The 111,712-nt window shown below is 47.5% G+C and overlaps 1 protein-coding gene across 11 annotated transcripts; it reads left to right on the forward strand.

Annotated features, from left to right (window-relative positions):
- The first annotated feature begins 15,505 nt into the window (after window positions 1-15,505).
- Window positions 15,506-105,813, forward strand: COL13A1 (collagen type XIII alpha 1 chain). Of its 11 annotated transcripts, none has more exons than XM_048311585.1 (44): window positions 15,509-16,460; window positions 23,877-23,946; window positions 43,633-43,640; window positions 48,860-48,895; window positions 49,555-49,581; window positions 51,327-51,377; window positions 55,126-55,161; window positions 56,616-56,642; window positions 57,596-57,622; window positions 58,683-58,709; window positions 58,816-58,842; window positions 59,130-59,156; window positions 62,954-63,019; window positions 66,568-66,684; window positions 67,138-67,179; window positions 68,046-68,072; window positions 68,808-68,843; window positions 70,133-70,177; window positions 70,777-70,803; window positions 74,500-74,544; window positions 76,273-76,305; window positions 76,890-76,916; window positions 77,547-77,609; window positions 79,466-79,519; window positions 80,553-80,639; window positions 81,107-81,160; window positions 81,371-81,415; window positions 81,989-82,057; window positions 82,645-82,668; window positions 83,093-83,146; window positions 83,750-83,794; window positions 84,083-84,235; window positions 85,051-85,149; window positions 85,454-85,507; window positions 86,315-86,356; window positions 86,845-86,871; window positions 87,786-87,866; window positions 90,200-90,235; window positions 92,707-92,760; window positions 93,040-93,093; window positions 93,846-93,881; window positions 96,712-96,798; window positions 100,826-100,864; window positions 104,107-105,813. In XM_048311585.1, the coding sequence occupies exons 1-44, from the start codon at window positions 16,158-16,160 to the stop codon at window positions 104,137-104,139; spliced, it is 2,421 nt and encodes an 806-aa protein (XP_048167542.1). In that variant the 5' UTR covers window positions 15,509-16,157; the 3' UTR covers window positions 104,140-105,813. The 11 variants fall into 11 exon arrangements, with proteins under 11 accessions (XP_048167547.1, XP_048167539.1, XP_048167540.1 ...); XM_048311586.1 differs by lacking the exon at window positions 104,107-105,813 and adding an exon at window positions 101,471-101,746 and having other exon boundaries at window positions 15,511-16,460; XM_048311589.1 differs by lacking the exon at window positions 96,712-96,798.
- The last annotated feature ends 5,899 nt before the right edge of the window (window positions 105,814-111,712 follow it).

Consider the following 111,712-nt stretch of genomic DNA (forward strand, 5'->3'; position numbering starts at 1 on the left):
GCTGGCTGTGTCTGCCTGTTTTTTTAACTGTGATGCACATTTTAGTGTATTTGGGGGTTTCTGCAGGATATTGAAGTGAAATAGGTGCCCAGTTGAGATATTTTGGGTTTTATGGCATAATGAAACCTGCATAGGACATTTGCCCTCCAAGCCTGTGGTGCAGAAAAATGCTGGAGTGGCCTGGAAAGAGCTGGGTGAGACCTGGCTTTTATGGATGAGGGGATCAATAGAAGAGGGATGCGGCTGTCTGAAAATGCAAGTGCAAATGTAACTCATGCAGAGTGATTAACCAGCGTTCTGATGGTTGTTAATTACTGGACATTTCCCCTGGAAATGGCTACTTCAACACAGAGGCTGGGACACAGCAGGAGTGTGTTTCAAGTGTAAATAAATGTCAGGTTTTGGTACAAGGTCCCAGAAAAGCTGGAATTATAGAAAGGAGAAGGGAAGCCAGGAAGTTAGGCCATGGAAAACAGCTTTGTGCCGAGTTGTTTATTTATTTATTTTTAATATGTCTCAGCAAGGTTATGAAAAAAAGCACAAGTGGATCTGCTGGAAGTGTTGTAATATTGAAGAGAACCTTGTGTCCCGCAGACGGAAAGAGAGGAAAATAAGATCTATGTGTGCATGGGGAAAATAGAGGGGAGGTGAAATTGCCTGCTTACAGGCAATAATATTCACCATATTGCTCTCATAGTGCAGGACAGTTCTGCACAGGAATGTGATGGCATGAGCCCTCGTCCCCAAAGAGGAGCTGTCAAGGTTTTGTCCAGCTCCCAGTGCTCCTCAACATGCAGCAGGTTTGGATCCTGATCCTCCACCTTGTAGTCCCTGATTTTTCTTGTCCTGATCTTCCGCTGGCAATGCCTACCTCCTGTGAATAAAGTCAAGACAGCATGACCTTCTATCTCTTGCTCCCAGCAGGTTCTACACACCTCATACAGGAGAGTGCTAGTTGGGAAAAGGCATTTCAGGGGCACTTCAGGTTTCCAAGGCTTGAGAAGTAGTGTGTGAAAGCACCTCCTCACCCCTAAGACAGCAAACCATCTTACCATTGTACAATTGCTTGCAGTTGGAGGGATTTGTCAGTGGGTTGCTATTCCAGACAGGTTTCTGAAAAGTTTCCATACCTCTTACGAAGATCCTCTGACCCACGGGGACTCCCACTGGTGCAGCTGCAGCAGGAGCTGTCATGTGCAGGGTACACTGGGTGCACAGGCTTTGCCATCAGAACCTGAGGTAATGGGGCTGGTATTAACTGCCTGCCTTCCCCATAGCAGTCCTTAGCATTCCTGCCATCAAAAACTGAGCCACGACACCTTTCCTTCCCCCTTTCCCCTTTTCTTTCCTTCTGAAGAGGCTCAAAGGGCATGTCCCTTCCACAGGTCTCCTCTCCACCAGCTCACTTCCCTCCCTGCCCTCAATTGAAGACAGCTGCCAGGAAACATTTTTGGTGTTTAGCTGAAGTGAAAACACATGGGGGGGGGGGGGAAGGCAGGGCAGTGTTCATAATGTAATTACTGTCATTTTGGGAAACTTGGGCTGAGGTGGGGAGAGGGGTGTGTTGAGCATGGGGGTGCATGTGCGCGCAGGGTGAGACTCCCAGAGATGGTGGCTGAAGCGCTACAGCCCTCAGTAGTCCCTGTGAAGAACAGGCTGCTCCTTGAGCACAGGCACCAGGTTATCCCAGGTATCCAGACCACCAATGTTGAGCAGATGCCCTCTGCTCGGGGATGGGAGTGGGGCTGAGGCATGTCTGAGGGGAGGCAGGAACTGCCTGGGGATGGCAGTGGGGCTGAGGGGTCTCTGAGGGGAGGCAGGAACTGCCCGGGGATGGCAGTGGGGCTGAGGGGTCTCTGAGGGGAGGCAGGAACTGCCCGGGGATGGCAGTGGGGCTGAGGCGTGTCTGTGAGGGGAGGCAGGAACTGCCCGGGGATGGCAGTGGGGCTGAGGGGTGTCTGTGAGGGGAGGCAGGAACTGCCCGGGGATGGCAGTGGGGCTGAGGGGTGTCTGTGAGGGGAGGCAGGAACTGCCCGGGGATGGCAGTGGGGCTGAGGGGTCTCTGAGGGGAGGCAGGAACTGCCCGGGGATGGCAGTGGGGCTGAGGGGTGTCTGTGAGGGGAGGCAGGAACTGCCCGGGGATGGCAGTGGGGCTGAGAGGTGTCTGTGAGGGGAGGCAGGAACTGCCTGGGGATGGCAGTGGGGCTGAGGGGTGTCTGTGAGGGGAGGCAGGAACTGCCCGGGGATGGCAGTGGGGCTGAGGGGTGTCTGTGAGGGGAGGCAGGAACTGCCCGGGGATGGCAGTGGGGCTGAGGGGTCTCTGAGGGGAGGCAGGAACTGCCCGGGGATGGCAGTGGGGCTGAGGGGTGTCTGTGAGGGGAGGCAGGAACTGCCCGGGGATGGCAGTGGGGCTGAGGCGTGTCTGAGGGGAGGCAGGAACTGCCTGGGGATGGCAGTGGGGCTGAGGGGTGTCTGTGAGGGGAGGCAGGAACTGCCCGGGGATGGCAGTGGGGCTGAGGGGTGTCTGTGAGGGGAGGCAGGAACTGCCTCAGGTACAGCCAGTTCCAGCCGGTTCTGGTGACTCAGCCCAGCCCCTCAGACCTGCTGGTGTGACGCCTGGGGAAAATTGATGTAAGGAAGGGGGGAAATGCTGGAAGATAGAGAGGAATGAGGGAGAAAAAAAGTGATGAACAGCCCGGTGAGCACCAGGAGGGTTGAGGAGGAGGTGGGGTCCTCCGCTGCCACCGGTGGAGACACCATGACAGGGCAGGTACGTGCTCCCCGATTTTCTCCTTGTCCTGCTGAGGCAAGGAGCGTGAGTGACTGTGTGAACAGCTGGGCACCTCCAAGCCAACACAATCTGCATTTGGGTCATGTCATTTATGTGAGGAAAAGGTGGAAAACGAGCCCAGAAACATGAGTTTCATCTGTATGGCTGTGGGTTCAAGTGACAGACCCTGTGAGGTCAGCTCAAGCCCTGCAGACCCCACTGCTGGGTCCACACAAGGCTCTTTAGTTCAGTTTTCTCACTTCAAGGGAAGTATTTGGGTGGGTTTTTAGTTTCAGAGTACTAGATGCTCTGATGACAACACAGGTTTCTCTTATCACGTAAGAAATGCCATAATGTGTTCATTTTCTGGGGCAAGAAGATGTTTTGTCTAAGAAAGGAGGAAGAAAAGTTGCTTTGGCACTTGCAACTGAGAATGTGTACTTTGTGAGAAAACAGGTTTTGACTATAGGATAGATTTGATAGATTTGTGCAAAGTTAAATGAAGATAGCATGATTTTATTGCAATTGTGATGTAAACTGAGACACAGCTCTGCCAAGAAAGGTATCCCTCCCTCCGGTATATTGTAGAATTGCATATAGTTTATGACTGTGCAGATTCGTTGGCTTAGGGCTAAAAGTGGATATTGAAGACTACTTCTTTGGATCATTCATTGTGGTTTTGTCCTCATGAGGCTGGGAGCATGAGGCAGCTTGATGGACTGATTTGCTGTTAGCACAGCTCTGTTTTTTCACCTGAAACAATATTTAACTACTTAGTGGCTTCAAATTGAAAGAGGAGAGGCTTAGATTAGGAAGAAATTCTTAGAGGGAGGTGAGGCACTAGCACAGGTTCCAGAGAATCTGTGGCTGCCCCATCCCTGGACGTGTTCAAAGCCAAGCTGGACAGGGCTTGAAGGAACCTGATCTAGTGCAAGGTGTCCCTGTTCATGGGAGGGGGCTGGAATTAGATGATCTTTAAGGCCCCTTCCAGTCCAAATCATTCTAGGATTCGTTCTGTGGTTCTATGCACTTTCCAACACCACTCCCCACAACAACCCTTGCAGGGTTCTTTGGAAGCCCTAAGAAATCTGCCAGATGAGAGTACTTCGGAAATGGATTTCTTGATAGGAGGAGGCTTTGATCCCCAACAGGTGCTTCTTGGCACGGCACGGTAGGGTGGGAGTGGAGGAACCTGCAACCTGGGCTCTGTCTAGATGGAGGCAGAGCAAGAAGAGGGAGCTGGTGACCCTGGCGTGTGGCAGGCAACAGCTTGGCATTAAGAGATTGATAAATATGCCCGCTGTTGGTACCATACCATTCCTAGGAACTGCACACAATTTATATAAATAGTGGGGTGTGAGCTCCAGGCCAGTGGGGGATTTTTAGTGGCTCATGCCAGCAATGGTTGTGAGGACTCTCATTGATTCTGAGCTACATCTGACATAGACACAGCAGTGTGGCCAGGCAATATGCTTTTGTCAAAAAACATATTTAATTTTTCATTATGTCTTTCTGCATTTGGGCTTTTCATCAAAGCCATCACTTGCTTTCCTTCATTTTTCCAAAGGCATCAAACAAACAAACCTTCAAAGTGAAACAAGCCTGAGTTTTCTTTTCCCTCAGGAAACTTGTTTTCCCTGTTTTCAGAAATCAGTTCTCACTAGTCCCTGCTGCTGGGCCTCCCAGTCCCATGCAAGGGAAGCATCAAAGGGGACAGGGCTTGGTGGGAGCTGTTTACAACCTGAGAGTGTTTGGCACTGTAGTCTCCATACTTTCCAAAATGCCAGTTTTTGGGGAAAACTGCCTAAATTTGATTTGGATCCTACCCTGTAGCTGCCTGGTCTTCCAGACGTTTTCTTTTTTTAAATCCAGTGGAGCAATGAGCATCAGCCCTGGAGCTCTCTTGCACACCTGCAGTTACTGCTTATAGTTTAACATGTCAGTTCTTCTGCATATGTTATTTTTTTCACATCTGCTTTTGCATACATTATTTGATTTACTTTACAGAGGAATCTGAGGACTTGACCACAGCAGCACAGGAGTCAAAGGCAGAGCACAGTGTCCCTTGTGAAGTCAGCCAGGAAAACACTGCATACCTGCAAATATCCCAGACAAACAGAGGGCAGTTTCGGAGAGGTGTGGGCAGGGAAGTGAAACCAAAACAAACTATTCCTTTCAAGTAATATACCGGCTTGCTCTTTGCTAGTGTGGACTCCGTGTAATTGTTTGGGCCTGAGCTGAAGTGGCTGTGAAGTGCAACCACTCAGATTTGATGGTGGTTTACACTTCTTTGCTAAATGTGTAACCCTACAAGAGGTATTGGGAAATGGAGACTTGGGAGATGCATGGGTGCTGTTAGGTTGTGTACTGGAGACCTGGCAGCAGATCTGCCTGTCTCTGCTGAGTATTGCTCAACATCTTGGCTCTCCCACACAAGAAACGTGCCTGGCTGAGCCTCTCTTTCCAGGCCAGCCACTGTGGTCATGTTCTTGTGTAATGCAGCGCTTGTTACAAGGCCCATCAGGGCTGAGTCCACCCACTCAGCTGCAGCGTGGGCTTCACTAAAGCTTTTCAGGAGTGATCTTGCCCATCCACAGCATGACTGACAATCTTCTGACCTTCTTTGGAAGCTCTGGCTGCCCAGAGATGATGCCCCCAAGAAAGCTTGTTCTTAACCTTTTCCCAAAGAGCTAACTTCAGTCCCATGCATGCTGCTAGACTGACACAGCCCCTGAAAACATGGAGGAACTTGGGAAGGGCACAGAGTCATTGCAATGGCATGATTGCTCTTCTATCAGCATCAAAGCATTAAGAGTGAGGGAGGCTTGCTCACTGCTGTCCCTGAGGCCTTCTCAGGTCACCCTCAGCACCACTCACTGCCTTTCCCTGGATGGCACATGTGTCTTGGAGGTGTGAGCTGAACATAAACAGGCTTTTAAGTGATGTCCTGGTTGACAGGAGCCTTTCCAGACCCGGGGGAGGATGCCTTCACGGGTACCATGAGATTCAGGACTTTCAAAGTAAGGGTTTGATAACTTTGCCTTGTCACTCCTTGTGACTGACTGTTTATTCACCTCTTTCTTTCTTTAATCCTTGTCAGCAGTTTATCTTAAAGCACCTGGTTTATACTTTCTTAAAGTAGCCTGGTTTCTCTGAGGAGGAAAACTCCAAGAATGAAAAGCATTCATTGATCACCAAAGGCCACCAAGCAATAGAGTGGCAGAGGTGGGAAAAACACCAAGTTGTCTATCCATCAGGCCACAGAGCCCTAGAATTATACATGCCTTGCAACAGAAAGGCTTATAGGACAAAAAATGTCACAGGGACTGTGACACAAGCCACAGACTATCTGAGGCCACTCTCTTATGCAGATTATATCTGTCTCTGCTGCAGATGATGGGCATCTTCCAGTGCTGATTCCCTGCAAGTGGTCAGCCCCTGGCATTGCGCCGGCCTGTGAGATACAGTTTCTGTGTCAGTCTGAGCTGCTATTCCCACCAGCTCCCCAAGTTGGACATGTGGAACAGCGCAACTTGGAGACCTGCTCCCAGCCACATTTGGGGGCTCCCTCAGGGCACTTGCCACCTTGCCTCACTAGTGCCTAACAAAGCAAGTGACTGCTCAGGCTTTTTGCTGTCAATGGCAGCATTTTAACACCCTGTGGCTGTCAGCAATGTTAGCGTCCCATGCATAGCGTTCCACTGGTCATACTCTGGCTGTAACCTAAACCAGCCTTGAATGTATCCTTGATTCTGTCCTGGCAGGAGACTAGAGAATCCAAATCCAAAAGCAGCATGGCATTTGCTTTCTTTAAATTGTTTTTGATTTGGGGTAGTGTTAAATAGGTTGACCAAGCCTAGCAGAGAGAGTCACCCTTGGAAAAGACAACCTTAAAGGACTTTCCCAGGAAGACCAATTCCAAATCTGGCAGTTATAAAGCTGCTGCAGCTGTTGGATAGGCTTCTAGGAAAAACAATAGGACAGCAGGGCAGAGCTGACAGCTGAATTGGTACAGGTAACAAAAAGTGATGCTGCCTCACCAGGGACTGAAGCGACCATTAGCCTCTCATAGGGTGTAAAAAATCAAATTGCATGCCAGAGCATGTTTTGCACAAAGGTGATTGGGACCTGAATGCACTGGGATATCTGCTGGTGAGTGCAACTGGATTTTCCATCTGGAAGGCATGACTGTCTGGCCTAGAAGCCAATTTAAAGTACAAATTGGATCTGGCTGTTTGTCAGAATCTCCTCCTCAAAATGCAATAAGGACAGGGTGGTTATATAATGTAAACCATTCTTGGTAATTTAGTGGTCCTGAAACAACAAACAAGCCAAGGAGGGAAAAACTGTTTCGTAGAATTCAAAGCCAAAGGAGTTCGGCTGAGGAATTCAGTCCACATGATCCGGCAGAGATGTGTGCTGCTATTCCTGTACGTCTTGAAAGGAAGCTGCCACCAGATCCTCTGCTATTTTCTGTCCACGGGGCCCTACTGATAGGCGTGATATTTCAGCCTCTGCGCTAAACCCCCGTGCTCCAAATATGCAAGGACAGTTGTGCGCAGAGCCAAGCAGTGTTCCCCACTGCTGGGGCACCAGTGGGAGGCAGCTCCTTCCTCACCAACACGTAGCAGAGCCCTCAGGGAGGGCAAACCTCTGTGGATAAACATGGGTTGTGGTGGCTTTGCCCTGACCCATTGCAACATCCACGGACACAGGCAGGATGGCCAGTTCAGAAATAATTTCTTCACCTAAAGGGTTTCCAAGCATTGGAACAGGCTGCCCAAGGAGTGGTGGAGTCACCATTCCTGGAGGTTTTCAAGGAATGACTGAATGTGTCATTTAGTGTTACGGTTTTGTCAACAAAGAGGTGATTGGACAAAGGTTAGACTCCATAATCTTGGAGATCTTTTCCAACCTGAATGATTCCAGGATTAGCAAAGTGCGGGGTGGGCAGCAGTCCCCACAAACAAAGGGTTCCATGCTGTCTCCCTGCTGACCCCTCTTAAAGCAGAGTAGTTTATTTTAATCACTTACTGGTAGCAGCATACAGCCAAATTAAAGACAAATGTATTTTGAGCCTGAAGGAAGTGAACCACCATTTCAGGCTGATGTCCTTCAAGGGCTATTGCAAGGGTCTGTTTACTACTTAATATTGATCTAGTAATTATATATGCTTTACTTCCTGCTATTTGTAATCAGCAACAGGCCTCTCAAACTTGAAGCAGGTACGAAGCATGCACACGAAGTGGACAGTACTGACTTCCTGAGAAGAAAGAGGAAAAATGTTACAATGCATCAAGATGCGATTTCAGATGCCTGAGGTAAAAAAGGAGTGCTTTGCTTAGCCATGTGGATAGTGAGTTTTGTGGTCAGAGGACCCAGCTCTCCCCTCTTCTCAATGGGACCTGTCACAATGGATTCCCTTCTTCTGGACTGGCATAAATCTAGAGTGACTACACTGACGTCAAGCTGGCATGAGACCTAAGAGGCAAAGGAACCTAAAAAGAGCTTTTTTTTCCATTGACCTTAACGAGTCCCAAATGAGAAGGATTGGACCCTTTCTCTTCAAACAAGTTTGTTTATTGGCACTCGGCTTCAGACAGGCTCCTTGGGTGCCCAGCCTGATGGAGATGCTACATCCTGGAATGCTGCAGCCATTGTGTGAACTGGTCTTGCCATGTGTGTCTTTGGGATAGAAAAGCATCTTTCCATAGTTCCCCTGCGATGCTGCTAAAAGGAGGTAAGCCCCCGGTGGCAGCTGAAAACCCAACAAGCTGGAAGAGACTCCGTAAATGGCTGAAGGTTTACTGATAGAGCTGCTTTTAATAAAGCAGGTTAACTACCCTGCCAGTGAGGATTTACATCAGGTGCTATGAAGGCAATGGTGGTGGGAGGGAAAACCCTGACATGGAGCCATGCTGCTCTCTGGAACCATCGATCTGCTCCCAGGCTCACATCCTTCCTGCTTCACTTTGCTTTCCTCTCCCTCACACTGGAGTGCGGGGGTGACTCCTGGGGAGCTGTGGTGTGGGAAGCAGAGGGCATGAGTGAGGGCTTTGCCCTGTGCAGGGGAAACAGTGGCATTGCAGAAGGACATTAGCAGTGCTCCTTGTCTCCTGGCTTTCCTCTGTGAGTCGTTTCCAGGGAAATTGAACCGACTCCGCTCCATTAGCCACTAGCCTCTCATCCGCTGGGCCTGTCTTTTGCATTACGATGGAGCAGAGCAGCTCTGCGCACTGCTGTCAGGGTCTGAATCAGCTTTGATAAAAGACCAAGTGTTGGAAGGAGAGGAAGTATTTACGTAAAGTTGTTTTCAATTTCCTGAGCTTGCTGTATCCATTCTCCTTCACTTCTGGATTCCAAAACAATCAGTCTTCTGGGGGAGCCTTGCTTCATTATTTTTGCTTCCCCCAGTGCAGTTGACACTTAGTCTGGGTTTCCCAATCCTCCCAGCTCTGGTTCATTAACTTCAAAGTTCATACAAAGCTGCTGTGGGTTTCCCGGCTGCTTGTGCAGGGATACGCGCCTGCCCCGGCACTGCAGGGTTTGGTTTTCCTAGACAGAGCTGTGACACAGCTCTGCCTCCCTCCCCTATGCACGCAGCATCTGGTCGGCCCTGGGCTGGACCCAAGATTTTGATCCTTCTGGCTCACCCTATAGGGTGTTCAGCCTACAGATGTTGACTGGTTGTCCCAGGCTGGTGGCAGTTTGAGCCTGATCTGCATCTGCCAAAGCTGAAGAGATAGGGTTTTCTTAGTGATGTGTGTAGAAATAGGTAGTGGAGGATTAATGGGAACCCTGTGCGTGGCAGAGGTGAGGGGGAGGCAGGAGGAGGGTGGGCTTTGGGGTGGATGGAATAGCCCAGCTGTGCAGCAAGGCTGAAGGCATTCAGCAGTAGCTTCTCACTGAACTGTTTAATGGTAAATCTAAATGCAAATCAGTGCTCTGCCTTATCAGTCCCACACGTGTCAATGCACCGAGTCGAGAGCCTCCGCATACAAGTAACTAACTGAGCATACAATGACTGAGCTTGCTTTTAATAGCGGGAGGTTTTCTGCTCAGCAAGGGGCCGAGGGAGTTGCTGTTGGGAACAGAGGAGCTTTTCCTCAGAGCCCCAGCCTTGTGATGGAGAATGTTGTGCCCTGATGATTTAATGCATGAAAATCTCACCCTTATTTTTCCACCTGGATGAGAAGATTTTGAGTGTTGAGTCTCTTTGCTACAGCTAAGGCTTTGTACTGCTCTAGCTGTGCTGAGAGCCTGTAGTAATGCTCTGCACCTGGGATTTCCCAGGTTCACCAAAACAAAGAGTTTCCAAAGCAGCTCTCCCGGTGTAGGCACATCTCTGTCCTGCGCAAAACCCATCTCCCACAGGCTGCTGTGGGAATTCTGAGGCTTGCAAGATACTGGGGAATAGTGCTGCAGGGGTGGAGGCTTTTTCTTGTCTTATTTGTAGCAATGTTGTTCGTTAATTTAACTTCTCTTTCCCACCCAGGCTCTGCAAGAACCAAGATAACAGCAAAAAACAAGCTAGCAGAGATGACCATCTCTGCAGACTCCAATGGCACTGAAAACTAAAAATCAGCTCCAAACAAGGAAGAAAAAGCCCAGCAACAAAAAACCCCCAAATAACTGCTGAAAAGAAGTAAAACTTCTTCCTGTGAAATGCCTCTTGTCCATGAAGTTCTTCTGCTGTGAGATGAAAGTTCCTCCATGAAGAAGGGTGCAGAGCCTGGTTTGCTCAGAGCCATTTCCCTCGTCATCTGAACAAAAGGTGAGAGGTTAGTTGAAAACAAAAGGACAAGCGTGGGCAGCTTAAGTGTGTGTCCACCACTTGCTGTCTTGCACTCTCCTCTGGCACAGCCTTCCCTCTGCAGGGTGTGTGGGAGAAGGAGTGGCCCCAAACTGTGCAAAACCTGTGTTTGCTCCATCCTCCCTTGGAAGCTCTGACCCAACCTCTGCAGGAGCTGCTGGTGGCCAGGCTCCCACCCTGGACACAGCTCAGCTCTGTTTGATTGTTCTCACACAGCTCTGGGGACAGGTTCCCACCGCTGCAGCTGCACGAAGCGAGTTTGGCTTTGATGGGAGGGAGGCAACAATGAGCTCAGGCATTTTAGGGTTATGAAAATATAAAGCCCTAACCAGATACTGCTAACTTTGCTTCTTTCTTACTTCCCTTGCTGCTACCAGTGCTAGGAGTTCATATTGTGCAGTGAGCCCCTTTGTTTTGTAGGAGACCAAGTGATTGAAAACAGCCATGATATTACTATGCACGGACAGTACATTTTTTCCATGTATTTTCATAACCCTTCTCCCAAAGGACCAAATGTGTCTTTATTCTATAACTCCACAATGAGTTAGAGCAGCTCCTCAGGCGGGAATTGTTCTGCTCCATAGGCTACTTAACACTTCCTATAAACAAATACCAAATTAGGTAGGTAATACTCAATATTCCTGACCTTACTTGCAAAGTATGTGTAACTGCATCTCAGAGAGACAAAGGTGGAGATACCTGTTGTGAACCTGAGGTTAAAGATGACAAAATACTTGTTGTGGGTTTTGGGGTTTTTTTTCTGTTTTAGTTTTTGGAGTTGTTTGTTGGCTTTAGTTTTATTTTAATAAAAAGCAAGGGTATTTGTATGTGTAAAACTGCATGTACCGTGAAAGAAATGCAGGGAAGCTTTGGTCTCAGACATCTCTTCTAGGTTAGGCATCTCTTATACCTAAGGCAAAGTTTATCTAGTTGAGAATGGAGTTTCACGGTAATGCCATGGGTTATATTTTTAAGTATGCATGTGCATGCTTGCTTTTTGTTCCCTAGTTAACACTGTGTAATTTTCTAAATATTGTCTAAATTTAAGTCATGACATCAAGAATCCACATCAGAGCAGGACCCCTTGGTCCTTCAGAGTCCCTGGCATGGGAGGTTTCCACTCTGCTTGCTGTTTGAGAACCAGCTGCTTGGAGCAGACAGGATACTGTGGGAACCCCAGACCTTGCCTACTCTGTGGGGCCAGTGGTAGTTGCTGCCAAACTGTTGTGGAGGTGACATTGTCCCACTACAAGCCTGGCAGCCTCTGTGATATAGAGCAGCTGAGGACATGGGAAGGTCCATGACCAGGAAAGAAAACAAAACCCCAAATCTCTCTGCCCCAGTATCCCATTTGTGTGAGTGTTCTGACCTTTTGTCACAAGGACTCTGAAAGCTGATGTGAGTTTTTCTATTCCCCCATTGCTGTTCCCCCCCTAAGACATTCTACTCTCACTGCCTTGCCTTGGAGGGATGTGGCTGTGCTTGCCTCAGCCCCTTGCAGTGCTCCATATGAGCAGCATTTTGCAAAGGGATGGTCTGCAGACCATATACTTCCACTTGCAAGAATTTTCCCCCCTTTGTTTTGTTACCCTTCTTCCTCCTCTCTTCTCCGCTCAGAAAACATCTGTTTCCAGATGTTGTTCTTGAGTCTAATAAATGCAGCGAAAGGCCTTGGGTTAATATATTTACAATAGCTGGAGATGTCGGCTGCTAGTTAATGGCTCGTTCGAGCACACCAAGATCCCCGTGTTTCCCTGGGGGGGGGGGAGGGGGAAAGGGAAAGGAGGAGAACAGAAAGAAAAAGAGAGCTGGGGTGGAGTGTTTCTCGCTAGTAAATGGTCTGGAAAGGGGAGGATTATTGGTGGGATCGAGCACATGGCCATCTCCAGGCAGTTGGCTTCAATTTCCAGTTAGTGACAGGAAGGACACATTATTTTTTTAATGGAAGGTTGTGTTTAAAGTGAAGGAAGGTGAAGAAAGCCTTGCTGCTGTTATCTGTCCCTTTTCAGGTGGAAGACCTGTTGCAGATACCTCGCTGGCTTGAACTGTGCTCATAGAAGCAAGAACCTCATCCATGCCCAGCTCTATCCATTTCTGGCCTGTGGCATGGAGTGGTTCATGCCCACAGTACCTACCTCGGGTCACAGGGGGGGTTTATGGTCTATTGCAATGAGACCACATTGTGTCCTGTGAGGAACTCCCACGTATTGCACTCCTTTGTGAGCACTGTGTGTCTGTCGCAGAGCAGCACCAGGCAAACTCTATGAGGTGCTTTGCCCATGTACAAATGTCCCTGAGAAGGACGGAGTGCCAGTGCCACCTGGAGACTGACCAAGCTGGAGTCTTGCCACACCTGCTTGTAACTAATCAACTGACCTAGTGCCATGTGCTAGATGTGAAACTTTTTCATTGTCCAGAGGAGTTTCAGCTGCTTTGGGAGGTTATATATGAGTTCTATTTGCTCCAGTTCATTGGATGTTTGTGCTGAGGTCCTTAATGTCCCTGGAGGACCTGTTAGAAGCAGCAGAAGTGTGTGGTTATTGTCCTTGTAAGGAATTTCACCAACCTCCCTGAGGAAAGAGGGATACGGACTCAAGCGCAGTGTATGGAGGGTGTTCTAAGAGTCACCTGTCAGTGAAATCACTCCTGATTGCAAGTGAGTATTTGTTTCTACTCGACCAACTTTGAGAGTCGCAAACTTGAAGGAGGACTGGTTTCAGGCCAGCACTCACCTCCTCTGAGGCTGTTGAGAGAGCTGAAGTCTGGGCTCAGCTCAAGGAGTGCTGAGATGATTCCACGTGCCAGGCCTCTGTCTGGAGGCAGCTTTTTTGTTGAGCAGTGTTGCAGACTCGACATGCACAGTTGGCTCAGGTTTGTGGCTAAATTAGTCCATCTCTATTGGCATGGGATGATAGGGCTCCTTAATGCCTCATGAACAGAAAAATTACCCTCCAGCACATCTGCAGCTAAGGCTTCTGCATGAAACCCGTCTGAGTGCAGCTCCCTAGCCTGCAGTGACTATGACATACCCTCTAAATGAGCTGATCAGCTGGAGAGGGGCTGGCGGGGAAGCAGGAAAAGGCACTTATAGAGTCATTCAGGTGATGCTCATGTCTGGACAGCAGGATCTGTATCAAAAATCAGTGCAAAAGAGCAGAGAGCTCTCCCCAGCCAGTGTGGAGAAATGAGATGTAGACACCCAGCAGATTTCCATTTTTAGCTTAGAGGGTGTGTTTTTGTGATTTCAGTGCTTAGGTTGGTATAAAGGGGGGAAAGAGAGACAGCCTTAGGTGAAACTTTGTGTAATGCAGACAGGTAGCTGCAGTCATCAGTAGTTCAACCCCAGTCTTTAGGTAGTGTGCTGCAGCACTCTCTAGGACACTCAGCACCAGTTGCTAACTGGTATTTTCCCGAGTAGATCTCTGTTTCTCAAACACTGTATCATCAGCCTCTAAGCATCTCCCTTTCATTTCTTGCTGTCCACTTATTTGCTGTGATTGCAGGTGGTATCTTGGGTAACTCCCATGGACTGTGGTTTACCTCTGGCAGAGCCACAGCCTCAAAGACTTATGTTCCTTTTGTAAAGAAATAGGCTGCTAACACAGGGAGAGACTGGGCAGGGGGTAGGAGACGGGGTAGCTACACCTCTTAAATGAATAGACACCCTTTCTGTGCCGGGTCTGTGGGTTACACATCTCTGCCCTGCTCATATGAAAAACTGTTGAAAGGCTGCAGCCATCAGAGAGGTGTTTTCCATGCGTGCCAGAACAGCAATGCAAATTTGAGCAGTGAGATGACAAGAAACCCACTAAAAGAAATAAAGAAAGGATTTCCTGCCTTGCAGACGCTAAAACCCCATTTTGGGAAGTGAGTGGCTGTGAAAGGCAAGAGGCCATTCAAAGAATTGGGGCTGTGTGCTACCGGGCCCTCCGAGGGTTTGTCTGGTGGAGGGGAAACAGCTCGTGCTCGTGTTAACCTGCTCCCAGAAGGTCTATTTCTTCCAGCCCTCTGAAACAGAGACCAGGCCAGAGATGAATATGCGTTTTCTCTGCCAGTTAATTTCCAGCACAGACTGCACGCAAAATCTTCATTTAAAACGTGTAAATGACAGCGAAAGAGCCACAAGGGAGCCAGATTTTAAGAGACCAATTTGCTGCCTGGCTTTTAATGACTATGCACCATGGTGAGCCCTGTGCTGCTTCACTGCTGAGTGTGCTCAAGGAGACGATGAAAGAACGGACAGACAGACAGGCAGGAGCTCAGCAGAGCCTACATGTCACCCTGGAGGATAAAATATTGTATGTTATGCTCAGAAAAACTGGGAGAGGTGGCCCTGCCTTGCTCCTGAAGAACAGAAGGAGGCTTTGTTTCCCAGACGCATGGCTTGGAGCTGCCCTACGGCACGTTTTGGGGAGACTGCTCCCTGCCCAAGGGGGTTGTCTGTCTGGTGCCCTGTGCCTGGTGGGACACGGATATGATGGGAAGTTCTGCTTCAGTAGAGGGCCTCAGCAGATTAGTTCCTCTGAACACCCTGGGCAGGCTGTACCCCCAAATCAAGCCCCAAATGTTCCCCTCTTGCACTGCAGCTTGCCCGCCTGGGGTGTTTCTCCCTGCTGCCCTCTGCTTGCAGAGCCCTCAGCTGCCAGCTCTTGTTTCCAGATGTTTCCATCTACTTCTTGCCCTGCCTGACTGCTCTCCTCAAAATATTGGGGTCCAAATACCCCACTGCTGGTGCCTGAGGGCTGCCCCAGGATCTGCGTGGGGGACGCGACAGCCCATTTGTACCACCCCATAAAGTGCCCTCGGCTCCCTGGAGGAAAGGAAGACGCAGGCTGTTGTGAGCCCAGCCTCTGCTTTACAATCTCTTTCCTGCCTCTATAAATAACCTCGGCGAGAGTCACTTCAAAGGGAAGGGCTGGCGGCGGAGAGGTGGTTTGGGGACCGAGCAGGACAGGGGCGTCCCACTGCCCGATCCCACCCCGGCGCTTTGCATAAATAAATAAATCATGCAGCAAGGGAGAGGTGGAGAGAGAGGGCGAGCAGAGGAGGTTACTTTGAGAAGCTGCGCAGCTCGCTCATCCCAGCCCCGTAGTTCGGAGGGAGTGTGTCATGTTACAGGGGAGCCACGATCAGCCAGAGCACAACGTCGCCGGAGCAGCTGAGAATTACCTCTCTCTAATGGGGACTTTCATGTGCGAGCTCCTGGCCAGTCTGCGAAGGAACTGAAATTGACAGCTTAGAAAGAATCAAAAACCTATCAGCGAACCAAAAGACTGAAATACAGGAGGAAAAAAAAAAAATCTTGATCAGATTATTTTTTTCCCTCTCGCACTCTTTGCTGCAATTGGATCCTTTTTTTCTGCACCCCTTTTGTGTGTGTGGTTTGTTTTTGTTTTTTAAAGACACTCCCCCCCCCATCCACTTTTGTCATTATTGCTGTCACTTGTGATTTGCTGGCACTGGGATCCCCTTGGACGTTCTTTTTCTATGCCTTCTGGATTGTGCTTCTTGGAGTAGGAGTGAAGCTTTATTTATTCTATTTATTTATTTATTGTTTCTCAGGACAGGGAGGGAATGTTGGAGGAGAAGAACTGGAAAGGCGTCGACGAAGCAGCTTTTGACAGGGGGTGTGTGGCTCCCCCCAGGACCGGCGATGGGGAGAGATGCTGCCGCCTCCCTCTCCTGCTGGGCTCGGGGCTGCCCGGCGTCTCCCTCCTTTCTCTGGTGCTGAGCCTCCTGCTGTACTTTCGGACCTCCGATCTACAGTCCCGGGTGTCCCACTTGGAAGCGGACAGACCCACACAGCTCCCTGCCTGGCTCTCAGCAGACCAAATGGAGACAGCTATTTTGGGAAGAGTTGACCAACTGCTCAATGAGGTCGGTGTTCTTTCATTTGCACGTATAGTTTGCAGTATTATAGATTTTAGGCATATGCATGCTTGCCTAGTCACGTTATCCATTATTTTTCCCTTCCTTAAAAATGTATCTCTGCACAAGTGATGCTGCAGCTAGGCTGAATTCCCTGTTCCTTCAGGTCCCTCCCACCTCTCAAACTTGCTTGGTATTTACTTCTGTCTTCTCAGCCCACGCTGTAGGTGAAACCTGCACTTTGCAAAGAGGAAAGCCTCATCCCTGGTCCTGGCAGGGAGGCAAAAACCTCCAGCCGTTCTGTTCAGGAGTCTTGCATACTGAAGGAGTTAGAATTAGAGCTAGAGGTTAAACCTGGGGATTCAACGTGGGTTTGAGCCCCAGGAGAGGGACAGGCAAGGCATGTCGCAGCTGGCATGGCTATGGGAGGAGGTAATTGCCAACACACTGGTGTTGTGATGGGTTGGCATTGCTGCTGTACCAGTCCTGACCCCTCCTACAGCTCCTGCCTCAGGAAAATGAGACACACTGGCATTGCCAGGATGGTTTCTGGTACTGCCAGAGCATCAGTGCAGAGCATATGGCTGTATTTTACTCACTTGAATCCCATCCAAACTCCACTGGACCCTGTGGGCTCTCTTCTGAGAATGGGGGAGTGCTGCTACTGGCTTCAGCAGATTAAAGAGTGCCCAAAAGTGCAGATTATTGTTGCTGACACCTTTTACTTTGCTGTGTTGATGCTGCTGCAGGCTGTCTGGGTTCCTCTGCTCTGGCTGCAATGAATATTCCTTGCCTTGTTGGGCTTTGAAGTGGTGTTGACATGTGTCCGGGAGCAGATGGTGGCTCATGTCTCTGAACTCTCCAGACAGGTCCTCACTGACCTGTTCCCACAGCTCTAGGAGAGGCTTGGGGGTGAGATTCAGGGCTGCAACCATTTCCACCCACCTCTCCTTTTCTCTGTTTACTCTAGCTTTGGCTTGAGTCATGCTGGAGAGATCCCTAGGGCTAGCCCAAAAACTGTTTGTATCTGAAAAAAATCCCTCATGTGCTGCTATTGCCAAATGAGGCGAGAAATGGGATGATCAGAGTGGTGAGTACTGGGACCTGCCTTGGGCAGTGTTGCCTGGCACCTGGAGTGACCTGGACCCCCTCCTGCTTTCTAGGAGCAGTGAAAGTGTGTGGTGAGGAGTTTAAACCTACAGCTGACAGGCTCAGCTTCTGTTTATGGGTCTCGTGAGAGCAGTCCCTGGATCTGCTGGGGTATGCAGCCAAAAGCCATGAACCTTTGAGTTAGCAAACACTGCAGGAGCTGAAGGAGATGGTTTTGAGTTGCCTCTTTGGATGAGGAATAAGGGAAAGACAGGGTCCATGGGGCAAACCCACTTTAAAAAGGGGTTTGGGAGGGCAGAAGCATTGCAAGTGATTGGATCTGTGCCCTGTGGTTGCACTCTCATGCAGGGACTCCTTCCCTGCCACTAGGCAGGGCCTAACGTGCAGCAATCCCTCTGTTGCTGCTGGCATGAGTCTGCTGGGAAGTCGAAGTTTATCTCTACCGAGATTTGAGAAGTGCCACAGGATGCCTCCTGGGAGTGGTGCCTGGGGCCGGATGGCCTCGCATCCTGCTGGCTCTGCTGGCAGCGGCACCTTTACACCTTTTTATAGCTCGGCTTAGTGAGGAAATGGGGGTCTCATGATGCCCATGTGCCCAGCAGCACCCCTGTTTTCTGAGCAGCCCCCTCTGGTGCTCCTTGGGATGGCCACAGTCCCCATTGTAGCCAGTGTGGGGAGCAGCTGTAGGACAGGAACGACTGCTCGAGGGGCCAGCACTTGCTCCTGAGTACCACCAGGGTTACCAGCTCCATCCTGGTCCGCAGCTTCAAAAAGAGCTTGGAGAAAAGTGCTGGAGACTGTGGAGGAGTAGGGATGCCTGGCCCACATCTCCTGTGCCTTTATACTTGTGAAGGTCTGATGCCCATGGGAGAGGAGGGCTCTGTCCCTCGGGGAGGAGACCCTTGCCAACTATGCTGCCCACTTCTGCTAAGCATCTAAACCTCAGACCTCCACATTCAGCCAGAGGCACTGGCGTGGACCAAGCAGCTCGAGGTCCGGGGCAGGGGGCTGCTGGTGGACAGATGGTGGGGTGCCATATGATGCTTTTGATTAGGAAAGAAAAATCCTTCTGGTCTTCCTTTTCATTAGGTCTGAAGTGGGGCCCTGGACTGACTGGTGAGGGGCAAGGATGGGGAAAAGCAGGGAAGATAAAGGGAACAGGGAGAGGGTGGGAGAAAAAAAAATAAAGCGAAATAAGTCGTGCTGACCATGACTGGGGGAGAGGGCCTGCAGGTGGGCTTGCTGTGATGGACGTGAAAGTGGGATATTCATCTCCCCCTGCTCAGACCCTCACTGCCTCTCATTGTCACATCCTCACAGTTTCCTGGTGTTTCAACCTTAATGGGTTTCACAGCTGCCAGCTCAGTGTTATCCATCACAAAATAAAACAGCAAAGCTTTAAAGGAACCCCAGCTTTAGAAGAAGCTGGTTAGGGGTGGGTAGGGAGGTGGGAGGGGAGGGGAGTCACAGCACAGGAGCACATTTCTAGCTCTGGTGGCTGTGAAAATCAGCTGGAGGGACATGAAGGAGTGAAGTCTGTGAGGGCTGATAGGTAATGCTCAAAACCTGTACTGCTCTGAGCTGGAGTGTGTAATGCCTTCCAGTCTGGGCCATGACTGTGCCCAGGCATGGCCTGGGTGTTTCCAAGGGTCTGCGAGGGATACCATACAGATTGCACTGAGAAGTGTAAATTGCCAAAGTCCTTTTAGAGGCCTTTCTTCGAGACATGCAAAAATAAAGCAAAGTGGCAGGGAGAGGAGCTGGGTTGATTTGCTTAAGACGTTAATTTCAAGGCAGCTGGTGGGGATGTTTTCTTGATCTCGGAGCGTGGTTTTCAAGCACCCGTGGCTGGCTGTGGCAGTGTTACCATCTTGGCTCAGGAGCAAGGAGAGAGCAGCAGATGCTTTCCTAGAAGCAGCCTGACCAGTGCTTCACTCACTACTGTGTAAACCTCTGCCTGGTGTAGGTGAGTACCACAGGGGAATTTTCTACCAGACTCAAACTGACTAGGTTTGCTTGTAAAAACATCTGTGCAGAATGGGCCAGAAACAGGTAGTACAGGGAGAACTTTAACTCCATGTAGGAATTCGAATTCCGCTGCATTTATGAGGCATCATAAAATCATACAAGGAGCACAAATAAACTCACTACTGGCATTTGCAAGAGAGTCAAAGCTTTCCAAAGAAGAAAACAAGGTCCTTTCCCATGCTGGGTAACATTTGGTGCTGTTTCATTTGCCAAAAACTCATCAGGGTGGAGAACAGGATGGATTCAGTGCTGCTGCAAGGAAAAAAAATCCCAGAATTTGTGAGCTTGTAGAGATAGAAATGTGTATGTGTGATGCAGCAGCAGGTAATCCTGTGCACCCTGGGGGAAGATCAACTGCCCCTCAGCCTTCTCAGGGGTTTGTGTTGAACGTATTTGTTGTGGCTCTAGTGAATCTGAAGGGATTCTGGAATGTGCCTGTGAATGGGGAGGGAGCATTGATCCTCACTGCTTTCCCAATAGTCTCATTTCCCTGGAACTCTTTCCTTACTTATGCAAGCAAAGGAGGGACACCACAAAACTCCCTTTCCCTCCTGACTTGAAGCTTTTTTCCCCCCTTCCTATTATTTCATGTCTCAAAGCACACTGCACAATTGTTTCCTAGGGTCTGCAGGCTTGCTCTAAGCATCCCCTGCCTACATCTTTAGCTTAGTGGGTTTTGCCCCACAATCAGATAATTTTTTCCTTTCAACTTCTCTGGTAGCTAAGTCCCATTTCCCTTCAGCTGCTTGCAATCCCTGTACCTAGGTGGTGTTATTTCCAAGCTTTTTGTTCCATCTGGGAGGACTGCTGCTTGCTTTTGCTCTGTGCCACATGGTCCCATGATCCCAGGAGCTGGGCCTTTAAGAAAAAACAGGGAAATTGGAGGTAAAACAATAAGAGTTAACCACCCACCCTTGAAACCCTCCTGATGCTTGTAATAGATTATCTATTTAAGATGTGTTTCTCTTAGCTGTTGGAGATAGTGGTGGGAAATGATTTCACCTCCCCCGGTGACTGCAAACAACTGGGAATGCTAAAGAGCTATTAATCTGCCCCCTTTGAAGAAATGCCCTCCTTCTCACCTAATCTCAAGTGCCCATCCAAAATAGACAGACACTTGCAAGGTTTAGGAGACCACAGCCACGGTCTTTTAATGTCAGAAGTGGTCTTGCTGTTGCTGCTCAGTCCACCCATGTCAGCCCTGTCCTGTCACGCTTGTGGTGAGTTAACAAAAGCCATGGGAAAAGCCTGTGATGACTTTACTGTCCATTCCCAGCACGTGTTTCAGCACGACCCTCTTGGAGACAGGGGATTTTCCCTTTCCTGGCACTCAGCAATGGCTCCCTAAATACACAGAGGTGCAGGCGGAGGTGGTCAGCTGTGGCTCCAGTGCTGGCAACGGCTTTTTTCAGCCACTTTCCATGGTTTAGAGGGAAGATGCGGCTTTTATGTCACTGGATAATGTGACAGATGAGAGCAAGCCGGCTCTGCTGACAAAGCAGTCCCCTCCATAGGAAGTGTTTTCAGCCTTTCTGGAAGGCAAGAGGTAGCCTGTTGCTGCTCTTGATGTTACATGCTCCAGGTAATACTGAAGGTGACAAAGCAAACCCCAGATCCCAGGAAGGCGATTGCAAGCACTAGATTCCCAGAGCCTACCTTCTTTTTAAATTTGCTTACGGAAGCCAACCTTGTCCTAAAATGGAATGGTTTTCTGTTGCCTGGGAATAAAAGTTTTCTGTTTTCTCTTGGAAACATTTTTAGAGGGAAGTACATTTGGTTGGCTCTCCCAAGCAAAGCCAACTTCTTGTGTTGGACCAGGCAATATTTTGCACAGTGGTAATGAGAGAAGCAGAAAAGGCTGGGGGTTTTTGTTTCACCGTTTCCACCCAAAGTTGAGCTGAGGTCTCCAAAAGCCAAGGATTCTTTTTTGTAGCAGTGTTTGCTTAATAGACTGTGCAGGAAACTGAACACCAGGCGCTCCTAAATCCCTAGTATATTTTGCCTCCCACTAAAGGGATGCAATGCCATGGCACCATTGCCCTTTGCACTCTCCAGGGATGTGCAGAGCTCTTGGGCTTGAGGGAGGCACAAGGGATGGGGGAGAATGTGCAAATGCTGGTAAGTGTCTGATGGCTGCATGGTCGTGGTGCACAGGGCTGTGCTCCCAGCCTGCCCAGCAGCACCCGCACCTCCCTCCTGAGGGGCCCTCATCCTTGAGAAGGCTATTTCAGTTGTCCCAGGTCTTTCCACTACCTTGACCCTGCAGATAAAGCCTCAGGGAAACGTTATCGGTCCTGTTCCGTTCCCGGTCATGCTGAAGTCCTGCTGGGTCATCACTTCCCTGTCCAGTTATGCTGCTCCTCACTTTATATGCCTGCACAGCCACCCAGCCAAGGCTTCTTGCAGCACACCCTAACTCGGCCATTCCCCCTTAGCCCCTCCTGTGCCTCTTGGTCACTTGGTGGGGCGGGGATCTGTTCCCTGTTTCCTTGCAGATTTGTGTCCTATAAAGGCCCCTGTTGCAGCCAGGGTCTTTGGACCCTTGTTGGCTAGGAAATGACTTTCTGCTCCTGCCTTTGCAAACCATCACCCCTTCCTCATCTGAGCCTCATTCCCAAACATGGGAACTCCACCCAAATGTGGCAGTCTTGTGTTGAGACATTTTGGTTGGCACATGTGTACATGGGAATGGGGCTGTGTATATCCACATACCCGTGTGAATATCCAAATAAAGGGTCCGCTGTCCTACTTGTGCCTGTGTTTGACCACTAGCACAGTTAGAAGCCAGGCAGTGCTGCAGAGCAGAGCTGTGCCATCTGGGGGTGGCAGCTAGATGGGAATGTGTCCAAATGCAGAGATTCACATATCTCTGCTTTTAACTGAGAAGGTAAACACTGATGAAACACTCTATGGGAACTGGCAATTTTCCTTGCCTAAAACCCTCTCCTCATCCTGATACCAAATCAACTTGCTATCAGAACATTTCAGTCTACCATGCAAAATAAAGTTCTGAAAATATTAAATTTCTAGTCAGTCACAACAACTGTTACTCTTTTGACTTGCAATGAGGAAGTCCTTTCAAAGTGAAAAAATGGAAACGTTCCAGCCAATTCTGCCTTCCTTCATCCCAGATGGAAACAAGTTGATTTACTTTTATCCTCTCTAAAATAATTTTTCCCAAAACGGATGCCTTCTTTCAGGAAGATGCTCAATTACTTGTGAAAATAAAGCAATTTCTATATGATCTTGGGCATGGTCCTCTGTTGTGCCCTACATAAGGCTATTTCTTTTAAAATGTTGGCCCACTTGTGAAGTAGTTCAAAATATAGGAAGGCGTAACTGGGATGGGAAGTTGGGCTTGGAGGTTAGGACAGAAGAGGGAGTGACTCCGTAGCTCAGGAACCCCAGCAGCTCAGCCTTCTCAAATCATTAACCAAGTGTGGTTCGCAGGCATTAATGAATAACTTATTTGGGTTGATTTGCATTTTCTTCACTAAATTACAGTTGTTTCATAGAGTCTATGAGGGGTGGTGAGGATGCTACCCCTGAAGTACATTTTGCTCAGGACATGAGTTAATTTTATTGATGTTTTCAGCGAGGGAAGATGCAGTGGCCTCAGGTGGACTTTATTTGCCCTTCAAGAAATACACAGATGGGCCCAGAGAGCAGGAGACTGACATGCTGGCACCATTAGAAATCCAATTCATACAAAATGAACATTCTGACAAAATTCCACCTTGTGGAAGCTCTTGATAGGTTTTGTTATGTTCTGCCCTTGGGGAAAAATTAAGTGTCACAGCATCTGAAGATTTCAGGGGATGTTGTTGCTGTTTTCAGTTCATCTTCAGCCACAATCTTGCAGTGGGACCCTTCTGTCCATCCAGGTGTCTGCAAGAACATAAGGAGTCTGCTGCAGGGTGGAAGAGGACCTGCTTCAGATCCTTATTTTCTGTCTGCTGAGTGGGTCTTCTGAGAAATGCGGCTTTGTCACGAGGACACAGTCACCAGTTTATTTGCCACTGCTGGCTCTTGGTTTTGTAATGCCTGTCAGGAGGACCACATTTGGAGGCCATTATGAAATTCTCTCAGCCTGCTTTCAATCAAACCCTGCATTTCTAGTTAAAGGCTATGAACTTTATTGCAGTTCTTCGTTCCCAAACTGTTCTGCCCTGTCTCGCCCATCTCTACTTGGGCAGCATCCCCTCCCAGTTCCACTTTTTCAAGAATTTGAGGCTTTGGTTTCAATGGTATAAATTAATCCTTTTTCTGTTTTTCTTCTCTTGGCAGAAATTAAAGTTCCACTTGCCAAGACATCGAGAAGTTCGAGACACACACCAGCGATGCAACTGCCCGGCAGGTAGGGATCTGGGGCAGCTGGCGCTTTGGAAGGATCTTTTTTGTCTGCATCTCATTGAAGGAGGTTTTTAATATGGTCCCTGTGTGAATGCAGAGTTCTGTATACTTGCATAACAGTGTGCTTGAGGTATAGGAAATTGATACAGAGATGTGTGCAACAAGTCTGGTATGTATGTAGATGTCAACATGTGACAGGAACAAGAGGAAGAGTGATAGACATCCAGGTAGATCTCTAGGTAGCCAGTAAAAAGAGAAGGATTGGTCTAGAGGGCGCCAGTGTTCCCACTGATTCTAGATACCAGTTTTGAAGTGGGCAGAGAAGCTCTTCGGAAGTGCATTTTTCTTGGCTGATTTTGGAAGGGTTGAGACATGTAGGCGAGATCCAGCACCAAAGCTGAATCTTGATGAGCCAAAATGCCTCTAGGGTGAGAAGACTTGAATTCCTTGGTGTTCTACAACTATCCGAGGCATCTTGCAGAATAACAGCCTTCTGCTAGAAGCAGCCATTTATGAGGGGCTTGAATGAAGTGGTCACTTGAGGTCCCACTCATATAACATACAGAAATATTACAGGATTGCATAATTGCATTATGGTTTTAATCATGTTAGTGTCAAAAGGCTCTTTGAGACACATCTTCTGAAGTGGTTTCAATACAATAAGTGACAAATTGCTATGGAAAAAACACTTGTGAATGGCATTTCATTCCACGAGTATGAATCATTCAGCCTTCCTCATTGTCTTTTGATGCATTTGACTAGAAAAAAATATAGAAGTGCCAGCTACAACTCACATCCAAAGTTGAAGCTTTGGGAGAATATGAATTTGTATATTCAAACTGGGTGACTGAAACTCATTTTGCAAAGAAGGTGTCAGGGAAACTTATGTCTGGATGAGCGCATGAAAGTAGCATTTCCATTTTCAGTGGTTTCTCCTTTGGTTCTCTCTGCTGTCCAGTGTGAGATGTTTGACAGTTATCTGGTGATGTGTTTAACAAAGGGTATTTAAACATGGTCAACAGTTGGGATAATGATGGATGAAATTACAAAGGGGTTGTCTTTGCTGTAGGTAAGGTCTCAAAATCATTGTATTTAGGCCTGTACAGACATAGGAGGTACAGTCTCTTGCCAGACTAAAATGGATTTGCCACGTAGCAGCTTGTAAAAGCAAGAGTTAAAGCTGTACAGGTTTGTGGTGGAAAAGAACTAAAATCCAGGATCCAGAACTGTAGAACATTGGAAAAAGCCTGATTTGACTAGTCCAGATCAGGACTGTTGGACTTTCTTTTTAGTCTCAGAAAGAAACAACAGGAGCAATTTTGGTTTAAATTTAAAAGATGGTACAAGTGAAATGTTTTCTAAGTATAATTTCTCAAAAGAACAGATAAAAACTGAGTTCAACTGATTTTAAATATCAACATTTTCTCTTCAATGGAAACACAAATCACAGCCCTCCTCCATTTTTAACTTCTTGAGTGAACTTGACATATAAATGCCATAAAACCACAGGAGTGAATGTCCTCCTGGTGTTTCTGAGCCAACTTGAAGAAGGAAACTTAGAACTTGAATGCAGAGCAGAGGAAAAAAGAGATTCACTCATTTTTGAGGCCATCTCAATGTCACGTCCTACACCAACATTTGTGTGATAGATGAATCGCCCAGTTATTTCAGCATTGAGATCATAATACTTGGTTACAGATACCCACATCCCTTGGGAAGCTTTGGCAGCAGTTTGTGATGAGTTTCTCATAACTCTTAGGTGCCTATTCACTCAATTAAGCTTACAGTACTGCTGAATAACAGCTTTGATTTAGGAGGACAATAACAATAAATGTCTCATAATTGTCTCATAAGGGTTGAGGCTTCCTTTTTACAAACTGTCAAACTTGCTTGTCTTCATCAAATATTCTATGGATACAGAAACTATATATAAAATTCTCCCCCACTCTGTCTACTAATCCATTGAGGGAAATGAAACCATACCAGTCTAAAGCTGATGTTGTGGCAGGTGAGGTTTTGATTCGCTTGGAGCAGTACAGAAACAAAGGTACCTTCAGCCAGCTGTTGTCTTGTCTTAGACCCTTTGCTCCAGGGTATTTCCCTTTGGTCTCCAGGCTGATGCAACTCTGGCCACCTGACCATGGTTCAACATGATCTCTCTTCCAGCTAAAGACCTTGGGAATCCTTTTCCTCTATGCATTTTTTCCCATGTGTTTAAGATGCCCCAAGGACCAGACAACATGACTTTTGCGGGAGACCAAGGTATTCAGAAGCGTCAAGATGTTGCAAGATGTGGCGCATGCCTGTTGCTTCTCACTGGCCCACTTCACTGCCTATAAACACATCATGCTCCTCAGCAAAATAAATGTTTATCAGAAGTGACGTTTGACTTCATCTCTGTGAGTCAGGTCCCTGCATGGCAGAGAATGGGAAAAGGAAGACAAGTTCACTTGCTGACCTGTTCAGTGCGGATGTGGAGGTCCAGGGCAGTGTCACCCACTGCCATAGAAGAGCTTCAGAACAGATGGAGTTGTGAACATAAATGGTTTGGAAAGGCTGGGGATAGGAGAAAAAGAAGATTGTGAAGTATGTGGCTGTGCTGTGACTATCTGAGAGCGTGTGATAAGGATTCTAGGAATAACATGGTCAGGAAGACAGCATAGCTGTATTTATAGCAGACGATAAGGAAATATAAGTTTCCTTTGACTGGGAAGCGGCTACTTCAGATCACTTGGGCTGGGTGTGACTACCTGTGAGATGTTGCTCCTTGGCATTGTGTTTTTTGAGCTTAGAGGTCACAGTGGGCTTCTCCAGCAGTGTCTTGATGGGGACAACACAGCCCTCAAGTTTAACATAACCTATCTGGGTTATCAATGACTTTGTTCCCTTCAATAGGTAACCTCTGTCATTCCTTCCATCCCCATTTACTGCTACATGCATCTGGGACAACTTTGTGCAGTTTGGAGAAGAGACCTGGGGAAGAGGTTGGGGAAAACTCAATGGCAGCAATGACTGTACCCAGCTATTCTCCAGCCCCAGCCCCTGTGCTGAGATGGGGCCAAGTGTGGGCAGGGAGCTCAGCACAGGTTTTGGTCTGAGGTTGTTGCATGTGTGGATGTGACTTGGGGAATTTTTCTGGGACTGAGCAGATGCTTTTCCATATGGTGTGTGGATGTGGTCAGGAGCTACCTGAAGCTGGAGGATCCTCTTACAGCCAGCTGACCTCCCTTGATTTCCTCCACGTAGTAGAAAAACGCTGCAAGAGAAAAGCATTGTGTTTCAGGTTGACAGGGCAAAAAATGCTAAGCTTTCCTGGTCTAATCTTGATCCAGTTGCAGATCCAGACTGTGTCTGCCTGGGGAGCCTCAAACAGCCAGGGATTACACCACAATCCCTTCCCACACCTTTCCTGGCGGAGGTGGGCGCTTGTGTATTTTGTATATTGTGACTCTCTTTATTAGACCTTTCCCATCTTCCTCTCCTCAGCTCTGATTTTCACAGTCCCCACGTGGTTGTTTTTCACTCTGCTGGCTCTCTGCTCTGGTCTTCAATATCCCTTTAAAAAAAAAAAAGGCTGGCTGCTTTCCCTCTGCCTCCACAATGCTTGTTTTGGTCTGGTTTCTCCTTGGTCAGGTTGGGAGTCTGCAGTGCTGGAGGCGGTCAGCTGTGCTAGCAGGGAAGCAGCTCAGAGGGATGCTGAATGACTTTTGCATCCCTCGCTGTGGCAGCACTCGGGGGCAGGGGAGGGACCTGGGGTGCAGGAGGGGCAGCTCCCAGGGAGTGGTACTGGCAGTCAGAGGAAAGTTGCACAGCCCTGCCACAAACTGGTCTACCTTCTGCTGTTACAGGGGCTTGGAGGGTGGTGTGGTGCAGCTGCAATGATTTTGGCAGTGGCCAGGAACTTGGGTTTTCTCCGGAATGTCTTTGAGGCTTTGCAAAGGAATGTCCCCATGGCATTTCTTCTCATACAAAATTTCACCCACGTTTCCTATCTGCCCCACCATGGGGCACAAAGAAAGCTGCTTGGCCACCCTTCAGCTGCGATTGACTTTACAAAAATACCAGCAGGAGATACTGCAACTCAAAATTGTTGCTGCTGTTCACCTTCTTGCAGGGAGGCCTGCGGGAGCCAAGGAGCAGCAGTGGCCCCAGTTGCTCCCAGGGGATGTGTGCCACATGGTGCACACAACTCGGTCCAGACATTCTGCTTTCCCCCTTGGCTACACCTGTCCAGACCCCTCGGCATACTGGCTGCTGCTGGAGGAGGCAGTGTAGGGCTGCAGTGGGGCGTTGGCTCCCACCCAGAATGTGTCACCCAGAGCCAGTGGGGCCAGCTGATGGGAGGTGGCAGGATTTCCCACACACTGACCTGTGCCCATCCCCACAGACAGTTGCAGAGGAAGGAAAATATGCTGGGAAAGGCAGGACCTGGCTTAGCAGATGAGGGGTTGATGGGGATGGCTGGAGCAAGGGGAGACTCCTGGGCAGTGTGGGCTGAGCCTTGGCCCTGCAGCAGACAGGCAGGTTGTTGTATCCAAGAGGATGCATCCGTTTCTAACTTGGGATTTGTATCTTCTCCCCAAACATCTATGTGGAGATGAGCCAAAAGGAGGGACAGTGCCCAAGTCCTGCCTTCTCCCCACATCCCAGCTGGGGTGCTCTATCTCTTGCCAGGTTGTTTTCATGGCTTTTATATTTTCTTGCTGTCGTGTTAAACGTGATCCTTTATCAGCTTGCTGGGGCTTCTTGGACACATCATAGAATCATAGATTGGTTTGGGTTGGAAGGGACCTTAAAAGGTTATCTAGTTCCATGCCCCTGCCATAGACAGGGACATCTTCCACTGTCCCAGATTGCTCCAAGCCCTGTCCAACCTGACCTTGAACACTTCCAGGGATGGGGCAGCCCCAGCTTCTCTGGGCAACCTGTGCCAGTGTCTTAATGCTGCTCAGGGGCTCCCATGAGATTAAAAACATGAACACACTGGTGAGCCCCGAGGGGTGAAGGAGGTGTTTGGGATCCCTGGTGTGGGGTGAGGGTGCGGAAAGGTCAACTCCAGCTATTTAAACACCAGCAGTCACAAGCCGTGTCAGTGGCCCTGGCTCAGAGCCATGAGGAGGATGAGGTGGGAGGGTGCAATGGAACACCCTTGGCCCCTTGCATTGAACTGGTTGAAATGCTATGGTTTTGTATTTCACCTCTTTTGAGGACATTAAGTCAGCGTGGCTTTCTATGCTGACTGTGCAAAAGGTGTTTTCCACTTTGAAAGTGGCTCAACACAGCTTTTTGACAAGCACTAGCAAAAATATTGGAAAAGAGGACTTCTGTCTCAAGCAGCTGCTCCTTGCCAAAAGTTTTGAGCTCTCTGAATTGTGTTTTCCCTTGGAAGGCTAAGCCCTCATGGCCAGGCTGGCCAGAGAGCTGGGATCTGGAGGGAGCAGTGCCTGGGCTGCTGTGGATGGGCGTCCGGCACCACTGCAGCCACAGCAGCACGTTGCCGTGTCAGAAAATGGGATTCTCTGGCACGCCATCCCCATAGCACATCTGGAAGAAAAATTGCAGCATAATCATTGCTTAAATACTACCCTCCTTTTTTTCCCCTGCTTTGTAAGACATCTTCCTGGGAATTCTGTTATTCCCTGAAATTTAAATATATTCCCCCATCCACATTTTTGGGCCCTCCAGAGTATATACACACTTCAGCCTGGAAAGTTGCTCATGCGCCCTGGGCTGCTGGCTGTATTTTGGGTTGGGGTTTGTTTGGTTTAGACATACTGTTGTTTCATTTGTTTTGAAGATGCAAACCACACAATGAATTCCATGGATTCTGTGAGCAGTTATGAATAAATGGGGATGAACAATTCAGGAAAAAACCAAACAAATAGTTTGTTTGGTCACTTAACTCTCTTTCTCTGAACATGTAGGCAGCTGTACTCTTAACTGCCTGGAGCAGCTTGAGGAGTCACCTCAACCTTGGGTTTTGTCACCTGTACATTGCCACATGCATGGCTGAGGGACAGGAAGAGGGAGAAAGGATGTTTCTTATACCTCTAAGCATCAACTCATCTGGCTTAGTCTTCTAGGGAGTATTTAAGGAGTATTTAATTGATTTTAATTAATCTGCTGTTGTTGCCTCTGTGCGGATTAAGAGGGCTTGCATAAGCCATTAATACAGTTGTGAGCATGGCCTGCACTGCAAAATGGTTGGAGGGCTTAGAGCATCCCTGTGGTGCTGCCATCCAACAGAGTTAGGATGGCAAATGCCTCGGCCTTTCCCTCTTTATCCAAAATATGCTTAGAAACAGCCAAAGCACTGAAAAAGGAAGGCACTCTGGTACAGCGATGGATGCAAGTGCTCTGAAGGAGGGTGGCCTGTTTATTTACACCCATCTACTTGTTCGTATGATTCTCCTTTGTGATGCTCAGGCCTTCCTCCTGTACACCTCAGGGCTCCCCACTTTGTCTTTTATATGCCTTCTTATTTTAAACATTTTATTATTGGCTTTTTTATTTTAAACTGGCTGGAAGGTAGGAAGAATTTCCTCCAAAGACATGGAATTGCTACGGGACTTTTTCTCTGGAGGCTGAACTCTGCCCAAAGGTGCAAACAGGTGAACATTTATATTGAGGTGTGCATGAGTCCTGGTGACACAAGCATTAACTTTAATGGTGCTTGTATATTATGGTCCAAATGTTATATCTCAGCCCTGGATAAACCTTGGTTGTTTGATACAGCCATTCCCCATGCAAAACCAGGAATAAACTAACCTCTTCCTTAGTATGGTGCAGAGAAAGACATTGAGGATTAAATGCATGGGAAAGAGATTTTGGAGCAGATACCCGCTGTGAAGTGCTCCAGCCAAAGCACAGACTGAGGCAGGAGAAGAGCATTGTGGCTGTGCTGATTTTTATCAGGCAACAGTCCCGATGTGACCTTTACTGTCCATGTTGGAATAACAAATCCAGTGGCACATGGCACCCCACATGCAGACTAGGCCCCGACAGGTTGCCTGTGGGGCAGCTGGGGGCGCATGTTGAGGGCTGCAGCGGGGAGCTTCTGCATATTTGACGGGTTTGTGTACAGATGTTTGGTAGAAGTGTTTACACCATTGCGTGCCTGTGCTTACAATGTATATGGTACATATGGGCATAAATCAGCGCCTTGACAAAGCAAGGCAAAAACATCCCAGCTGGCTGAGGAAACCCGAAGAGCACATTGCTCTGCTACTGTACGGTGACGGCTTTGATTCAGCACAAGCGTGCTACCGGGGTGGAGGATTTTTCCCAGGCCTGGGCTGTGTGCACATGGCCAGGCTGGTTTGCGTCAGCCGCTGACGCACGTCCGGGCCCCGCGACATGGGTCTCGTGTGTGCTGCCCATCCTGGCAGCTCTGCGGCGGCCGGAGGAATGAGGGTGAGTCGTACCGGCCGCCAGGCTCCACGGCGGGGCACGGCGCCCGGTGGCGGCCGAGCCCCTTGCGCAAAGCGTGGGTGCCCGCCAGCTGCCGAAGAGCACTGAAAATACCCGGGATGGGCCAAAGGGGATGTTGCAGGCGCCAAGTGGTTCACTCCGAAGCTGTTTGCAAGGGGACTTTGCTTCGGTGCCAATGTTAGATGCTGCCACGTGCTTAAGGACAATGGGGAGGTAAAAAGTGGGTTGTTGCCTGGCCAATATCAGGATGGCTCTGTTTGGTGTCCCTGTGGTGGGGCAGAGAGGGTTTTTACAGTGGGATGTAGAGGCCCATGAGGAGCTGTCCTCTCCAAGGTTTCTGCTTTCGGTGTGGTAATACCCGATTCCCTCTTGGCTTTTCCGGGCATCTGCCCACACCTTTACCCTGTGGGGACCAAGGACCAGGCTGATCTGCCGGTGCCCGAGGGTGTCCCAGGACACAGATCAACAGGAAGAGGGGAGGGGCGGCTTTCCTTCCCCCATCGCCTTTCAGCCCCTGTGCCCGGCTGGGGCCTCAGGTACGCTGATGGTGCAGGGGCAGAGGCAGCCTTTAAAAGGGGAGAGGTTGCATCATGCAGGGTTGGGCGGGCCTCGGGAGGCAGAAACCTCATCTGTTAAACACATACCGCCCCCCCCTCCGCCGGGGAACATTCAATCCTCTCTTTGATGGACGTCCAAGAAAATACTTCTTCCACATCCTAAACTTGTTAGCACCAGTTAATCATCTTAACCTTCTTCCCCTCCAAACACACACTCCAATGAGTTTCCCATCGGTGGCAGCTGTTAAAGACGCAGCCATGCTTTTTGTGCCAGCCTTTGCAGGCGAGTGTATGGCCGTTAATTATTAAACCTCCTGGCTGTCCCCCAGGTGGGAGAGCAGCTACCCACATCTTGTGCTGAAGCCCCTTCCAAGTGACTGTCCGATGAGTCACTTTTAGGGTGGGATGCACTTGATGCAGCTCTCCCCTTCCAGGAGCTGTACCAGGTCTGCGTCCCTCTGTGCACTGCCTCTTTGACATTATGAATGCATTATGAAGCAGAAGCCCTGGAAAGTACTTATTTGCATTAGAGTGATGCTCAAACATCCCAGATGAATGCTGCAGAATGCCAGCAGCATGACAATCAGAGGGGTTGGAGAGATGTGCTCACGTGTGGGGTCTGTGCCATGCACCTGGTGAGAGCAGTGGGCTGTGACATGACACCTAGTAACTGGGCATCTGCCCTTCATTGCGTCTGGCTATGTCTCCCCTTTCCAATCTGGAAACCCCCACGTTGCCCATTGTGTGTCTTCAGTTTTCCCCTCAAAATAAGATTGTGTTTCAGATAGAAGAAAGGTGACTCCCTGATGCGTCTGTTCCTTCTGCAGTGCCCAAGGCTCTGGTGGGGCAATGATGTGCCCTTTGATGCTATCCACCTCTTGCACATAAGGGATTGGGTGGCAGCCTGCTTGCATGGGCTCCCTGGACCAATTCAATCCCTCACTCCCCAAACCAGGGCTGGGATGATTCCTGTTCTGCTTGCCCATCCTGTTCTAGCCTGGCTGCTGAGACTCTGTCTGTTTTTTCCTCATGCGATGTCTTGGGTGAGCAGCATCGCAGACGGGCTGTGCAAGCAGGCGGTAATTAAACCAGCATATTTCCCGGGGGGGGCAGCTGATTAACAGCACATGGGGGGCTGAGACACACACGGGCAGTATCAATCCATTGCTTGCCTCACGCCTCTCCCTTAGGATGTCTGGTTTTTTTCTTTTTGCTTTTCTTTTTTTTTCCTTTCTTTCAAAGGGAAAATGAAGATTATATCAGCTGAACTGGAATCTGAACTGACAGAACTTTGTGCGAGGGACTTGTTTATTATGATTTGGTGTTGCTCCGGGCAGTGTGTGTGCCTCGCTGGGGACCACCCAGCTATCCCATCCACGCCAGGCTACCCTTGCTGGGCAGCTCAACCAGCAGCAGGTAGAGGACCTTTTGGAAGGGGTCTTCCAGAGGCTGAACCTGGTGCTGGAATGTGGCACTGGGTGGATGCAGCCAGATCCTGGTGGCTGCTCTTTTCTTGTCCTTCTCCTCTGTCATCTGCTGCTGCTGTCCAAGGGAGGAGATGTTGCTGGAGGCAACAGCAGCTGCTGGGAGTTGTGTGTTGGCCTCATCCCTAACGGAGTTGAAGAACACAATGGGCTAGGATTTTTTTAATCTTTTTTTTTGTTTAGTTTTAAAATATTAGCTCCTTATTAGAGCAATTTTGGCAGCAAAGAGGGAGTAGTTATGTCTCCCAAAACGGCAGTCCTTGCCTACAGATTAACTTCCCCTTAGACCCTACTATATACAAGTGCCACACGCGTGAAAGAGGGGTCGAAACCCCAAAAGCACTCACAGAGTTTATGGGTGTGTGGCACTGCCCTGGCCACACCGAGGGAGCCACATGTCAGCTCTCTGCTCAACAGGGAGTGGTGTACCTGGCTCTGACCCCTGTGAAACCCAGGGAGAAGCTGTGGTATTGTGGGGCTCTTTGCCATCCCCTGTGCAATGTGATTTAAAGTGGGCTTAAAGACAGAAGGAGAGGAGAGGGGTCAAGACAAGTGGTTTTTTTCTGAAAGGTGTAGCCTTGTGTTTTGTATGGTGATCTCTTGCTTATGGATGACCTGAATGCTTATAGAAAATGTTTATTTTCTGGGGAAGCAGGTGGAGATGGGGGTTATCAGGTGTGGTTGTGAATATTTCTATCTCTGAATTCCAAAGCCATCCTGGATAGATCTCCATGCTCTGCTATTGCAGTAAACTGTATCTTAATAGGCAGGGTCCTGGAGTTTCTTGGGACAGTGATGAGAAGTGGCTCTCAGGCCCTTTAGGAAGGGAGGCTACAGATGTGACTCTTGGCTCGAGGGCTGGTGCGGGGCATGTGCTATCCCCAGCCCCACATGGTTTGGCATGCATTCAGCCATTCCCTCCTCCTCCACATGGGTTTTTCTATGTGCCTTTCCCATGCAGCAGACTGTTGCAGACCTTGGTTCTCATTCCTGCTCTTTGCTCTCTTCTTTTCTAGGACAGTGAGGGTTTCCTGTTTTGCTAGAACTTGCCATTTTAGCAGTGGCTGAGGAGCCTCAACCTTTTTTTACCAGGTGTACCACATGCCCCATGTACTTTCGAGAAACTTCTCTCTAAATATAATGCCTTTTCCTCTCGTGCCCTCAGGGCTTTTCCTTTTGTCTAGGAGGAAGAGCTTCAGAGTAACTGATGTCTAAGCTTGCTTGATTTTCCTCTAAGTTATTTTTTCTCTGCTCTGGGGAGAAGGGAAAGTATTTATTTTCTGTTTTCCTTGTGCTCTCTTTTGATTTTGAGATTATAATGGGATCTCTCACTACCTTAAAAAATAAGCACCTGTATGCCTAAATAAGAAAAATCTTGCCCTCTCAAACAAGATGGAGGTCCTGACAGAATTCAGAAGAATTCAAACTTACGGAATCAAATTTGTCATGTTGAGAAGATGAGAGGATACAGGTGCCTTTGAGACCATGCTCAGTGGGAGGCAGCAGTTGGTTGGGGTTACTTCTTTGCCTTTCCAGTTCGATGGCTCTCTCCATAGTGTGTGCTGTGCACCTGGTGTTGGCACTGGGGGCAGCGGGGAAGGGATCTGCATGTTCAGTTCATTCTAGGTAAGGGAAGCCGTGAGTCCTTTATCCCTGTAAGCCAACACAGGTTGTCTCCATATGTGCGTCCTGCCCCGGCCTGGCTCTGACCAGGCACAGGGGTAGCCAAGCTAAACCAACCTCTCCAGCTTGAGATGTGCTAAAAAGCATCAGCTAGAGTTGGCTGAATGAATACTCTCCTCTTCTGCTCCATAAAACACACTGAGCAAACCCACTTAGGCTCATAAACTCCATCGCATTTTTCCTTTTGAAAGGACTAACATCAGCCCAACTCTCCTCCACATGCTCTGTTTGGAAACAAGGCGACGCATCAGGAAGAGCCTGAAGGAAGAATTTATGATGTCTCTAATTAGTCAGTTTGTTCCATCCTTGAAGGAGAGGATAACGAGCGACAGGGATGCATTGCCGGCCTCTGGAGGAAGAACACTGTGGCTAGGCTCATGTCCAACTGCTGATAGGGTAATTAGTGGTAACTGGGAGCTATCAATCATCTGGGGTGGAAAAATGTCTGGGCTAAAGGAAAGACCCTCCCAAACATTTTCATAATTCAGAAGGGTGTGAGACAGGGTCTGGAAGACAGTACTGGCAGTCCGTGAGATATTTGAGGAAGGAGTCTATTAAAAGATAAATTGAACACAATGGTCTTTTGTTCGTCCCTGGGTAGGTGACAGAATTTGCTGTTATAAAAGTTGCAAAGTATTTTGGAAGGAGGAAGGAAGAAGAAAAGAGTTAGCAGATGGAAAAGAGAGAAGAATAAAAAGAATTAGGGGGGAGAAAAAAGTAACAGTACACTAGTTATTAAAATCAGCTGCTAATTGCAAAAATTATATAGGACTAAAATTAATTATGCAATTTGCCAAGTGAATAAAGTGTGCTGTTTGCATTTGAAGTGCATGATCAGAGAATTTATTCAAATAATTTTTAGCTATAGTAAGGTCCAACTTTCTACTTTTCCTGGACAACCATATTATGAGAGGGATTGTAATTTTCAGCAGGAAGTAAAAATGCCTTGGATTTTGATTTTTACTTTACCCAGCCATGATTTACTTTGGCCATTTCCCCCCTCTGGTTCCTTCCTAATTCTGCAGCTCTCTGAGGAATAGGACTTGTGCAGGGCCTGGCCAAGTACTGAGGAAGTGGCCAGCTCCTCAGTGCAGGAATGAGAGACTCTTGTTGAACAACCAGCTGCAATTTTCAAACCGATTTGGATCTCTCCAGAGCTTTCAGATGCCACCTTCTTATTCCTGGCACGGAAAAGGATGTGTTAGGGGATGTAGGGTGGGAGTTCCAGAGAGATTACCAAACATCTGCCAAAGGATAGGGTTTGTTGGAATGGTAGCTTATTGAATTGGCATGCACGTCTTCAGACTAAGAGTTGTGAGGTGCTTCTGGAAATGTCCAGGTGTTTAGGTGGATTTCAAAAACAGAAAGAGCTGGAGAATTGGTGGGGTTATGCCTCTGGAGAGTAGGAACTGGGGAAGAAGTTGAGAAAACTCAGCAGTCTGACAGGGAAACTGTTGAAGGCACGAGTTGAAGTTGTTCCAGTGCATAGGAGCTACAGGAAGAGATCAGCTAAATAAAATTATGAAGCAAGCTGAAATTTAAGACAGGAGGAAAGTAAAACTGGAAGGATTTAAAATGAATGGGTATGCAAGATGAAAATCTGAGAGTCTACAGTGAGGTGGGACTGTCAAGGACACCAAGAAAAGGCTGAATTTGTTCTTGTGAGTGAGGAGACCTTCCTTCTCACTGGAACGTGGGTGCCAGTCACACCAGGCAGCAAGGACATCAGCTTCTTAAAGAAATCTCTGAGCCTTTGAGGGCTCATAAAGAACAAGTGTCATGTCAGAACATAAGAGCAAGGCAGACGTGGTGACAGGGAGGAACTCATTTTCCCTCTGTGAGTAAGACCCTGCAGATAAGATAAATAGACACCGTATCTTCTGCCTTCACCAGTGAAGTGAGCTGGAGAGGAGGTTGCTGTTTGAGAATTACATTTGAAGAGGCAAAAAGGCCACTGAGGGGCAGCAACAAGAACAACCAGAGGTCCAGAAAACATGGCCTGTGCAGAGAGACTGGAAGAATTAGGTTTTGTTTAGTCTAAAGACAAGAGAAGACTGAGGAACAGGACAGCAGACATCAAATACATGAGGTAACCGCAAAAAGGAGAGAAATAAAAAAATCTCTTCTTTGAATTTGCTGTGCATCAGAGGTCATTGACTGACTTAAACAACAACACTGGAAATTTTGGGTAGTCTCTAAGAAAGATAATAAATATGGCCTTATGAATCAGGGCTAGGGTATTGCCTGGACTGGATCACTAGGGAAGCATGTGGTGTCACTATCCCCAGAGGACAGCAACAGGTTAGAGAAATATTTGCCCATATGGGCTAGGTACAGACTTTATTCCTTTGGTTGCTTTGAAGATGTTCCCTCCTCAGTTTCATGTCACTCATTCCACAGGAATCCTTTAATCTCTCTTTGGTTTGCTCAGGGGAGGCAGAAGGGGAAGAGAAAGGGGGATAGTCAAGAACAGCGGTTTTGGGCTAGTGGTTTGCTGGAGCCTGGGGGCACGCTTGCTCTTTGGCAGAAGGTGGTGGAGTGCAATGAGCCTGCCACCATAAGGTTTCGATTTACCATCCAGGGGTCCACACCACTACTGGAAAACCTTGGGGGGGCCTTCAAGCATGAAAATTCACTGGGTGAGCTGACCCTGGGAGTCCTTCCCAGCCTGGGTTTCTCTGCTTTCTGTGGTGCTAAGTGCTTCAGCATGGCAGGGACAAATGTGATTGTTTGCTGCTTGGGAAAAGCTTGCTGACACATGGATGCCTGCCTGAAATGAGCATTGTGCTGCCCAGCATTGGCCGTCCCACCATCTCTCCCCTGGCAGTGCCAGAGGTGCTCTGTTTGTCCTGGGTGCAGCCAGCACTGGGTGGGCCATCTGCTCTTCACCCTTTCCTGTCCTTTGTTTTTGCAAGGGGCTCTCCCAGATGTTTGTCAGAATACTACTGCTTGCCTATGGTTGAGCCCTTGTCTTTGAGCACTTTAATTTGCGTAACAGGGCTGGCTGTGGTTATGCCAAAGGCCCCGCTTACCCTTATCAGATTCTTCTGGCTCTGGAGGCTGACTGGCTCCTGTTGTCCTTACAGACTTTTTTTGAAACAAGCAGTGATGTTTGGAGATGCACTTGGGATCTGTGATTAAACTCCGCTATCAGACCCCCTCTTTTATTTTTGAGACTAATGCTTAATCATGTTAATTTTTCTATGAGGCTTCTCCTTGGTGTCTACTTTGATCATAGCATCCTTTGGACTTTGTTCAGTGCTGTGCTTGGGGCTTTCTGCTTGGCTTGGGCTGGTGGTGGTGGTGCGCTGGGGCGCTCAGAGTGCCTGAGCAATGACTTTTATCCTCAACAGCTGCTGATATTAACTGCCGAGTCTCGGTGATGTCATGGGTTTGATTTTGGGGGCGAGCTTGAATGACTGGCATAACCCGGTGCCTCAGCTTAGCGTTTGTCAGATTTTTTGGCAGTGAAATCCTGATGGTCCTTTTGCTGTCCAGCATTTCTGCAATCCTTTGAAGAACCTCTTGCCACTCTGAAAGGGTGTAGCCAAGAGAAGAATGTTTTAGGGATGGAGGGGCCTGGCCTTTTGCAAGGGCCTTCTGCTCTCTGGAGTGAGTTATCCACTCAGATTTTCTGCCACTGCTGACAAAACCTGAAGCAAAATTTCTAGAGGCTGTGCTTTGGGTAGTCAGTGTTTGAAGTCTTTCTCATTATTTTCAAGACTTCGTTGTCTTTAATTCCACCTACAGCTAATAATACTGAATTATGGCAAGGCGCATGGCATTTTTGCCTTTTCATTTGAAGTTCTCAGAGTTAATGTTCCCTCTGCCTCCTCTTGTATCATTTGTCCCCTGATGGAGGTAGGGAAGATGGCTCTAGAAGAGTACGAGTACTCTGGATCTGTTGTGTGAAAACTGCAGCAGGGCCAGTGTTTAAAATAGGCCAAACCCATCGTTTGTACTCCATGCACCCAGCTGGGGCCTGCCTGCTCTGAAATGGGATCAGTCTGCACTCAGTGCCCATGGAGCCATGAATTAGGGGTTCCATGCCACCCTGGGTAAGGTCATGCTCAGGCTGCTGACATTTTAATCAGCATTTCATAACTAATTGCCTGGCCACAACTATCTTGTTATCAATTAACATAGCCCTGAATGGCAGGAAGTAACTGTATCTCTCTAACTCCCTAAGGCTGGCTTCTGGGTCTGTGAAATGGCTGGATTTCCTCACAGGGATGGATTACATGTTTACATCTTCCCTGCTGCCAGAGTGTATAGGGAGGATGACCCAAGTAAGCAACAATAATGTCTTAGTGTTCCCTCTCTGTCCTCCTCATCTTGTATATGCTATATACAAGAGGGAAAAAAACCCCTTGTATGTGAGCTTTTGGAGCAGGCTGGAAGGTACCCACATTACAGACACTGCACTGTACTGCCTGAATCCAAGAAATTAGAGGGAAAAAAATAAGCCACAGCATTTGGGAACCTTTTGAGAATGGACACTTTTCCAGACTTGAGGAAATGCCTGTAAGTGGATGGGATCATTTCAATGATCCTCTCAGTCCAGAGAGCACTGCCATCTCAAGCTGGAGATATCTCTGTCATCAGCAGAAGGCCTCTCAGCAAACCTGCTCCTCTATGTCCAGCTTTTAAGATCTGATGGTATGGAACATGGGACTTTCCAGATTAGGATAAATTTGACCCACTTGCAAAACTAAGCCTCTCCTTTTCTGAGGCCAAAGAGACTACAGCGTGGAGGGTCGTATTTTATCTCTTTGAGTGGGTCAGAGAAAAGGAATCACTGCAGTTCTGTTGTAGTCAGTCACTGGTTGAACAGGCCATGAGAAAGGTCAAGTGAACAGAGGGCTCTGTGGCATGGCCTTGCTCTTCACCACAGGTGTGCTCTTTCTGTATGTGCAATAAGGTGGACCTACCCTTAGGTGGCCGCTCATTTGCTCGCTTGGGCTACGGAAAGGCAGAGCTTCTTTAAGGAAATTTTCTGTCTGCATAAAAACCAGAGCAGCTGAGAAGGGACAGTGCAGATGGTGCTCATTTCCAGAGGCCATATGTTTGGAGGGACCTTGGGTACCCCTACAAGAATTCTTTGTTTTCTCAATGTTCAGTTTCAAAGGTAGTCTGGAGGTCTCCTCTTTGCAGGAGACCACTGCTTCCTCCCACTCGTCCACTCCTGACACGTTTTCTCCGTCCCCTCCTCCGTCTCCTGCTGCTCCACAAGCTCGCAGCTGGATAAACAGTGTTTGCAGTCACTTACAGCCCTCCAGTGCCTTCCAGCGAGGCACCGGCACGGAGAGATGCTTCCTGAGCAGCCCGTCGTGGGCGGACGGTCGTGCTGCAGCCCATATGCCAGCACCGGCATCGCTCTGGTCCCAGCAAGATCAGGTTCAAAACACACAGGATCTGGAGGTGCTAATTACAAGTGTGGGTTCTCTGTCTGTGAAGGCTGAGGAATTTGGTGATCTGGAAGCTCTGGGTTTGTCTGCTGGCTGAGCTTAGCTATGGAATGGGTTTGGAAACATTCACGGTAGCTTTTATTGCTGCTCTGTTGACTCGTCCTTTCTCTGTTGACTGTTTACATGGAAAGGGGATCTAGCTCATCTCCTATGCAGCACCACCTCTGTCTCACCCCAAAAGAGCCTGCTGTAAGAAGAGGAGGAACCCACAATAGGTCGGATTTGTACTTGTGGCTGTCAAGATTGTTGGCTCCTGGTTGTTTGTGGAGCTCTTTGGAGTTCACCACCAAGACCTGGCTCATGTTGGGGCAAGCAGTCCTGTTTCCACATGGTTGTCCCAAACTGGCTGGGACTGCAAGAGACAGGTGACATGGGGACTACACGCAGTGGTGGTGTGTTGATTCTGTTGCAGTTCAGGTGGCTTTTGTTAAGGGTCCCATGCAGCCTGGTCAACTTGTGAGTTTGTTCTCTTGGCTTACAGGGTTGTCAGCATCCCTGTCTGGGCCAGAGCAGCTCTGCCAGAGCTTTGGCCACAACCGAGCTCACTGCACTGCCGATGGCTGGAGTAGTTGAGAGTAGAGGTGCAAGTATCTCTGTCCTCCTTTACCCACTCTTTCCTCTAATGTGCATTAATTTACTACTTGTGTTAAGGAACGAGCCACTTCAGAACCTCTGCTCACTTTACCACTGTGACAGCATATGACCAAAGCATTTTGCTGAAGCTTTATTTTGCTTTGTAAAATCCCTTACGCTTTGCAACAGCTTATCCAGCAGCACCTCCTCCCTCCCTGCTGTCTTTAGAACATCTTTCCTCTGCCTCCTCCTCCTCCTTTTCCTCCTCCAGCCCATGCAAGATGATGTTGCTTTTGGAAGTGACTCTGTCTGAGGGCTTCGCTTTCTCCTGGGTCACACAGACTGTCCTGGCATTTGAAGCCCAGTCTCTGGATGGTCTCTCCTGATTGACTTATTGCAGCCAAGACTGTGTCCCTGCAGCTCACTGATGAGTGTTTACACAAGACTGCGCAGTCCCCTTCAAATAGCCATTAATTTTATAGGGGGCACATAAAAGAGATGGGCCTCCACTATTCCTCCCTCCTTTGATCTGTGTGGGGTGCATGGCCCAGAGCTGCCAGCATTGCTGATTTACTCCGCTCTGTGGACAGAGCTTCTGGAGCAAACAAGAGCTTATATTTGCTCTCAGTGGTATGGCAATACCATTACAGGCTGTGCTGCTGGCTGGTTGTGTTTGGGCTGGAAGGGCAGGGGTGGCTCAGGGTTTGCATGTCCTTACATTTTTCTTTTAATATTAGCTCAACAGTTCAGTTCATGCAATCCATGAGTGCCCCAAGTCCATGCAGACAGGTAGGCGGGTTATTAAGGGTCTGTAGTGTTGCTAATGGAAATAAAGTCCATGTATTGGCGAGCTATAAGCATTGACCTTGTGACAGGGCACTCAGTCTGAAACAAAATCTCTCCAAAACAGTGCTCTCACAGAACTTTATTGTCATCCAAGCCAGACTCAGAAAACTGTCTCTCTTTTTGTTTCTTTTTTTTTCTTTTCTCCCAGTCTGGCATAAATTAGGATTCCTGCCTCTGAGTCTGACCTTGCCCTCCTAAATGAACTCTCTGATCAGAAGCCCTTTTGTTGTTTCTGCTTGGTGTACCAAGTAGGACAATGACCTCAGCATCAACACCGGTTGTGGGTGATTGCCAGGCCAACCAAATCTGGGTCGCCCCTGAGCTCCTGTCCTAAGTTTGATTTGAATTGAGTTGTTGAGCCTTCCAGCTGCAAGTGTTGACTTTAGCTCTGTCTGTCAGCTATCATGGAGGTGGTTACTATTTTTTGTATTTTAACCAAAAGTTGCTCTCTAAAGGTAACCTCTTCTGATCAACTACAATGAAAGCTGTGTCTAACAGTGGCATTTGACAGGGAAACTTTAGGTCACCAAACCTGGTATAAGAGAGTCATGCTAAGTGAGAGATTTCCAGTGTGGAAAACATTTGTTCATCCAAAGTCTCCAGTTTCTTTTGTGGACTTTCAGCCAGGGCCATTTTCAGGATGACGACGTATTTCACAGGTGCTCACTGTGACATCCGCCTCCCATGCAAAGAGGAGGTTACTGCCTGTTATCTGTCAGCTCACCTGTTATACTGCTTAGCCTTACTTCTTGGCACTTGGTGTGAAGAAAAAAAAAGCAAATAGAGTGTCTGTAAAGTATGGAAAATGTAGAAACCCCTGACAGTTGTATGGTGTGTCTTGCTTCTCCCACAGAGAGGAAACCACAAAATAGTGAGTCCAGGGGTTTCTTTCCACACACACAATATCTGTCAGGATTTTGAGGAATTTTCTGGGAACTGATGAAAGAAATGTGCTGTTTAAGCCCTGATATATATTGTACAACCATGCTGTATGAAAGAAATGCAGTGCTCCACACTGGCAGGTTCCAGAAAAGATTTCCAAAATAAAAGAAACCCAAAGGATCTGAGGGAATTTCTTCCAAGAGGGAAGATGGGCTTCTATGGGATCAGAGGCAGAAGAAAAGGGGAAAATTTGATTGTATTAAAGAGGAAAGGTACCTGACGTCTTTAATAACTGTAGTTTCCTTGTTAACCATTTCACACCTTTGCAAGATCACCGATGCTAGTGTGAAATGGCTAAGAATTTTAGCAGCAAAGGGGCTCTTGCCTCCTCAAATCCAACCTTCTCAGCCCCAGGCATGGGCAAGGATATGAAGGAGAGTCATATAAATAACAAATCCCTCACTCCCGTGTGTGCCAGAGGACCAAAACTCAGTGTGACAGTGTCAAGAGGCTGACTTGCATGGCCTTTCCAGCACAGGGCTCTGACAGGGCTGTCAGAGGCTGCCCTGCACTCATGGTGGTTACTAGCAGCTGCTAATTGTGGGGATACCTTAATTAACAAGCAGGGAGCTGGTTAAAGTACATTAGCAAATGGGAGCAGTCTGAGGATTAAGCCCTGATGGTGCAGTGTCTTTTTCTAGCTCTTCTTGTTAGGATTTATTGCATTAAAAAATTAATTATTGTTTATTTTTCTTCTCTCTTTCAGGTCCGCCTGTAAGTACCAAACCTCTATGGTTTTAGAAGCTGTTGACACAGAGTCTGTGGAGCATGAACTCCACAGCCTCCTGTCTGTGGTGTCTGGTGTGGTAGCCACCTTTGCAGTCCTGGCAGCCTGGGATATCCCGAACAGCAAGTACTGTAGGAGCTCAGGACTAGATTGGGGTGGGATTGCTCTTGGCTGCAACTCAGCCTCTGAGGGGGAGATGGAGGGAGCGCAGGGAGGGGGCATGGCAAATTCATGTGGTGCAGAGATCTGTGTGTTACCAGTTGGCCCCACAGCCTCTGGGGGAACCAGCTGTATGCGCTTCACATGCATGGGATGCCACGTGCTGAATGAGATGTGTTTGCAGAAAAGGGAAAGATAGATCACAAACACATGGCAGGAGCTGAGCTGGAGGGACTTGTTCCCTGCTACTCACTCGGGCTGGCTGAACTGCTGGGCCTTCAAGTATAGCTGCGCAACTATCAATTTCAGAGGAAAAATTGTGTTGACAGCTTCCTTTTCAAATGTTAGCTAATGTAAAACCTCAGCACAGACAATTTAGGCTTCAGGAAAATAGCTAGGTTATTGCAGAAATTTTCTTGCAGCTATTACAAGACCCACAGTGAACCAGAAGAAGCAATGCAAGGACTGAAGCCATGTATTGATAACTCTCAGGATTATAAAGAAACACTGTATTGTCTCTAGCACGGTCCTTCCAGAGGAAATGGTTTATATTTGTGTACAATAGAGCGACTATTCAGGGTTTCTGTGAAGGAACATGAGAAGTTAAACATACGGTAGTCATCTTTTGTCTGTTCACGCAAAAGTGTCTTAAACAGTTTGCAGATGACGTTCTGAGTAGTAGTTGCTGCACAACCTATTTTCTTTCCCCTTTCATCAGGCTGAAATGCTATAGACTGAACTCCCACGGATATACGAGCACAGACCTATTTAATGACAACAATCTTCCAAAAAGTTGCACCTTCTAGGCCAAAAGGTCTGAAAGCATTTCACAGCTGGAAGCCCTGATCCACGCAAAACTTCAGCGATAGCTTATCCCAGGGGCTTTCAGGACTGGCTGCTAAAGTGAATGTATTTCAGCATTAGCTGTGGCTTTTTGGGAGGAGAGCACTTCTCTGCAGGCCGCTGCAAGTGGGTCTATCCATGGCTGTCCCTGCCACTTCAGCCTGGGTAGCCCGTATATTGGCACTAAAGGGATGAGGTGGACACAAAATTGGTAGTGGTGTTGGCATTTCTATTATTGCTGTGAGAAATTAGAGAGAAATCCATAGATCAACACAGATGTCTTCTAGAGAGCGGTGCCTTTGTGGGGAGAGGAAGACACACACTCCAGGCTTCCTCTGCAGCAATAAGGGTTAGAAACCTAATATTGTAATGAGAGATTGAAGCCTGGCAGAAGCACATGGGACCACCAGAGAAGTGCTGACATTATATGCTACCGTATCCTGGCTTATTGCGACCTCTGAACCTGCCTCTGCAAGCAGACTTCTAGGACAGGCTGTGAGGAATGCTACAGCCAACGGAAATAACAAGAGGAAGTTGGGCAGACTGAGTGTTGTTAGCCAAAGTGGAATTTGTCTTGGGCTAGTAGGACCTTCATCTCATTCAGGACCTCCTGGGTTTCTGATCAGCTGGTGAGCGAGATTGGCTCAGTCACTGTGAGCAAAAGTTCACCTCTGAAGAGCCAAGTGAGTCCTACATGTCACTGTAGGAAATATTCCCCCACCCCTCCATATTTCTCATGATTGAAATGGAAATGGTTTTATGAGCAACAGCCTGGGCTCCAGCCTGGCTGATGGTCATACATGTTGTTCTGGATAGCAGCCCCAAAGTGATGACCACACCACATCTCTCTCCTATTTTTGTTTCCCAGCTTGCAAAAGACAGCACACTGTGTGGCAGGGCTTAGCTCCCAGTGCTGGTGTTGGCTTGAGCGTGGAGATGGGCAGAAATGCCCATTAGAAATGCACTGAGCCCTGCTTGCATTTTAGGACAAGGACAAAAGCCAGGGACATGAATGAGCAACACCACAGCAGCAAAAGGGATCTTCATGCTCTTCTCTTGCCCAACCACTACTCCCACCCTTATTCCCGAAGTCAGTCAAGGCTTTGGTGAAGGCAAGGGCAACCCGCAGTCATGTAAGATATTTGATGAGATTGGGACTAAAAGGGGCAAAGGAAGAAAGGAAATGATGAAATCGTGCAATAGTCCTTCTGCCGTCTGGACCACATCCGAAGCAAAAGATCCTCTCAGAGACATTTTCTCTCCCATTTCTGATCATGCAACATTTCTGTGGCAACTGCAGCAATTCCATACATGAAAAAATAATATTTAGCAGATGGAAACTAAGGAAGAAAGTCAAAGACCTGTAATTAGCTTGCTCTCCGTGGACTTGCAGATACCTTCAGAGCCCGTGTGGAGAGCTGTGGGTAGAGTCGTGCCAAAAGGAGAGAAAACTTCACAAGCAGGAGATTAGGAAACCAAAGCAATCAGAGCTGATGGTCAAGGAGCTGTGGAGAGTTTTTTAACCATTCTGTTTCCTAAACCCTTCCATTTGATTCCATCTCTTTATCAAGCCCTCCTTTCAGAGTTTGAAGCTAGTTTTTGCTGTTTCAGTGTATTTTGTTTCAGGGCCTCACAGAAAGGCCACAGCTCCTGGTAAATACTTCATCCTTACTCTTTCATCCCCTCATTCTTTCTGTCTGGCAGGACTTTCATCCGGTAGCCTTGAGCATTCATAAGGTGGTAGAAGGTAGACTTGCATAAAAAATGCGATGTGGAATAGAATATTGCAAACAGGACATGGGTCATACAGAGTAGAGACCACAGGAGCTTTGTAGGTCTAAACTTAAAGGGTAACATAACCCTCATGATCCCTCCTGTGTGTGGGAAACACTGCTTTTGAAGATGTCTTTGAGGGTCTGGTTGAAGAGGCATGGTGTGCAGTATTCTTGCTGGTGGGACTTGCTAGGAGCAGCAGGATTTAGAAGGCTTAAGTCACCTTGGGACAAATGCAAAAATCCATAATAACAGTATCTGCATCTGAGTTAGTCATGACTGAGGAAGGAGCGTGGGTTTTGAAATTACAGCAGCATGATTTCCTGGTGATGGTTCCCTGTTCTCCAGGCTGCAGCTCACCTGGAGACTGCACGAGCCATAACAAGCAGTTTCCCGATGAAGGAGATGTAAACTGTGCAGCTGGCTCTCCCCTGGCTCAGGACAGAGGCTGCTGGTTGCCTTTCATGCTCTTTTAACTCTGATATGGGAGCTTCAGGCAGCTTTTCATGACTTCATAACCAACCTTCATGGTATCATCCACCCATGAGTGCTCTCTCCTGGCTCCCTGTCGCAGACAACCTTTCCTTATAAACATCTGGCATTTATTTGCTGTGCTACCGGGAGCTCCCCCTTTGCTGCTGTTGCTTGGAGGGCTGTAACTCTGCGCAGTCACATACCAGACACGGTGCCATCATATACCACTCCAGGTACTCATGGGAGACCTGACACAGCTCAGCCTCGACCTTGGGCTCTTCCTGCTTGGGCACCAGCCACAGCAGAGATAGAAAAAGTAAATTCAGCTTTTACCTCAAAAACCATGAGAGAAATCAGCCTGGGCTCAGCTCTGGAGGAAAACAGCATTTAAGGGACTTAAAGCAGAGGAGAGCTCAGCGTTATGTCTTCCAGCAGCCACAAAGTAATCCCCAGGGCCAGATGCCGATACCGGGAGTTTCGCTCACTGCCGGCACACAGAGATAGGCAAATATTAGCATGACTGAGAACGCACCTAAAATCCTAGAAGAAAGCAGTTTTCCATAATATATCATCAATAAAACTTAAAATCAAGCAACTGTTTAGGGTTTCATCCATCTTCAAGGAGTGCTTTTGCAAAGTGTATATGGCTCTTCAATTTATCACAGCACATGCTGCATGGAAAGGAATGCTCCTCATACCAAACAGCCCCCCCAGCTCTGCAGAGGGAAGTGGCTGAACTTCCACCAGGGAATGGTTTGATCCCAAGCAATAACATCTGAGTTTGGGATGGACAGTCTTTGTGTACACCCAGAAGAACAAACAGAGCTAAGTGCCTTCCCCTTCCAGAGATTTCAGATTATGTTCACACGCACTGGGACTGAACGTGAGGGAAGGCACAAAGAGGTGGCACCAATGGGGCTGGTGTCTCCAGCTGCAGAAACCAGAAAACCAGGTTTATGTCTACAGACAGAGTCAGCCAGGGGCAGGAACACTCTGTTTTACATAAGGAAACCCCAAACATCGCTGGAAACAGAACTGAGGGATTATTATCACATCATATTTGCAAAATATAGAGCAAAAGCTACATGACTGTTAAAGCCATAATCATCAAGATCCCTTAGGAATGAGCTGCTATCTTCCAGATCTGCACAGCCTTCAGTTTTGGCGACCAGGAATGTAGAGGGGGTAATTTTTTTTTTTAATTGCATAGTACAATTTAGCTGTAAGAGGCAGCCAACTGCCTTGTAGGTAAGTGGGTGAACAAAATTGTCACTGGTCCTGTGTTCATGTGTTTACGAGGCTCTGTCTGGTGTCACCTGACCCAAAATCATTCCCAAAATCACTGTTAGGATCACTCACATGCTGACAACACACTGGGAAGTATCTCAAAGGGATAGAGGACACTGAAAACAGCTGCTCATATGTCTTCTTCCAGACGTGCTTTTTCCTGTGTCAGCTTGTGTTCTCACATTTTTCTCTTGCTTCTGGACAAGACAGTATTTTCAAGTTTAAGAGAATTGTGTTTTAAAGTTATAACTCTATAAATAAATAGCTAACGCCCAGATGACTTTGGTCAAGAAAGAGAAAAACATGACAGTTGGCTACTGCAGGAAGCCAGTTCCCAGGACCTGGATTTTATGAAGTGTTGGAAATAGGGATTGTATTTTGTTTGACTGGAGACTCCTGTCCTCCTTTTGCTGCCTAAATTGCTGTATGTAAGTTCTGTTGTGAGATGTGTGGGTTTGTCATACGTGGAAATGAGCTGGTGGCTCACACATTCTAAAGACAGGTTCGGGCACACTCATACACACTCCTCTTTCTCTCTCTCCTTCTCAAAATCCTTGGACACTTGCACCACAGTGTGAAGCTGCTGCTGTGGCTTAGTTCAGTTGTGCTGTTTTATGACCTTGCTTTTGGCCAGTTACCAATTCTCTCTGATTTCTGCCTTAATTGCCAGGGAGACAAAGGTTCGATGGGAATTCCTGGGCGGCCGGTAAGTCAAACCCTCTTTTGTGTGCCTTATCTTCTCCATTCTGTTCCAACCCCCAGAATGTGGGGGGGGTGGGGGGGAGGGTGGCAGAGGGAGGCTTTCAGGATAGTCCTTATCAGGTGTCAGTGCAAGTCAGGGAGTACTCTCTCTGAGCCCTGCACCTGAGGAGCTCCCTTGGTCTCAGCAGAGTGACCAGCCCTGCAAGCCACATACATGCTGGGGAGGTGTTTCCATTTCACCTGCCGTGCTATCCAGGGCCTCCTCTGGTTCAGCATCCCCCTGTTTGGGTGCCTCCCCACTGCCACCTCGTGCGCCAGCTGGGCTTGCTAACCCTGAGTTTGCTAACACACACCCCTGCCTGCCACCGGCAGCTGCCCCTTCCAAATAACTCTGTCCTGAGCAAAGGGGGCCATCCCCTGCCTGGCTGAGTGCTGTATTTTGGAGCTCTCCTGGTTCGGGCATCCCATGGTGAGGACAGGGAAGAGGAGTGGGGCAGGAGCTGAGGCCACCCTGCTCATCCCAGCCGCATAGCTGGGGTTGTGAGGCAGGAGAGCGTGCCTTTGCCTTTGCCGCTGATGCCTGTGTTTGTCTCTCTCTCCCTCTCTCTCTCTCTCTTCCCTGCACCCTCTTGCATGTGGCTGTGACGGGTGCCACTGACCCAGGGACTAAAAGGGCAGTCCGGAGAGAAGGTGAGTCAGCTCCTTGTAGCCTGTAGCACCCCCAAACTGTCCTCTTCTAGGGCCAGCCCAAGCTTGCCCATCACAGTCATGGCCACTGCAGCCAGCTTTGGGCTTCCACACCCCTGGGCTGCCTCATCTTCCGTGTCAGTGCAAGTATATTTCCCAAATTCCTTCCAGGCCAGTCAGCCTCCAAAGATTGCTGTGTTTCTTGTTTAGGACAATTTACTAACATCATAAGAGCCAGTGGGCACATGCAGGGCTTCCCCCAAGGCTTCCTGGATTTTAACCATTGACTTTCTCCTCCTCTGGCAGCTCTGCTTGCCCTAACCAACCTGCAGCTCCCGTCTACTTCTCAGGTTAGCCTGATCCCTGGTGCAGGTGGGGGCAAGGAATGAAGTGGCATGGCATGCTCCTATTTCTGACACAGTGGGACCTCCTCCTCCTGAGGAACGCTGATGGTATAGTTTAAGTCTGTGGAACACCATCTCACAGACTCTTTGCTGTGCAGTGAGTTGGGATTTGTACCCACAAAGAAGTGCTGGTTTACAAAGCAATCCTGCTGCTGGCCCCTGTTTTGAAGCATTTGGCATTTCAGTGTTAGTATGTTTTCCCCAGAGCTGTGAGTACCTCCCGCCTGTGAGAGCAGGGAAATGGAGGTGTTTGGCATTCGTGAATAACTGAGTAACAACGTGTAGAAATTAGGAAAGGGATGGATATTTACCTGACAAGGAGGGTCATCCATGCAGTACCATACCAGGCCCATTTGTTCCTCTTCATAGCAGATCGGGAGAAAAACACAACAAGGAAGGGTAAAGTAGGATAGAGATTCTTCATCCTTGTGTTCACTGTTTGCTTATTGGAACCAACCAACATTATCCAACAGACCAGAATTTCCCACCTGAAGCCATTCTGCTTTTTCTCTGCGTGTCTTTGCATTTGTTTCTGGCCGAAGTTTCCATGAAAGGACAGCAGATAGATACAAACAGTGGAAAAAAATCACTCCTAATTGCCCCTGCTTCCCCAAAGCCTTCCATGAGAAGTCTTTGGCAGGCCACAGGTTTGTTTTGCAGAGTGCTTTGCTTTCTTGTAGGCTGCTTGGTTTATGGGATGCTCCATCCCAATGCTCCCCAGCCCTGGGCACTTCTGGAGCTGCCTCTCAGGAATACACCATGTTTTCCAAAGAGAGTGACATGTCCTGCCCATCACACGCTGTGGGTGGCTAGGAGCTGGAGAGGCAGATGTTTTCTTTTCCAGCACGCACTTTGCTTTGTTTTCATCCACATCTCAACTGAGTTTGAGAAGTATGCAAGTGAGGCATTTCTGGAGGCAACCAAATAAGCTGCCCACAGCTCCCATTTCCCTGGAGCCCAGCACATCCCTCTTTCTTTTCTTTCTTCTGCAGGATGCAATCCTCCTGGAACTTGCAGGAAGGAAACAGAAAGGGTTTCAGGCCATCTTTCACACTTCCAATGGGGCAGAACCTGTGTTTTGCCAGAAAGTGTTTTATGTGTTTATACTTCTCCTTGCTGTGCAGCTTCCATTTTCTGGCACATCTGAGCAGCTCTAAAGGACATATTTTCTCCGAATGTGTGAGACAGGAGCTGGGGGAGGCCAGAACAGCAGCTGCCCCATAAGCCCTGAAGGTCTCACACCTGAGGCATCCTCATCTAACCCCAGTCTTGACAGGAATATAGTTGTCTTTGTGTTTTCTTCTCCTATTCTCACCCCTTTTCCTCTGCTTTGTCTCTCTGCAGGGTGCTCCAGGAGAAGCTGGCATGTCTATCATTGGGCCCCGCGGTCCACCCGTAAGTGGCTTTTCTCTCTATTTTTGTCTGATGCAGGGTGTGGGCAAGTTACCGGGAAAGACTTAGGAGGGGCATTAAGACTCAGCATCAGCCAGAAAGAGCAAAAGCCCTGTATAATGTGGTTCCCCTGCTGAGGCAGCCTTGGTTTTATACTGCTATTATATCCTATATATAATGAAATGATAGCTCATATTCCAGAACAGATGAGGAAGCCTTCCCTTGGCAAGGAAACCAAACTCCTGCATTTAAAAGGAAGAAGCATATTTCCTTTTTGCAAAAGGGGTCCTATCACTTCTGGAGAAAATTTGCACTTTGCCTGGCTGATTTCAGCCTTTGGTTTAATCAGCAGGGAACAAGACCCCTGATTTTACTGAAGAGCAGGACCAGAGCTAAGCTGGTGACCGGGGAGCTCACAAAGATGGGTAGTTCAGAGGTCTTTGTCAAGTACCCAAAATCTTGGAAGCTCTTTGTTAGCATGGTTACCACTATCTGGAGAGTCCCTTACCTGGCTGAGAAAAGGCAGGATTTTGCACCCTCTTCCAGCAAAAGTGTCTCTACAAGGTGCAATGAGTCAGCCAGACAAAACTTTTTGCAAGGACAGGGTCATAAAAAAAGACCAAGATGAAGGGTTGGTGTGTTTACATACCCTAAATGCTGGATGCTTCTTGCACTGTGGTTCAGCCATCAAGCCTCTGCTTTTGTGTGGGTGTAGCCAGACCTCTCCACTCCATCCCTGCACAGCCTCCACCAGAGATTTCCATGAAAAAAGACCTGGAGGTTCAATTCTCTCCCTCCCAGTGGGCACTTCCGATTTTGTTTCACCTGTGAAGAGCACTATCCTTGACCTGCAGAGAGAATGGGCTGCTGGCAACCTTTGTTTCACAGCTGAGGCAGTACGAACACTTGGCTACATCTGGCTTTCCAATTAACTTTCCAAAAGCCCCATGACAAATGTTTCTAATAAAAACCAGCTTTGCTGGTCCCCAGGCCCACCTGCCCAGGATGCTGGAGTTTGAGAAGTGACAGAATCAAAGCCCAGGACCCAAATGGGTCTCCCCAAGCGCTTTATGCCTAGCAGATGGTCCCTGGCCACGTGTCCAAGCAAGGAAGAAGGGCTGGCAAGTCCCTCAAGCCAAGGTCTGAGCAAGACCACCCTGCTCCACAAACAGCAGATTTTGGAGGGTAAGTGCCCCATTGCTTTTGCTGTTTCTCACAAGCTCTGGCTCTCAGCCTTCTGAACAGTGTAATTGTAGTAATCAGAGAGAAAAGCCATCAGTTCCTGTCCATGTAGGTCCTGCAAAGGAGACAGGCACCACTGTTTTCTTGAAGGACACATGCCTGGGATAGCAGGACAATTTTTGTCTGCTTTGGTGCTGCTGCCTTTGCTGCTATTTGGGAAAGTGCAGAACACATATCTTTAAAGCAGCAGAAAACTTAGACGGCAAATGGTATCTAAAATGGGGTTTTGCTACACCAATCAAAGCCGTGAGGTGCCAGGAGTGGCCCAACTCCACACTTTCCCCCTGCAAAGCCTGCCATGAAGATGATCCAGTTTCCTGGGGAGCTGGTGATAGGTCAAAAGGATGGCTGAGCACTGAAGACAAGCACGGAAACCCTGGCCAAGGGGCCACTCGGAAAGATGTGGGATGACAAATAGTTTCCAGATTTTTGTTTGGAGGTTAAAGTTTTCGCTTGAGCTCAGAGCTGCTTAACTCCCGGCCAGAGAGGGACAGTGCGCCGATAGTGGCAGAAACAGACGGTCTCCATGATTTGGCAGCTCCCAGGATTGAATACTTCATACAATCAACATTTAAAAAAGGAGACAAGGAAAACCAGCCACCCAACAAAAACAGTCTCTTGGAATCGCTCGCTGCTGAACTGTTGTCTTGGCGTGGTACTGTGCAAATCACTCTGCTCTCCTCTGAGGAGAAAGAGGCAACAGTCTGTAGTCTACAGAGGAAGCCAAATTGTACCATTTCCAGGTTTTCTCCCTAATTCTTTTTTTAGCACTTCTTGTCAGGGAGGTGTCCAACAGGGAACCAAAATTAATTAATTGTGGCTCGGCTCTTCTTGCTTCTTGCCTTTTCAGAAGCCAGCGGTGGACAGATCCTTTAATTTATAGCCTATCTTCCCTTCTGGTCACTGGCCAGCAGGACCAGGTGGTTTTGTGTGTATCTTGCAAAGCAAAGCTGACCAAGTTCAACTTTGCAGTACTAAAGAAACAGTGCAAATGCGATTAGGTCCTGCTAGCATTGCATACAAAACCAGAGCTCTTCAGTGCAACATGAGGCATTTTGTGGTGGGGGCATCCTCAAACCCTGCAAAGAGGCTGTTTGGGCCCATCCTCTGCAGGGGTAAACTTTTACTGAGTCTCTCTGTCGACAGAGGGTGGCTGGAGATGTTGCCTGAAGGTGAAGGTTTTCCCTGTCAGTGTAGCTCTGAGGTCTCTCCCAAAGGATTGTCATTGCATCACTGTGGCAAACCTCACCCTCACAGCCCAGGAGGCCCATTCCCTCCTTCCCCTTTCCTTCCCTCAGCACCACATGGGATCACTCTGGTTAAGGCAGAGATGCACCCTGGTCATGCCCAGCTTATCCCTAGGGAATCCCTGCGGGACTCCAACAGTCTAGTCATGGTAGCTCATATTGCTGAAGAAAGCATTTTCTTCCCCAAAATGAGAGAACACATAAGGAAGCTGGGCATTTTGGCATCAGAGCACAGCTTTCAGGGTAGGCAAGATGCCACAGTAGTCACCTGATAAGCGTGGCACAGGATTTACCTCATCCAGCTGTTCCTATCTACGTGAGTGTGCTTCAAGATCTGCTGAAGTCTGGGCCACAGGGACCTAATGCTTCCTGACCTGGCTTATGCTTTTTTTGGGAAACAGTTTGAAAAATCCTTAAGTGAAGTGGTGTCTTTCCTGGATACCAACAAAGCTATGGTAACTGTGACCTGGGATGTCACAGGTCCCAAAAACTGAAGAACTGTGAAAAATTAACAGCCAGGACATTTTCTCTTTTTTTTGGTGTTTTTAAGTAGAGGATGAAGAAGCTACCAAGCATATCCCAAGCCAGTGTTTGCTGTACCTGATCCCAAACTGGTAGCCATAGCTAGCTGGCCAGGAGGAGGTAGGAGGAAAAGTCTTGGTGCTCATGTTCCTCTCATCACACAGCCTAACTCACCTTTTTCTCTTAGCTCTCAGAGGGAAAAAAAAAAAACCTAAAAACAAAAAACAGAAAAATAAAATCATCTCCAGAATTATTTGTGAGGAAAACGAATGAGCTGGGACATCAGATGAGGGGAGGAGGAGGAGAGGGATGGTTGTATTTAGACACCAGTGACCTGCAAGGCTTGTCTTGCACAGAGCAGCACCCTGCATTAAACATCACAGGTTTATGGCAGCAAGAATTGCCATAAAATGAGCTCAGCCTCTGGAATATACTCCAAAAGCCTAACATATGGGCTAGGGACGCCCATTTAATTAATGTAGAAACTTCAAGGAAACTGCTTGCAGTCCAAACTGGAGCTGCTCCAGCATTTTCTTGGCCCTATACAAATTGCAGTGAGGATGAGAGATTTCCCCTCCTTCCCAAGACACTTTCCCCTTGGAGGGGAATTGCATATCTCTTCAGAGAGCTGTAGGGTAGTTGGTCAGAGGCTGGAGGAAAGGCTCTGTAGAGAGGACTTAGGGTCCATCAAAATTCATTTCAGTTCCTCTAAACTGCTATCTCTGTTTCATCCTTCCCAGGGACAGCCTGGAACAAGAGGTTTTCCTGGATTCCCGGTAAGTGTAACTCTTAATTTATGAGGTACGGATGTGTGATGTTACTAGGAAGCCTCATAAGTGCTTGCTGTATCTCATCATTTCTTCCTGAAATCAATGACCTGATCTGATAGCACTGGAAAAAGTAATTTTTTCTTCATTCCTTTTTCTACTTCTTTTTTTTTTTCTTTCTTTTAAATGATATTAGGGCCAAAAAAAAAAAAAACCCCAAACCACACAACTCTGAAAGGAAATTAATTTTTAAAAAGCCCCAAGTGTTAAAATAACATAGTTAAAGCCAGATCTGTTCAGTAAAAGAAAACCATCCTAAGAAATACCATCACACACAAAGAAAACAACCCCTAGGTAGGTGAAATTCCAATTTTAATTGAGCTTTTAGGTGATATTCCAATGGCAGCAAGTGCCTGGAATCCAAAAAGGGGGCCCTGCCTGTTGAGCGTCAGCTGGGGACTGTGCTAGGCTGATCACCCTGGTCATGCCAAAGGGAAAGGACATAAGACATGAGGGGGAATTCTCCAGCACAGTTGTAAGGGAGCAGAGAATATGCCCAGGAGAGGACAAAGCAAATTTCATTTCAATCCTACAGTTGCTGGCAGCACTCTCTGAAGCGCTGAGGCTGCTGAAGAACAGTTGCTATTTATTCATATGCATTTATCCTGGACAACTAGGAGCCCTAAAGCAAACGCAAACACCCCCCACATCCCTGCTCCCACCAGGCAGCTCAGCTGCTGCTCCAGGACACTGGATGTGCCAGAGCAGGTCTGCAGGGGAGACTCTCACACCTGGAAAATGGGAGGAATTGGCAGCCTCCGAGCTGCCTGACTGGGCTCCACTGTTCTGCCCATTGTGAAAAGGGGGGCTGTGAGCTGCCCCTGGGCTGAGGAGAAGCAGATCTCTCCAGGCCCTTGTGGTCTTTAGCTTTTGGAGGAACAGAAAACAAATTGGCCCAGCTCCTGAGAAAGCGCTGGATTGGACAGCTCTGTGGAGCCTGTTTCTCATCAAACAGTACCTTCAGCATGTGCTGAATGTCACCTCTTCCCTGGGACACTTTTATTATTCTATCATTTGCAAAAATTTCTCTTCCCGCAAAGGTGGGTGCCCTTTTAAATCAAAGTCTTGAGAAAACTGTTGATACTCAACTATTTTACCAAACACTGTAAAATTTTAAATTCGGAGGTTTTTTTGCAAATTTCCTATAAATCCCTCCTTGCTTCTATTCTTGTGTCCAGCATTGCTGCTGAAATGTGCTGACAGTGAGCAGGTCCCTGCTGAAGCAGTTTGAAATCTGGGCTGGTACTCAGTGGGCCAGGAGCCTGCAGGACTGGACAGGAGGGCAGGGAGTCACCTCACATCACCCCAGTCCGTGCAGTCTTGTGGCACGTAGTGCTTCCTGGGGCAGCTGGACAGACACCCCGGGGAAAGCATTTCTCATCATTTTTCCTCTTTTATTTCAGGGCCCTATTGGCTTGGACGGCAAACCGGTAAGGAAACAACTTCTCGGCAGGCTTTCTGCCCTGCCTCCTGCTAGGTCCCGCCGTGGTGCCGGCCTGCGTGTTACACCGTATGTTCTTAAGGGGTTTATTTTGCAATGTCATGCACACGCATGGATTAAAAGAAAATTAGGAGGCAAATCTATAAAATAGCAGTTCACAAGTGCAGCAGCCTGGCTGCTGCAGGGAACGCCTTAGCAGGCACTCCCACCCTGAATCAGGCAGAGCAGATCCCTGAGGTAGCAGCCCTCTGCCTTAGCCAACAGCTTCCTTCTTTTGCTGCTGTGCCAAAAAGAGCTGCAGTAGAGCAGGGAAGGATCCTAAAGGCCTCTGTGAGACCTCCATGCTGTCCTTAGAGCTTTGTAGTAGAAACCTAAGTTCTTCCTGCCCTTTGGAGAGTAAGGCACAAATGAGATACTTCTCCATGAACCCAGTGGCCATGAAACCCATATCTCCATGTAGCAGCCACGTAGCCAAGTTCCCCACCACACTCCTCCAGTGCTGTAATGGAGGAGCTGGTAGCACATACCGCTGGCTTCTAATTTCCTGCAGCAGGACCCTGTTTTTGCCAATGAGGAACATTACCCTCAAGAGAGACGCAGCAGCACCTCTCTTGTACTGCTCTGGGGGCACACACTTGACTCAGCAGAAGCTGCTCTGCCAGCCCCAGGGGGGCTTAGCCATGACCCAACCATGCCCTGCAGAGCCTTGACACGTTGTATTCTTCCCCGAGAGCTTTGTTCTGAGCATTTTGGGGAGCTCAGAACCTACAGGAGTGGTGTCCTGTTAAGTGGTGAACAAAGCTCCACATGCTCAGTGTTGTGTCCCCCACTGGAAGTGTAGTAACTCTGGGCACCTACCAAGGTAAGGGGGAAGTGGGTTAAATCAACATCATCTAGAGTCTGCAGTGGCCAAAGCTGATGTGTGTTTCCTTTCTTTTGCAGGGCCATCCTGGACAGAAGGGAGAGATGGTAAAAATACATATGTTTGTCTGCGGGTGATGGGTTGGTTTGAAATGATGTGCCTCAGCTGGAAACAAGCTCATGGGCAGGGTAGCAATCTTACTTCAGCTCATGCACTAGCTGCATCCCTAATTCTGTAACTTCATGATAATAGCGCTGGGATGCATGTCTGTAATTTTTGCATTATGGCTATCAGATTCATCATGTCACAACAGCAACTCTCTAGTTACGCATGGGATGTGTTTTCCTTGCAGTTAGCAATTATGTTCTTTAAATATATTCTGGGAGCTGACATTTTTCGTGGTTGGCCTCATAGCACAAGTAAAAGTTGATGGAAAGATTTCTGAAAATGCATCTGGCAACTTTCAACTTATCTAACAACAACCAAAAAAAGCATACTTTTCGTATTAAATGTGGTTTCCCCCCTCTCCCCCCCCCCCACCCCCAAAGCTCTGTTTCCTATGTGCATCATACTAAAATGCTTTTGGTTGAAAACTATAAACTTAGACTGCACTTTATGGAAGCCCAAATGCTGTCTTGTTCCTCTTGACATCTCTGATGATGAAATCCCAAATATGAGTATGTCAGGAGAGCAGCTCTGTAGTCACCTTCACTTACTAACGTGTTGAGTGTTTTCTTCTGTTAATTCTGTAATTCTGTTTTTTGAGCCTGAGTGTCAGTATAGCCCTCTGGCAAGCACATGTTGAAGATCCCCCTCCCCACTCCCCTATTGCTCAATCTTAGCTCAGGCTTCAGTCCTGGCTGCTTCTGGTTCCACCCCAGTGTGTCGGCTGAGGAGACGCGCTGTGAGCTGAGGTCCTGGGAACAATAAGGGTGTGTTTTCCTGATGATTTTTTCCCCCTCTTCTTTTAATATTTCCCCCCTGTGGTGCAGCCAGAGCATGTGTGCATTTTCACTCCTCCAGAGTAACAAAGGGAACCTGGATCTCTCTTGGGAATTTTCTTCACAATTATTTTTAAAAGCTCAGTTTTTCACCTACTCCATACGCTGTCTTCTTGTCACTGTGAATAGAAAGCCATCCCATGTTAATTTCTGTGTTTCCTTAAAGGGTGCTGCAGGTCCCAGGGGACAACCCGTAAGTATCTCATCCCTATCCCCTCTCTCCCCCTAATCCCTTTCCCCTTGCATTCACTGAACTCCTTCATTTACTGAGTCCTTTTTTGATCACTTTTCTTTTATAGGGACCCCCAGGACAAAAAGGAGAAAAGGTAATTTCAATGGAAGCCTTGTTAAAAAGTAAACTGAAAGAGAGGAAGGGGCTTGGTGGACTTGGTGCCGCTCGATGGGACTGTGAGTGAGGAATACAGCAAGAGCAGAGGGCTCAGGGGATCGGGGACAGGAGGCAGGGTGCTTATCGGGTGCAAACTGGCATAACTGCACTGAGTTTGATATAGTCACAATGATTCACACCTTCTGGATCTGACCCTGCATGCCTATTTTGGTCGCCTCTGTTTGTGGTTTAAACTCTTTCCTTTTTAATCCCCTTCTTTCACAGGGTCAGTGTGCAGAGTACCCGCACAGGGTAAGTCATTAGCGTTATTATCCTCTGTCCCATGCCTTCCTGCATGTTAATCCTCCTTCGTTTGAATGGCTTTTTGTTGGAAGTAGAGATCCTTTCATTAACTAGATGCGTCATCTGGGCCCCCAGGGCAGTGCTCGGCTGATTGATGTGTTTCGAAGAAAAGCAGCAGATAAGGTTTTCCAGGAGGGATGTTGGTTCTCCAGTCTGTTCCTGCCCACCGGAGCTGACCCCTAGATAGCTGCTGTCAATTCTACTTCCTGGACACCCTCCTGTGCTTTGTGTTGGACAGGGGAAGGTCCACGTCCTCACCCTAAAACCCAGTGAAACCAGGGGTTTCTGGAGGAGTGGAGGTCACCCACTCACGCCTTGTGCTGCTGCACTGATTCCGTGCTGCTTCCACGGCCTCTGCTCTGGTTGTGTGGCCAGCAGCAGTGTGGAGTTTGAAGACCTGGGGAGAACTCTATCATCATTCCTCCCTTTTTCTTCTCCCTCATGCTGGTGTCATCCCTGCATAGAGACAAGGAGAAGGGTTGTGCTCCCTGCTTGAGGGTAACCCTTCATCCCCTGGCCATGGTGCTCTGTAAGGTCCCTGACAAGCTGGTCCCCATGCTGGTCCCCAAGCCTGGTGGACTTTCTGCCTGCAAGGAAGAGGCTCAGAGGGATGTTGATGCCAGCAACTGTTTAATGAAAGCCAGGATGTTGCCCCACCTGCTCCTTCATCTTGGCCTGGCCAGCATGTGCTGCAGCCAAGAGTGGAGAGAGAACATCATGGGGTTTGAGGGGATTTAACCAGTTCTAAAAACAACCAGAGTGCTGAAAATCCACTGGAAATGCATTGGAACAACATCATATGAAGTGGCTGGAATTTGTGATCTGGGTGTACAGGGAGACAAGCTTAAGAGCTTTCTGTTTATTTTTGATGGGCCTCTGGATAATCAGCAGGGCTCTGGTCCCTGGCCCAGAAGGGAGCAGGGTTGGAGCAGCAGAGCCACTGGAGAGAGAGCTCGGCTGGCAGCAAGGGAGAAAGGGCAGTGGGTATGTGCCAGTCCCCCGTGCAATAGCAGCCAGTCAGCTGTGTTTATTCAGTGAGCTGGCTCACTAGATTGTTATGTTAAAAAGGAGCCAACAACACTGGTCACCTGAGCAGTGTCCTGAGTTCCTGTTACAGCCCTTGGCTCTGACTGTCCCCAGTGCTCAAGGTGAAAAGCAGTGGCAGGACCCAAAGCAACACTGGGAAGGGAGCTGGTGCATCCCTGGAAATTGCCTGGGCTCAGGCCTGAGGGCAAAGGCATACTGGTTTGGTGAGTCAGGGTTGTAGGGTGACTGATGAGCTGCAGGGCTGTGACATCGGGAGAAGGGTGGGTGCAAAGCCTCACATCCTGGCAATGTTTCCTTGGCTCTCATGGAGATACTTTTGGTCTCATGAGGCACCAAGTTCAACATTGTAAAAAGCCCATGAGTTGTTCAAGGCTGAGACATGCTCACGGGAAGGGTGACTGTCCTCAGATCAACTCAAGGACGGACTGTCCTGAACTGCAGATCTGGACAGACCAGCCAGCAGAGGTGCAGCTCTCTTTCTTTCTTCCTGAATGAAAATTAGGATGGGCCTTGTTGCAAAAATGTGACGCTGCTGACCAAATTGCAATTTATTCTTGCATTTTCTGTTTGATAAGGTTTTTTGTCAGATGTTTTGGGTGAAGAAATGAAAACCAGCATCCTGAAAAACCAGGGATGTTGTTTCAATTTTGTTTCATATTTGTTTTCTTAGGAAGGAAATACAAGGTTAGGATATGTGCCTTGGCTCTTGTTGTAGTTTCCTATTTTTCTGTCTGTATGAGTTTGTGTGGCCTGTGCTGCTGTGAGGGACAAACCCATGCATTGGGGCTGCCCAATCAGGGTAAGAGGGTCACTCAGGCTGCTCCCAAGTGCCGCTCAGGGAAATGGGGGGACCAGCCATGCTCTGTTTGCTCTCAGAAATACTGTTTGTCTAACTGACCCCGTTTGTCTCATGTGTCTTCACTGTTCCCCAGGAATACCTAAGTACCACACTTGCAGCCCTGCGCTCTAACCAGATCCTTACGCTGAAGGTTTGTGGGTAGCGGTCTGACGGGACCCAGTTCTGATGCAAAGGCTCGAGGGTGCAGATCCAATATTGCATGCTGCCTTCTGAAAAAACTTCCCATGGGAACACAGAGAGGGCAGGGCAGGAGAGGGGTGGAAGTGCCTTCAGATTTCTTCTCTAAACTCTCCCACTTGCACCTGAATCCATTGCAGGGTCTTGTCTTGACTGTTTTCAGGACTGCTTCTCTACATTTTCCTCCTTATCCATTCCAGCATCCTCCCTCAGCTTCCCTGTAAGCTGTATAGTATTTTAGATACCATTCAGCACTTGAGCAGCCAGGCAAAGCCTGGAGAGAGAGCTTAGCTGGCTCTCCTGAGCTATGGGGCCTCCTACACTTTCTTTTAGAAAGGGGAGGTTTGCCTTTGGATAAAATCAGCCCAGCTGAATTTCCAGCAGCACTGCTTTTGGAGCGATAGCTTGTGGCTGTCTGGATCAGTGCATTTGAACACAACCACCTGATCATGACACCGCAATATTGGGTTACCACTTCTCTTTGCAACAGGACTGGATCCTTGCTTTCCCTGCACACGTGAAGGACAATGTTTAAAGGGAATAAAATGTGCTGCTTGGAGGTGTATGGTTTCTGTGGTGGGAGGCCTGTGGGCAGACCTCTGGGATCTGAGTGCACAGCTCATAGGGGGAAATGTCACACGTGGGCACATTTTTGTGCCCAAGCACAGAAAGTCTCTCTTGCTTCTCCCAATGTAAATCAAGAGCAGCTTCAATGGAAACCTGATAGGAACAGGAAAGTGGATCAGGCCAGAGCAGCATTCCTGGGCCTGGAGCCGGCATGGTGGGTGCCAGGGTGACAGCAGCATGCATGCAAGTGGAAACTGGATACAGCAAAAGGATGAACAAATGCTCCTGAGCTTTAGTGCATTTGATTTCTGTGTGTCCGGGTCAGCTTTGTGCCCTGAGGCAGCATTCCTGGCTATAAGCAGTCAGAGGGTGATGATGCTGTTGAGCAAGGAAAAACAAAGCGCAGGCTGCCAAGGCAATGCCCTGCTTAGGCATCCAGCTCCAAGGCCTGGTCTTCTCCCTTGGCCAGGGTGGTTGTGTCTGGCCAGCTCAGTGAACCATGCTGGGACCTCTGTGCTGACCCAGCTAGCCTCTCTCCACTCCCTTCCACACCTGGAGGAAGGGTGAGTCCTGGAGATACACTGGGTTTCTTGTGAGAGAACTAGAAAACTGCACTTGGAAAACTTGGAGAAAATTGTAATTTTGATAGTTGCCCCAAATATGATGATGATGATAAGTTAAGAGAAACAATCCCATTGCTGGACACCCTAGCAGAACCACTGAGTGGATATCTTGCAGTGAACACTTCCTAAGGAGATCAGCAGAGCTGAGTCAAAAATCCCCTGGGTAATTCTATTTCCAAGCAGAGGAAGCTGTGAAAGCTCTGTGTGGAGGGAGCACTGGGATGGCAAGTGGCCACCCCACACCTGCCAGGCTGGCACCTGCTGAGTGCCCCTGTGAGTGGCATGGAGGAGCTCAGAGGTCTGCCAGCAGGTACCTGTGCCGCGCCCGCCCTGTGCCGCTCTCATGCTGGGCTTTATTTTCATGACAATCTCTCTGTTCCCCTCTTCTCTGTTCTCTCCCCTGGCTGCTCTCTGATTCTCGGTGCCCTAATGGCCTCCTTTGCCCTGCGACCTTCTGGTTTTATCTTCTTCAGCTGTTGCCTCTCCTCAATTCAGTGCGGCTGGCTCCACCTCCGGTTATAAAGAGACGCACTTTCCAGGTAGACTTCTCCTCCTTATTGCCTGTTTCTGAGCTTATCCTGATGCTTGCAATTAATCAGCTTGCTACCTGTCTTTCATCCCCTACAGAGGGGTTTCCAAGAGTTTCAGGCAGAGCTGAGGGACTTTCTTTAAAGTGAAGGAAATCTTTGATGTGATAATGTTGCTAAAAAGAAATGCAGTGAAGCCAGTTTTTTGAACTAAAAGAAATGGGCCATGAAGCTGTTCTTGGGGCTGTCGACAAGCAGCCTCCTCCCTTAAGGAGTCAGTTCCTGCATATTCAATCTCCAGAAGAGGTTAGAAGCCTCTTGCTGAAATGCATCTAATGTCTGTGAAATTTAACTGAGAAGAATGAATAGGCAAACGCTTCTTTTAAGGGCTAGTCTAGTCTGAGGCACTTGGGGAAATGTGTTTAAATAAGCTCTTAGAATGGTTTCATTAAATTGCATTAAATCTTTGTGTAAACACATTTATTTTGGTTTCCAGGGCCATAATTCATGTTTAGTTTATTTTGGGAATGAATTCATAAAGTGAATTACGGACATACGAATAGTGAATAAGAGTGTCTGTAGTCAGAGTTCATGTGGCTTTTAATGAACCCACTTTATGCTCTCTCATTCCATCAGCTGGGATTAGCTTTCCTGTGTGGACAAACTGCTGCAATTACCCCGATGAAGTGTGCTGGGCACTCTCTATTAAGTGGCTGGGTTTTGTCACCCTGCTGCCTGTCTAGGCAGTTGGATGCTAGCAGGGGACTGCAGAATGCAAGAGACCTTTACCATGAGGTGCTTGGTCCTTGCCCAGCACTGGACAAATCCTGACCTTACCACCTGAGGCTGTGGTTTCAGTTCAGTTTCTATCAATTCAGCATTCGCACCACACAGAGCCCCATGGATTGCGCTGTTTGCCCTTCAAAGTGACAGTCTGGAGAGCCAGGCCAAGGACTGACCTCTTGGGAAGGCTTTGAAAGCTGAAGTTCCTCTCCAGGATGAAGTGGGAAACTTGAATAGCTGCCCTACATCCTGTCGTCAGCCAGGGCTGCAGATTCCTCTGTCTGCAGAGGAAAACTTCACCGGAGAGTTTTGCCATGATCCGTTTTGCTTTTGGTGTATTCATTCTCTAAATGCAACAGGGTGTAATCTGCTCCTACAGATCTGCCAGCACCAGGCAATTCCAGGAGCCCAGTGTATGAATACTAAGAAAAAAAGTGAGTCTGCAAAATGGATGTTAGCACCAGCGCCTGGAAGAGAGGAAAATCCTGCTGCTAACTTTGAGCACATCAGCAGGAGTGCTTTGCCCAAGGGCTGGGGCTTAGCCGAGGCATGGGCTGAGGGGGGTCCTCTGTGAGGAGGCTGAGCAAGCACTGCGTTGCTGGGGCACAGTCAGGGTGGCTGGCTGATGTTTAAAAGAACTGAAAAATAGCTCCAGTCGACAGCTAAAAATATAGAATGACAACTGAGGAAAATGACACCTGATCTCCCACTTACTGTATCGACTTACTGTCCATTTAGCTCTGTGGAGGTCCTTTTGTGCTGAACACATTAATGAGACTATAATGATGTGGTAATAACACTTTGTGTGTTCAGGGATCTGCAAGGATGGGTACTTGCTTAGACAAAGCCTGCTGTGCCCAAGACAGCAAAGTGAGGGTGATGCAAACAGGACTTTTGGGGGATCTCCTTCCAGCCACTCCCTGTGCTGGGGCAGGGCTCCTGCTCTTCCCAGCTCCCTGTCCCCTACCAGCACCCCTTTCCAGCACCATGATGCATTTTAGTGCCCTAAATCTGGATCATGGACTGGGCTGGCAGAGAGCAGCTGAGGTGGAAGTAGAAGAGGGAGAGCCAAAGTGAGATGGGCAAAGCCCCCTTTGGCTTCCCGTGGTGCACCCATGCTGGGAGTATTGTAAGATGCAGTGGAAGGAAAGTCTTTGAAGCTGGAATGAGAGGTCAAGGCAAGAGGAAATCTAGAAATATATTCCAGTGTCCTCCCAATATCTTCATTAGATCCAAATTACCTTCCATATTTAAAAGCTATGAGACCATTTAGAGGATGGTTGAATAGCACTGAGTATGGAAAATAAAGAAGCTTAGAAAAGAACTTGCATTCCCTTGCAAGGGCCACAGGATGAATGAAGATCCACTTTAAAAATGGGGTGAAGCAAGGGCACCCCTCCTGCCTGGCCCAGCAGGCTTCCCAGCATGGGCTCCAGGTTGGGTGGTGAGGCACTGGAAAAGGGCTGTTGCTCCACACGTGACTGAGCTTCTCGTGAGCCTGGCCCATGTGTTGGAAATTTTCTTTTAAACAGAGCTCATGGCAGAAAGGATGAAATTTGCAGCTTATTATTTTCATTTATCATTCTAAATAAAGCAAACATCCCTGTATCTGCATGTTTTACTAAAGGCAGCCAGGATAAACAGTGTGCTTGGTAGGAACACAGGCAGGGGACAGATTTCATGCATTTTCCTCCAGTGTATAAGGCTGTAGAGAGGATAAATGCAGCAGAGACCCAATTGCACACCCATTGGCTTTTAATTGAGAAACAGCCATATTTGGTTTCTAGCTTCCCATGGATCCACCAAGGAAAGTTTTTCAAATTGAAACTGGATCACTACCAGTAGGCTGTCATGGTACTTTATCTAGGGAGGTGAGCCTAATAAGCAAACAGCTTAGCGCGGGTGCCACAGTGCCCTAGGAGCTCGCTGGATTAATCAATTATAGATCAGCAGTCTGGTATTCAAACGTGGTGCTTCCAACCCACTGTCTCCTCAGCGCCACTTGATGCCACGTCCAGGTCCTTTGGGCCAGATGACATTGCTGAGGCATGAGCCACAGCCACCGAATGGCTACTGAGGGGCCTGGGGAGGAACTGGCTCAAACGGCTCTGTTTCAGAGAGCTGAAAATGGCAGGTGGCTCAGCATGCACTGCCTTGTTAAATCTTAGAAAAACAGGCTCTGCCTAGTGTACATGGGCCTGCCTTGGGTGGGCTCCAGGAATGCCATGATGATCGTGTTATTTTCTTTTGGGTTTGTGGGATTTCTACTTTTGGTCCTTGGCAAAACAGAGGGAGTGTTGTCCAACAAATATAGTATGGGGGAAAAACAGGCTGAGGTAAGACACTGTGGCTCTGCCTGGAAGTGCCAGCGTCATCATGGGAGGCTTTGCTTCACATGTGACTGTCAAATGCTTTGGAAAGCCTCCTTAGAGACTCAAAAGATGTTGGTCTTTGACACATAAATTTTACTTGACTGGCTCAATGAATAAAAAGGTCTCTTTGGACTGCTCTGTCATCTCTAGATCCCTTTAGAAGAGAGCTCTGACCAGGTGATCTCAGATGTCTTTGCAAACCATTGGGTGCTGGCTCTTGCTTCCCAGGGAGCCCAGCTGTCCTCAGCAGGGCTCTCCATCACTCTTGGAAACTTTTCCTGGCAGTAACCTGGGACTTGCTTCTATTTCCTCTGCTTCAGTCAGGCTGGCCTGCCTTGGGCCCTTAGGGTGGTGGTGTGAAGGGTTTGCTCTGCCAGCTGATAACTCTTGTTTTACAAACTGCAGGGTGAGCAAGGACAAGCGGGGATCCAAGGTCCCCCAGGGCCCCCTGGTCCACCAGGGCCCACTGGACCAGCTGGACCCGAAGGAACCCCAGGACGTCCTGGGCCAATTGGACCCCCTGTAAGTCCTTACCAAAACCTAAATCCTTCTGTTCCCCCATCCCTGAGGGCACAGGCTGTTTCCTCTGGCCCCTGTTGCTTCTGGCGAAGCTGAGATAGCCATGGACAGGAGGCTTGCAGAGCATGTGGATGTGTGGAGAGGAAGAAGTTCCAGGGAAGGAGGGGAGTGAGAGGGAAGGCGGAGATGTGCACTGGGCACTGCTGATATCTGGACACACAGTGGGTGACACCAGGCTCATTTCCTCCTCCTCAGCCCTTGCAGATGGCCCCAGGGAGGAAGTAACACCTGGGGTGTAATTGTCGTGCTGCCTGCCACCCTTTTGAAGTCCTGTCGCTGTCCTATCGAGCAGCCAAGGAGGGTGGGAACAGAAGCACCATTTATAAAATAATACCATTGCTAAATGGCAGGGCACAGGACAGAAAATCCTGCTCATGTATCTCTCTCTCGCGACAGGGCAGAGCGGGAGAGCCTGGAAAGCCTGGCAGAGATGGAAAGGTGGGTACCAGAAACCAGCTCCATTCCTGGGAGCTGCAGGGGAAAACATGGCATGCTGGCTCCGTAGCCACTGCAGAATGAAAGGAACTTCCATTTCAAAGAGTTTTCAAGGCCTGCTAACAGGACAAGCAAGTCTCATCCCTGAAGGCAAATGCACCTCTCCACACACATTACAGGGGTCAGGGATGCTGTAAACATCCTCATTTCTCTCTGAGAGATCTTCATCTCTCTCTGAGGAGCCAAGGACAGGATGACTAAACACTTGAATTGCCAAAGCAGGCAACATCAAGGGTGGTACAGGCATCAGAGCATATCTAGAGTAGTTTTCCCTTCCTGCCTGCTCACATGCAGCTCCTGCATAGATATTTTGTTTATTTATATTTACACACACATATATCTGGTATGCTTCATGGTTCATATCAGGTAAATTGTTTGGTTTTTTCTCATTTAAAGACACAAGTGGTTTGTTTGTTAATATATTCTCTCTGTTTAGCTTGCCAGAGGAAGCTGCAAATGCCTGATTTACTCCAGAGCTGCACAGTGGGCTGGGAACAAGTTCCCCAAGCAAGCCAGAGAAACAGAAAAGATTCTGGAGCATAAGACATAAGGCAAAGCAGCTTTTTAGTCTTCAGATTCAGCAAGAGCAAACCTGGAGGGATGGAGCACTATGGGCATGAATTGATTTGGGTGTGCGGACTAAGATAGTATTCATCTACATGAAGACTAGATTAGGGATGTTTGAGCTCACCAGTGCTAATCTTTAAGGGGTGTTTCAAATCAAACCAGCCAGCATCCCCCCATCACCCTGCTGTCCATGTGATGTCTGTATTTTCCAGCCCCAGTGTCTCTCTTGATTTTATCCACAGGGCTTACCTGGGCCTCCTGGACCAAAGGTGAGACATCTCTCCTCACTTAGAGGTGTAGAAAGATGGTGAACAGAGATGGACTCTCCTGATGAGGACAGATGAGTACATTTTGATGGATGGAGGAGGGGTAAAAGAGGTTACATCAAATAGCTGAGAAAGATTTCTAAGCCAGCTCAGCATTGCCTCTGGGGCCTGGCCCGTGTGCTGACTCATGGGTTTTGTGCAGGCGACACGTCTGAGTAGCATCTTGACTGAGCCAGGCACGCCTCATCAGCCCATCTTGCAAAATTGTTTGCCACACACAGCTTTATTGGCTTCTTCCATTCTCAAAGCATTTCCCAGTGCTTCAGGAATGGATTTTGCAATGCTGTTGTTAACTCTGCCATGGTTTCCCATTTATTCACTTGCCAAAGTGTGAGGGAGGGGGTGGTTGTTGTTGTTTTTCAGCCGCAGCCACCCACCCTAATTTGTTTTTATCTGATATGTGTAGCCAGGGTGAGGAAATAGGAACCATGGAGGTTGGGGCACAGAGCTGACATGCATTACCTGTCTGCTAGGGCTTTCCTTCCAGGGCTCAGCCCAGCGCAGGTAATGCTGAGCTGTGGGTCTGAAGGGACGGGAGCTCAGTGGAATCACTCTGAGCAAAAGACGAATTTTCCCCATGGAACGCTCTCCCATCCCAGCAATACCCCAGGGAAGAGGGCAGAGATTCATCCTTCTCAGGCCAAGCCTCGTTTTCTTTCGTCTTTTTGCCTTTTGCAGGGAGACACTGGGATTCAGGGATACCCTGGCAGAAAGGTAAGAAGGGAAGCTTCAATGTTGTTAAATTAATTAGTGCACTGATGCTTCATGGAATCATGGCTGAAAATCTATGGACTGTGCTGAAGCCTCCTGTGGAGCCTTTTTCCTGTTGGACTTGGATTTGCAACAGGCCCACAGATTCCCTGCTGTCACCCATGTAAGGAGAGCCTGGGCCCAGAGATACCTTTAACTCTCCAGCAGCTACGGAACAGATGTCTGTGTGTGTGTGTGCCTCTCTACACCCACTTGCAGGCTGAAATGCACTTCTTGTGCATCCAGACCCAAACAGGAGGCTGGAAAGGGCCAAATCCCTGGCTATTGCTCTCTGGGATACAGGAAAGAGTCAGTTCTGCTCTGGGTTAAAAGGCAGAAACTGGCAATGCCCGAATGCCTTCAGCAGCAGCTGATTAACAGCAGGGTTGTCAAGCCTGGAGGGTGTAATGAAGAGACAGAAAGACAGGGGAAAGACAGAAAGGAAGATCAAAGGGGAGAGAGGGAATGAAGAGACACTGCTAAAGAGATGTCAGCTGGAGAAGGGGAAGGTGAATGTTCCCAGCAGGAAGGAATCCTGTGTCCCCTGTTATCTCCACGTTTCTTTATGGGTGCTCTGCAGGCAAAATGGCAAGACCTGAGAGCTTTTTAATTAGCTCTGTATAAACTGAGAAGTTTTTGTTATGTCAGGAAGTGGAAATTATAGCCCCTGCAGACTGCAGCCCACTCCTGCAGACAGACACAATTTATTGCCCCTTCTCTCAGTGAACCATCAGATTTTCCATTAGGAGCCCATCTTGTTCTGTGTGCGCAGGGCGGGCGGCTCTCGGCAGCGACCTCACAGCAAGGGCCTCTCCTACCAGCCTCTCCTACGAGCTCCTCTTACATGAAACAACTTGTCTGGCTAATTCACTTTCAAACGAAGAGCCTGCACTGATCTTGGAAGGATGAGCCCAAGGTCATGACCTTTCTCTGGGAAAGCTGAAAGGAATGGATGAATGTAGGGGACCAAGTCCTAATGGGAAGGGAAAAGAAGGCTAAATATTGAGAAAAGTTGTTTACTCAGATATGATGTAGGATATGGGACCACTGCCTTCACTCCATACATTTCATACACTGAATATCTTTCTTGATGCAGAGTGGTGCTCCTCTCCCAGAGAGACCCAGGGGTAGGTTGGTGTGTGTAGGACACCTTGGTGTGTCTCACACCTCTGCTGACCTTTCTGGTGACCAACAGCTCCTTTTCTTGCTGCTGTGTTTGCTTCTTCCACTGTTTTCTTTCTTCTCTTCCTCAGGGTGAGGTGGGCGAGTCAGGCCTCCCTGGAGCCTCTGGCCCCAAGGTAACCCTTAAAGTCGAGTCAGTGGGGGCACCTCTCAGGGGCAGATAAGTGGCACAAGCCTATCCTAAGGGGATATCAAAGGCCATGGGCTGGAGACAGTTCTCTAGAACCTGGAATGAACTTTGTAGACAGGAACACTTGCTCTTACGTGAAGAGTCTGGGCGATTGTTGGCCAAGGTGATTCCGCACTGTCCTGAACCAGGACCTACACAGTCTGCCATTAAAGAATAAAACTGGCCCAGCCTTTAGAGGCTTTTGCACCAGGGCTGTGAAAATGAGACTACTCTGGACCATGAAATATTTTGATGGTTTCTACACCCTTACCATGTAGAAAAACATTAGTATGGGCAACCTCCAGCATCCACTCCAGGGACCTAAACTGCCTTTGCATTCCCTAGGAGGGCTGGGTTACAGCCAGTGCTTGACTGGTACCATGTTGCTGTGAGGAGGACCAGAGTGCTGGGGTTGCATTTATCACACCCCTCTTTTGGCTACTTTCCCTTTGTCCCTTGCTGTTACAACTGAACTGCTTGCTTGGTTTCCCTTTATGTTCACTGTCCTTCTCTGTTAACCCCCTTTCTCTCCTCTTTGCTGGGCAGGGTGAAAAAGGGGATGCTGGCGTAAAGGTAGGCATGACAAATATGTTTTTCTAATGCACAGTAGGTCACCTGGGAGATACTGCTCCTTGGGCTAATGGATTGTAAGGGGAAGTTGGGTCCAAGGCAGCTCTGTGGGGTATTTGATGGAGTACACATCTGTGCTCTGATTAACCACAGACAGGCACTCCGAGCTCAGGCAATAAATGCAGCCTTTATCCGTTCGGTCGAATTCGATTCTTACCAAAGGCATTTCTCTGACTATGAAGTTTGCTGGTGATTTGTTACATCTCTCTATTTGATGGGCTAGGTTGGGGTTTCCTCATAAACTCTGGTTAGCTGACGCATCAAATCCACTCAAACTCCACGATTCAGGCTGAGGTTTGGCACCAGCTTTTCTGTCTGTTTCTGGACACTTTTTACAGGCTCATATGGTCTCTGCCCAGATGTTATCTATTTGACTGAAATTTACTGTACCCATATATTTAAAGTATATTACTCAATGTAGACTGTGCTTAAAACATTACAGCATTGGCAAGTGTTCATGGCAGTCAGAGCACGCTGTGTCATGCCATACATCTTAAACATCATGAGGAAAGACTGGTCCTGTAACATTTGGACAGGCATTAACAGTGACATGTACATTTCCAGTATTTAGTGTGTGGCATACAGCTCATTTATCGTGCAGCACATACACTTTCTATATCTTTACCATCTGGGTGGATTACTGTTCGAAGAGAGAAAAGGCCCCTTCAGAGCTTACCAGGGATACATCACTTGGAGTTTAAAGAGATGTTTTTTGGGAATGCAGGCTCTGGGTTCATAGTTTAATAGAGCAGCAGTGACTGTGTTCCTACAAAAAACCAGTACCTCCTCAGAAATACTACAGTGCTTGCAGAGTCCAAAGGTTTCCTGTGTCCTTCTCCAGTGTAATTCCATCAAGGACAAAGGTATTGCTCCTGTTTGTGCCAGTGTGAATGAAGGTGGAATTGCACCCAGAACAGATGTGTTTTGAGGGCTTGGAGTTTGCTGCTCTCTCAACAGTGGGTCTCCTGTTAAGCTGAACTGAAGGACTGAAGTCAGAGTGTGGCCTGGGAGGGAGAAAAGGCTGAAAGGAGAAGCTGTGTTTCGTCCCTGCTTAAAGTCCCTTGTTTCACTGCTAGCATTGGAACACCTGCTTTATTTGTGCCCGTGTACAAGGGCTAACCAGCCCTTCACTGGCAAAGGGGAAGTCTTCAGGTATTGCAGTGATGTCTCAGGGTCATCCAGAGGATGAGAGCCTTCCCTGACTCGGGGCCACAGTCTTTCTACTTGGCCCTTTATTTATCCCTTATTCATCCCGCGTCAGGAAGAGCAGAGATGAAACCCATCACAGTTTTTGTGATACTAAATTGCAGCTCCAAAGGGGCACCTCCCCAGTCCCAAAGCAGCAGCTTCTTTCACACGCAGACTTTCATTTGTTATTGTCAAGGTCTCTTTTCTCTCAACTTCCTTTCTTTTTGCTCAGAGGAATTGAAGGGGAAGTGCAGACATATTCTTAAATCAGCAGCCAGACCTCACCCAGTAGCAGCTCCTGAGCATCCAACAGAACGTGCATTTGTTGTCTTTGGAAATTGCTTCTTTCTGTTGTCCTCCCACCTAGGAGGATTAATTGGGACTCTGGAAGACTTTTAAATCTTCCAACTTTGGATCCAATTACCTGGACTTTGCCTTGAGGAGCCCTGGACAAACACTATGATTCGTAGTTTAGCTGAGTGGCCAATTTTGCATGGAATATCACTGCTGCCAGTGAAGAATATCTCTGGCCTGAAGAGGTTTGCTAGCATCATACAGACCCCTTGTTCATTTAACCACTTGTCCCCACCCAGTGACAGGTGCAGTACAACCTAGATTGTCTCTCAGCTGTTTTCTTCTGTGGCCACCACTTGTGCTTTGATCATGTAAGGACCTAAATCTGTGTCTCATGAAGGTCATTAGGCAGTCATTGTGATCACCTGGCCCACTTGAATGAGCATTTGATTCTGCCCCCAGCCTGTCACATTCAGCTTCACTGATGTTTTCTTACTTTTTTCCTGAAAGATCCATAGGATGAGGCTTTTTCTCATGCTTTGAGGAAGGAGCCATAAAGTGCCCACAGCCTTTCTCAATAACCCCCTGATAATTTGCCTCTCACAGCAAAGAGCAAAAAGGAAGGGTTGTCTGCTTTAATTGGCAGCTAATGAGCTGATCAGCGTGAGGCACCATTGGCACTCCGTGGGGATAAAGCTGCTCACACCAAGTAAAAGGGGAGGAGAGTGTGAGGTCACGGTGTGGAAGGGAGCGGTGTTTCCTAAATCAGCATGAAGCTCAGGAGAGCTGGGAGATGCTACTGGTTGCCTTTCTAAAGCCCCCTGGGGAGCTGTGCTGGATGTTTTGTACCCATCTCTGGTGATGTTTCCCAGTTCCTGACTTGGCTGCACCATTCCAGTGCTGCTTTTGGTGGGCAGCTGCTGCTGCCTGGCTATGGCACCCTGTGCAGCTCCTAGGGTAGCAGGGGATCGCAAAGGGAGCAGCCCAGTGGGTATTCGCTGTACTACAATGGCTTTCAAACACATAAGGGTTTAAAGATGTTCTGGAAAGTTGTTTTTCCTGCTTTTTCTCTGGCGCTGGGTTTCTTTCTGCTCTTCAGCGGCGCAGTGTCACGTTTGTTGCTGCCCTCTCTAATTAGCTCTAGTGCCTGTGGGATCTCGCCGGTGCCGGGGGCTGTGCCAGCGTCGTCAGGAAATATGGCATAGGGTGGTTGTTCTGAGTTGCCCCTGTGGGGGGTTACCGTGCTCCCTCTCACCAAGGGGGCTTTGCTTTTGCAGGGCTAAATAATTCAACAGCTCTTCAGGCGGACAGTTCTTCCAGAAAAGTCTCTGGGAAGGGGAATTACTGTCACAGGCTGGGCTGCCCTGTGGGGATGGTCTCTGCAAGCAGGGTGGGTGTGTTCCACCAGAAAGCATCGGTCTTCCCTGCTTGGTCTTGCTTAAAAAAAACGAGAGAGCATAATTGGGAAGGAGAGAGAGAGCGAGCGATCCACGTTTTCCAGTACAAAGTATTCCTAATTACTGCTTTACTTTTCTAACTGCTGAAAATAGGGTAGCTAAGTAGGCTGTGTAGGGTAGGAGGTGCCCACATTAGGCCATGTATATGATGGTATTAGAAGCTGTTTTATAAAATACAGTTCACAGGATGCTGTAATTACAAAAAGTTAATTAAAAAAAAAAGCATATACGTATATCCTTCCAAGCAAGGACTAAACACCCAGAACAAAATGACAGCAGTATGCAGATTGCCCGAAGATGTTTTATTTTCCAGTTATCACTAGACAAAATTCAGGCTAACAGCACTTGTTAGCACCCTTGGATTCTCTGTTTCTCCAAATAGGTTTGTTCATTCTATAGTCACTGTGAGCTGAATGCCTCCCTGTGCCCTACATCATGCTGTGACCTGGAATGTGGTAGCAGAATACAGAGGCTGTGGCACTCCAGTGGGGTCCGTCCTGTAAGGCTTGAGAGGTGCTGCTGATGGGAAATGGCCCCAGCTAGGGCAGTCAACTTGATGATAGTCGGGTGGGGAAAACAGTGCCTCACCTCGCTTGGGAGGGTTTCTCATCACCTGTGCCCTGGGCACTCCTCACAGTGCCCTGGGAGGACTCATCTCCTGTCTCTTGCTGTCTTTCTCTGTGTCTTGCTCTGCTTCCAGGGGGAGAGAGGCATGCCAGGGATGCCAGGAAGACATGGCTCTAAGGTACCTTGTAACCAGAGGAGTGACGCTTGTCTGCCTGATCTCACCCATAGCACTCGACTGCCCCTGATGCACAGGCATTTGTGTGTGTGTCTCTTAGTTGGTGGCTGTCCTCAGCTGAATTGTTTATGCTTCTAAATTGCAAAATACAGGGCCTAATTTGTGAAGGCGATGGTGGGGAAGAAGTGTTTACAGAGCAAATGGCATGTCCAGTCTGATGCTGACTTGCAACATCAGGATCTTCATGCTTTACGCCAGTGAGAGCAGCCAGTTGCTGATGTTTGTAAAGGGAATTGGCATTTTGTAAATTGGGTTCCCGGGTGACTGCTGCAGATGTGTGTTAGCCCAGCTGGGATAAGCAGGGCTGCCCAAGTGTGAACCTGGACTAATGCAGCGATGAATCAGGGTCAGTGTGTGAGCAACCCTGCATGTCTGTGGATTGCATTTTAAGGGTAAATACTAAAAAATAACATGATCTGTGTTGACTGCTGTTCGAAGGCTGAAAAATGAGGAACAGGCATCCCAAGGCACCACGAAGGCCTAACCAAAGCCACTTACTGCATGTTATCCCTTTCATGACTCTAGCCTGTATTCACTAAAACCTACTGATCCTGAGACGATCTGGAATGCTTTTTCCCCCCCATTTATTGCATAGAATCCCTGATCTCCATCTTCTGTCCTTGTGTTTTTTAGCTTTTGTCCCCGATTTCTGTTTCAGAAAGCTGAGAGGTATGATCCTGCTGCTCTCTGGCTCCCCACTCCTTCTTGTTTGAACTTTTCCAAACTCTTTTCACTTTGAACTTGGCTCCCAGTCCTCCTCACTGCCTCATGTACTACATCCCAACCCTTTACATTTCCCAACTTCTAATACCACTTCACTCCCTCCCCTCTCCTTAGTTTATCCCCCATATTTGCTTTTTCAACTGAACCTTTTCTAACTAGGGCCTAACTAATACTAACACAGGGTATACAGAGATTTCAGAGGATGGTTGACGGGGACAACCTGCATTTTGCATCAGCAAAAACTGTCAAGGGAAATGTGACAGTCCCTGTGGGAGCAGCTGTCTCCTGAGGCTCTGAGGCACCTGTCTCGGATGACAGGGCAGCCTGGACTCCGCAGTCCCATGGTGGTGGCTTGCTCTGCGCTGCGGAATGACACCTGAATTGCAGTGCTCGGAGGTCTGTTTTCTCCCCTAAGGTGTCTGGCTTCAGAGCTCTCCTGAAAGCATTTTATTGCAGGGTTTGTCTTCTGTGATAAAAACAGAATGAGGGGGAATACTCCAAGGCTCTGGGATACAAGCTGGCTTTTCTTGGGATGCTTGAGCTGAGGTATCTGGGCTCTAGCCTTGAAGTGGGGGTTTGGTCCTTGGTCTGTCTTTGCATTCCTCAGTTATTTGACCCTGTTCTGCTTGTTGGCCTTTGCTTCACTTGCGGGACTAAAACCAGGGACGGTGGGGGTGGGGGTGGAAATCCAGCTGTCTCGAGTGGGTTGTGCTCATGATGCCTGCCTTTGGAAGAGCTTTCTGGAACCCAGAGCCACTGCCACAGGTGAACAACTGCTCAGGGAATGAAGACGTGTGCTGTGTGGTGTTACAGCATTACTTCTGAGTGGTGGAAAGGAAAAGATTTTCGCATTTTCAGTTTCACCTGACTGATACTGTTTTGCTTTTTTAAAAATGTATGTCCGATTAATTTCAAACAAGATGTTCCTGTCTCTCCCCTCTCTGCCAGGGCGCTCCTGGGTTGGCCACCGCAGGGATGAAGGTCAGTTTTACGCTGCAATGCCTTGAGTTGGACGCGGGCTGGAGCTGGGAGAACGCAAGGTGCTAGAAAATGGTCGTACAGCTCCCACTAAAGGGGAATATCAGAACTGCCGTGGCTTTGGCGGAGGTGCTACACCTGTCTCCAGCCTCACTCCTGCTACCTGGCAGCGAGTCTGGTGAACTAGTACCGTCACAGCCTCCCCCAGCTGCACCTGCAGCCTTGCTCTTCTCCTGTGAAAACAGAGCAAGGAGCGGCAAATTCCTTTGTGCCAGCAGATGAGTCTTGTCTTCCTATGCTCCTCTGTGTCTGGTAAACATCCTGACATACTGCAAGGTCGTTGCTCTGTTCTATAGAAGCCACGAGTCTGAGGTCTGCTGGTTTCTTAGAGCAGTCTGGGAGCTGGCTAGTGAAGATAAAAGAAGTTTCAGGCACAAAAATATGCAACTGAAGCACTGTGATGCCCTTACTTACCAGGTCAAGGCCCCCATAGATCAATGTTGTTTTCCCCACTCTGATAGCCCTAGGAGGATTTGTACTCTCTCCTCCTGGTTTTTCACCTTATTTTCCTGTCTCTTTCTCACCAGGGCGAGCCTGGGACTCCAGGAGAAAAGGTACTCTCACAGGGCTTTGCTCTGAGCCTGCACTTCTGGTTGGTTTGTGTATTTTTCCCTTCCTGATCAGCTGAGGGAGCTGAGGAATGTCTGCGTACTTGCCAGTGCCTGAATCCAGGCCCTAGTGGCACCTGCCACTCTAAGCAAAATGGTAGTAGGATACAGTGATACCAAGTGAGAGAGGGACCATACTGCAAGTATTTCCATCCTCCTGCTTGTGTCTGTGTCAATGGGAACCTTCCAGCTGCCTTCCTCCTTTCCTCCCTACTCCATGAGATACGCACAGCACACTGTGCTTAGCAAGTAGGTTCCCTCTGCCCCTTCCCTTGTCCCCTTTCTGCCTCCCATACTTCTGTGCCCCCAGAAGCCTTCCCATGTCCCTGCAGAGGGCTCTTCCGCCGTGCAGTGTATCAACTGCTCTGCACAGTGTCCCCACCTCAGTGTAGCGTGACCTGGTTTGAGTTCCTGAGGCAGGCATGGTGTGTGAGTGCCCCATGCCTCTCCATCCCGGAGCAGCCGGCTTGGTTTCAGAGCAGCTGGCTGCTCTTGTTTGAGGCTCGCTGGGTTATGTTACAGCATGTGACAGCCATATAACAGACATGTTCTCTGTCTCTTTTTTTCCCCACGAAGGGAGATCCTGGAGTCCCAGGGAGGATGGGCCCCCCAGGTTTGCCAGGGAAGAGGGGGCAGCGGGTAGGACATTGTGTGTTTGGGCTGGGTGTCCTGGTAGCGCTGTGCTGTGTTCCCTGCGAGCGGGAGCTGCCGGGAGCTTCCGTGTGTTGCATTATCATGCTTGCGGGGGATTATGTGTCCTTTGCTGGCTCTTGCCCCCTTGGTGAAGTGTGTTTGCGTGTTCCTGCTTGCAGGAGGTGGGGGGCTGGTGGCAGGCAGGGCAGCATGAGATGCCTGGGATGTAGCCTTGTCCTGGGAACGATTAAGGACAGTGCTGCATCTCTTGACTCCAGAAATAACACCCTAAACAGGGATTCAGTAATCTGACCTCCTTCCTCAAGAAATCCACTGCTTTGCACCGTAGTTCTGGCATCACAGGATGTTTTCAGTAGCTCTTATGGATGTGTATTCAAAAGAGTCCTTGAATGAAGAGTGGGATACCAAGGCGGAATCAGGGATTCACAGAGGCCTGGGACAGGATTATTCCTTATTATAGGAATTACACCTTTACAAAAACCCCCAATGCCAAACCTTTTCATTGGGTATGAGGTCCTGAAAATGTTTTCCCTCTTTCCAGGGAGAGAAGCATTAATTTAGCAATGTGCATGCTTTGGCAGGGAAAGAAGGCTCAGACAGGGGGGTCTTACAGGTGGCTGGAAACCAAATTACCTTGGAGAAGGGGGGCACTGCACTCTAGAATTGCCTGACAAAAAGATTGCTGCTAGTTAATTATTTTCCAGGGAGCCACCTGTGCATGTCTGTTCCTGGAGCATTGATGCAAGTCCCCTGCATGTCAGATGCGTGCCCTTGAGCTCTGATGAGCAGCACCAGCCTCTGCAGCCCAGTAGCTTGGCTCCAGGAGCCTTTGTGGAGAGAGCTGGGCACCTGTGGGGGGAAAGAGGGTTTGAATTGTTCTCTGTAATCTGTACAAGTTGCTGAGTCTTGGAGCTGTGGGGGTAGCGGCTAAGAACACCCCTTCCCCTGCTGATGCGTTTGAAACGTTTCTTCAGGGTAGCAGAAACCTCCAATATTTCTCACTGTCCTGGAAAAATGCAGACTCCCAAACAGGACACTGTACCTGGAAACCATGAGTTTAGCAGCTATATGGAATGGTCTGAAGAGAACTTAACTTCAACATAAAGACCAGTAATTGAGTTCCAATATTCAAAATATAGCCCCGCTGTCATGGTGAGCTGAGCAAAGCCACTTCACCAAAGGAATGCCAGATGCTCTCCATTGCTCACTGCCTGTGGCATCCTCCATGCTCCATGGTGCCTCACACAGCTCAGCCTGCAGCTCACCAGGCATCATCTTGTATCATCAGCTGCTGTCTTTGCCATTTTTGCCACTCCTGTTGTCACTGCTTTTCATGACCAGTGTGTATCACAGAGCTTGGCTGCCAGCTGAGACACTGCACTGCTTGCGTTTTTTTAAGAGCATAATGAGTCTGGGATTTGGAGCTAGGGAAGAGGAGCAGGGCATGGAGAAAGTCCTTCACTCCAACTAAAATTCGCCCTCGGCAACAGCTTCTGTGGGTATATGGATCAGGGAAAGCCTGTGCAGAAGAAGTGACAGGGAAAAGAGTTTAGCAGACCAGAGGGATAAGGAAGATGCACAGGGGTGTCCCTGGATCCCTTGCCCGCTCACCTTGCTTTGGAGAGAACTGGCAGTGATGTGCAGAGATAGTCAAAAGGATGGGCAAAAACGTGTAATGTCTTGAGCTGGTACTGCTCATGGAGGATGCCTTGTCTGTGCCCAAAATAAAATCCCTAGGGAAGGAGAGAGAGTGTGAAACCAGGAGCAGCTCACCCTTTTGCTACTCCTCCAGGATGGAGAGCCTGCAGAGTCAGCCTTGACCATGTCTGTTTTGCCAACAGGGTGAGAAGGGACAAGCTGGTGACCCTGGCCTTCCTGGACTTCCTGGCCCAAAGGTTTGTCTGTTTCCTGATTTTATTTTTTTTTCTTTTTTTGGGTGGGGCCACTCTCACTCCTTTTCCTCCCTCCCTCCTGTGCACAGCTCACACACTGCTAGCTGTGGCAGTATGTTCTGCTCAGCTGAATGTCATCCCCAGACAGGGATGTGAGGGAGGCACACAAAAAGATGCCTCTTTGTGAGGAATTGTGTGCCCTCATGTAGTGAGGGGGAGATTGACCACAGAATCATGTTCCAGTAGTTCCCCTTTAAAAGCATGGCCTCAGATGTAACATGGCATTTCAGCCTCCTTCCTGTTCTAAGATCCATGGGTGATGAGAAGAGGGGCTTTTGGGGAGCTGCACTACTGTGCTGTGAATTGGAGGAGTAGCTTTGTGCTCAGAGAGACCCAAGGCAGGTCACAAAAAGATAAGCCCTAAAACTGGCTTTTTCCCTGATTTATCTGAGATTTTCAGATAGAAATCACACCTTTCAAATCAGACTTGCTTTTTCTTTGGGAAAGGGGACAGTGCAGTGAATGCCAGTGGCCATTTCAGGAAGGGATGAGGGTTCAGTGACAAAGCTTTCCTGTTACTGCCTTATTATGTACTCTTGGTGTGCATGGTGTGCAGGGCTGAGTGGCTGATGATTACAGCTCCAGAGGGAGACATTCCAAAAGAAGCCGTCATCAGGTGGTTTAATTAGCTCAGTTTCAACAATAGAAGAACACAGTGTTCAAAGGGAGGCTGGGGGATGAGGTTTGTCCACAGGCAGCCTTGTGTTGCCCTGGGGAGTAAGTGCCGTGCTGCAGCTGAAGGGATGAGCGTGGCTGTGGCTGCTGGCAGGGCTACGCAAGGACCCTCAGGCAGGACCGTACTGTCCTGTTCCTGGCCAGCTGCTGCTCCTGGAGCAGTGCCTCTCTGGGCTATCAAGAGTCCAGCTGATGGACCTTGTTTTGGGCCACGTCTCTCTAAGCCAGTATTTTGGCAAATGAAATTACAGAGATGCAGAGTCTGAGCTGAGACTTACGGCTTACCCTTCTTTGCAAACAGGGAGAGAAGGGAATTGCTGAGAATGCCTTGGTGGGAGCTAAAGGAGAACCTGGCCCTCCAGGTCTGCCTGGACCCCCTGGACCAAAGGTGAGTGATTTTTCCTTCACGGAGTTGTGTGTTTTGAGGGACTGTGCCCAGCACAAGGTGTATAGGAAGGAGCAAAGGTTGTATTCATCTGTGCCCACCTGTGATTACCTGCTGGAGGGATATCAGGTTCTACAGAGTGTTTTAGTACTGTTGTTCCATATGCTGCAGGTGAGAGAATTTGTGAACTGTTTTTGGAAGGAAAATGCCCTTCTTGTTCTCAAATAACTCCCCTCTAGGCTCTGTGAGAAACCAGTCTGAACACTCCCTCTGCCCTGGGTGGAACAGAAGGGTGAGTGGTGGGCAGTTGTGGCAGGAGATTTGGGCTACCTGAGGAGAAGGTGGCACAGGAGGGGTGCTTGGATGGTGCAGTTCTGTAGTTCTTCTTCCTGGAAGTGAGAAGCCAGCAGTGGAGTTGCATCCTCTCAACACAATACAGACCCATCCCTTTCCCTTTCTCTTCCTGTCAGGGAGAAGCTGGTGACATTGGTCAGCCTGGTGCTGCAGGATCACAGGGAGAAAAGGTATGGGGTGCTTCTGCACAACCCACCTCCAGGTTCCAAGGTTCAGTAGCTGCAGATTTGTTCCTATGTGTACAAAACTTAGCTGAAAAGGAGAATTTTAAATCAAGCTGTCTAGCCCAGACTGTTTCAGAGAACCAGCAGAGGATGATTCCTGGAGTTCATGCAAGTGTAGGGATAGGCTTTGCTAAAATTGTGATCTTCCTGTTTCAGGGGGAACGTGGTTCACCGGGAGACCAGGGACCCATGGGCCCAAGGGTAGGTGTTCCTCCACTAACAAAGAGTTTTGGCCCGTCAGAGGGGTCTAAGGATAGTGGGACCACACTGACAGTCCAGATTGGGTCTTGCTGTCACTGTGCTCATAGCTGGGCAGTGGCTAAGTTTGCGACAGGCTATTTCTCCACTCCAAACCCTCACCCCCACATTAGAGGAAACAAAGTCTCCCAAGCCATCTCAGAGTGGCTCATTCATAGGAGGAGGTGGGTTTGGACATCCCAGTCTGGACTCAGGCCCTTGACCTACGAGAAAAGAGCAACAAGAGGGTTGGTGCATGTTCATGGGTTGGTCAAACAATCCAGTTCCTGGCTGCTGGCCTCAACTTCACCTCTTTCCAGACTGCCAGCTTTGATGGTCACGACATGGTGATCTGAGCTGGGCTGGCTACAATTCTGTAGAATTTGCTGCATTGCAGAGGCTTTCTTTAATAAATGAAAAACTGGACACTTATGAAATGGACCCTTCTGAGTCCCTTTTTTCAGAGTGAGCCACAGCTCCGAGCACCCCAAGGGAAGGGCAATCCCAGCCCCTGGCTAAAAACCTGGTATTTTTCAGGGCCCCAAAGGAGAGCCTGGGAAGGATGAAATTATGGACTATGATGGGAACATCAGTGAAGCTCTCCAGGTGAGCAGCTGCCCTCCTGTCCTGTGAGGTGACTGCTGGGTGCTTTACTGTTTCCCAGGGGCACAGACAGCTGTGAACAATGTAGATCTGCTTCCTCTGCGCCAGCCGCAAAGGGAAGCACTTGGTTGTGCCATAGTCCCCTTCATCCCACAGCTCCCTGCCTGTAGTGTTTTGGTAAATACCTGCGCACCTGGCTGGGCTGATGTATCCATACTGGTTGACAGAGAGGTCACATGAACCCCCTTGGGAGTGGCCCATGGCGTGGGGTGGGTGGTGAATAAAGTCACCAAAGCTTCCTTGCAAGCATGTGCAGATGAAGTGCAGTGAACGGGTGGCTGTGCCCAGCTCCGGGCTGGCCTGGGTTCCACTGGGAAAAAGGAGAAATTGTAGAATAACAGCTCTGTGGGACTCAGAGTGTGGTTATTGTTTGTTTGGTTTTTTTCTCTTACTAATTTTGTAGGCTCCGTGCTCATTTGGGCCAGTGTTACATTAGTGGAGAATAAGCCATCTCCAGGAAAAAGCTTAGTTTTCCAGAGGCTGTTTTCTTTTTTTATTTTAATTTTATTTTTTTCACTTTTTTTTCCTAGGAAATACGAACTTTGGCCTTGATGGTGAGTTCCTGTCTTTGCTATGGGGTTTTACACAAGTAGCCATGTGTCCATCCTAAGCAGATGGCCTGACAATTTAGGTGCAGCTAAAACACTTCGCCTTTGCCATTGGGAGCTAAAGCTGGGGCAGCTGACAGCTGAAAGAAGAGCTCATCTTGCCTTCTGATCTTGGGCACTTGAATTCTAATCAGGACTTTCATCGCTCTGCTTTAAGAGGTAGTACATGCTGCTTAGAACAGGGAGTGCTCAGAAGGAGCAGGGATGAGCAACTCTCAGGGCTCTCCATTGTTCATCTTGCCAACAAAATATGATTTTAGGAATCCCTTGAAATATTCCTTAGTGATTTCCCCTTAAACTCAGGAGAGGTGTTTGGTTTCAAAACACAAACGGTGTTGAAAATATGAAAATAATTTTTTTCTTTATCTAGGGACCCCCAGGACGTCCAGGGGTGGCTGGACCTCCAGGGCCACCAGGACAGAAGGTACTGTCTCAGTTCAGCACTTGCAGACCTCAGGCAAAATTTCCACCCACGACTCTTCCCAGATCTCCCATACTTCCTGTCCAGCACTATCAGACTGTCCTGCTGGCCTCTGCCACTCCTCCTCACACACAATATCCTGAAAATCTCTTTTCCCACAATGATAATGCCTAATCTTAGAGATGAAGGTTCCTTTCTACTTGCCCTCCCCTTCAGGAAGCAGCTTGTGGGAACCAAACTGAAGGGTTGTGTTGGTTGGGGACTATATTACAGCACTGGGGCTGTGAGCTGGCAGTCAGGATCAACAAGACTGGGAAAATTCTCAGGCAGTCACATAATGTAATGTTTCAACAGGGGTTTCCATGTTGGTCTTTCTGTTTTGTTTTTTTTTTTTTAATTCTATGAATACAGAAAAAAACCAGGGGTTTCCATGCTTTATTTTTTTTTGATTACAGAAAAAACCCTGGATTTTTCATGCTTTTTTTTCCCTGTGAGTGGTCCATGCAGGCTGTTTCTGCAATGCCTGCCCTTCTTCATCACAGTGCCCCACAGGAGGAGTCAGAATAGCTGCTTTCAAACTGACAAAGTAATGATTCTGTGTTTCAGGGTGAAATTGGGTTGCCAGGTCCTCCAGGCCACGATGGAGAAAAGGTAAGGCACGATGCTCCTCCCTTCAGAAGTCTTACCTGGAGTCATTTCTGTCACTGACATTGCACGGTTGCTTTTCCCACAGGGAAAAAAGTGTTTTGCTTCACAAAAAGGAGCATTAATGGTTTATCAATGTCCTAACATTTGTCATGGCAACGCTACTTTGTCCTGTCTCCAAAGGGCATAACCATGAGGGAAAGGATGAGCAGTGCAAGAGGCTCTGGGCCAGGCAGGAGTAGCCTTACTCTGATCTGTAAATGTTTCACTTTATGTTGTGCAAATTTCATTTAGGGACCACGTGGCAAGCCTGGAGAAATGGGCCCCCCTGGCCCTCACGGACTGCCAGGAAAGGATGGACCTCCTGGAATGAAGGGAGAGCCAGGCCATATCGGGGTCAGAGGAGAAAAGGGCGATAAGGGAGATCCAGGACAAGCGGGCTCACCGGTGAGTAAATCAAAACCTCTCTGAGTACTGGTGGCCACCCAGGTTTTGGGGCAAGGCCCCAGGACTCCTTGGATACCTGAGCGCCCCTGCAAGGTGGGTGTTGCTGCGTGAAGTGTCACAATATGGGAGGTCCTGGCTTCCTGGCACATGATGTCCTCTTGCTGGAGTGGCTGTCCCCAGGTGCCTGCCCTGCTCTGTGGGCACCATGTCCGTTCCTCAGCTTGCTGCCTGGTGTCTTGCTGGCACTGAAACGCTGCTGGAAGTGAGCAGGCCTGACCGTGAGCTGGGAGGCTGAGGCACCACCACACCCCCTCCTGGGAGGGCAGCTGCATGGGGTAACCCCTCACAACCTGGCCACTAACTGGGGCAGAGTGCCCAGCCTCCCAGCTTCAGTCTGTCACTGCTTCTGTGTCCCCAGCACTGCTCAAGGGGGTTTTATGCAACAGCTTCCTGCCTCTCTCTGAGATTACCAGGATGAAACTCCTGCTGTCTCAACAGCTGGCTGTGGGGAGTGGTTCCTAGCATGGACTCCAGCAAACTGCATAACCCTGAGCAGAACTTGGAGGCAGGAAAGCAGTACCCCATCCCCACTCTGGGAACTGGTACATCTGTAGTGACAGGAGGATGTTCAGCCATTTGTACCTCCACTTTCAATACTAGTGATGCCCTGCATTTCCCTGGATACCTGGTGGATGCCCAGGGTTTTCAGAGTACTCTTGGGATGACCAGAGCTAGTCTTGGCTCTTGCAGTGATGTCTTGTATGTCTACCTGACTTAGTCATGCAAAAACTCCACAAATCTTTCTTGATCTATAGGGTCTAGATGGCCCCACTGGAGAGAAAGGCGAACGAGGTGACCAAGGGATACCAGGACCATCAGGATTGCCAGGTCCTATTGGACTTCCAGGATTGACAGTAAGAATGGAAAAGACAGGCTGCTCTTTCCTGCTTGGTAAAGAGAAAATAGCATAGAGCAGCATACAAGGGCTTGTTTTCCAAAATGCTGAGTGCCCTGGAGCCTCAGAGCCCTACCCCTTTGTTAGGTGTCACAATGTCTGTCAGGCCTCCAGCAGTAGGCAGGGAATATGAACCACATGGTCTGTTCCCACTTCTCCCGGGGGAGCTGCTGCTTGCCAGCAATGGGTGGTTCACAGGCAGCTTCAATGGAGGGAGACTCCAGAGCACAGCCGGTGGTGACAGACTCTGCTGTTGTGTGCAGGGAGAGAAGGGTGAGCCTGGGGATCATGGAGACAAAGGAAATCCAGGAGAATTGGTAGGTCACCTTTCTTGTGTTCCTTCGTGATCTCGGCAGTAGGGGAGGGACAATCTGGCGGCAGTGCTGCTGGAAACAGGCACCCTCCACCCTCTGGTGACACCCCTTCACTGAGGACAGCAAGCCTTGTGCTGTGGGACTGGATCGCCAGCTACCTCTGACTCCTGATGCCCTCCTTTTCCTGACACAAGAACAACCTATCTTACAATCACTAGTCAATAAGGAATGCCTAGGGAAGAAGAGAAGAGCTTGGAAAACATAACAAATATTTTCCCTAGTATTTGCAGTAAATGGATTTCCTAGCAATTATTTGCATGTGTATATATACTATGTATTTTCTTTTTTTTTTTTTCAATAGATTTTAGAGTTCTTGAATTTGCTCATTCTCCCCTCAAAGCTCACCCCTAGCTTTGGAATGGCTTGCAGCAAGGAGTCCCACAGGCTATTGACACATGTGGAACCAGATGCCTTCTTTCCTCTCTTCTATTCCTTGACCCTATAGGTCCTTGTAGGAATGGTGGTAGAGTAGTGGAAGTGGACCTTTCTTTGGGAAAAAACCTCACTGCTTTCCCTCCTTTTAGATATTGGCAACTGCTGCATAACCTTCCGCAGAGTCCTGCTGCTGCTTCCCAGCTACTCTGTCTGGGATTGCTGCTGCTTCCTAATGCAGTCCTTAGGGGGAGTCTAGGTTTCCCAGCCTGGTGGAAGAGCTCTGCTGCACCCTGTGCCCTGTCTCCCCTCTGAGCAGCCCCACTTTGCCCCTGAGGGCAGCACATTGATGGTGACTCCTCTTGCATTGCTTTCTAGATATCTGGGCCCCCTGGACCCCAAGGCCCTCCAGGACCTCCAGTAAGTTTGAGTGATACACCTGAGGAGCAAGGCACTGGGAATGGGATTAGAGCAGGCTGTGGCTGGGGAGGATTCTGTGTGGAGGAGACAGAACCACTGCAGTGTTGAAAGGGGAACATGCTTAGTATCACTTCCAAGCCCACCCCCAGAGTAGGTCAGAGCTACAGTGGGCTGGGAGGGCAAAGAAAAAAGGTTATGTTAGTCTGAGCTGAAAGGAAGACAGTAGCAGGATGGGATTAAAGGGATCAACTGCAGAAATTGTCTTAATAGCACACCTGGCCCCCTGCCAGGGTGTGCTTGGCAAGAGGCTCCTCGTTAGAGATGAAAACAGTACATGAAGTGCCCATTACACAAATAAAGAGGCTTTTGGGCTGAGTGTTTCTGCTCCAGAAAGCAAAACCTTTGTACTGCAGGCTTAACTGGGATACCTGGAGCTTAAAGCCCATCCTGAAACATTACTTATATCTTGTTTCTCATCCCAAATACAGGGTCTTCAGGGTGTTCCAGGACCCAAGGTAAGGGTACAAAACATTACGTACTGAAATGTGACTGAAATTGTCCAAGGTGCTAGAATTCCTTTTAGTAACAGCTTCCTCGTGTTCAGGTGGTACTTTTCTTCCATGTTGGTAAGAGGATAAATCCTTCTGGATATTTTCTTGAAGAAAATGGATTAGCAGCTCTCATTTTGGGACAAAAAACAGTTGAGTGGAAACGTACAAGGAGAGCTGCATCTTTCTGGTGACATTCTGGGCAAAGATTGGAAAATGTGCAAAGTGTTTTAGTTCTTCTGATTATCCTTAATATTTGGCCACCAGCACTGTTTGGGTGCTAAAAATGATGGGTATGTTTTAAAAGGCCTTATGAACAGGAATGGGGGGGGGGGGGGGGGAAGCTTTGGGTTACATTTTGAATTTAAGAAAAAGGAGTATTTTGTTTAATATTGCTTCATAGTTTATAATACAGAATTTAAAAAAACACAGTTGGTAAAGGAAAGCTGAAATTATTTTTTTCTGAAGTGTTGAAACTGATGCCTTAGCATTTACAAAAGTCTTTCCAAACATTATTTCTGTATGATTTTTCTTCAAAGCTTGTACATACCTGTCATTCACTTCCAGTGGATCCACATCTTAAAGTGTAATCCCACTGCATCAGATAACTTCTGGTTATTTATATTTATATACAGAAACAAGAGCAGGGAGAGCAGCACTATAGTGAGCTCTGAACATCTTTACCCACAGGGCCTGAGCCTCCTCTTATTGCCACTGAGTTAAAACAGGTGCTCACACAGGGGTAATTTGACAGTGGTTTTCTTCAGCTTAGGCTGAGAATTGGGCTAAAGCATTACTCTGCTGCCTCTTCTGAAGGGAGAAATGTTTGTTATGTAAGTGCTGTTATGGTGGGTTTATTTTCTGCTTCATCCTTCCTTTAGGGGGAAGCAGGGATTGATGGAGTGAAAGGAGAGAAGGGTGCCCAGGGTGAAAAAGGAGACAGAGGGCCACTGGGATTACCCGTAAGTATCCAGGAAGCAAGCAGCACTTTGTGAGCCAAACTTAATATCAGCTGTAAAAAGATCCCTCAATAGGAGACGCACGTGGGGATTTGGTATGTAAAGTCAGAGAAAGAGATGGTCTATAAATAACTGTGCCTTTGCTTTTTAAACTCAAAGTCTCAATTTCTGTACACAGCCTTCAACTTCTAGATCTGTTGAATAGATCAGTGATCACTTTATTTCCTCCTGCTTCTGGCAGGACTGGGAAAAACAAGCAGTAGCTTTCCTGGATGTTCTCTGCACTTCAGGACAAGACCAGAAACAGAAGCTGGAGATGCCTTCCCCAGCCATTTGTCTCCTGGGCTAAGCTTTGTACAAAGTGTGGTTGTTGTTAATGCAACCAGCTTCTTGGATAGCTGGAACATTCCTGTCACTTCTGCCATGGCATCAGTGCTCCTCCTGACCCAGCGTGTCCCTGCTGTGTGTGAACTCGGTCCCGTTAACCTGGTGTTAGTGCACTGCTTGGCTTAGTGAGAGGAATTGGGGCACAGTGTATTACAGAGAAGTTGCAGGAGCTTTAGATACAAACCTGATGATGAGTTGATGGTAACTTAGTCCCACCCAGTTGTTCCACAGCCCCCAACTTCTCTCATATCATAAAAAGCACTGGTGGCACAGCAGACCTTCTCCCTTTGCCAAATGTTCTGCCTGGAACGAACACTGCAGAGTGCATCTCATGTACTGTGTGGCTTTCTTGTCCTGTGTTTGACCACCCAGATCCCTTGTCCCTGACTTTGGCTGAAATGTGCGTGTCTTTGTAAAATGTTTTCCTCCTTTACTTGTGCTGAACAGTAGTTCCCTTCTAGAGCTTGGATGAATCCCCTCTAACTCTAGGCGCTTAAGTGAGCCCAGCATGAGTATATTCCCTGGGGCTCCAGGCAGAGCCAGGGGGGAGAAAGTGATGCTTTTGGAAGGCTCAAAGGGTGTGGGATTGTGCCTCAGTGAAGCAGTGAGAAGTCAGAACCCAGTCCCCTGAGAAATGCAAATGGAAGTTTTCTGTGTAAGTGGTTATTCCTTATTGTGGGGTATCTGGACAGGGGAGGGATGTCCTTGTGACAGTCTGAGCAGAAGATGCCTCAACAGTTATCCCAACAACTCATCTTTGGGGCAGGGAATGTGCTAGTTGCTTCTCCTACACTAGTGAGCCCCATGGGGGTCCAAAGGTGCCTTGGCTTTTCCCATCACTCTTCCTGAGCTGTGGAGGTGGGAAGACTGGCCCAGAAGTGTCCTCTTAGACATGGTTTATATTTGGATCAGCAATATTGGCTGGCCAACCAGGAAGCACAGCCAGTAAGATCAGATATTGTGGAACTTATATCCTTTTTCAGAGCCACTGAACTCTCTTCATAAGATTTCCGAGCCTGATCCAACGTGTCTTCAGCCTGTCAAACTAAATGCAGTGCCACGCAGGTTCTGAAATATTTCAGACTGTAAAATGCTGAAGCTGGATCTGCTGCCTTTTTCTGTGACTTGGGGCTTGACATCATGCTGGAATTCCAGTCCTGATTGTCTGCAGTAGCCTTGGAGTTTGTAATGCTCAAGTGGAGGAAAACTCAGTATTTGGTACTTACATCCTACCACAGCTTTCCCTCCCAACTACTGTCATACAAGCCACTGGGCTTGATGGGCCTTGGGGAGAACCACTGTTAGGTCTTATGGATGAGGAAATTCAGGGCAAGAGCCAAGCAGACAGAAAAGTGCCACTTGATCTCAGTCTGGTGTAAATTTGCACTGGTGACATGGGGAGATGAGCCACCTGTTTCATAAGCCCCCAAACAACTGCATGTGGAGTGGAGCAAGCCTGCAGCTGACCCAGTGCACACCAACAGTCCCTGGGTTTCTTGGTAGCAACTTGAACAGCTGATGGTTCTGTGCTGCTTGTAAATGCTTTGGTGACCACCGGCATCTGAGCCTTGTGTCTCACCTGTGTTGCCCAGCCTGCCACAAAGGCAATGCAGATTCCAGCTCCACTGTCACATTGTCCTTTTTGCCACCTGTCACGGAACAGCTGCTTCCCCAGGAGCTTTCCTGGTGGCATTGAGAGAAGGAAATTTGCACTCTTAAGAGGATCTGAAAGTTGCAGGTCAACATTGTATGTATTCAGTGTTTCTATGTTTTTGTTGGTTTGCTTGTAAGTGCCATCATCTGTCCTTGAGATCTTAATTTTTGTTAATTGCAAGCATATGTTTGTCTCAAGTCACTGCTTTACTCACCTCTCCCCTCCCCTCTCCTTTCCCCTCACCCTCCTCCCCTCTCCTCTGCCTTGTTTTTGTGAACCCTCCCTGTCTGTTCAGGGTGCTTCAGGTTTAGACGGCAGGCCTGGACCACCGGTGAGTTCCATTTCTCTGTTACCCCATGTTCGTCCTCCCCAGTATTGTGACTCATTCTGTGTCTTCCACCTGAGTCTTGTTTACACCAGGAATAATATTTTTATTACAGCAGGCTTGGGAGGGGTTAAACTTAAAATGAGGATTGATGTCACACGCTTGTCTTCTTTGATGTTATGAGTCTGGATCCTGGGCTCATAGCCTACTTGTTCCTCTCTGTCTCAGTAACAAGACGAATGAAACCTCTGCATGGTTCCATGATGCTCCGTTATCCTGTTCTCTATCCTGAGGGATCTCCAACCTGCTGGTCCCCATAAGATGGGAGAGGGACTCATCATCAGGAACTGTAGTCATAGGACAAGGGGGAATGGCTTCAAAATGAAAGATTGAGCAGGTTTAGATTGGATATTAGGAGAAAGTTCTTTATTGTGAGGCACTGGCAGAGGCTGCTCAGAGAAGCTGTGACTGCCCCTCCCCTGGAAGTGTTCAAGGCCAGGTTGGACAAGGCTTGGAGCAACCTGGTCCTAGTGGAAGGTGTCCCTGGCCATGGCAAGGGGTTGGAATGAGGTGATCTTTAAAGTCCCTTCCGACTCTAAACCATTCTATGATTCTAAGTAATGCAAACCTGGTTCTACAAGCCACTCTGCTATTATTGGATAACAGCTGTTAAATAACAGCCAAATATTTTCAATCCCTCTTGGGAAATCACAGATCACCCATGTACAATCCATTTGGCTATTTAAAAACAAAAAGCAATTTCTCCTCCTCAGTATAGCTGGGAATAATTTGAGCTGCTCTGACTTCTGAACAGAATCTGAGTGGCAGCTTATACAGTCACTTGTTTGGGGGAAGCTATAGATACAGTTTTATAGATGTGCAGGGGAGATTTCAATGGCACTAAATGATGTATAAGTGCAGGCAATTAAGATTTCCATGGCTGCATGAATCTAAGGAGAGCCTGATTTTTCTCTCTTCCTTCACCATGCTGAAGTTGTGTGCTGCATGAGCTACTCTTCCACTTGTATTCTGCAGACCTTAACTTCTCTGAAAAGCTCTCCTGATCTGCATGAGCTGTCCTGCTCGCATCAGAGGGGTTACTTCAGTGACTAAGGATTGCAGACTGACATTAAGAAGTGCAAGACCCTTTGCTTTAAAGCTCTTAGAAAAAGACTCTCTCATTTGGGAAGCTTGCTCCTTGGTTATTCCTAGGAGTCAGGTAACGTGCCTCAAAACTATCCCTTTATCGAGGCTCCATGAAGGAATTGTAGGTCCATACCTATGGGGTTCAAGGAGTCTGTACAAGGAGTCTGGGTTGGAGACGCCGGAATCCTGCTCTTAGCCAGAGGGACTATTACTGAACCACCATGTTGCCAGCATTAAAGATCTCTTTGATTAATTTCGCAAAACCCAGGCAAGTCTCGTGAGTACCAGAAAAGAAGTTTGGTGTGCTGGTGTTTAGGGACCGAGGCTGGAGAGCTGGCCAGAGTAACGTCACGTACACCGATACGATTTGAGCATTGTTCTCCCTTTATTGTTTACCTATGCAAGCTTATATCTACTTTTTGCAAAGATTCACCCCCAGTGCCTCTAGACAGTCTCTAATCAGTGGGGGAGATGACCAGTGTATAACTTTGCCAAGGACTTTCAGGGCTGCCTGCAGCCAGGTGCTTTCCAGGCTTGCCTGCAGCCAGGGGCCAGTTCAGGGGCTTTTCCTCAGCAACCCTGAGTTGTCCAATCTTCCCAGGGTTGTCATATGCCCCTGTTCTACAAGGAATCCCTCTACACTGGTGGGAGATGGCCTCTGTGTCAAAGGGTTAGGAAAAACACTGGGTTTTCCTGTCAGCGTGACTGGGAGCCTGGTGGAGTGACATGAATGGCAAAGAGGGAGGAGAGGGACTGGAGGATACCCCTCTCAGCTCACATCTGTGCCTGTGCACACCTGCATTCAGCACTGCAGCTTGGGGTCTGTCAGCTTGCATGAACGACTGACCCAACGCTTTCCATTTCGCTCAACTACGCTGACTTGAGGTGGGGCGGGGGGGGGGGTAAAGAAAATAAGGAAATAATCAAAAAGAAAAGCAAATTGCTTATCACATGTGTAAATGGCCTTTACTCTGCTACAGCTTTCAGCCTTGTCTGGTATAAACTAGAGAGAAAGAATTCCTGTCTGTGGAGCTGGTAGAAATGTTTGGTGAAACACTTGTCAAGAGAGCGCTTCAAAATTAGAAATGAGGCTCTGTATGTTGTTGCTGGTGTGATCTAACATAGCAGCTCCAATGTTCTTCAAATTGCCTGTACCAACTACTTCAAATGCATCGCCACTAACACTGAAAGCTGTAGTGGTGCTAGGTGCCTTCCACCACCAGACTGTCCTTCCAAGCTGTGCTTTTCCTAAGGGAGTAGCAGTGTCTCCTGGCTTTAATGAGACCCTGGAATAAAAGCGTCCTGATGTGTTTTCCTTCCTACAACTGCAGGGTACTCCAGGACCAATTGGGGTTTCGGGACCAGCAGGACCAAAAGGAGAAAGGGTGAGTTTGCTTCAGAACTGATGGATGCTCTGTAACTTCTCTGAAGATACAACAACTCTGAGGGATGGAGGGAGCTCTAGGCTTTTCCAGAGCTGGAATTGCCCTCTCCTTGTGCATACAAGACCCTCAGCTGCACCTCTTTGGTATTTGAGTAGCTCATCCTTGGGGGTTTTCAGGTGCTTTGAAATGCATCCTTTGCTTTTTCTTCTATGGTGTTCTGCTACCTGTTTGTACTGAATAGGAATGTTAACAGTTTCTACTCTTTTATATCCATTTCAGGGCAGTAAAGGAGATCCTGGAGTTGCAGGACCAATGGGGCCAGCAGGGCTTCCTGTAAGTATGGAATAGCAGGGATTTATCTCCAGAGCCTGTGCCTTGCTGTGGTTGACAGCTGAAGATGCTGCAGTATTACAGTGTTTGCAGTCACAGCTGAGTTAGGTGTAACTCAAAGTTAAAAGATTTCATTTGCTGTGGGAATGACAGAAGAAGCTGAGTAGCTTCAGAGCAGACTCAGAGTGATGTGGAGGAGGCTGAAGGGAAACTGTTAATTCACCTTCATCCTTGAACTACCAAAAGAAGCTGTGGGGGACTCCCAGGATGTGTATCTTAGTCCAAAATGCTGCTTTTGAGCAGCTCCCCTTACCTTTCACAGCCTGGATGCCTGCCTCCCAGCTGTATGGGAGAGTCCTGTCTTGCCATTGAAGGGACAAATGCTGCCTTCAGTGAGGTTAGTTCCGCTGTCTGGGATTGCTTTTTGCAAAATGGGGCCAGTGTTGGTGCTCTGGTCTAATGCAGTCATGGAGTTGCTTTGTTGTTTAACACAAAAAACGAAGTTTGCTGCATTGTCACAACTAGTTTGTTTCTTATCTGAAGGCCCTTAAGGTAATAATAGTGCTGTTGCAACCTGGATGGTCTGATGGAGGTGAAGAGAAGGTTGTCTGCTGGAAAAGTTTTGTTTTTGACATAGGGCCATTGGTACAAATGGAAAAAACCCAAGCTCCTGAGCACACATTCTTCTCTGTAGTGGGAATACAATGAAACCTACTCGTTTTTAAAGTATTTCTTTTTGTGTTGATGCATTTCAGGGTTTACAAGGTCTACCTGGTGACAAGGGAGGCCGGGTAAGTTGCCAGGCGAACTCCTTGTATTTAATTGCTAACACCTGTACACAGTGACATCCCAGTTAACTCCTGAGCACCTGTAGCAGCTAGCATGTGTTTGCCAGACCTTCATCCAAGTAACCTTACACACATTTTAGAAGGTGATACCCGTAGCTCATTCCATCACCTGGGGCATTGTGCTATATCTCTCTGAAGGCTGTAGGAGGGATTTTGTAATGTGTTCATTGTTGTCACACCTCTGTTCTCACTGAAGCACAGGACTTGAGTTAGGCCAACATGGTGTGCTTTAGGAAATCCAGCTTATCTACTTACTGATGTGTGTAGGGATTCCTGGGAGAATTAGCTGAGGTGTAGCCAGCAAATCTTATTTCAGTACTCTGAAATTGTCCCTGAAGCATGAAAAAGAAGGTTGTCTTCTAGCAAACGATCCTGCAGAGAATTTGGAAGATGGAAGTTTGGAAAACATAAATTAAATTTGCCTGCCTTGAAGAATCAGACATAAAATCTCCTCAGGCATTGTCCTGAATGGAAATGATGGTGAACAGCTGGGTCAAACCCGGTAATGAGAATGGCAGCTTTCCCATCGTACCACCTGTGTTATAGAAAGGTAAACATTGCTAAGAAGTGCATGTTGAGAAGCTCCTTCTTTTTCACCAAGTTTTCTTGCCTATTGAGGCTTTGAATCTGAATCTTTTTGATAAAAACATTTAGGAGCTATGGTTGAATATAATTTATATTCAGAAATATAAATGACTTTTGGATTGGAGTCTGTAATATTACAATTGTATAAATGTCAAGCAGTTCAATAGAGTACAAGTGTATGTAGTCACACACACCTTTTATTCATAAGAATCTGGCATCACCTAAATTTATCTGGAAATGTAATTTTTTATAGTGCATGTGCCCGTGTGATTATTTCATTATGTGGATTTGCTTTTGATGCATAGTGAGTGTTCTCTATCCTCTATCTGCAATGGATTTCTGACCTTACTCTGCACAGGACAGTTTTGGACAGCACTAGCCAGCTGGCATCTTAAACTAGGGGAGAAAGGTTCAAGTTTCATGGGAATGGCAAAGTTCTCCCCTTTTTTGATCATTGCATTTCTGCCTTTGCTTCTTAACTTCCTTTTCACTTTTGTTTTGCTTGTGTGGCTTCTAAAAAATGTAATTTTTAATTCCTAGACTTTTTCAGTTGGTTTTTGAACTGAGTATCTTAGTTAAAAAAAGGATCTTTCATTAGCTTTCATTAGCTGGGATTTCTCTGAGCTCTGGCATAAAATCAAGTGAAAACTGGGAGAAATTGCAACTCCTTGTAGAGGATGAGTTGGAAAGCATGAGTGGGGAGTTTGACTGGCCCCTTGAAGCGTGCATGCACTCTGCCTCACTGCAGCCCATGGCTTGCAATGGAAAAGTGTGAGAAACTCAGGAGTGTAAATGGGCAAGTGCAGTATCTTAGGGGACCTTAGAAAATAACCCTTTTCCCACTGAGCCTTTGTCCAGGGATTTCCCCTTACTCCCTACTCCGAAGTCCCAGTTTGCCAAAATCCTCTCTTTTCCTCTAGGCTTTTAAAATCCCAGAAATGCTCCTGCTGCTCTCTGCTTGAAGCAGGAGATCAGCGTAGCTGTGCCTGGGGTTGTGGCACTAATGGCAGTGGGAACAGGCAGCATTTTGTGTAATCCAGCTGAAAAAGTGTGAACCCTGAACTTGTCCTGCTGTAATTTTAATGCCTGTGGGGGTTTTTGTGTGTGTGTGTGTGTGTGTGTTTGTGTATCTTCCTTGCTCCTATAGGTCCACCTTTGTCCCCTTTATCCCTTCCTCCTCTTCCACCTTTCTTCCTGGTTCCTTCCTCCAGAGCAACCCATGCTGCGTTTTTCCTGGATTATCCTCTGCATTCCAGTGCTTGGTTCTGGGTGACTTCTCCTCATTGCCTCTTCTCTCCAATCCATTTCTCTTGCCAGCTTTGGGTTTAACATTTTTTTTAAAAGAACAAGCAGCAGCCTGTGCTGTCTGATTTTATCCCTTAATTCCTTTAACACTCCCCACGAGGACCCTAAGTTCAGTTCCCTGTGCAGCAGCCCCTTCCCTGTTTCATGCTCAGCAGCTTCGAGAATTGCCTGTTAGACAGAAGGATTTGGTGTGGATGTAACTGACAAATACCACACTATGCCCTGCCTTGTGCTGCTAGTTAAGAATCAGGGACCAGTTGCTGCCCTGTGGCTGTGCTGCCTAGGACTACTCTGGTCTAACAGGTTTTTTGGGAGAGCGCTAGTCAGAGAATCCCAAAGGACAGCCAGACTGTGCAGATTCTCAGGGTTGAATACTTCCTTCATTCTCTGGCTGAGAGTTCCCTGAGTGAGACTTTCTTTGAGAATGGGAATTCAGAGGCATAAAAAAAGCATCTCAGTGCTATCCCAGAGCTCCAGTGGCAGAGGGACCTTCCCAGCCAGCTGGAGATTGAGATAAGGTGGCACACTGCTGGCCAGAGGGGTGGTTTCCCATCCTGTGTAGTCTGGGGTCAGCCGGTTCTCCAAGGTGCCTCTCTCTGGTGTATGGGAAGCCCCGACAAGTGGTGTGATGATCCCTTTGATGCTGAGCCCTCACAGTCTGTCAGAGTGGGACTGCAGCCACAGCCACAGTGTTTATGCAGCTCAGTTACTGCTCAGCAGCTCCATATGTTGATCTTCACTTAATATCTCAGAGGGATAATTATTTTAAAATGTTTCCGAAATGTTTATTCTTTTTTAAACTATCGCTGACATTTGTTTGAAATGGATGATCCTAAAGCTCTTGTGTATTCTTTTTTTTCTTGGACTAAACTATTATTTACAGGGGGAGAGGGGCAAGAAAGGCTCTAGAGGGTCTAAAGGGGATAAGGGAGACCAAGGAGCACCTGGATTAGATGCACCCTGTCCGTTGGTATGTCCTGTTTCATCAAATGTATTGTTTTAAGATGTGTTGATGGGGAAGACAGAAGGAAATCATAACATAAATAATAGTCTTGCAAAAGTACAACATTTGGGTAAGGTCTGGCTGGGTTCCCACCACAGCCTGTGGCAAAGCTGTGGGACCAACTGATCCTCTGAGAGATCAGGCTCCTGAGTGACCATGGTTATGTTCCTTCCTCTTCCAGACCTCACAAAGGTTTGGGGTACATGGGATGTCCCATGTGCTGGGAGCCCGGGGCTTTCTCCTCTGCGGATAGAGCCCTGTCTCCTTTGCTGCTGGTTACGGCTTTTCTCTGGAGATGCTCGATAGGATCAAATATATGTGATAGCAAAACTGGAATGCTGGTTTCCTTGTCTTGGAATAACAGCCAGCTGATATGATGGCCTGAGAGCACACAGGGCACTTGAGCTGCACTACCCAGAGGGAAAACAAGTCTCAGTTATCCTAAATGGGATGTGTTTCTGTCAAAATAGATTGGCTGTAAGTCTAGGCAAATGAATATATACAGGAATATGTGTACATTTTTATCTAAATTCATATGCTACAGCAAATGCTGTCAAAAATCTGCTAGCAGTGCTGCAAATTCCAGGAGTACTTGGGGATCATGCTTTTAAAAATCCAGCTGCTGGGTTTCCTAGTGAAGATCAGAGGAATGGATGGTTTTGTAATGGAGGAAACGCTAGTCCCATCCTCTCAGCTTTAACTTAGAGAAGCATCTCCTGGCTCATAGATGACAGAAAACCAAAAACGAAACTGATGCTGATGCAGACAGGGGTCTGTGCTGGGTGTGCAGCTGAGTGCCCTGTGCCAGTCCCAGCAAGGACTCGGCTTCTCCTCCTGGGACACAGAGCTGGCTGGCACTGAATGAAATAACGATAGTGGTTGATTTCATAAACAGGGTCTCCGAGGTTTTAAAGGCGAGAAGGGTGAGCCGGGGCTACCTGGGCTGGACGGCCTGGATGCCCCATGCCCATTGGTATGGTGTACCTTCCCTTTCCTGCATGCTCATTTGCTTTTTGGCTCTTGGTGCTATTTTCTGATCCCCCAAACAGCTGCATGCCCTAGAGACACCCAGCAGTTCCTTCCTTACTTGTCTCCATCTTCCCTTCCTCTCATAGCTGCTGTCAGAACCAGGCCCTTCCCTTCATTCTGATTCCCAGCTGCTGTCAGCAGTACTTTGTGGCATGAGGAAAAGTAGAGTTGGAATGTGGTTTTATTTACAATTTCTTCAATTCTTCCTTTGCCTTCACTTTCACAGCTTCCAGTAAACCTATGTATGCAGACCCAGCTCTGCACTGGCTTGGCTTCCTCACAAGGAGCTGCAATGCTTGTGTCCTTTATTAACTCTATTTTTAAGTGCCTGTGTGTGTTGAGCACAGCCTGACATGGTTCCATATGACCTCAGTCACCCCATACATTAAGATGACTGAAAATAATAGTTATCCCATCAGTAAGCCCATGTGAAACATATTAATGGGGACAGTTAACCTCTCTGCTGAGTAATTCCTATTTATTACTCTCCCCAGAAGTCCAAACTGTATCCATAGTATCCAAAAAACTTGAATTTGGGATTGCCTGTTTCCCAATATCCATCTTATTTGAGTGATAAAATGACTGTTGTATTAGTGCCTGATCTAGCTCAACAGCTGTAGGGCAAAAGTATTCTGAAACACCTAACCCCAACTGATTTCTAAGTATCCCAGTAAAGGTCATCAATTTATTCATTTTCTCTGATATTTCTGGAGATGCAGCATTCAGGGTGGGATTTTTTTCTCCTTAAGACAGTCTCAACATCTCTGTAATACAAAGAAATTTGTACTCCCCTGCCCTTCCGGCCCTGTTTGGCCTGACAAAGTTTGCTTGAGTATGGTCCTTCCAAGCTTTACGCTCACTTAAGGATGTTTGATGCCATCTACTTTGGATGGGATATTGTTAGTTCACTAGCTGGAAAAATGCACCCCAAAGCAAAAAGCCACATTTAGTTCAGAAGGTTTTCCTAGTTTCTTGAGGAAAAAAACAAAACAGGAAACTGCCATAAAAAGCTGTTGTTATTTGAGCTTTGTGAAGAGCTAACATAGTTTTCCATCCAGTATTCCCTCCTTTAGGTGCTGCTGTTGCCTCTTTGGGGCAGTGACCACTGTTAAAGTCTCAGTTGCAGCTCTCTAAATTCTGGGTAGCAGAAACTTCTTCCAGTCCCACAGGTGAAGCTGTACCTGCCCAGAACAGTCCACAAAGGAGGAAGACCACAGAGCCATGTGTTTTGTCTCCCAGTTATCATGGCTAGGTTTCTATAGAGTAACATCTGGCTGAATAAGGCCCCTAATTTTGCAGGTGCAAGGATTTCACCAGTGCCCTGGTACACGACCTTTTTGGTTTTGTCAGTGCTCCCAGTGAGGATTCACCCCACATGGCTGTATTAGAATTCACACTATTTTCGTTAAGGGAGACTTGCCAGAAAATCTGATGAAATATGGATGCTGTTATTTTTTTATACATAGTGTTCTGGCATGCAAGCTAGCTTGGGAACGTGAATAAGCATGTTTTTTGATCCAGCTAGGTTAGAAGCTTAGCATCCAGCTGACACATCCATGTGTGTAGCTTATGGAGGCTGTGAACTGACTCTTTGCACATCTGAGATATGTGGAAGGAGATCCTTGGTACTAGTAAGCATGTCATGTTTCTGTTCTTGGCACATTCGCCTGCAACAAACACTTCCTTGTGACCCTGATCTTCCTTTGATCCCTAAGCTGTGACTCCCTGGCCTCCCATTCCTTCATACACCTAACTTCCCATCTCCTCCTGCCGTGCACTACACCAGTCATTCCTATCACCACCAGTGTACCAATGGGAACGCCACAATTTACCCAGTAAATAACTTGTAATCCTGTGTTTCCACGTAGTTGGGGGAAGGGGAGGAAGCAGCACAAGGAGACCAAAGTCAAAAAATGCATTTGAAAAGCAATATTGTTGTACTATCATGGTAACATTCATGAGCCCCCTGGAAGTGCATCTCCAGTAAATAGTTAATTTCTCAATATACTACTGTGCATTTGCTTTTCTGTTTGTATTTTTTTGGGGTTTCCTGGGGAATAGCGATAGACCACGAATCTACCATGTGCACACAGCACAAATATTTGACTTCTCATGTCAGAGATTTATCTCCTTACATCTGACTTTATCTCCTGCCCCAGAGCACCTTAGCACTGGTGTCACATCCAGCCCATCAAAGAGGGTTTCACAGGGTTGAAATGAATGGCAGTCATTTACAAAAGCATTTCCCAACCATGGAGCCCAAGACATCATCGTTGCAGAAGTGCTGGGGGATTTTCACAGAAATCCCACTGTGTTATTGAAGCCAAAGTCCCTTTTCAGGGACTCAGCTGAGACATCCTGAACCAGCAGAGGGGCTGCTTGCCTTCCTAATTTCCCGGGAGCAGGATCTCCCCAGAGGCAAGAGGGGATAGCTGGGCAGTGTCTCACATGACAAAGCAAACCCTTTGACAGATAGGGCAGAAAGGAAAGGGAGGTCTTTTCCAGACCCTCCTCAGGGTCTGAGGTTAGTGCTGGCTCTGGGGTTTGGTTTTAAGCTCAATGTTACATAGCCAAGCCTGAGGACACAGAGCAGCCACCTCACACTTTCCACTGCCAGCCCCTGGCAGTATTTTTCTGGCTCAGTTGGACCTCCTGTGTTCCTTCTCTTCTTCCTTCAAGGAAGCCTGAATAGACTCCTTTCTTAGGAGAGAGTGGTTCTCGGGTACATAAGTCCCTTGGACAGCGTGCAGGCATTTCCCTTCTTCACCCCAGCCCCTGCTTCAGGCTGCACTGGTTCTGCCAGCCGGAAGTCTGGGTCATCTGAATGGTGAGGAATATCTCTGACTATTCCTCCAGCCCTGGTTCAAACTGTTTGTTGCAGTAATAGTTAACCCATGCCTTCCTTTCTCCATCTCTGTACTACTTTATGTGTCCTAAACTGCTATTTCATCCATCTTTTTTGCAGGGGGAAGATGGCCTTCCAGTTCAAGGCTGCTGGAATAAGGTAAAGTAATCTTGGAAACGTTGTTGTGCTGAGTTGGCAGTGCCATGGGTCCTGCTGATGTTTTTCCATGAATCTGAATAAAAGCAGAAGAGGTGTGGATGCATGGATGGGATTTCCAGGACTGTATCCCTGAAAAGTGGCAACCAAAACTCCTCCTTATTTGTATATCAGAGTTCAGCTCTATGGGCTACAAAGGAGAGAACTGTATCTGTGGCCTGTGAGCTGCCTGGCCCTGCTTCTAGTCCTTGTACAAAGATGAGATTTCCACCTGGATTCCCTCAGACCCCACCTGCACTCCCCAGGGTCTGGCCCACCTTCAGTGCCCACTGTGGGTGTTAATGCCAAGTGTTCAAGCCACAGTGGTAGGAAGAGGGTGGAGGCAGAGTCAGCCTGGGGTGAATCTTCCTTCCTCACTTTGGCACCTGGGGAAGTGGAAAGGGTCCCTGCTGAGATCTGTCACCATTGCTCTTCCTCCTGGAGAACCCAGAGCCAGCTTCCCTAACAGTGTCCTTCCCCCCATGGCGTGGTCCTTCCCCCTGTGAGCTGTCACTAACTAACACTTGTTAGTGAGTTGTCACTAACACTTGTTTATGTTTTCTTTTGCAGTGATGATTCTAACCCTGGATTGGCCTGTGTGTGTTACTGTACATAGAATATTTATTTTTATACAGTGTTCTCTGAAATGCCAGAAGTTATGCATTTTTACAAATTATCATAAAGTGGCATATTTTTTTGTACAGAAAATACTAGATCTCCCTTTTTTTCATTTGTCAGTTCTCTGTATTGCGCTTGTTTTGTCATGGAGTACAGCTGTAATATTTACATGGTATTTGTGCACATATGATGAATATAGGAACTTAATAAATTATTGCATTAAAAGTGCCCAAAGGAACTGCCCTGTATAGATTTAAAGGTCATTTTCATTTTTCAAGCTGGATCATTCAAGAATATTTCAAAATATTACATATTTTTTATTAAAGCGAAACATTAACACTTCTGTTGTGATGAATTAAAGTGTTGCTGAAAAACCTCATCATAGTCCCCATGAACTGGGAACGTAGAGACTCGCAGTTTAATTATCCTCCCATGAGCTAGACTAACCCTCCTGACAAGAAGGCAAGAAATTGGTTGGCAAGAAATTCTACTCCCTTTCTAAATTGTAGGCCTTGAAGCAGCTTAATTAAAGTCTTATTTAAAATTAAGCATAACGCAGCATATACCTCGATATCCTAACAAATGTGTATTAGTGAAATCAATCCATATGACTTTTTAAAATGTTAACCAAAGGTCGCATGCAAATTTGCAGAGTGTGTAATTATCATTTGCATATGCACATCTTAATTATCCTTCCTGACCTACCTTTGTTGGTGTCTCAAGTCTAAATTACCCAGAGAGGAAAATACTACCAGACTAAAGTGAACATAAGTGTTCTTTCCTTAGAAAATGAGGGGAAAAGTGGAAGTCTAAATCTGTTTCCTAAAACATGTCTCCTTGCCTTGGTCCTTCACATAGGGGCAAAGGCAGTGGGCATCCCAGGAGTTTCAGGGGAAAGCTACTAGTATTTAATGATCACAAAGGAGAAACACAAGTGGTGATGCATTAGTGAGGCTGATCCACCAAAATCCTGGTCTTTGCATGATGCTGCCACTACAGCAGGAATTCAGCTTCTCCTGGCTACAGCTGTGCCAGTGGAAGGGGTCACCTCCACGAGGTTCCCCCATACTCAACTATTCATCTATTCACAAACTATTAATCAGTTGTTTTTCTAGACAATTCCATACAGCCTTTTAGCACCATCATAATAAAGTGACAGAGTAAGGGATGTAGTTCCCTTGTATACAGGGAAAGGCCTGCTGGGGACTGCCCAAGGAACCCAGCCCAGCCTCTGACAGATGGATTGCAGCAGTCACCTCACCCTTTCAGAAATTTACTGAATTTCATCTAAAAACCAGTACGGTTTCCACTGCCCTGTGTCCCTTCCCTCCCCGCCCTGCAGGCCGTTCCGACTCCAGTGCTCTCACAGTTAGACAGCTCCTTGCAACTTTCAACCTAAACTAATTCATGGTATTTATAACCATTTGTTCTCATGCCAACATTGTCCTTGGGATGAAATGTTTCCATGCATGATGTTTTCATGAGATGCTTGGTGCAATGGAGCTGAAACAGCATGGAGAGAAAATGAACCACAGAGCACTGAGGGATTCTTGTTGGTTTTCTCAGTAATAGATGTCATTAATATAAGCCCCAGCTCCCTGTTAAAAGGCTTTGCAGCTGTGAAGCTGAGCTAATTGGAACAGCTGATGTTCCAATTGTGTTTTAATTGCACACCTGTTAAAGTTACTAAAGGCCCAGCCCGGTGTACTCCTAGTGCTTTGGGTTTGGAAGGTTGTAGTAGCAGCAGTGAGTTCCTGCTCTGATCTTGAAGCATTCAGCTGCAAGGAACGATGTTTGAATGCTTCAGTCCCTTCTCAAAATCCTCGCTCTTCTTAATCCTTAAAAACATAGACATCCCTAGGAGAACCTGCCAAAGCTTCCTGTTCCCTTTGGTCTGTGTAGCATGGTTTTTGTGTAGCTGGTATTTGTGATTGCACTGCGTGGGATTATTGTTGGTTGTTTTTATCTGATCCAAGAGCGAAGTGAATGCACATCTGTTACCTTGTCCTGACTACAGGATTCTCGAGGTGATGCTGTACGTGTTTTATTTCTCAGCCTGATTTTTGACTGCTGTATTTGTGAGAAAGCTCTTGCCTGAGGTGTGAGGGACCTTGAAGTGAAATTGCCAGAACTCTCGAAAGTACCTCACTTGGGTCAGCAGAGACTTAGCTACTACTGGGAAAATGTGTAGGGTACTCTCTCATCTGTCCTAAAGGTTGGGAAATGGTGACAAGTGTTCCCTGTAGCTGCTGCAGATTATAGCCTGGGATTTTCATTGAAGTACCAGACAAACATTTTGTATTGCTGTTCTACAGCCCCAATATTGATCCAATCTCATCAGCCACTAGGGATAGACAAGAGGTCTCAAATCAGTGACACCACACTGACCTGCTGCTCTTCCCAAACCTAAGCTCCTTGCATGTCCAAAGAAACCCCAAGGGAGCAGCTGGGTTTGTACCACCCTGAGTGTGGCAGTTTAGTTTCAGGCTCTGTCCCTACTAAACCTGTAACCAGGGTACTGTTGCTGTTGATTCCTGTCAATTCTGCCTGGCTGTTTTCATGTGAAACCTTTTGTCTGCCACTTCAAGGGTCAAACTCCTTGGTTGATAGCCAGAAAGTGAGTCTGAGAGTGGAGAAGCTTGGAAAATGGCAGCAGAGTGAAAGGAGGAGGCCCTTCCTGAAGATTTGCTGGAGATGTTTTGGAAGTTCCCTTCTTGGAGCCTGGGAAGAGTTCCTCGGTGGCACACCAGGAATGTGTGCCCAGATGCTGCCCGCTGGGGCTGCGGGAGCTCAGCATGCCAGCGCTTTCTGCTTTGCTTTCTGTCGTCCCCCAGAGGCCAGTGGCAGGGGTTGAGAATGGCACCATTTATATTCTTTTTCTTTGGTCATTTTCACTTCATTCTACTATTGTGGTCAGACTCTTCAGATGAAGAATTAGGCTCATTTTCCAGCAGCAGCTGCATAAATGAGTGCAAGACATAGACAATATTTCTGGGAGGGGATCCTTTGATCCAAGAAAGAAACTCTTTTTGAGCAATTCTCTTTAGAAAAGCAGAGGAACCCCCATGTTCAGTTCAGACTGCTGCTCAGAGAGGATAACACTTTTTGCTACCATTTCTGGTTAGCAGATGACAAACTTCCACCTGTATCATTGATGATTCCATCTTTAACCTTTTCATCACAAACTTTCTTCTCCTGTTTGGGGTTTTTTGAACCATACTGAAGGCATGAAATATGTTGTCAGAAGAGGAAAATGTGGAGTGTGGAAAAAGTCTGGTTTCACTGACTAATTCCTTTGCTTCCTGTACTTGTGCTTTGGTCTCTACTGCACCCACTGGATGTACTTTGTCTGGAGCCCTCCAGAAATGTTTTCTGCTGGCCCGTTAAGGCCATTTTGTGGGTACATCTCCACAGATGTACTTCCAGATGGAAAAGAAGGATCACAAAGGTTCAATTCCACTGTTACATGTTTTAATATGTTCACTAAAGGGAAATAAAGATTTGGCAAAAATTTCCCAGCTGCCTGAAGGGCAGAATATACAATCCTGGATACTTCCTACCAGCTGCCATGCAAACCTGGCATCCTTTACTCATCCCTTACCCCACTGCTGGAAGTTAACATGTAAGCTCAAGTGTCTTTCCACCACAGCTTGTGCAATTTATTGTAAAAAACCCCAAACCTAAAATAAGTACCTGTCTTTCGAACGTGACAAAACATCTCTACTTCCCTGAGTGCATTGGGAATCCCGTTGGCCCAAGTAGTAAACCACATATTTAACTTTGAGGGAGTGATTCCCCGCTGGCTTCAATGATGCTATTTGCATTGAAATACTTTGGTGAGCCAGGGCCATTGTTACTAGAGCTAATGAGTGATATTATCTCAATCATTAGACAGATCCAAGTGCTAAGAAATTCACGTTACAGTTAGGGAGAAAGTGCTGATTTCAAGCTCAAAGGGATGCCATTAACCCAGAGCCATCCCAGATTCAAGCACTCTTTGTCAGCAGGGGTGGAGTCATTCTGACCTTCTGATACGGACACCCATACCTGACACCCATCTCCTCTCTCCAATGCACAGAAAGTCTACTGTTAAAATAATTCCAGGTTTGCAAAGAATGGGGGAAAAGTTCTGCTTTCAGGTTCATCTGAAGAACTGCAGATTTTTTTCTTAAGGTTTCTAACGCATGTGTTCAGGAAATAGAGTAGTGGGGGAAGAAATTGTTTCAGTTGGTAACCAGGCTGGTGGAAAGATTAATTTATTTGATTTGTAGTTTTTTTTTATTTTTACTCTTTTATTTGGGGTGGGGGTGGGGTGGGGTGGGGGTGGGGTGGAGGGAGACCCTGACCAGAACTGCAGGCGGTAGGTGTGCATTTTTTCTTCTTTTTTTAATGAAAACCATTATATATATAGCTTGATAATGTTACTTCTACTTTTTGTTAATGATTTTTGGGGGCAATTTGTTTGCTCTATTCTGTTTTCTTGTGTTTTCTTTTAGGTATATTTTTAATGGGCTTTTGGAATAAGTGTGTAAAAGTTCCTCACCCAAAATGTCCTAAGGACATTCCTGTTGTGTTTTTTCTCCCCAAGTTCAGTAGTGGAAAGGTGCTTTCTATAGGCAAACCCGTTTTTAGTGGGGATAAATATACCCCCAAAGGCCACACCTAGGGACCAGGTGCCAGTGACCTCTCCCAGACAAAACGCTCTCTCCACAACTCTTCATTTACATTTACAGAGATCAAAAGGGCTATGTTAGGGACCAGATGATTGGAAATGGTCTCTTCCCACCTTAGGTGGTCTGTCTGAAGGCAGTGAAGTCTGGTAAGAGCCACTGTGTCCTCTTCAGAAACGTTCTATAGCCTGAAATTGCAGTCTTGGCTAGAAAGAGCTGAAAAACTAAATTTAAAAGACTTTATGTAAACATGGCAAGTTCTTGGAGGGTACCTGCTCAAGTATTACTGTCTGTTGCTATTGTTTTCCCTCCTCTGAGTCCAGCAACACACTGGTTCAAGCTTAGCTTTAGGCCGTGCTTCACCCTGAGCCTATGTGCAAATGCTTTGCTGGATGAGGGTCTCCCCTTCTTTTACACTTCGGGTTTTTTTTCCCCTTCCCCTCTTTTTGTCCCTATATCTTCCAGATGTCTTTGATCCAGACAAAATAGCTACTTTCTTCTCTGCGTTTTCAGAAAATCTCTGTTGGTCATGTTTTGATCATTTTCCACTCACTGTTATTATCTATCCTTCCTGCTATCCTTCCTCCCTCCTTGTAGGCCTGCTTTGTTAAACATTTTGAGCTGATGAGAACATCATGACAAAACATGAATTAAGACTGTAGATGTTTGTGATTTATTTTAGAGTTGACTGTAAAGCTTTTACTGTTTAAAGGCAGCAAGGGCAGTGTAGTTTTGTAGCTTTCTTACGATTTTGTTTCTTCTTTTTCAAACAGAGTTAGAATACTGCAGATTTTTTTTTCAAGAAAAACCTGCTAAACTTTTGTTTTTCCTGCAAAACATGAGTTTGTTGAACTCCTGTTTCAAAGTTTAGTAAGTTAGATACTAATGGCAGGTATGAGAAGATTGGTTGTGGAGCTTGTGGAGTGCAACTTACGCTATTGCTTTCCATGGTATATTGTTTGTCAGTCTCTTGTCTCTGGTGGGGGTTTGCTGGGAGGGCGAAATTCCATTTTATGATAATTCCATTGTTTTTTCACGGTCACATTTCAAAATGTTGCTTCAGTAAATCGTCCCTTTTGCTCTCCTGCAAAGATTTGCTTTTACCCTGATGTTGTATCCTACAGCAGTGCCACAGGCCAAGCAGTTTCACCCTTTTTTTGAGCCTTCCAGAGGAAGAATGTTAGCTTCTTAAATTCCACAGCCTTTTCTGGGTGATGTCAGTGAAAAGGAGAGGAAGACACTTGGCAGCAAGACTGTGCAGGCCACCATAAGCAGACTCCTTCTCCAAGCCTGGTCCCTCACCATTCATTCATGACTTGTCCCATTCCCACTCCCTTCGCTCTGCTATTCCTTGTTCTCCCTCACCCATTACACTTAAAGATGGGCAAGCTGAGGCAGAACATTCATTGCTGTGTTCACCCCCACCCCAAAAAGGGCTGAGATTATCCCCCTGATACAGGGAGGATTGGCCTGACCCCACACCATTCTCATGGCTTTAGTGATGCAGAATTAGCTCCAGATGTTGAGCAGTGCAGCAATGGGAGGGAGTTCCTGATTTATGGGGACAGCCTGCAGATGTCACAGACTCTCCATGCTTCCATCACCAGTGGGTGCAGAGTGAGTGGCTGAAAGGAAGTGTTTCTCTGGATGCTCTGGCTTGGAGGTGGGTGGGCCATCCCCCATCCAGGTGACTTAGCTCCTCCAAGAAGTCACACTGATCTCCCCTTGGCATTCAGAGTCCTCAGAGCAACAGGAAATACCTCCCTGATGGCCTTTCCCACACCTGGAATGCTCGTGTCATTGGCACTGCTCCTGTTTCTCATCTTTGTGTCACTTGGACACCAAATTCTTTGGTATTGGGACACTTTCTGTCCAAGACCTGCTCCTCAGCCAACACCAGACAAACACCAATGACCTAACCCCTGCAGGAGAATGATTTTTGAAGCAACTTTGTGTCATTACATATCTGGTTTCCTTGTATTTTTCAAGAGAGGTTCTTCCCCTTTGATGGCATAGAATGTAGAATATTTATTGTAGCTGTAGTGAAGTGATGAATTGTGAGTAGATCTTGACAGGGCATTGTTTCTATGTTTCTCTTACAGACACTGATTGATTGAGATGTTTAAATCTGAATACATTTTGTACACTTTTTTTTCACATTGAACTTTTCAGCCTGTATATTGAATGTCCAATGTTATTTGGCATTGATTCATGTATGTGCTGTGTATATTTTTGTGTTACCAGTAATTTTTACTGTCATTGTGCTGTTTCTAAGACATTATTTCAACTCCTTTTGACATAGTTTAGCTACTTGGAATTTTTTGGACTTCCACTAAATTCCACACTAAATAATTTGCTAGAATGAAGAGAACAAAGGGCTGTTCTTTCCCACAAGCTTTTCAACCTCAGTAGGAGCTTCTTCAGCCAAAATGAGCATTTGACTTTTCTGTTTCACTTTTTTTTTCTTAATACAGTAGTGCTGATCTGTTTGGTTTTTAATCCTGGGAATTCTGAATTCCATGTTGACCATTCCTAGCAAAATTTTAGAAAAGCAGAGACAGCTGTGCCATGAGGAGTTATACTGATCATAACAGAATTGAAATATTGTAATTATTTGGTATTTCTTTATAAATACTTTTTCCACTTTTAAGTTTTCAAGCAAATCTTTTCTCAGTGTGATAGAAGATTAAAAAGACACTAAACACTCAACATGTACAAGGAAAGGGATTTAGGTAAATTATTTCCATCTGTATGAGTGAAAAATAGCTTAGGAATTTTTATGTCAGAACAAAAGCTGAGTTTCAGTTACACATTTCCTGAGTTCATTAATTAATGCAGTGATTTCAATGTAACCATCCCTGTCCTGGAAATCAGGGATACACTTAAAGAACCCCCTGAATCCACTCCTCAGAAGTAAATAAAGCTGAGGTTTCTAAAAGTAAAGTGTTGCTTAAATATAGCACCTTCAAAGCATTTCTGTCTTCTTGTAAAAGATGGGAATTTTATGTTTAATCACCAAATACCCATTTATCAGATAAAGAAGCCAGTGCTGATGTTACTCAGAGGTGCTGGTTTATATTGTGATAAAAACTGCTGTGCAGAACTGTATATTACTATTTTAAATACCTTAGCTTAGTCACTACATTAGGAGAACAAAGATGTGAGATTTTAGGAGGAAGTTTGTTTGGGGAATGGGTTTTTGGATGACTAAAAGTGGGCTAAAAAACAAGGCAGGAGGTTATGAAAAATATCTCTGGCTGGGGGGTTGTTGTAATGGTAAACATGACATCATATTTAAAGTGTCATCCCATTGTTTTCCAAGAGGAGTCTGATGAATTCCCCATGCATTGTGTTGAAGCTTTATTCCTTTGTGTCAATGTTTTAGTGAGGTTTCTATATTAATTTATAAATTAAATACATACATGGATACCTATTCTGGTACTGTCTGCATTTGTTCCCTACGATGTACATACTTTCTTCTCCTTTTATAAAAATGCCTGTTTACCTAGTTTGTGTCTTTTGTAAATGACACCACATGCAAATCATAGCCCATAAATTCACTTACAGGTGAATTCACTTCCTCTTTGGGGTGGGTTTCAGGTTCCTGTGCTGAGGCAACCACGCCATCTGCTGTTTGCCAGTCAGGCCCGGGAACTGTGGAACTGATTGAGCTGATGAACTTAGAAGGACAACCTCAAAAAGACTGCTATCACTATAAAATTAGACGGCTGGACAGAAAACAGAGTCCTACCTAGTGCCTGTGCTAAGGGAAAGGCAGCAACATCAGCTGAGCCCTAGCACTGGACCGTGCAGAATCTGCACGGCAGAAAGACAGCCTGAAACCTCCCATGGCATGAACAGCAGCTTGCTCTTACAACATTAATTAATCAACCATAAGTCACAAACCCACACTAACTGTGGAACTGAGAGAGCAAGGGCAAAGAGGGGAGAGACATAGACTCTCTCTAGTTATGCCCATGCCAAAATTGTTGTAATTACCAGCTTTGTGTGTTGTCTTTCCTCGAAACTGAGAGAAACAATGGCAAGGTGTCCCTCCATCTCTTCCTTCCTTCAGCTTAGGGGTATAGCCCTTTCCCTCCCCTCCTCCTCTCTTGTGTGCCTGGGTGTGTTTCTGTGTGAGCCCAATCACCAATGCAGTGGTGGTTTCTTGGAATGAAAGTGATGTGATGAAAAACCATCAGCTCTGAGTGGCCAGACAGCAGAAGTGTGCTTCACTCCTGATCTCCTCTGGGTACAGACAATGAGCTTGGAATGCGAGGCAAAATTCTCAATGATCTGGATGTTTAACAGTGACTGATGCATAAAGTTATATAGGAAAACAAACATGTTTTGATGATCCATCTTGGAATGGAGAATGTGAAACTTTGGCTTTTATCATTCCTTAAGGCTTCAAGGTCACTCTTGCTTTATAAAGTGATGGCTCCTGGATATGTATTGCTCTGCCCTGGGAGAGTAGTGAAATCTTGCACTTGTGCAATAAATAAATGTTCTGGAGGTTTGCTGTGTCCTGCTTCAGAAAAACGTGAGACCCAAAGGTTGGCTTGTTTCAAAGCATTTTCATTTATTTATAGGACACAGCTGAGATATTCTTTTCCTTTAGGGCTCTGCAATTAGCAGGAAAAAATAGCTAATGAGGTAAATTGTCTTGCTTTAAATCAAACTCAGGAACAATTATGAAAGCAGGCAAACACGAAGTGCTGTGCTGTCCTGACCTATGAGGCTGCTCTGAAAAGAACTTGGAGCTTTAATGGTCTTATCAAGGGAGACAGTGTGCTTGTCTGTGTTACCAGAGGAGAAAGGAAATGTGTCACTGCTTCAAACTACACCAAAGAGTGTAACAGCAAAGGGACAGACATCCTTATTAGCACAAGAATAGTCAATTTGATCTAAGATCCCTTTGCAACACTATGAGAAGTGAGAAATGTGATCTATTCAGTACAGATTTGGAGGGATCTGTAGTTGAGTGACTCAGTGATAAACGGTGCAATGCCACATTGCTGCATGTGTGCTGCTCTGACAAACAAATAGTTCTGCAAATGCCAAACCCAAATCATTGCATCAGGAGTCCCCAGACAGAGAACGTGTCACTTTCTGCACTAAAAAGTTGTGCTATAGTAAATGCTCAAACATTGTTGCAAGTAGTTTGCTTTAAGAAATTCACAGAGATAGAGGCTTGTCTGCCTCTTGGCTTGGCAGTGCCTGGTTATCATACTGATCTGTTGCCAAAAGCACCACTCACAAATTTATCGCTTTATCCATCCAGCTTTCCTCAAACTCAGAAACTGAAATAGGTTTTTTAGTAGTTAATGTAAAAATTGCAATCCTTGGGAGGCACAGAGCACCAAGCCAAAAGCATCAGTCGTTTCTCAAGTCACCACTGTTTCCTTAGCTAGAAGTCCTGACCTGTTCTAATTCTTTGGAGAAGCCATTATGTACTCGTGATTCCCACAATTTTCCCTATCCCTTTCTGGCTACTATTTCTGAGTTGTGGAGAGGGATCCTA

The sequence above is a fragment of the Corvus hawaiiensis genome, chromosome 8 (assembly GCF_020740725.1).
Source record: "Corvus hawaiiensis isolate bCorHaw1 chromosome 8, bCorHaw1.pri.cur, whole genome shotgun sequence".
Taxonomy (NCBI): Eukaryota; Metazoa; Chordata; class Aves; order Passeriformes; family Corvidae; genus Corvus; species Corvus hawaiiensis.

What these genes read in the sequence shown, in the direction of transcription:
- COL13A1 (XM_048311580.1), top strand. Translation starts at nt 16,158, where the DNA reads ATGTTGGAGGAGAAGAACTGGAAAGGCGTCGACGAAGCAGCTTTTGAC. An exon ending in CTGGACTTCCTGGCCCAAAG is followed by an intron (nt 79,520 to 80,552) that starts GTTTGTCTGTTT and finishes CTTTGCAAACAG; the next exon opens with GGAGAGAAGGGAATTGCTGA. An exon ending in CAGGACCAAAAGGAGAAAGG is followed by an intron (nt 92,761 to 93,039) that starts GTGAGTTTGCTT and finishes TATCCATTTCAG; the next exon opens with GGCAGTAAAGGAGATCCTGG.